The sequence below is a fragment of the Motacilla alba genome, chromosome 6 (genome assembly GCF_015832195.1).
Source record: "Motacilla alba alba isolate MOTALB_02 chromosome 6, Motacilla_alba_V1.0_pri, whole genome shotgun sequence".
Classification (NCBI taxonomy): Eukaryota; Metazoa; Chordata; class Aves; order Passeriformes; family Motacillidae; genus Motacilla; species Motacilla alba.
Window position 1 is genome coordinate 30,708,118 of NC_052021.1, and position 142,954 is coordinate 30,851,071.

The following is a 142,954-nucleotide window of genomic DNA, read 5'->3' on the forward strand; positions in this document are numbered from 1 at the left end:
AGGTGGCTCTGGATGCCCAAGTTGAATTTGCACAATATTCCTTTCGAGGCAGTGACCCCCACAAGAGCTGCACACAGGACATGACATGAAGCACATCGTTCACAAGGCTCAGAACCCAGCAGGAAGAGGCACAGAAAGCAAAGAGGGTTGAGTAGGATGGATGTTGCAATTTCTTGCAGCTGGCAAGTATTTGCAGTTCCGTGGGATTGCTACAGAAACTTCTGCTGCTGCTTGACAGATTGGCAGGAACTTCTACTGCGTCTTGACTGATCCATGCATGAGACAAGAAAGACAGGGAATGGGTGAAAAGAAGGTTAAAGAAACGTGGAAATGGGCAAAGAGACTGAGATTCATAAAAATTAAGGGTGCAGCAAATCCTTGTAGGTTGTGAATAGGAAGAGATCACATTACCTCCTTCCTGTCCTGCCTAACCTGTTCTTAAACAACACCAGCAGTGGATAGTGCCCAGATAATGTCACTGAGCTGTCTATTCCCAGGCCTGCTTAGCCAAATGCTTTGTTTCTAACTCATTCTTTGTTTGCCTACTCATGCTTCCTGTGGTTATGTTCAGTGCTTGTATTTTCTGGAATAAGACTTGGGATTGTTTAGCCTCAGAATGAAAAGACTCAGGGGGGAACCTTTTCAATGTGTGTAAATGCCTGAAGGGAGGAAGACAAGAAAATAGGGCTAGACTTTTCTCATGAACATCCTGTGAAGGTACAAGAGGAAATGGCTGCAAACTGAAATAAAGGAAATTTCACTTAGAATTAAGAATTTTTATTTTTCTGTGAGGGTGGTCAAACAGTAGCACAGATTGCCCAGAGTAGGGGTGCAGTCACTGTCTTTGGAGATACCCAAACCCCTCTGGACATGAACCTGGACAACCTTCCCTGGCTGATCCTGCTGGGAGCAGAGGGCTTGAACCACAGGTACCTTTCAACCTCCACCATTCTATGGTTCAGCAACACTGGGCAAAGAAACCAGTTGTTCTTGTCCTCTTTCCAGCAATTCTTGTGTGTTTTAAGACTGTTTTCCTGTTTCCAATGAGATACTAGTCCAAAAAAATCCCTTATTTTGAAATAATAAATCACAGCTTTGAAAGTTCAGATTACTCTTGAGTTCCTTTGGCCTGTTTTCTGTAGATAATTCTTAAAATGGTTGTATCAAACTGAATATAGAATTCCCACTGAGGTCTGACTCAGAGCAGAGTAAAAGGATTACTGCATAGGTCTTCTGCATAATGCTGCTGTGTATTCATTGTGGTATAAATGGATTTCTTTTTCACTTTTTTGTTACTGGTTCCTCCATCAATTCATGATCTAGGATTATCCCAGAACTCCTGATTAACCAACTGTTCCTGAGCTTGTATTTATAAAGATGATTATTATTCTTGAAAATTTTTCCTCTTGCCAGGCATTTCATTCATTTCAGCTAATTTATTCAGCTTTCCACAATGACCTCACGATGGAATCCTGATACACAGCAGGCTTTCTGACCCTTCTAGCCTGATGAGTTTCCTAAGTACACTTGTTACTCCATTATTTGGGCCATTGGCAAAGGTCCAGGATAGCACCAAACTAGTGTGAACCATTAGTCACCACTCTCCAGGACAAAATTCCCAAATGTTAAGACTGTGGAGGTGCCAGAAGTGGACCAATTTCCTTAGGTAGTTACAAGGAAATCACAAGGAACAGGATCAAAAGTTGTATAAAGTGCAGACACAACTATTGCCCACGTCTGCTAACCTGCCATAATAAAGGATGTTGATTCAATCTCATGTTTATTATCTTAAGTTCACACTTCACTGGCTTGCAAGTGCTTGAAAGTACATACTTGGGTTTTTTTCTGTTCTATCTTTTCATTTAAGAAAAGATCTAAAATTCTGTGACTCTTCCTACTTTCCCTTTGTTAGGATCAGGATGGTGGCACAGATTCCTCAATATATAGGAAGTTATAACCGCCAGTGGTTCGCCAGACATTGGGAAACAGTAGGAAATTAGAAACCTGAATACTTTTCCTACTTTCTGGGGCCTGATCCTCTGTCAGTTTTCAAAGGTCAGCACTTACTTCTCCCAGCTGATGGTGTCTCCAGCTGGCCCTGCCGGACTGATGACCTAGTGTAACTCCTGCAATAACAACACATGCCTGTCATTTTCCCTTCGGTAATCACTCAGGGATAGTTCTATTTCCTCCTACATCCTATATGGTGTAATGGTGTATATGGCCTTAATAAACAACAGGGAGCCTTGCAATTCTTCATGTGTCTCTTCCCCCAAAGAGGCAATTGGCCATTTATATGCAGTGTCTAGGATATTTTAAAATTTTGTTTAGGAATGCTTTTGACCTTATCTCAGAAACATCAGGTGAAGCTGAGTCATTTGTGTAGCTCCATACCTGGCAAAGTGTTCCAGCCCTCTGATTTATCACACATAGCCATGGAGCCAGGGTGAAAACCTATTACAGAAATGCAGTATATAAATTGCTCAGATAGGTAGATGTTGTAATATAATTAAAATATCAAAGTGAAAAGCACATTGCCAAGTGTTTCACATGGCTATTATTCCATCTTGCTCCACACCAATCTTGCTTCTCACTGGCAGTCCCCCTGCAAATGCAGAACCTGACTGACTCCAGCAGAAATACAAAACTTCCCTGATTTGTTTGAGGTACGACCATACATAAATTCTATTTTATTATTGTTACCTTAAAAGATAGACCTTGCTTTCATTTATCTGCATATAAATATGAATGTAAACTGTTGCCATGGCAATTTAAAACATTTTACACAAATCAATATAGTCAGGATATAACACTTTTGCATAGTAGGGAACAAAATGTTACCTTTATTCATAAATGTAAAAGTGTAATGCAAAGAACCTGCTGTGTGTTCAAGGACAAGGACTCACACTTTCTGATTTTCAATCCTCTCTTTCAGTCTCATGTCTATCTTCTTTGCCTAGGTTTGACAATGACCTACATAGCATCGCACAAGAACAGCAAAGCCAGCAATAAACACTTTTAGCCTGTACATAGCAATGATCATCTCTCCCAGTCACTCAAGTATAGAACATATAATCTCACAGGAAAATAAAGTTCTTTTAATCTTCTGGTTTCGTCCTTTGAGAGTCATAAGAATTCTAATTACCGGCACAGTACTTAACTGAGCATCAAGAGCTTGAGGATTGCCAGATCTACACAGGACTTTTTTATCCACATGCCACAGATGAAGGAAAAGCTGATAAGTGTATTTTGACCTAAATTGTTGCCTGGCAGCTAGAGATTCTGCTCTTGGGAGGAGAGGGTTGAGTGTCACTTTCTGAACTTCACACATCCCTACTCTTAAACACTGAGGTGTATCTGCAGTGTAAGTGCAGCATTATGTAGAGTCTGAGGTTCTGTAAATATGAGTTCTCTTGGAGACCTGTGGATATGTGTGTCAGTGAGGCTTTTCATGGCTCCAAATTTCTGCCAGAGTAATTTCACTTCAGTGTTCAAAACAATCACCTCCTCTCTGTGTTGGTGAATCTGTCTGAGATACAGCAAGGCTTCCAGGAAACCACTCTTACTCTTCCACCTCATGCTGTTTGGGAAAGGTGATGGTCCCTGAAAAAGCTCCTTTGGACGACAGTCTCTGCTCATCCCAGGCTCATCCCAGGGCTCTGCTGTTCCTCATGTGAGCGCATGAATTGGGTTCCTTAAGAGTTACAGCAGAAAACAGGAGATGTGCTTCAGAACTGCCTCTGACAGGCTCCAGCTGCTGAGGGTCTGTAGGACAAAACTAGATTTAATCTTAAATAAAACCCCTGGAGTGTGCATAGTTCAGAAGCTGGATCCTCAGCAGCAGCTGTCTAGTTCTCCAAACCCTTTCCAATTCTATGGCACTGCCTCCTAACACAGGCATGGTTGGCATTAACAAATCCATACCATGATCTGATTCAGCTCAGAGTGACACTTGGCACTGTCTGAGTGACACTAAGGTAAGTGACCCCACAAAATCAGGCTCCTTGTGCTCAGTAGGGCCAGGTAAGTTTGTTCTAACTTCAGTTACTGTGATATTCAGTTTCATAAATAGTATTTAATAGGTTATTGTGCATCTGCAAATCCAGTTGACAATATGCTGCACAAATGCTTGTGGCTATCCAGCGCAGGCATGGGACAGGAATAGAAACACACAGCTGGGAAGGAGGAAAGGATTATTTAAGCTGGCTTTAGCAGCATCCAGTATTGTTGCTGAATGTCACAGCGGGTCAGACCTTACTCTGCGAAGTTCCCTCTGGAACAACTTCTGGGGTGAGGAAAGGAGAGGTTGACCCCAAGTTAATTTGTGGCATAGGCTTTTGCTGCAGCTATTTTGAAGTGCTATTTTGAATGCATATTATTCTCAATATAGAGAATGGAGTGATATAAATATTTATGTTAAAACTTTATTAATTGAATGTAGTAATAAAGTAATTTTCCATCACAACTTGGTAATGCTTAAATCCTGGAATGCTGAGAGCACTGCCTTCCAAGCTGATGAAAAATGCCTCCTGATCTCATCCCTTAAACACCTCGTTCTGTTACTAACCTTGCCTTTTTAATGGCTCTGAATCCCTGGAATCTGAGCTGCCATTGCTGGCTCTGCACAGCACCTCGCACAGTGGGGATCCTTATCACATCTGGAGCTCCTGGGCATGACACGAATGTAAACAATGCATAATAATGCATAGATATTGTATAAATAATGAGTGCCAGGAGAACAGGGAGCAAGAGGAATGTGATTCAAACCCCCACCATCACTTTTCCTGCATTTATTTCCATCACATATGACTGACAGATTTTTGCACCAAAGAGCTAATACATTTCCTTTTCCTAGGGCAGCCAAACCCAGGGTAAAGTGACAAAAAGACATGTACAACACTTCAGCACTTGGCAACTACTGTGCTCTTCAGGTCTCATTTGATGCTTGGCCTCCACAGTATTCACAGTCATGCAAAAATAAAAGTAATACAAAAAAATGAAGTTAGTTATGCAAAATTTGAAAAAAATTTATATATAAATTCAATTGAATATATATATATTGAATATATATATATATATATATAGATCTATATTGATATATGTAGGTATATATAGATATATGTAATTACTTTTGATGTTTTACTGTCTAATCTGCTGATACATCTCAAGGAAGAAGCTAGGTTCAGCAGACACCAGTAACATTACAAAAAGATGATGATGTTTTTTGTTTCTATAATATTAAAATAGAAATAAAACCCTAGGGAAATTAAAGCAACTTCCAAGAAAGCTAATTGTAAAATGAATTCAAATTGGCTAAATGGTATCAGAAAAAAAATCTTTTAAAAATATTTTTTCTAAAAGACAAATTCCAGTAATCCTGAAATTTTACTTTTTGTCTTTTCTAAAGGCAGAATTTTTCTCTTTGTGATGTGAGTTATTTTGCTCTTTAGAAAAACCCCAGCCCCAGAAAGGGAGATAAGTTCTTCCAAAGGTTAATAAAACCATTAACTTCTTCAGACTGAGGAAAAGTGAGTAGAATCTGTTTTAAATGAGATGCAAATTTGATTACAATGGCCGTGAAGAACAGCCTGCTGTTTACTTTGGAGAAATTATGAATTAAATGTGGCCTTAGAGTATAAACCGTATTTTAACTGAGGAATGCAGCCCAACAACACAGGAAGGAATCTTTTTGTGTGCACCAGCTCAGTAGTTGGCAAAGTGCAATTTGCAATTCCAGAATAAAAGAATCGTAGGCAGTCAAAACATTCTCATTTATTTTTGAAAATGGTCCCATTGATTTGCTCTTAAGAGCCAGTGCAACAGAGGGAAATCAATACACTGTCCATGAGCCACGGAGTGTATTGCAGATATTAACCACATACACATTGCTTTGAAGGGAGAAGCTTGTTCTCTTCCTAGTGCTCACTGAAATAGAAATATTCCCATTGCAAGTAAGAGATTTTCATGGCAAAGGAGGAAATACCAGAGCTCCTCTTCCTTTAGAGATAACTACAGCTGCCATAAAAAGCTTCTTCAGTGAAAAGAAAGCTAAAAATAAATTCAGGCAAAAATTCTTATGCAGAATTGCTTTCCCTGGGCTTTGAGAGTTTTCATTTTCTTGCCAAAAAGCTAATGTTTGTGCCAGTAGTTTTGTATTTTTGTGTTATAAAGCACAACGCATAACTATTTTTCAGTAGTACATTTACAGGCACTTCAGAAAACGTTCTAGTCCCAAACAAATCTCTTTTATCTGCTATATTGCCTGCCAGGAGACCCTCTTGTGTTACTCTTGTCTGAGGAGGTTCCGTCTCAAAGCAGACTCTTCAGTCTCTGTTTAATGCATAGCAGACCCTCTGTAAAAAGCACACAAAAGCTTTCTCAAAAACATATTTCAGAAGAGGAAAGGAACCTCACTAAGAGAACCTCCCTAAGTTCCAAAGGAGCTCAGGAGCACATGGAAGTGGGTAGGGAATGCCAGGGAGGAATACAGAGGTGTTGCCTTGGACACACAGTGATGAAAATAGAAAGGACAAAGCACTGTTGGATTAAAAACTAGCAAGGAGTATGAAGGGTAACAAGAAAGGCTTCTGCAGTTACTTTGGCATCAAAAAAGATGACCCAGGATTTTCCTAATGTTTCTCTGGAAGCTGCCAAGAGCATTGAGGCCAAACAAACAAACATACAAAAAATTGGTGCATGACTTTTTAATGACTGACATTTAGAAATAAAGTTTCTCTCATTGTCTAGAGTACCATTTCCAAACCTGGTACCCTTCATCTCAGGAAGAGTGGTGTATTTGTTCAATCTTTCCAGCCAATTGTACTTCCAAGTGCGGAGTGTTACTAAATCACATCCCTTTCCGTAAACCAACGTTTAAACTTGAACTCAAGCTGCTGGCAATCAGGTAATACTGAGAGTGCATGACTAATTGTCAGCCTACGCATTTCCTTACCATCAGCTACTGACAGTGAATTGCAAAAATGCAAAATTAATCTTTCAGGTTTTTTCCCCTATGCCAACTAAAGCTGAAAGGCTCATAAAAACAGCACCCAGCTGTGAATCTATGGAAAACACACTGAATGCAAACAGAAAACTACCCACAGGGGGAAGAAAAAAAAAAAAAAAGCTCTGATCAAAGTGTGAAAAAGGGCAAAGCAAAAGTCTGTCCTTGAAGTCCCTGCAAGCATTTTAATGGTGACCCTACGCATTGTGCTACAACGCTGAACTACTTGGGAAACACAAGCAGAATAGAGATGATATTGCAAGAGAGAAATATTTAGTGAATGATAGTGCAGACTAAAGACATGGGAGCAAAAATGATGCTTGGACCCACTGAGAAGCTCAGTTCCTAGTCCCAAAGCAGAAAAGTTCTGAAGTGCATGCTTATCTTAAAAGATGTTAATGTTCAATTAAAGCTATTTAAATTATACATCTAAAGTCATGCCTGCACTTAAATGCATTTTTAGACTGGCTGCTCAGTACCTCCCAAAATCAAGCTCTTCCCTGGCTCTTGAATGTTCACATTTAATAGTGAGATTTTTAATTTCTTAATGTCCTTTAGTCACTTAGTGTTTTGTAGCATCACTAATATATATCAATGGAGAAAAATAGCATGAGAGAAACGGATCTTTTCAAAGAGTGGTTTCAAAGCAGTGCTTTTCTCCTACTGTAGGTGGTTTAACAATAATTGGTAAATGTTTTAATTTGTGTAATGAAGCAGCCAGCAGCTCTTCACTGGGATGCCAGGTGCCCACCAGAGCTGCTCCATCACTCTCCTGGCTGTAGGCAGGACAGGATGCTTTCTGCGTGTCCATCTCTTCCTGAATTTCACAGCGAGTGGGAATTCAGCTTCTGTGATCAAACAAAAGCTCTGGAGGCTTGTGGACAAGCCCTCAGTAAGGCTAGGAAAGGTCTGTGGCAGTGACAAGTTTGCAGGTACATTTTCCAGTGTTGCCTGCAGAAGACACAGGGAATGATTTGCCTTTTCATCAGATGCCGCCTTCTGGATAAATATTTAACATAACGATGAGCCCGGTGCTGTGGTCCTGAGATTTCCTTTCACCACGGGCTGTATACCGTGTATCACCTTCTGAGGGCTGAGGGGAGCGGGGGGAAGGGGAGGGGAGCTGAGGGGAACGGGGATGAGGGGAAGGGGCTGAGGAGAGAGGGAATGAAGGGAAAGGGGCTGAGGGGAGCGGGCTGAGGGGAGTCGGCTGAGAGGAGCTGATCTGAGGGGAGCCGGGCTGAGGGGAGCTGATCTGAGGGGAGCCGGGCTGAGGGGAGCTGATCTGAGGGCAGCTGGGCTGAGGGGAAAGGGCTGAGGGAAGCTGATCTAAGAGGAGCGGGCTAAGGGGAGCGGGCTGAGGGGAGCCGGACTGAGGGGAGCTGGGCTGAGGGGAAAGGGCTGAGAGAAGCTGATTTAAGGAGAGCCGAGCTGAGGAGGGGCTGAGAGGAAGCGGCCGAACGAGCCCCAGGGGTCGCCGGGCAGGGTCGGGGACGCAGCCCCGCCCCTCTCAGCCCCGCCCCTCTCAGCCCCGCCCCCAGCACGGGCCCCGCCCCCTGCTCTGCCCCTTTAAGCGCGCGCGGGGCGGGGCGGGGCGCTGTCACGTGCGGCGGCGGGAGCGGAACTCGAGCTCGCGCCCGCTCGCGCTCCGGCTCCGGGGGCAGCGCCCGCGTGCGCGCGCCCACACCCCCCCCCGCGCGCGCCCCCGCGCCGGCCATTCCCCCTTCCGCCCCGGGGCCGCGCGCGGCGGCGGCGGCGGGAGCGCCCCTTCCTCCCGTGCCGCCCTCACTCCCTCTCTGCCGGCGGCTCCCGGCGCGCCAGCATGGAGCTGTTCCAAGCCAAGGACCACTACATCCTGCAGAGCGGGGAGCGGGCGCTGTGGTGCAGCCGGAGGGACGGCAGCCTGCAGCTGCGAGCCGGTGAGACCCCCGCGGCCGCGCCCGCCGCCTGCGCGGGGAAGGGCGGGCTGGGAGCCACCCGAGCGCCGGGGCCGGGCGGGGCCGGCGCCGTGTCCCCGGCGGGTCGGTAGCGCCGGCCGTCGCCCCGCAGGTGGCAGGAGCAGCCCCGGTTCCCCCGGGCCGCGTGTCCCGGGGTCCCGGCTGGCGCTGCCGCCGCCGCGCCTCTCCGTGCGGTTGTGTCCCCGCTAATAAAGCAGCGCTGCCCACGCCCGGGGCTCCGCGGCCGGTGTGACCGGAGAGGTGTCGGTGGCAGCCGGTCATCCCCGGGGAGCATCGCTGGGGCGAGGGTCAGCCTTACGTAAGGGATGCTCCCCGGGCGCGGGCATTGCGTCTTCGGGCTGAGGGGTCCCGTGGTGGCCTCGTCCCGGAGAAATTGAACAGGCGGCTACCCTGGGGAGGGACTGGGTGATCTGTAAGGTCCATTCCAGCCCTCTGATGTTCCGTGGCTTCTGAAGTGCTTCAGATTTTTCAGTGATGACAGGCTGTGTACAGAGTGACAATTGCACAGGGCTCCGCTGTGTGTTGATATAAGACTGAGGGGAAGGCAGCGCGAACAAAAAATGAGCTGCAGTTGTGTAAAAGGGGATTTTGGAACAATGGTGATTGTCCTGTCCTACCTAGGAGTAAAGGTGTCTCTAAGGTGAAATGCCACCCTTGCTTTGTGGAATGTGTGCTCCCTGCCCATGGAAGGAGGTTGGAACGAGGTGGTCTTTAAGCTCCCTTCCAAGCTAAACCATTCTATGAGTTTTTGTTATTCTCTGTGATTCTAATATGTAGCTTTGGTGTAAAGGACCACTCTGACCCTGCTTGTATAAGAAACTCTAAAACCTGGGTGTTTCACCGAACATGTGGCTGGCTGCACAGATGTTACTTACAGCTTTCTAAAACTGGGATCTGTGTTATGCCAAAAAAGGTGGCTAAACATGTGTATGACCAGGCTGGCTATCTGAGTACAGTAGACTTTATGAGCTTTTGTGAAAGGCTGGACAAACTTTAAACATAAACATCAAATACCGTTGTTATCTGTGTTTTTCATGCTGCACTTTCTTGTGTTTTCATCCTTGAGTTGTGTCTTCTCAGCGCAGTTTGTTTGCGTCTCTTAGATAAAATTGCAATCTGTGTCAAGTTAGCAGGACTAATTCTTATCCATCAACTTCACTCATCCAGCAATACTTTGATTTGCAAGTGACCTTACAAAATAAATGGTGTTAAGCTGGCAGGCAGTACTGCTAGTCAGTGAAATGTGTGCTTTCACAGGGGGAAAGCCCCTCAGGTTTAGGTTTGTGATGGTTACAGCCATCTGCATGGGCTAAAAGCTCTTCCTTGACCCACAGTAATTAAAACAACTAATGATCTGTGGTTCTGGAGATTAGTGTTTGATGACTTTAGCTTTTAAAAGCATCAGTGCCTTGCTTTCACACAGCCATTGCTGTGGTTTATTTTTTTCTTGGTGTCCCTTAACCTCCTGGAGGCTTTGCCTGTGCCCAGCAGTTTGTCTGCCTGCTGTTCCAGCAGCATTTTGTCCTTTGCCTGCCTCTGCATTTTCAGGCAGTTTCCATGTGATCCCTGTTGTGTGTGACCTGCAGATTAACCAAAGGTAATGTGATATTGAATTCCCCTGGCCTGCTTGAAACTCTCAATTGTTAGCAGTGCTTTCCCATTTCCATGTGTTTGCAGCTTTGTTTTTCCAGCGCTCTCTGTGGATCACCTTCTTGACAGCGGATTCCAGGTCTGTGAAATGAAATACCTGAGCAGGTTGAAAGTAAGCCCAAGAAAGAAAGAGTTCTCTCACAGGAAGTGTTTCTTGGATCAATAGCTCTTTCTTGTATTAAGACAAAACTGCATACCCTCAAGTTTGCAATTTTATTACATTTGACCATTTATTATTGAGGCCAATTTCATGCCCGGAAATGAGTAAATGGATTTCTGTGTGATGAGTCACTGCCGTGTAAAAAAAAAACCAAACAACAAAGTCATAACTTGTGTTCATTGACATGTTTAATAATCTGTCAAAAGGCTGTGATCTAGCTCTGTGTCTCTGCTTGGTTTCTGAGGCCTTGGTTTTAAAAATTCTGTCTCACAGAGGCTGCTCTGAATTAATCTTTGCACATCCATGGGTTGAAATAGATAATACTGGTAAACCTTGCAAATCATTACTTGAGAGAGTAGGTCTGAATCTAAAGAGCTGATGCTAAGCTTGAAAGTACTCTCCTCCCTCAGCTATAAGGGCATGTTCAGAAATTTGCCAATATTGAGAGCTGTATTTCTGACCTCTTTGAATCATGGAGATAACAGCTTGAATAAAAAAAAAAAAAAAGGCAAATAGTCCTGGTAAATATTTGCCATAAGCAAAGTCTGAGGTTGGCCCTCATTTGAAGGATGTCAGCCTGTGTTTACAAGATGTTTCTGGGTTTTTTTTATTCTCTAAAGTGAAAGCACTAATGAGTCACCTGCAGGAAATCCATGAATCACTTTGGCATCATAGACTTTTTTTTTTTTAAATTATTTGGCTGTTGAGAGTGTACATTTTTTCAGTGTAGTGAAAAAACATGTGCTGTTCAACCATGCCTTAAATGCCTCACATCAGGTCATGGTCGGGATTTCACTCTTGGATTACTCTGTTTATGCTCTGTGTGGCTGCTCTTGGTTGGTAGCTCTACACAGATTAGAAATAGTTGTTTTTATTGATGGTGTTTGCATAAATTGTGTTTATATTTGCATATGTATACATATATATGTGTGTGTGTGTAAAGGATAAAAAGTGAATTCTTCTCACCATTTTTTAACAGCAGAAGGAGTGAGACTGTTGTGGTGTAAAGCTTCTATTATCATTGTGCTAGCCTTGATAATACTCCAGGCAGTAATGTCAAATAAGATTGGGAACAGTTGCTACTAAAACTACTTCTTCTAATTGTGCTGATTCCCATTGCTCTGGAGAAAAAAACCTACCAAATATTTTGAGGGATACACAGATGGGAATTAGTCCAACACAGCTTTTGGGGATGTCATGCTCAAAGACTTCATTGCCTCTTCCTGAAAGAGTAAGATGGGTTAAGTTGTGTTTTACCTCTGGAACTGTAAACTAGAGACAGGTGAGCATTTGTTTGTTTCAAACAAACACTTTTGGAATTTATTGTTACAGTATTCCTTTTCATCTGTTGAAAATGGTTGTGAGTCAGCAACTGAAGTAATGCACTTGAAATACTTTCAGTGAGGGATGTGTTACCAAACAGTATTTTCAGAGTAGCAGGGGACACATTTCAGGTTAGGTGTCATAGTCTGATAGTGTGAAGTCATCTCTGAATCACAGGTCATAAGGCCATCTAATATTCCAGCTGTGTGCTTGCCTTCCTCCTCCAAGGCATTGCAGGAGTCATGTAGAAATGACTTGTCAGAATTCCTGAGCTGCTCTTCATGGCTGCACACTGGAGGAGGAAGAGCAGTTCCTTTGTGGAAGCCTGGAAGTGCTCGAGTGAAGGCCTTGAGCTAATGAATGGTGTAAGGAGTGATGCCACTGCCACCAGAACGTGTATTGCTAAATTTTAGTCTGCAGAGCAGTCCTAGACATGGCTCTGAGGGTGACAGCCTGAGTGTGAAGTCATGCTGCTGAATTATTTCATACAAAAGTGCCTTCTTGGATTTCAGTAGTATGCCTTAGAAACTGCCTGTCTATTCTGGGAAATGAATTCCACAGGAGGCTGGAGCTTTAGTATTTCAAGTTACTTCAGAAGGAACCTCAAGCTGCTTTTTGACACCTTTTTAGCTGCAGTGGGTACTGCCCCGTTTCTCACCCTTGTTTGCTCATTCTGTTCCTGTGTTCCTCCTCTCTCTTGGTTGTCAGCAGCACGTCCTTGTGGCGTATGTGACAAACCAGATGTCAGACCTGATCTGCGTTAGCTGCAGCCCAGCGAGAATGTAGGCTGAAAAAATCTGCTGCACTTGGGTCCCTGGTGCTGCTTTTGCCTTGCTGTGGCAGGGAACAGAGGGGACCAGGGGAGTGGGCTGCTCTCTGTCCTTCCTCTGATTAAATACTGCATACATTTGTCACTGTTGTAGCTTCTGACTCTGAGGCGAGATCTTCCTATGTATTTATCAGAGAGAAATGATTTTCTACCTTTTATAAGTAAAACCTACTTTGTAATTCCATCCATGGTTCTTTTTATAGAACGTAGTAAACCTAAAACTGAGACTTAAGTGGGTTGGTAGTGTGTTAAAGCCTAGCCTGGTGAGAATTAAATACACCTAGAGGTGAGGTGTTTCTTTCCTTTCCTGTTGAGTCTTAGCAGGTGATGAGTTGAATATGACAAGGGTGTTCCCCTCTCATTTTTTTTCTCCTTTTTCTTCTATGAAGAGTTCTGAAAATGCCAAACTGGACCCAACTGAGATGTGTAGATTTCTTGGAATTCCTGTCCATGCCGAAATGACTGGAGGTTTTAAATACAGGAAAAACTCCTAATGCTTCTTATCTTGATATTCTGGTGTTGCTAGTGGTTTTTTTTTTTTTTTTTTTCTTTTTTTGCCTTCCCCCAGAATTAAAATGAATCTAATTCAAGTGGATTTCTTTGGCTTGTGTTTTGCTGGCAGAGGTGACTCATCTTTGATCTCATGAGTTAGTATTAACTAAATATTGAGTAGGAAATTGCAGACTAACTGCAGCTAAAATATTTAGAACAGAGGACACTGATTTCAATTAAGAAAGGTCTGCATCTGTACCAAAGGCTTGTGGTTTTTTCATGAGAACACTGCTCTTCTTGTTAGGTTTTTTCACAGTTTAATGGTGTGGGTGATATTTCATCTCTGTGTGTGAGGAAACATGAAAACTTTTGTGATTTTAAGTTTTAAACTCTGAACTGCAGGACAAGGCAGCCACTTGTTTGATGTGCTGCTTGTGTTCTTTCAAAACAACTGTTGCAGACTGGAATGGGATAGAAAATAAAGTAATGGGAGTGGAGTGTCAAGAAGAGGAGAAATTATTGGTTGTGTATCTAGAGGAAGAATTTGGAAATAGTGCAGAAACTGTTTTTTATTAAAGCTTGGCTTTAGTAAACAGGAATATTAATACTTAATCATCAGTTGTATTTTCTTGCTCCAAACATCTTCCCCAATAAAAACTGGGAGAGGACTTTTTTCCTGAAAAGCTGAACCCAAATGAATGAAATAGCACTTGAACACTGAGGTTTTCCTTTTAAGGCAGAAACCTTACTTGAATAGAGCCCTGGAGCAGTGTTTGCTGAGTCTCTGCAAACTGAAAACAAGGCCCTTGAACATCCTTTGAACTGGAAAACAGAATTCTGAGCCAAATTTAAAAGTAAATGACCTTGCCCAAGAGGTAGTTGCAAGATGTAAATGACAAATATGCTGGTCTGTCATTAATTGTTATATTTCATTTTTTTTTCCTTGTCTGTTTCTCAGTTGAGGAAAACCAGCACCTTTTGCACATAGGGATGATAATTAAGTTTTTCCCTATATTTGCATGCCTTCCAGTAACATTTAAATAATATATCGCTGCTTGTTTTCTGAGTAGTCAAATTGTCCCCAACAATTAAAAGAAAATGTAAATAAAGGGAGGAATATGGGGGGAGGTGAGTGGCTTGAAATCCTGTCTGTTCCTGAAGCACATGCCAAATTTTTGAGTATAACTCCCTTATTTACTGTTAGAAGTGGTTGTTTCTGATGAGTTGGACAATCAGAGAGGAAAGTTAATTATGGCATCAGAAGGACAGGTGACAGTGAGGGAAAACTTTACCTTGCTTCAACTTGGCTCCCGCTGTAATTCTCCCATGGCTCTTAAGGAGCATTAGCATAAGTCAGCTCAGTGATTAGTAAAACAAACTAATTTCCATAATTGTGAAATCCTGCTGCTCAATGACTGTTTGTATTTTAATTTTTTGAGCACAGGATGGCTTTCTTGTGCTCTTCTTTCAGTATAGCTGTAGCTGAGCAAACTTTTAATAGACAGTCTTCAGAATGAGTGAACACAGTGTTTAAGCTGTCAGTTTTGTAAGTAGGTTTGAATAAAATCTTTCTCCTGCCTGATTGATAGTTTCCTTCTTGCAGAGTAAATAGGATTTTAAAAAATGCAGACAACCTACTGCTTTCTTAGCTTTAAGGGTATATCCTCAAACAACTTGAGCTTTGTTGAAATACCAGCTAAAAACGGGGATAAATGTGTGTTGGTGTGGAATAATATTAATTAGTGCAGAGTTGTTGCTTTTGGAAGGATAAAAGATATTTTTTCCTTTTCTATTTTACTTCTGAGAAAATGTGTTTCCTAACAGAGTTCAGCGATGTGAAGAATAAAAGGAAGCTCTGAAGTTAAAAAGAAAAAAAAAAAAAGCCAAAAGAAGCAAGCAAAAAACCAACCCTCCGAGCTCCAGTGGCTTGGCACTTATTTGCATTTTAAGAGTCCCTGCTGAGCGGTTTTCTGAGTGGTATTTACAAGTTTGTGGAAGGGATGAGAGGAGCTGATTCTTATCTCAAAGGGTTGAGGTGCCCATAAAAGCTTGTTGAATGTATTTAGCCACCTGCATTGGTGGTCTCTCAAGTGGGGTGTACACGGCTTGTGGGTGCTCAAGGCAGTCCCCTGAGGGGTGGGAAGAAAATACTTTGTACCATTAATAAAAATAAACACTGTTTTAAAACAATGCTTGTTTCACCCATTAAAAACCTCTTATCTTTTGTATGTTCTGTAATACATGCAATAAAAATTATTTACGTGTTCTAATGGACAAATAAATATACATATTTGGGATATGTGCTAATTTTGTTTTTCTTGGTGTGGCGTTTGATAAAAGAGTTTGGAGGCCGCTGATGCACAGGGTCAGACTCTGTTTGGAGCAAACACTGGTGACAGCAGTTTGTTTCCACTTCTAGCACAGGGGTTCCTTGTGCAATTCCATGTAGCTCTGGACACTCTCCAGACAACTGAACATTTTCAGTATGTTTTCCAGTTTCCCAAGCAATGCCTGGTGACTCAAGGGATTTTCTGGCTGCCCCAGAATACAAAGAAGTATTTCTTTATCAAGATGAGTAGTAGGGATTCATTTTTGTTAGTTGCTTTTTCTTGCTTTGGCAGCAGCACTATAAATGTCTATTATTGTGTGCTGCCATCCCCACTGCTTTAAATCTGTCACTAAATTGTACTTGACCTGTTTGTGTTCATCTCTTTTAACGCTGAGATATTGAAGGGAAGTGTCCCAATAGAGCAGGTGATTAGCTGAAGGGATAACTTGTTTAAAGTTTGGAGGAGAACACGCAAATAAATGTGAAGTTAACACTTCACAACAATTGAGAGCTTGTAATACTCAATGTCTTAATGCCTCATCTTTCTGCAAGTAGCTTAAAGACAGTTTTAGAAATCTGTATTGAAAGGAAGACTCAATTAGCCTAAGTTTTATTTGCATAAGTAGTACTTTATTTCCTCCAAGAGAAAGAAGTTCAACTTTATACTCATAAGTCTTCCCAGTTAATTTGTAATCTCTTAATCCTGGCTAAAATTCCAGAACACTATTCGAAGATGAACTGGGACTTGGAAGCAGACTTTCTTTTGAAAAGCCATGGGAGGTCATAAAGGTCAAATAATGCTAATAATAAAGCCTTGCAGTTGTTTTTGATCTAAAGCTGACACGATTTAAAGAAAATAAAAACCCCTGAAATCTATTTTGAAATATTGAAGCTTCTTCCTGTATATTAACACTTCTGGTGTTAAAATTTGCTTCAGCAGAGCTGTGTGATTTATTTTGGCTGTACAGAGTGAGTCATTCTGCTTTTATTTTTTCTATATAAATATCTCTGGCTTGTGTTGAATGGTGAAAATGATGGAGAATTAGTGCTCTGTCAGACTCCAGGCAGACTTCTTGAGAATTGCCACGTGAATGTCCGTGCTTATTCACTTAGGTGTAACCTGAAGGAAGTGCAGTGATGATGTGTTTGTTTTTATTGAGTGCACTGTCAGGAAACAGTTCCTAGCTGAGGTTCACTCCCAGATGCCAGCAGGTGAGAGGTGTGTGAACTCTGAACCACAGCAGGGTTGGAAGAGAAATAATTGCAGCTACTCAGTGGATTGAACGAGGCAGTATGGGCTGGATTCAAATGATAACTGATTAAATCTTTTTGTCTTCCTGCCTTCTCCAGAGGAAGCTGCCAGCCTTGCCTCCAGCCATTCTGTGTTGTGGAAGTGGTTTATCCCAAAGCGGTGGCTTTTCTAATCGGAGTTTGTGCCTGACCTTGGATCAGCTCAGCTGGTGGTAGACTGCAGAAAGAGCCAGAAAGCAGTTTTGGGTTTTGAAGCTCTTCCAAGTTGCTTTTGTATCACCTTTATCAGGGTGATGTTTGTGTAAACACAAAGAATTAAAGAGACTTTATCTGGTGCTGCACGGCTCTGTGTGCTGCTGGTGAGCTCTGAGGGTGGTGGTGGTGGAAGTCAATCACATCAAAGCTGGTTTTGTTCTGAATTTGTGACAGAACTTCTGTTGTGCTGCAACTGAATGCTGATACAATCACTGTCAATGGTAAATGCATTGCAGTGGTCATTTATCTCTGACAGGAATCAGCAAAAACCCCCAACATTTGTTTCAGTAGCTTGAATTTATTTAGTAGGATGAAGGAAAGAATGAGCAATTTTGTACTTCAGGATGGAAGCTTGGTGAGCAAGTGTATACATCAGAGTGTTAAGGCCTGTCAAACACTGGCAGTTCTCACAAATTTAAGCACATTGAGGACAGCAGAGAATTCCTCAAGTCAGGGAAATTCTTCCCTGGGACTCATCTCACTGCTCACAGTGATTCTTTCTGGACCCAGCTTCTGACTTTCTGCTTTCATTGACAATGACTGTTTTGACACTGCTCTTTTATCATCAGCACAATACTGTAAGAAGTCTGTTTCAACATCCCTGTGTTGCAGTTTAAAGTTGATAAGTCTTTATTCCTGGCTCTGTGAGGTTTAAAGGAGGACTACTGTGACATTTATAGGAAGTTAAGTTTGTGTGGGGAAACAAGAGTAACTATTGATAAGTTGTATTTCACATTATATCTCAAAACATTGTCTGTAAGGAAAGTTCAGTTTCCTTTGATAGAGCCTTGTGGTGGTTAATTCTTACTGATAGGCATTTCTCTAAAAAAGAAAAAAAAATCAAGCTTGTCATGAGTTCATTCAGCAGTCAATTGTGGCCAGGTCTCATGTATGCTATCTGAAAACTTTGAACATTTTCAGTTTTGTTTTGTATGGTTATTTTTATGACTTTAAAAGGATGTGGATACCTTCTGTATCATGTATCACTGTCTACCATCTTAGGCTACCTCTTAGATGCTGTAAAATGTAATACAGTTAAATACTTGCATCCTGCAGGCTTGCAGTTAACATTCTTGGATCTCTGAATCTTTGCTTATGTAATGATTTTAAATATAGAGTGGTTATAATTTTCAAAGATACAAGATAGTGACTGGAGATGGCTGCTGCCAGTTTTGCCAAATGGCTGCAAGGAAACCGTCTTGATCAATTTTAGTGTTAGACAAAAGTTGGAGGCAACTTCTTCCTATCCAGAGTGAATAGGAGTGCACTCAGCATGAAAGCCCATCTTTGGGGATGGCTGGGGAAATTATATTTAAACCTTTATTTTGGTTCATCCATCTCTTATTTCCAGAGTGCACTCATCAGGAGCAAGAGGTTCATATTGGAATTTTCTGTAGTGATGTTTTTTTCGGCATGATTGGATGTTGGCTCTGAGATATGGCTGTCACACGGGAAACTGAATTCTAACCAATAACAAAGTTCTAATCAGGTTGGAACCAGATAAGCTTTATGTAGTTAAAAAAGCCAAAACAATTACCTTGTCTCTGTGTTGTCACACATACTTTCCTATAGAAAGTTCTATAGAAATAGAGTAAGAAAAACAAATTTTGTGGTGCTGTCACCAAAAGGAAGTCAGTGTGATTCCACAAATGGTGTTTTTTCACAGCCTACAAGCATTTTTCCCTTAAGGCTTCTTTGCATCTAGGTTTTCTTGGACACCGAAAAAAACATGGTAATCCCCTTATATATTGCTAAATATGTCTTTTTTTTTCTCCTATGCCCTGCCTTCCCCATGGAAAATTTTCTTCAAGCAGTCAGCCTTTACCATGGGCAGCTTGATAATCACACTGACCTGAGAGCCAGTGCTGCCCAGCTGGTGGATCTGTATTTGCTGTCTTTAAACTCTGAAAATTGAGTATCTGCATTCCAAATATTCCAAAGTGGAATGTTTGATTCCAAATGCATTCTCTTCTTTTCCAAACCTTGTCTGTACTTAAAGTTTAGGGCTATTTCTCATTGTGTCTCTGCTGCTGGGGTAGGAGGAGTCCTGTAGAAGGCTTGGGTTTTTTGGTGCTGCCTCTGTCAGAGGAACCCACAAGAGTAATAAAGCATCTGTGTAAGGTGTTCTATTTTCTTATGTCCTTTTACAGGCAGGTCTAAAATTTTGTCATCTTATTCCTCTCATTAAAACAAAATCTTGTTTCCTCATTTTTTTATCTCTTGTAAACTCCTGGAGGAAGGCTCTGGATAGCAAGTGAGCTTTTCTTGCTAATACTTTATCACAGCAGGAAATCAGAGTTTTAGAAAGACATAGAATGTCTTCTAGATTACCAGGCTTATGGTAGCCATGGTAAACCTTCACTGATTTGGTTCTTTAGAATCCTCGTGTCTGGCTTTGTTTGCTGCTTGAGATCCCTGGCTGGTGGAAATAGGAATTTAAGGCTAATTACAAAGATAGCAATAAGTAGATGAAGTGTGAGACAGTGCAGCTGTAGAAGAGTCCCAGGGTTTAGACAAAACTGGGAAGGAAGGTGGAAGGTTTGGAGTGAGGAAGGCTGCCTGCATTGCTCTTTGCTGCCAGTGCAGATTTCCCACTCATCCCGAGATTCTCCTGTGTGTTACTTGGAGTGAAACTGAGCTCAGGCTGTTCTTGGACTTGTTTTGTATGAGCACAAATCTGCCAGGAGGATGCAAGATGTGTTCAGGTGCTTCAGCAGAGGTTGAAGGCACATCAAACCTGTCACCCCGCTGTCACTGATTTCCTGATGCTCAGCTGTGTTAGTCTCCCTAGGAAGTTGATTTTATTCTCATGATTCACACGAGGTTCTGTGCAGCTCAAGTCACTGTTCAGAGGAAGGAAGAAACAGCAATTGGGTCCAGTGTGGTTACAGACATTAATTGCAGCCCTGCATGCTGCTGCAAACATTGCTTTAAATTCTGCTGCTGTGGGCTTTTAGTGCCTGTCTGTGTCCAGGCACATGTGATCCATCCCATTTAATGAGTTTATTCCAGATCTACCCTGACTGCAACCATTTCTACTGTAGCTCATGGAAATGCTTGTATTTAATGAGGAGATGAACTGAATCTTGTACTATTAAATGTTATGCTGGAAGCTGGGAAAACAATGTGTGTTCTTGGAATAACAAGGCCTGAATTACAAATGTTTCAAGGAGGATTCAGTGTTCTAAAACAAGGGTGTAGAAAAAAATCGTACTGTCAGTTGTCACCTGCAGATCTCAGATTTACAAGAAGAAACAAAGATATTGCAGATAAAGTGTTTATGTAGATGATTTGTACTCTTTTGTGAGTTTGTTCTTTCAAGTGCTCATCTACTTACACCAATAGCTAAGATATTAAATTTGTCTGGATGTTAAAACTGGAGAAGGCCTTTTACCTTGGAACAAGTGTGTTTTGGTAAATAATAACAAGTTTGTCCTTCACGGTATAGAAAATCTTCTCCTTTGAGATTTTTCTCTCCTACACAGATACTTGGTTTTAAGTATTTCTTTTCACTTTAAAGATTTGAATTAGGAATTTCCTTCTTTCCCCCACTCTCAAATCCTTGAACAGGTACTGCACCACACTTAAAAACTAATTTTCTTCCTGCTTTCTCTTCTACTTCCTATGTGCTTCTCTGGAATTTGTTAAGAGTAGGAGAACTAGAAACCTAAACCTTGACTTTGTGTGCTTTGATATTCCATGTGCTTGTGGAGAGCGCTTTAACAGAAGGGGAAGTGGCTGTGTGTGTGTGTTTATAGAAAGAGGATGTGAAAGTAATAGTAATTGGATACAAATGGGAGGGAGCTGGGGGTGAAAGTCAACATCTGCTGGGTTTTGAAGCTGTGCTGGTAACTCAGTGACCTCTATTCAGTTTCACTAAAGCCATGTAAAATTTTGCTTATGTTAAAAATTCTAGTAGATATGAGAAGAACTAAGCCTCCATTAAATTTAATAACTGCTGCCTAGAGCTACTTTTCCCCCTCAAAAATGTGGAAAATATCTTATCTGTGGTAGGGCTTTATGTTGGAAACTTAGTCATTTTTATTTTGCTGCTTGGTAGCAAGCAAACATGGACATGTGTGTCATCTTATTATTGCTGGAATTATTTCACATTTTCTATCCTCTAAGGTGGGGAAAGTGGAGAGGGTGACTGTTCAGTTTAATTGTCCTGGTTTGTTTACTGTTTAAAAACAGGAGCTTTGTTCTTTTTTTACAGCCACTGATCTTCTTTTGGCTTGGAATCCCATTTGTCTGGGCCTGGTAGAGGGAGTCATTGGGAAAGTCCAGCTTCATACAGGTATGTGCTTTGTTCTCTTCTGATGGAGTTTTTGTTTGTTTACTGCTGAAGCTCTGTGATGTTACAAATGACCCTGCATAGCTCCAATGGAGCAGTGTAGTGTTCTTGCTGTGGAGGAGCACTCTCCAAATGGACTTGTCAAGGTGATTCTATTATAGCTGCACATGTAAATTCACTCTGCTCTCCAGTGAATGTATGGTGATTTGGCACTGTCTTGTAAAAATAGAGACCTGCATTCACAAATAGTAGAAATTTGTATTTGAAGTTCTGTCTGATTCTCATGTGAGATTTATAAAATTCTTAAATCTTTTGGAATAATCCTTTCAAGGAGGTTCCTGTTGTTGTCCTATGGTACAGTGCAAAAACTAATAAGGGAAGCTTTCACAAAAGTATAAGGCCTGAATTCTCAATGCTATATAAAAACCTGAAGAATAATTGCTGCCTTGGTAGAGGAATACTTGAAAGCAAGAGGAATACTTAAACTTGTTTGCAGTTAAATGACAGAGCTATGAAACTGAAGCAGGTGTAGAATTCATTGTTATTTTAATGATAAGCTTGTCTCTAGCTGATAGTAGTAATGTTTTCCTGTAAAATAAACTCAGTACTCCTTTTGCTTTATCAGCTGCAAATTCCTGTAGCCATAATAAATATTTGTTTTGATATATACCAGCTTTGTCCAGCAAGATACCTCTGCCAGTAGAGCTCTGGCAGGTTGGAAAGGTGGCCATAAACCTTTGCTGTGTGCCATTGTTTTTGTGAGTGCCTACACCCTGCATTTAAAGTAGTGCCAGGCAATATGATCAATACAGGTAAAGTTTCAAGTGTGTTCCAGGAGGGCAGGATGGATTAAGTGCTGAAATGGATCAGATGTTTGTGGTGCCTTGAATAGAAACAGATTGCTCAGGGTGGCAATAATGGGATGGAGAGCAGGGACTGGGACACTCTGGCATGAGTGTAGGGTAGGTGAATACTAGCAATTATCATGGCTCCACAGGTACTGTGGCCCCTGGTTCTGTTTCTGGGAGTAATAGTTCAGAGCCCGCCTCTCCATGAAGTTCCTGGTCATGTCCTCCTTCTAGTCACATCACTTCATCTTCTTTGAGTTCACCTGATTTCTGTCTGTGCTCGTTCTCCAGATTTATTCAGCCACCCTTTTTCAGATCTGGTGCTGTGAAGTGGTTCAGGTTCTGCCATCTCACTTTCTCTTCCCTTCATCCAGGTTGTCTGTGCTGCTCAGCATGTGCTGTCCATGATGAATGATGGCTAAACTCCAGTAATGACCTTTTTCTGCTGTGGGAAAGTGCTCAGTGATTGGTTTTGACACATGTTTTTTGTGCTTGTGTGGGGTGTGGTGTTTTGAAACCAGGCCCTTGGGTACACAAAAGCCTTCCCCCCTTCTCTCTAGGGAATCTAGTTATAAAAGCCTTTGAAAAGGGATGCTTCAGATGCTTTCTGGAAGGTTTTTTAGTGTGTTGTGGCAACTGAAGATCTTTGCATGTGTGTTTATTGTGAGCTGCTTCCTCTGCTTATGAAATCCGAGTTGAAACTTTCCCCAGAGTGTGATACTTCAACAGGTGTCATCTTGCTGTTGTCAGGTAAATTAAGATTATCAGGTAATAAGCCTGATATCTCTTCTTTCCATGTGTCCTATAGAGCTACTGAATCAATTAAGCTCATCCAGGCATTCCACTCAGCTGCTGCTTAGGTCAGTGGAAGTGTTTCCTTTGGTCTCTGCCTGGTTCAGATGCCACCATCACAAACTGTTCATCCTTTTTGTTGTAGATATTCTGGTACTTAGTGATGCGACTGTCCTGTAAATGGTGTCTTGTTTTCTACTATTAAATATCTGAAGAAAGATAGCCTCCAGCTATTTATCCTTATTTTTCTTTTGAGAACTCCTTGAATTTGCTGCCATTTCCTGATGAGTGTCATCCATCAGGCTGCAGTGACAAGGAGAGGGCTGACTGAGCTGCCTCACACAGCTCTCCTCAAACCTGCTATTTTCAATGAACTTGATCATATTCCAGTGTAGCTTGATGTTATCCTCAGCCTGAATCATCTAGCAGTCTGTAACAGTAACCTGTCTTCATTACTTATTCTTGTATCAATCTTTGTCACCTGGAAACTTTATCAGCAGAAGTTGTATAAATATTTAACATTGCTGGATGGTTCTGTCCAGGCTCAGCAGGAGAACTGTGCTGCAGGAGCTGGGTGAAATGCCTGACCTGCAACAGGAGGACTTGCTGCTCTGATTTCTTCTCCCCTGCCCCCAGGTTATCTGGATCAGGAAAATTAGTTTGAAGCTCATTTGGTGAATTTGGGCTTGTCCTGCTCAGAGCCTTGTTACCAGCTATTGAAAAGAGGTTCTAAAAATCCTTGGCTCCCACAAACACTGGGAACTTCAAGTTTCTTTTTAAGTATTGGACTTGCTACCAGTGCACTCTAGGGCTGTGACAGAGCCTGTATGCACTTGAATGTCTTGGACATAGATCCTCATGTGTTCTTGAAAGATTTGTTTATTGCAGGAGTGCTGGAATTGTCTAAGATGACCTTGAAATGTCCCTGTAATCAGTCATGGGCTGTCAGTAATTTAGCATTGGAATACCCTTGCCAATGAGCTGTAACTAGGGATGGGTTTTAATTTACTCTTAATCTTGCTGGTTTTATTGCTTGCCTCATACAGGAGAATTTGTAAGAAAGCTGCTGTGACAGGGAAGCTGTCTCATAGAAACCAGCTAGTCAATATTACATCATTTATTTTTTAATTCTTCAAAGAATTTTTGACATGAGAGGGCCAGTTGTACCTCTGAACATAATTGTACACTTGTATTTGAGATTCAAATCTAATTAAAGCAATATTTTGTTCTTCCCCAAAGTGAATTTTCTTAAACATTCAGATACTTTATTTTCTTTTTTGTGTGTGGGGAATTCAACGTTGGTTGACTATCAGAATGTAAGAATATAATTGCTTACCATTTTCTGGCCTATCCCAAAAGAACTTGTAAGAAAATGTGGAGTAACAAAGGGAATAAAAGGAAAAGGGGTTTAGGATGTATTGTGGAGATGTTACTGCAAGAGATCATTGCACATTTTCTTGGTAAGATGCACAGTTAAAATTGTCTTTGCATAATCTTCCCATATAGAGGCAAACACATCTCTTGCATAAAGGATCTCCTTTATAGAATTTAATTTTCTTGTGCAGTATATCTGACTATAACCAAAGCTGGATTTCCTAACCAGTTCCAGCAATTGCCTCTTAACACAATCATTTCTGCCACAGGTTCTTGTGTTTCTTGGTCAAAGCACACCCCTGTGCAGTGCAGTGTCTGTACTTGCATTCATTTGGAGTGTTCCAGTGCTGGTTAATTAAGACCCAGGTTAAATGCTGCTGGCAAGAGTCCACAGACTCTGTAAACAGGAGGGAAATGAAGTTCTTCCTTCCTTATTCCCAGCTTCTTTTTTGTTTGCATGCCCCTGAATCTTGGTAGAAACTACAGGCTGTTCTGAAATCTCCTCATTGAGATATAACTGAATTTCATACAGTCAACAACCCGAAGCATTCTTTTTGCATGCAGCCAGTTTTTAAGTTGTTCAAGTAACAAAAAGTATGAAATTGGTGGCATAGAATTTCTTGGCTAAAATCAAAATCCTTGCAGAAAGCAGCATTCGTAATAAACTCATGTACAGTTTATGAAAAGTTACTGCAAAAGCATTTGGGAGAAAGTAAATGCTAGATTGTTGGGGAAGTGTTAGAGAAAAACAGCAGTGTTGTGCTGACAGTGTTGAAACAACAGAGCAGTAAATTTCCATTTTAGTGAGGAATGAGAGGTAATAGCTTCCTTTGGATGCAGTACTTCAAACTAGTTGTCACCATCTGCTCTGCCTTAGTTCATAAAACACTGAAAATGAACATTATATCCTGAGAGATGACTTGAAAAGTGCACTTTTTCTGGGGTGGCATGCAGCTGTCCTGTTCTGCAGTGCACACCATACCTCACACATTGAGCAGACAGTCACTGGTCTGTGGAACTGCTTTTTTTCCTCCTGCCTGCAGAAGCAGATTCTCTATATTTAGGGATTCAGTTATTTAGGTATTGCTGGCTATTATAATGTGCTGCTTTTACGGCTATTGTTGAAGCTTTTGCTTCAGGGCATACTTTATCTGCATAATTACTTCCTGACTGTTTACTTTTGATCTGCTAGGCAATTCCTGTTTTCTTTCAATGTTCTGTGGCTCTGGCTGTAATACAAAGAGATTTGCAGTGTACACCAAGATGACATTTCAGTGCCTTTTAAAAATGACAAAAGGGTACTCGACTCACTTGTCTGTATAAAGCTCTTAAGTTCTTGTTTACAGCTACCAGGGTTTGTTAATATAGGTAGGGTCAAGATTGGGCAGAGATTTTTCCTTTTCCAGTTTTTTACTGTGGCATATCTGCTCAGAAATGCCTTTACCTTAAACTGATCTTCAACAGAACCCTACTGATTAATTCACTGGAGCTCTAGATGGTTGCCTTTGTTAGAAGAGTGTCTGTTTTGTTTGTTGACGTGCACTGGTGAGCTCCTGGGAGTAAATTGTGTGGCCAGCCTTCTGCAGGTGGGAATAGTTGAGATTACAGGACTGCCCAGCAGGAATACCTGCCTGGACACCCTGTTGTAAAAGCTTGGATTGCCCTGGCTTTCAGACACTGCTGGGTTTGCCTACTGGAAATCAGCATAGAAAGGGTTGATCTTTTCAGATGAACTGATAGGCATCTTTATGTGCTGCTGGTGGGTTTGGCAGCATTTCAATTTCTCCTTTGCAAAAGGATTTTTTTAACCTGTTCGTTGGTCCTTTCACTGTTACATAAAATCTGTCATTTTCCTCAGCTTCCTTTTCCCCGTGGCTGCTGGGTGGGATGCTGGGGTAAAGGCAGGTGTTCCCCAAGGCTTGTTCCTACAAATGCACACAGTACCTGCTGGTCACTGGGGATCACTGAGTGGCATTTGCTGTCCCTCTCCTCTCCTGATCTGGTGTCCTTTGACCAGTTTTAGGAGACTCTGCTTGTGTGGCAGCTTGGATTGTTCCTGTGGCAGCCCTGCTCCAGCCTCAGGGCTGACTCTGCTCCATCAGGGTCACACCCTGAGCTCCCTCCTGACCCGAGGTGTCTGATCCTGCAGAGATTGGGATTCTGCTGCAGTGCTCAGGAGCAGCACGGCTCCCTTTACAGGACCATGCATATTAAAGAAGTGGTGCATGTCTTCATTCCCCTTCCCCTCCTGCCTTTTTGGAAGGCACCCTCTGGCTCTCACAACCTGTCTGTAGCTATGAAATTTTTAAAGGCTTCTTAATACCTAACACAGACATATCTCTTTTTTTTAAATGCAGTAATGCAGAATCCAAGGGGGGAGTGCAGTGTCACAGCAGTTGTCTGTTGGCAATGACTACTCCTGTTCTTTAGATAAAAGGAATTGCTGGGGTTTTCTGTGTTTTTCTTAAGTATTCAGAGGATAAAATACTGTTTAGAATTTACTGAGCAAGAACAGGGTTTGTATTTGCTATAGAGCTGCTAAATAGACTTTTCAAAGGCTGTGTATCGTATTCAGAGGCACAATACATGACACATTCTGCCATCACTAGTGTGGGAGCATATTTAAGTCTATCACAGCAGGCTTTTTATGTCTTTATGTCACCTTTTCAGCTGAACTCAGCTGGCTGCTTCTCAGCTGGGAGAAGTAGTGAGTGTCTGTGTTTGTCACTAGGACTTTCTCTGCCTTTTCCATCTCCCTTAACAGAACTTTTGCTTTTGACTCCTAAATGCCCAGCACACAACTCCTGCTCTAGCCAAGGGATTGAAATCTGGGAATGTCCAGGCACTCCTCAGCAGTCAGTGGGAACGTTTGCTGTGTTTCCCAGTCTCACTGAAGTGTGGGTGCTGTAGCTGCAGGTGCTGGAGGCTGGATGTGTGCATGGAATGCACCTGTCACCAATATCTTCACTGATTTCTATCTCCCTGATTTCTCCACCACTTTATGCTCTTCAGGAATGATGTCATGAGCCTTTAAACATGTGTAAACTGCATTATGTGGTGCAGTCCATGTTTACTCATCAGATTTCTTCACTCATGAATCTTGCAGTAAGGTGTTACCTGTGTCTGTCTTGTTTGCTACATGACAGGAGGTACAAAGGGAAGTTCTTAACTTGCTGCTTGAGCTCCAGCTGTTCTCAGATTGTGCTGCCATCAGGGGGAATGTGCATCATCCTAGAGATGGTTAATTGCTGTAGGTGAAGCAGGGGTAACTTTAACGTAAGTCTGTGAAACAGTTAATCTCCTTATCATATTAGAGACTGAATAAATATTTTAAAGTCTTTTTTAAATTTCATTGCAATGCATAATAACAAAACACAACAAAAACAAATCATCATTCACTGGGTTCTTCTAGTCAAATGGTTTCTGGTGCACTAATCAAAATAAATTCCTGACAAAACAAATAAAAGCATCTACTGATCTCTTTTTTTTCCCCAGATTTACCATGGTGGCTGCTTTTAATTCGTCAGAAAGCATTGATTGGCAAACTTCCAGGAGATCACGAGGTGTGCAAAATAACCAAGATTGCAGTGATTCCACTTTCTGAGACAGAGCCTCAGGATCTGGAACTGGAGGTATGGCCATCCTCAGGGAACTCTGACTGTCCCCCTCCTGCTTCAGTGAAATATAAGTCAAATGCCTCTTGTCTCTTTCTCCTGATATAAGCAAACACCTTGAATATTTTGTGCTTTTTTAAATACTATTTTTTTAAAATTTAAAATATTTTTAACAGAAATTACAAGTTCTGTTGGGGAGGGAAATTGCAACAAAATAATACCTAAATTTCATGAAGATCATTGGGAATACCACACAAGAATAAGATTTACTGAACCAGGAGCAAGTATATTTTTAATGGATTCTCTTGCTTTCATCTCATTTTGGAATCTTAATTCTATAGCTTGGCTTGAAGAGAAATCCTTGCTTAAAATGTTGCAATTTTTTTCCCTAAAGAGAATGGATAAAGGAACAAAAATAAAAATGAGTAGTGCTAATTTAGTTTGGGTGGGAAATTGGGGTGGGTCTGGGTACTCAAGTCAAATTGAGGCAGAGAGTCTCACAATCACAGGAGAAAATGCCTTTTCTAGAAGAGTGAGAATTAGGCTATAGATGGAAACCTGCATGTTCCCCCTCTATTTCAGTGTATCCCCTAGGTTTGTGGACCTCAACATCTTGCTTTTGTAGACTTTCAGTTTCTTTTGAACTTTTTAAAGAGTATTTAAATGTTGGCTTTAATTCAATGTCATTATTTTAGCTTTGTAAAAAGCACCATTTTGGGATAAACAAGCCAGAGAAGATAACACAGTCCCCAGATGACACAAAATTCCTGCTGAAGACTCTTACTCAAATTAAATCTAATGTGTCTGCTCCAAATAAAAAGAAGGTAAAGTTTTCTACTGTTTCCTTCTTTGTTCCAAAATGTTGAGTCTATAATTCAAAAGTTTTGATGGATAATCAAATGGAATACAAAGACCTTTAAAAAATTGCAGAATGTGGAGCTGCTGTCCTGATGCCCAGTTTAATTTTTTTGATTACTTAGCTGTGGCTCTTCTGTGATTTTTTTTTTTTCATTTTGTAATTACGTAATTTTGCAATTGCTAATAGAGTTCTTTTTTACTAGGATTAGCTTCTAGTGATGTTCTAAACTTGTAGAAATTGCTTTGCATAAGTGTCTCTTATAATATAGAATTGGACACAAAGCTTAGTTCTTCAGAGAGCGCCATACAATCTCATCTAACTGCTTTTAACCAAGAATGGCTTGGATTAGGAAGTCGAAACAATGGTTATTAAAATTAGAATTATGTTTCTCAGGCTGCTGTCCCTTGTGTTTATTTTTGCTGGGAGTTTTAAGGTTCTGCTCATCACTGGGAAGGTGTTTGTCCTCCAAGGTTAGAAATGGAAAATATGACTGGAGCCTTTTTCACTCACAGAGAAAAACACGAGAGCCATTATTTCCTTTCAGATTAGAGAAAGCAAAGAGAAAGAGAGATTGGAGAAGAGATTATTGGAGGAGTTGTTCAAAATGTTCATGGATTCAGACTCCTTTTACTACAGCCTGAGCTACGACCTGACAAATTCTGTGCAGAGGCAGAGCGCGTGTGAGAAAACCAACCTGCCCCTGTGGCGAAAAGTGAGTGCTTGTGTTTGTTTGTGTTTCTTTCTTCCACCTGAGGCATGAGCTTCCAATAATGGTCATGGTCCAGACCTGGCTGGTCACATTTTACAGCAGCTGAACACCTCGTCCTGTGACCAGCTCAGGTGCAAGGAAACAAAAGTCTGCCGCAGCATGACCTGAACTGCAGTGTTTTATTTAAAGCACTGACTTGTCTGTCCAGGTGTGGTGAATAAACTGGTGGACAATGGTGTCCTTGCCACAGATATTGCCAAACCTAACTTGTAATACTGCAAAAACTGCCCTTTTGTCTTCTGAACAGGTGGATGACAGATTCTTTTGGAACAAGCACATGATTGAAGATCTCATCAGCATTGATGTGAGTCGTATTTTTAAGGTGTATTATGAGAACCATTCTTTAGTTCTTTTCAGTTGAGATGTTTGTTTAAGGCCTTGTAGGGGTTTGGTCACAAACCTGCTTGGCAGACAGGTCAGGATCAGGGCTGTGCCTTCTGTAGCTGAGCAGCTGGCACTGCCTTCTTCCCCCAGCCAGCCTGTCATTGCTAAGGAGTGAGCTTCAGCTGAAATAAAACATGTGCACAATAAAGCAGTGTAGAATAACTTGGTGTGATGTGTTTGTACTGATTTCTGAAGGTAAAGTTGACTAGTATTTTTTTGTGAAATGGATTATCCCTGAACAGAGCTGAACTTGATAATGAGGAGGAGCCAGGAAAGAAATAACCTCTGAATTGCAGAGTTTCCCTGAGATAAGATTTTGGTCCTCCACAGTGGAGGATGGTGTTTTGTCTCCTTGAGCACAGTAGCTGATCAGTGTGAAACCAGTGTAGAACAAGTTGTTCTGAACATCTGTTCAGAGTAAATAAAATATTTTCCTGGCAAATGAGCACATAAAGAAGCAGCAAGCCACCACTCCTTCTTCAGTATATGACCTTCCATCATTTTAAATTAACCTCCTAGACCAAGGACTCAGTTGCTAACTTCTGTATGCCAGTTTAGGCCAAGTCTAATTTTCCTTAGGGGTGACAGCAGACATCTTGCCTTATCCCCTGCTCTTTCATGGATAATTATACATAAACAAATGCTTATGGAGTCTGAGGAGGGTAAACCTATGTCCTCTGTGAAAAGTTGTGTGTAATGGAGGAGTTGAATGAGTTGTATTATTCATGTTATAAGATACAAATGGATAACCCTGAGTTAGTGGGGAATTTGGATCTTGATTCTGTTTAAGAAATCAATGTTTTAGGGTGCAGAGCCATCAACGATGTGTGTTGAGGACTAAATTAGCCCATGTGAAAGGGCTGTTATACTGTTGTGTGTTGCTGAATACAGTCTAACATGTACCTTCCTGTATAAATGTGATACAGTATGTGTCCACACACAGGTTTTAAAACTGCCTTAAAGCAGAAACTAGGTCAAGAAGTTGCTTTCTTTCTTCCTCCTGATTGAAAAGCCCTGTGTCTGATGGAGGAAAAATGCTGCTATTTCTTACAGAAATAAGGATATAGCAAAAATTAAAGCATGAAAAGCATGTGAAGCAACTGCTTTATTAACACGGGAAATGACAGAAATAATTGTAGCTAATGTTGGACCAACAGGAAAGTAAATGTTTTTGTAACCTTCAGAATGCTGAAGTGGACTTCTGGATTATCCCCATCATTCAAGGATTTGTGCAAATTGAAGAACTCGTCGTAAACTACAGTGAATCTTCTGATGATGATAAGAGCAGCCCTGAAACTCCTCCTCAGGAATCCTCTTGTGTAGATGACATCCACCCCACGTTTCTGGTGGCACTCATCTCCCGCCGGAGTCGGCACAGAGCTGGTAGGCAAACACACTCCAGGCTGCTGGAGTTGTGCTGAGTTGTTGAATCTTTGCTTCTTTTTCCTGCAAAGGTCAGGATTAAATAATGAGATGGTATTTCTTGTTCAGACTCAGATGTTTTTAGTTCTGGTCTATGTTACAGTCTCACAAACCCTGAGTTCTACAGCACTTCACTCCAACAAACTAAAAATGGAGACATGTGTCTCTCTCTACAAGGCCTTCTAAGGATAAACTGTCCAATTAAGAAATGACACCTAAATTATTTTGGCTTTTAACCCAATAACCAACCAGCTGTGGCCCACAATGTGGACTTTTTTATCCAATTACACAAAACCACCCAAACCCATGGAGAAGAAGGTGAAGAAGAAGGACCAGCCTCCACCCTAAAACCTCCATCTTGCTTTATATATATTACTATATTCTAAAACCTTCAACTCTAAATTTTCCACCCTGTGATACTACACACTTCTATTCAAACTCCACACCCACAATCCCAGTTCTGCCATTCCATTTTGGAAGCCTTCTCCATGGCCTCAGGTGGAATGCAGAGTTCTCTTGGGGGTCAGTGCCTGTCAGCACAGGAAGTCTGAAATTCTCAGCGTCCAGGGTCCCAGCATGGAGTTGCTCAGGAGATGGCCAGCCCCTGTGCACTGCAGCCCTCCCTGCTGGGAGCAGGGAGAGGAGAGGCTGCAGTGCCTGCAGCACTGTACAGCTGTCACTTGGGCTGGCTGCTGAGCGAGCTTCACTGCTCTGCTCAGGAGCACTGAAGGCATCCTTGGAGGTCACATTCCTGAGGCAGAGTTCTATTTTTGCAGAGATCCTCCTGATTAGGACCTTGCTTATAACTCTGTGCTGATATATTTCAGTAGGCTTGATTGGGAGTTAAATTTTGAGAGGTCTTTGAGGGCTTTGGCAGCAGCTGGAGAGGCTTGAAAAGCCACGTGTGTTCATGCTTATGTCCCAGGAGATGTTTAATAGGGGCAAGGTGGGAAATGTGACCATGCTTTGGTCTTGTACCCTATTTGCCTTGGAGTAGCAAGGCAAGCAGAAATTATTCCCTGTCCTTAGGATTTCAGAAAGAAAGAGTGAATCACTTTATAGCTTCATAAATCCTGTTCAACTCCAGGCTTTTCAGTCCATCTGATTTTTATGAAGATTTTTATGTCTCCAACTCCTTTCTTACACAGTTGGGTTTTTAACATGTCAAAAAACACAGAAAAAAACCTGTTGAGCTTACCCTGCTATAGGACTGTAGCTTTGTACCACAGCTCACTTGTATGCATTTAATTCAGTTCCAAGGAAAATGGTTTGTCAGAACAACTTGGAGTAAATACTTGAGGGTTTCAGAGTAGTGCCTAGTTTGTAACCTGCCTTTTTCATACCAAATTGTTACACAGATACAGCAACTGAATTCTTTCCTATTGATTCCTTCTTACTATGAATATCACTTTGCTCATCTGATTTCTAGTCCAGAGCATAAACTCTGTAGAATTTTCTTCTGAAAAGAGAAAAGGCTGATTTAAGGCTGTAATGCTGCTATATAGATCCCTATTATAGGTATTTTACATTCCTTTCCCTTCCCTACTTTTAACCTCTTCCCTTCTGTGCTGTCAAAGTTCAGCTCAAAAGTTTGGTTCAGTGCTACCTTAGGACTTGGAACTGAATTTCCATGACCTTGAATATTTTTCCAACTCTTACTCCTTCCCTGTCCCTTGCTACCACCTGCATCCTTTCTGAAATAATGACGTGCTCTCCTTTGAGTCAAGGATATGCAAACACATTTCTGTTTAATGAGCACTTCAGAGCTGGGTAGGCATAGAACTGTAGTCAGAGGAGCTGTATCTCTTCTTAATGTGCAGAATTAGTTACACAAGTTAAAACAAGGAGGGGAAGGCTTCTGCTTTGTGGAACATGCAAATCCTCTTGGGCTGCTTGTGGAATCTCTGCGAGAAGTGGAGCCTCTGCCAATAAAAGTGGCCTTTAGGTTCATGGAAAACACTGAGCACTAAAGTAAAACTTTGTGCTAAATGTGAGAGAACAGGAAGAAATGTGTCTTTTGAGACGGACCAGATGTATTTGTGACTTCAAACAGCCCTGTCCTGTCAGCTTACATTCTGCTGCTCATAGTGTATCAGTAAATAAACTTTATCCATACAGTCAAAATAACTTTTGAGGAACAGCCTAGGATTGGAGTGACCTCTACCATTAATCATGGATTTAGGCTAGAACTGTTCTCTTGGGTTAGCATTGTCAAGACTAGCAACATAAATTATTAATGTTTAAGGCAAATACTTTAATGTGACTGGACCATTCTCATTCCCCCAGGAATGCGGTATAAACGGAGAGGTGTTGATAAAAATGGAAACGTGGCAAATTATGTTGAGACAGAGCAACTGATCCATGTCCACAATCACACCCTTTCCTACATCCAAACACGAGGCTCTGTGCCTGTTTTCTGGAGCCAGGTTGGATACAGATACAACCCACGCCCCCGGCTGGACAAGAGTAAGTGTTTGGGTGAAAAACCTAAAAATCAGGGTCCCCTGGAGCTCTTCTTTTGGAAGAGATGTTTATGTGGGTGTGGTGCAAATATAGAAGGAAGAAGCAGGCTTATTAAAAGTCAAATTTTTGTCCCATCTCCTCTGCACAAAAAGCAAAATGCAGCAAAAATCAAGAACTTGTTTGCTTATAACAGCAATGTTGAAGCTGAGCAAATTAATGAAAGACCTTTAAAAGTAATTTTGTACAGTGTGTTATTATCTTTAAGCTAAGATATCTTGGTTTTTTAGAGTACAAATTTGGGCATGATTTAATACATCAGACAGGATTTATTGCTGAACAGGCTGTTTCTGTCTAACACTGCTCTGCCTTGTAGGTGAAAATGAAACTGTGTCCTGTTTTCGTGCACACTTTGAAGAACAGCTGAAAAATTACAAAAAGCAGGTGAGTGCTAATGACAGAAGAGTAATCTCATGAAAATGCAGGGGCTGAAAGTTAATGTTTTTAGGTTGTTTTTCTTGGTGATGTGTTGTGGGTTTTTTTAGAAGCTTGTTGACAAATGGAAGGTTGGTACATAAATGGAATTTTACTTTAGGTTTTTCAAATATCCTTGTAAATAACCAGGAAAACCCAGGAATAATTTATGGCAGTGTTTAAACTCTATTTCTGTGTACCTGTCCAATGCATTCAGAGCTTCTCTGTATTTAAATTTGTGTAGGCAGGGAATGGTTGGAGCTTATTTATCTTAGGTACAATCTATCAAAGGTTGTAACTTCAACAAGATTGCCATGAATCTTCAACTCTGGAGCTATTTGTTGTTGCATGGTGTAAATCTAAGCAAGTTGTGTAGCAGATGATGAGTGTTAAATAATTAAACTTTTGAACAGGTTATTATTAACTTGGTGGACCAGACAGGCAGAGAGAAGATTATTGGAGATGCTTACCTTAAACAAGTTCTTCTCTACAACAATGCAAATCTGACTTATGTTTCATTTGACTTCCATGAGCACTGGTAAGAAACCTTTTAGAAATGTCATTTTGCATCATTTTATTGGCATGAAAGGCAAGTATAAATGAGGAGGAGACTCATTATTTCTACCTCTGCATGGAACACTGTTTTTTTTTTAGACAAGAAAACAGTTTTTAAACTAAAGCACTATAAAACTTAAAGCTTGGGTAACCAAACACTGCTGTTTGTGATGTTGTGTCCCTGACCTGTTAAATATGCAGTTATTTATTGGGCAAAGCTTAATTGTCACACACTTTAAGAGTTTTCTTAAACATGCCATGAGTGTAAAGCTGTGGCTGACCTGCTTTTTCAAGCTATGAAGCATTTTGCTTTTAATTCTATATTTCTGATTCTTGCTTGTTTCTATAAAAACCCCATGGGTTCTTTCAGGACCCTGATGCTGTTATTTCAATATGAAATACACGGATTTTATCTTAATCCAGTGTGAGCAGTTGCTGTTTTCATGACTGCCCTCTGATGCTGCTGTGCTCTAGAGCAGTGCTCACATGCCCAAGCGTGTCATCTGTCACAGGCATGTCTTCCTCCTGCTCCCCTCAAGCAGGCTGCATTTGTGTGAGGTCTAAACTGGTTTAATCTTTACTTCCAGACCTAATCTAGGGATTGCAGCTGGCCTGGGAGAGCATTACTGGCTGACTGAGGATGGCATTAGTAGATACTGTCAGAGGGGGTGGTGGGAAGGGAAACCCCTCTCAGAGCAGTATTGGCCTTTGAGAGTTCTGTAGGACTGTTGGCACCCTGGATTGATTTGATTGATTGATAATTAATCTTTTGTTTAGAGGCATTTTCATTTTCCTTCATTCATTTTTTTTCTTTCAAACAGCTGTAGTGAGCAGGACTGTTTCTGCACTGTGAACATGAGTGAATTGAGAACAATCCTGAAAAATAACCAGAGGGGGGTAGGGGGAGGAGGGGGTGATGTGTCTGTAGGTGGTATTCTCTGTACAATCACTGGCAAAGCAGGACTCACCAGCCCAGTTCCAAATCTACAGTAGTTAGTTTTCTTGAGACTAAAATGAGAACAGAATGTTGCACATGCCTGAATAGCTGCACACTTACTCTTCCTAATGGAAGCAGCATTAAAAAATGCAAAGTCCTGAGAATTTAATGATCTTTTAACCTCTTGCCTTGGATTTGGACATTGAACTGTACTGCAAAATAGCTCTGAATCTTGGCTCCTGTTTAAAGCTCATTGCAGGAGGGAATGCTTGTCTCTCTCATTCACCCAAAACACCATATTTGTTAACAGTACAAATAAGATAAAGTTGTTAAGTAAAGTCACTGCTCTAGTTCAAATTAACTTTTGTGAAATTCTGTGTTTCAGCCGAGGAATGAAGTTTGAAAATGTTCAAACACTGACTGATGCCATTCATGATATTATTCTTGACATGAAGTGGTGCTGGTAGGTACTTAACTGTTTTTAGACTTGCAGGGAACATTTGTGGAGGAAAACACCAACAAAGAGTAGATATTCAGAGGCCTTAATTTTCTCCAAACCAATATGTTTTATATTTCTCTTTTGGTGTCCAGCTTGTTTGTCAGAGTTTTTGTCTTCTGAAGTGTTGGTGTCGTACCTATGTGACAGCAGCAATTCTCAGGTGCTGTTTCCTGCCTGAGGTTTACTGCATTTCTGCATTTCACGCTTTTAGGGACACTCACATTTAATGTGAAACACTCTGTATTTGACCCACAAGCCCTAGAATGGCAACCTTACTGTTGACAGCAAGCAGGCATTAGTTTGAACTGATTAAAGTTCCTCCATTTGGGTAACAAGTGTGGCTGCAGCCTCAGTCAGTTGCTCTGTGTTGTTCTGTGTTGCTGTCATTACCATTGGCTTCTCTGTTCTGGAAATTAAATGCCTCTGTTCTTGAAAGCTTGTATTATGTGTGCATGAGTTGAATTCAGGATCTGATTGCATCTCAAGTTTGTGGCCTCAGTGGGATTTATGTCTGATATCCAGCCTAGATTAAAGAGGGGAGGAGAAGTTGGAACAAGAGGAGTTAATTCAGTGTGGGGTGTGGCTGGGGTGTGAGTGCAACCATAAACAGTGCTCCATGTGTGAAATGTTCTGCTGTTTATAGCAGCTGATGAGTTGCACTGGATTTTCAGTGTCTCAGTGTGCCTTTGTTCTCTTCCTGTTGACAGGGTTGACCAAGCTGGAGTGATCTGTAAGCAGGAGGGAATTTTCCGGGTTAACTGCATGGACTGCCTGGATCGCACCAACGTGGTGCAGGCTGCTATTGCCAGGGTGGTCATGGAGCAGCAGGCACGTAAAAACTGAGGGGCTCTGCCAAGTGCTGAGTGCCTCACACCCTCATTGTTGTTCACAGAGAAATCTGTGTGTTTGAAAAATGCCAAACTGACCTCTACGAAAAAAATCTTTGCAAAATTCTTGAAGTGCCATGAAGCCGAGAGGAATAATCAATACAAATGCAAAACTTGAAATAATTACAGAACAGTGATGCCTCCTTCTGTCCTCCTTCAGACAGGACTGACTGTCCACAACTTGGAGAGGATTGTCTTGTTTGCATTTAGTAATTTCAGTTTAAGTTATGTAGGAATACAGAGTTTAGAAACAAGACACCTTCTTCCCCAAGTCCCTCACTGAAATGATGTTAAAGGACTGAAAACTAACAAGTTGGGTGCTATTTTAGGAGCTTTGAAGTGAAATACTGTGATGCAGCAAGTAGGGAGATAAGTTGTCCCTTCAGTGTGTAGAGGAATAATTAATTCATGATGTAAAGAGCCCTGATGGCTGTGACTGTTGTGCTGTGGAATAGTTCTCCCTGTACAGAGGAGGGATTCCCAAGCAGACTGAGAGTACTTTCCTTTAGTTTTCTCTTTGCTCTGGCCCTCACTTGTTTTCTAGAAGCTCAGAGGTGACTCTGTTCCCTTGTGAAGACTTCCCTGACACAGTACTGCTACAGACCTAATGCAGACTTTGTGTCCTGTAACTGGAACATCAAGGCCCCAGTCACAGCCCAAAATGAGCAAACCTGATTATGGTTAAAGTGAAGGAGAAAGGATGAAGTGGGTCCTTCAGTAGGGTGAAAAGTGACTGGATCTGGCTTCTGTACCTGGCAGTTCCTCTTTGTGATCTGCTTTTGTGAGCTCCTGACATAGGGGTGCTGAGGGCAGGGGAGGGATCAGCAATCCCACAGTCACTATTTTAGAATAGGATTTCTATCCAGGGTAACTCTTGAGTACCAAGGCAACTCTTTCAAAAACAAGAGTGATACAGATTGTTCTGAGGAGGCTTCACTAATCATTGCTGAACTGTGAGCTTGTGATGTGCTGCATCATTCTCATGCTGCAGCTGAAGTACTTGGGAATCATTAATGACCGAGAAGTGCCCTGAGCACTGCAGGGTCAGAGGCACGGAGTGAAGGACTGAGGGTTACATGTACCTCACACTTCTTCCTTGGAACCACTGCTTTCTCTCATCTGGGAACTGGAGAGGGCTTTCAGAGTTAATGAGCAGCTCTGTGTTGATTTTCATCTAACTTGCAAAGAGTGCTTCAGCATTTGGTTTCAGTTGTAAATGGCAGTTTTCCTATGATTTATTCCAAGTTATTCCTGTCATTTAGCGACTGCATTGCAGTTGTGTGTGCTGCTCTACCCACTCAGTGTGTGTACAAAGCCTGATGTCGGTGTTGTACCCAAGGCTTATCTGGGGAAAACTGAAGGACTGGGTGTTCTAAGAGGGAGAGATCTTGCTCTAGTATCAGTGACAAACAGTAACTGTCCAAAATGTGCAAGCACTAATAATAAACCAACATAAGAAGTTATTTTTATTTGTTTTCAGACCCTTGAGGTCATGAATGCCTTTGCAATAGAAGACATATTAACATGTTTATTTTAAAATTGTGATGCTTGTTTTTTGATGATTCTCTATTGAAAATTCTCCTGTATCTTGAGAACCTACAGTAACTTGTTTTCCTTCAGCTAATTTTTTTGATGATTGACTTAACATCCATAATTAATGTTACTGCTGCCTCCAGCGATGTGATGTTTAGCAATAAACCACCAATTCATTAATCTAATCTGACAAATCAGCACAATGGCTTCCTCCCCCCATCATACAAAATCCAACAATTAAACGCTTGGCAAGCATTTCCATTTACTTCACCGAGCTCTGATACTGAGAATGACTTTTACTTTGGGCACTGAATTAATCATATGTCAAATTCCAGCTCAAAAAACTGGGTGTGATGCCACCAGAGCAGCCTCTGCCAGTGAAATGCAACAGGATCTACCAGATCATGTGGGCCAACAACGGCGATGCCATCAGCCGGCAGTACGCGGGCACGGCGGCCTTGAAGGTAAGGGGGGAGCCCCTGCTGCCCCCAGGGGTGTCTGGGATTACAGGGCTCGTGTGCACTGGAAAACCCTGGGATGTTGTCTTGGTTTGAGGAGGTTTGCTGCTAAGGAAGGCAGGAGCCTCCCTTGAAATGGAAAATGTAAAACCCCTCACTACGAATTATTATGATTTTGAAATTAAGGGGCTTTCAGGCAAAGATGTGGGAGTAGGAATAACAGTTCTTTACTAGGAAAATTAAAAATACGAATTCAATAGTACAAAAAAAAACCCCACTGCCAGAGTCAGAACAGGAGCTGACCCCCTGTGGGTCAGGGTGGTGGCAGCAGTCCCATTCCATAGTGGCTGCAGCCCTCCTGCAGTGCCAGCTGTGGTTCTGCTGCAGCAGGGATCCTGGACAAGGCTGGAGTTTTCCTCTGAAGCTCCAGGGCTGCTGGAGATGGGCCTGCTCTCCCTCTGGGAATGCAGGGCAGAAGAAAGCTGCTCCTCTGGGAATGCAGGGGGCAGAAGAAAGCTGCTCCTCTGGGAATGCAGTGGGCAAAGGTTGCTGTGCTGTTCCCAGGGTCAGGTTCTATCCAGGTAGGAATGCTTGGCTCCTCCCCTGGGCAGAGCATCTCCCCATGGGATGATGGAATTTTCTCAGCCATGCAGGGACACTCACTGGCCATGGACAGCAGAGATCTCCTGGAGGGAGGACTGGGTATGAAAGAGATAAAGAAAGCTGCCCCATGAACAGCAGAGAACTGCCCCAGCTCTGACAGATGGGGATAGAATACACACCCCCTGGCACATCTTGCATTTCCAACCTAAGACAGATATTTAAAAGTTCACCAAGTACTCTGTGTGGTTTTGTCCTGGAGAGATGAGGCTTTGTAATGGAAGAACGTTTTGTATTGTGCTTGGTGTGAGTCAGAGAAGAGCTGAGTGCTCCCTGCACTTCACCTGCATTCTGTTCTCTTCAACAAAAACCACAGCAGGGATAAGAGTTTGAGAGATACATTAATTATTACATCCATTTATATTTTGTCATGGTTATAGTACTACTAAGCAGTAACAATACTTAAAGAATACTCTGAAGTTCTGGAGATCAGGCTGTGTAGGTAGTAGGGTGATACTGATTGGCTGTATTTTTTAAAGACTCTTTTAAATTAGCTTTAATACACTCTTGCATGAAACTCCTTGCTCTGTACTTCTGCTGCTTTGAAAAGTCATGGAATTTGAGGTATTTGCTGTGTGTAACTGCTGGAAGAAATTTTAGTAGTATTTGAATTTGGCATAAGAAAAATAATTATGGTGGAAATGCTTAACACTTAAATCTCTCTTTAAATGTACCTACTGAGCTTTGATTACTTGATTGCACTAAGATTTAAAAAAGAATACAAAAACCAGTCTGACATGCTTGTTTTCATTGTATATATTAAACTTTAAATCTGAAGTGCAGACCTCAGTTTATAGATCTAAGTTTTCAGGCCTTCTGCTGGAAGATTTCTCCACTCACTGTTGAGGTTCATGGATTAAATAAATTAATTTTAATTGTGGTATTTCTTTTAATTTGAAAGTGAAACACATTTGAAATATTCTTCATAGGAGTTGATGTTGCTTTTAGAAATGCTCTGTGCCAATGTTCAGTGTGTCTCTGAAAATAGAATCCTCTAATGAACTGTAACTACAAAAACAACTTTTTATTCAAATTCTAAGCCTTCTGTGGCCTAGAAACTTTCTTTTGTTTCTGAGGTTGTGAGGATATGTGCTGCTTTCCCCCAGTGTGTTATGTTTGTCTTGTTTTGGTTGCAGAAGCAGTGAGATGAAAACCATTTTTCAGTAAGCTTCATTCTTCTCTACTGTTCCAGTAGTTCTCCTTTTACATTAAAGGCCAAAAAATAAAGGGATTTTTTTTTTCTTTTGGAGGTATTGAAGCATCACAGTGATTGATGTATTGAAAGTCCTGCTTCAGTGTTAGCTGGCTTATATGTCCAGATTTGTCTTCTATTGGAATTTCCTACAGAAACTGTCTGTCAAAAACACAGGATTCTCTGCAGAGTCAATGCCAGAAGATGCTCTTTGAAAAAAATCCGTATTTTCAAATTCTATATGAAATAGTTACTTGGAGATAATTCCCGAGTTTCTGTCTGTTCAGTTCTGAGTTTCAGAGTGCCAGATCCTTTCAGCTGAGCCTGCTGCTCCAGATTTTGGTGTAAAGATTTGCGTGTTGTGTGTGACAGGGTGACTTCACAAGGACTGGTGAAAGAAAGCTGGCAGGGGTGATGAAGGATGGAGTGAACTCTGCAAACAGATACTACCTGAACCGTTTCAGGGATGCTTACAGGCAAGCAGTCATAGGTAAGAGCACAATTTGAACCCAGCTGAGCTGTGCTGTTTAGAAAAGATTATTAAATCATACTGGTTTCATCTTTGTGACTGATTTTTTCTTACAGGCAAGCAGTCATAGGTAAGAGCACAATTTCAACCCAGCTGAGCTGTGCTGTTTAGAAAAGATTATTAAATCATACTGGTTTCATCTTTCTGACTGATTTATTTTTTCTCTGTTGCTTAAAAGCATTGTGAGAAGGTACATGTCTGTACTGGACTCTACAAGGAACAGTCTCACTCACTTTGGAATTCAAGCAGCACTCTATTCAGAGGGATTGCAAGCAGTGTGACTCATTGGAGACTTTGCCCCAGCTTCATTTTTAGCATGAAATGTCTTGTAGCATCTCTTCTTTTTTTTTTTTTTTTTAAAGACATAGTTAAATTTATGTAGCAAACATCTCTTAAAATCATGAGGAACTCTTGTTTTTCACTGAAAGTAGGGTTACACCTTCTGAGTTTTCAGTTAGAGACAACATTCTCTTCAGAAGGACTACCAAGAGCATCATTAAAATGCAGCATTTGGAAGGAATTTACAAACTCTTGCCAAGTATCACTTTTAACTGTGTCTTGCTTGATGTTTCCTGGGGTTTATTTAGATTTGATGCAGGGTATCCCTGTGACAGAGGACCTGTACTCCATATTTACAAAAGAGAAGGAGCACGAAGCCCTGCACAAGGAGAACCTGAGGAGCCACCAGGAACTGATCAGCCAGCTGCTGCAGAGCTACATGAAACTGCTCTTGCCAGATGATGAAAAATTCCATGGAGGTTGGGCACTCATTGACTGTGACCCAAGGTTTGTTGAACAAAGTTAAAATTGACACCTCTGTTAGTTACTTCTGATGTTAAAAGGTTTTGATAGCTGACGTGTGGACAGTTCTTTAGAAGGACAAGAGTGCTTGAAGGGTTTGAATACTTGTAGTTGTAAAGGGAAAAGTCATCTAAACATGGGCTTTTCCCAAAGTGCCACAAAAATGATGCTGGAATGACCTTTGAGAGATCTGGAAATGGATGCATTGGTTAATATTGCCAAAATGTGGCAGGTACCATGAAGAGAACTTGTAGAACTAAGGGTGGTTAAAAGGGAGTGCTTGAGGAGCTGTTGTTGCTTATTGCTTTATAGGGAAAGTGTAACTTTAATGATCAGATTGAATCCTTGGGGAGTGAGTCAGCAGTTGGACAGTCTGGATTTCTGTTCATGGAGAGTAATGGGCATGAACTCTGAGCCTCACTCTTTATCAAGTTCAGAGTTCAGGAGCTTGCAAGAGAAAAATAGTGGTTAGATCTCCTGCAGGTTAAACTTCAGCATCTAAAAATAGCAGAGCAGGTTGGTATGACAGCTATTAAATTCAGGGCACAGACTCATCACCCTCACTGAGTCTGAGGTATTTTTCCATTTCTCTGGTAGCATTTTTAATAGCTTGTGGGCTTTCTATTTATTTTTGGACCTTCTGCTGACGTATTTGAGCTGTTAGGTACCTTCAGGTTTGAGAGAGACTGTTGCTTACATGGATTTGATAACACACTGTGATTGAAACTTCTTGTAGTTTCAATAGTAGTTTTTAAGAGTCTTCAGCTCTTAAAGAGTGTCCCCAAAACACACTGGGCACAGGTTACAGCTCTGCAAATAAAACCTTCTACCTTGTATTTATTTTCCTTCCCTTCAGTCTCATCGATGCCACTCATAAGGATGTGGATGTGCTGCTTTTACTTTCAAATTCTGCCTATTATGTGGCCTAGTAAGTTACCACTTTCCCTTACAATGTGAAGTTTATTTTAGTAGCTTTGCTTTGGATTAGTAGGAAGCACTAAATTCTGTTTCTTTTTTCTAGTTACGATGATGAAATCGACAAAGTGAATCAGTACCAAAGGTTAAGCCTTGAAGCTCTGGAAAAAATAGAAATAGGTAAGAAAACAGTCACTCAGTGTCTTTTTTTGAATGCTCTTAACAATGGCTTCAGCTCTTACCAAAGCATCCTACAAATGTATTGAAGCAGCAGTCCTTGGGGTGTGGCACATACCCTGGGCAGCCCACCCAGAAATGGCCCCTCTGGCTGGTAACAGATGCCAGGCTCTTCCTACTGCTGGAAATGGAAGCTTTGATCACTGGAAGGCTTCTAAAATTTTCCCTCTTTCAAGCTCCTAAAAGAGCCATGGAGTCATCCAAACAGATTTCATTATTTATCAAATGGCAGTAACAGTTTTGCCAACTTCTGTAATGAGTCACGGGTTTGTGCATTCAGGGCTCTCTTCCTTTGATCCAAACACAGCCACTGGCTCAGAAGTGTACTTCAGATGTGTTTCACAGCTTTGTAAAACTTCTTTCTCAAGGGCTGATAACAAACATGCTGTTACAAAAGTACCTTGTTATGCTGATTTAATTTTTTTGCAGGATAAATCCAGCATTTTCTGCTGGAAGCGTTAAAGATGTGATGTCTGAATCATGAAAAAGGTGATCCAGCTGGGGAGAAGGGAGTGTGTGGCCTCCTGCTGGAGTTTAATCCTCCATTACACAACACACAGTGATTTCATCATCTCCTGACTAACTTTCACTGTGTCTGTGCAATTTCTGAGCATTCAGGGGAAAGGTCTCCCTCACTTGTGTATTGTGGAGATTTGTATCCTGAGGCACAGAACAGAGTCCAGCATCTAGATCCACACCTCATTTAATGCTGTAGATTATGCAGTGCGCTGAAGAGTTGAAGTACTGGTCTAAATCTTGAAATTTCAATTACATTCCCTTGATAAAAATATCAGCTTTCCCTTTAATCCTTGCAGGAGCATTCCCTAAAAAACCCACGGGATGTAAAAAGTGTAAAAATTTGTTTCCCTTCTATTTGAAAGTAAACAATCAGGCTGGATTGTAACAGACATACAGAGAGTCTAATTGCTTTTTGTAAGTTACTGATTGTTTAGTTAATGTGAAAATCTTTCATTTAATATGTCAGTCCTGCTCTTATGAAAACAGGAAGCATTTTAGGCTGAAAAAGACTGTCAGCACTTACATAGCCTTAGGTGCAGGCTCTGCAGTATCTCTTTCAGTGTTTGGTTAAAGATTTCTCCTGCTTTCTCTCTCAGGGCCTGAGCCTACTCTCTTTGGCAAACCCAAGTTCTCTTGCATGAGGCTGCATTACAAATACAAAGAAATGAGTGGATATTTTCACACTCTCAGGGCTGTGGCTCGCAGCCCAGAAGAAGATGGAAAAGGTTTGTATCCTATGTAGAAGGTTTAGACATAGAAGTATATTCAGTGTATCAGTGTTTCTCTAAAAAACACTTTTTCCATTGCTCTTAAAATTTATCCTTCTTCAGAAATCACTCCAATAAAATCCTGTTGTGTGAAGTGGGAAAGCAATTAAAAAAAACCACTCAGATGTTACAGTTTTAATAGAAATAAAAATAAGCTTCAGATACAGCTTTAAAGCAAAACATCACTCTAGAACTAGAGTAATTTCCCTGTCCAGGTCTTTACTGCTCCAAAACCTTAGAAAATGAAGTTAAAATTAGGTCCTAAAGAGGTAAAGAAATTGGTTTATTTAGTGAAATCAGTGTCTGGCAATGTTCTTGCTTGTTTTTTAACTAGATTAACCGAACACTAACAAGGGAAAAAATATCACTTCATACCTGGAGCACTTGAGTTTTGTCAGCAAGGATTAGAATAAATAAAGTTGCTTCTCTTCCTTCCCCAAACGAGGCAGTGTGGCAGTGATTTGCTTAATGCTGAGTATTTAGGGCTGAAGGAGAGTTTATTCTTTAAGTTTGTTTTGTCAGCTTTAAATCAGAATTGCAGCTTGAAGGGCACAACTGCTCTGCAGGGTGAAAGGAAAAAAAGGCAATAAAACCAAACAAAATTATGTTAAATTAGAGCTGTTCTTTGTAGATTGTGTAATATGGGCTTTTAAGGGTGTTTTTAAGGGTCTGACAGGCTGCTGCTTGGATTTCAGACACTCTTCAGTGCATTGCAGAAATGCTGAGAATCACAAAGCAAGCAATGGGAATGGATGTGCCCATTATTGAGAAGAAGCTGGAGAGGTCAGTACCTAAATGATGAGACCCTTCTCTATCCCACCTTTACTCTCAACTCAGCTGCTTCTCCCTGCTGAGTAGAAAGTGTAGCAAAAACCCCCTTGTTTTTACAGGTATTGCAGACTGAATATTTGCTAAATCTGGCTACTGAGTATACACAAAGTCAGGGTTAAAAAATGGAGAATTCAAATCCTTTTTCACCAAAACCTAAAGTGCCTGCAGAAACTGCCTGTTCCCCTTGTTTGGCCACTGTTCCGTATCATCCCTCCTTCGTTGATTTGAGCTTGATTAGCTTATATGGGTACAATATTATTATGTGAAAAAAGGATTAAATTTATTATTTATGTAAGGAAAGGGTAACTTAGGAACTGAAATGTCCATTTCTGTTACAGAAATAGGCTGGAAGAGTGTGTACTTGGTGCTTTGATTGTACATTAAAGATCTTCTTCCTCTTCTAGGAGAAGCAGCAAACCTCATGAAGACATCATTGGCATTCGGTCTCAGAACAGAGGGTCCCTGGCCCAAGGCAAGAATTATTTACTGAGCAAGTTCTCCTCCCTCAATCAAAAGGTGAAACAAACCAAATCCAACGTAAACATCAGCAACCTTCGGAAGCTGGGCAGCTTTGCCAAACCTGAAGTGAAAGTCAACTTTTTAAAGCCAAATTTGAAAGTGAATCTTTGGAAGTCAGACAGCAGCCTCGAAACTCTGGAGAACCCGGGGGTAGATCCGAAAGCCCCTAGCGAATCTGACACAGAAGCCTCGGACAACGACTCCTTCCACTCCGATGACTTCCTGAGCAACTCCAAGTCGGACGAGGAGGCGCAGCTGGCGGGTTCCCTGGAGAGCCTCGGCCCCACGGACTACGTGCTGCCCAGCTGCGGCATCATCGCCTCGGCGCCGCGCCTGGGCAGCCGCTCGCAGTCGCTCAGCAGCGCCGACGCGAGCGTCAGCATTGCCGTGCCGGAGGGCCAGGACGCCGCCGTGCCTCCCGCTGACAGCCCAGGGCTGGAGCTGGCCAAGCCCATGGATGCCTACTGCCAGAGGTTCGTGCAGGATGCCCAGAGCAAGGGCTGCCGCGTGCTGGAGCCTGAGGCTGGTCCTCAGGAGCCCCATCACGCACCCGCCCAAACCGGCAGGAGCGCGGCCAAGAAGGCAGAACCCAAGGCTGAAGCTGTTGCAGACGTTCCTTCCAGACCATCGAAGCTGGATGTTCAGTCTTCCGAGCCAAATCCTCAGCTCTTGGCTGTCGGTGGGCCTGACTTGAGTAAATCCCACAGGAGCCCAGGCTCTGTGTCTGGGAACCAGGAGCCAGGACTCCACACCACTCCTTCCCCCGCCGACGGCAGCAGCAGCAGGGCCGTGTCTCCCTTCGCTAAAATCCGCAGCTCCATGGTCCAGGTTGCCAACATCACCCAGGCAGGATTGACTCAAGGGATTAATTTTGCTGTGGCAAAGGTCCAAAAGAGCCCTGCTGAACCAGAAGCTTTAAATGAAATCAAACAAAAAGAACTGAGAGAAATGTTTACGCAATGCCAGACACGAATAATTCAGATCTAGTTGCTCATTCGGGAAGTGTTCTTCTAGCTGTGGCTTCAAATAAAATAACCCAATGACATCAGGACTATTGTGGCATGAACTGCTACTGGGTACTGGGATTGATAACAGGTAATTTGTTTACAAGCAGTGAGAGATGCAAATGAATCTGGTTCTGACCAAGCTTCAGAATTCCCTCAGGCAGGTGAGACAGAACCTGTATAAACCATATTTAAACAGGTAGCTTAGACACTGGGATTCAATAAGCATGCTGTCTATCTTAGATGTGTTGCACAGTTATTTTTTGAGACTAATTTTGTAGCTCTTCTGAATTATGTAGAAAGTATTTATACTCAAAGGATGATACTGCACTTCTCTGACCTTACTTACCTTGCACTACACCAGCAAAATAAAGTACCGGTAAATTACATTTTATTTATTTTTGGACTAGTATTTTTACTTGTTTTCAATGAAGTTCTAGATGCAGCTCTCTATGAATTGTGCCTCTACAATGGGAACCGATGTGTTTTTGTTGAATTTAAGTATGTTAACCAGAAAGATTTCTTTGCTATCCTTTTCTTTCCAGACATCCTGGGACACTTTCATTATAGATAAAGCTTAGAGACCCAAGGTGAAATACCCACAATCTTGCAGTGCAAATTTCTTCTGTAGATTGATTTTTTTTCCTCACTTGTTTTGAGGTGAGGGGAAATGAAGCAAATGTCTTTGAATTGTCTCGCCCATGTTAAAGCAGTTAATTTTCTTTTTAAATTCCAAACTCTGCCCATTTGCTCTAATTTTTTGTCTCTGTAAAGCAGGACGAGCCAGCTGCCTGCCCATCAGGCACTGTGTCCCTCTGTGCTAGGATTCTCTTCAAGTATGAAAAACGATGCAAAATCCCAACAAACACCTAAAGCAGAAGGCCAGTGCACTGCTTTGTAAGATCAGGGTTGCATTAGAGCATAGCTGTCAGCATCTATTCAAGACCAAATTCCTGACCAGCTCCAGCTTTGCACCTCGCAGGATGATGCATCTGCTCATGCTGGGAACTGGATCAAAAATCCCCTTCGCTCTGTGTGTCAAAGGATTACACCTATTAACTCCTCCTTCCCAGGAATGCCTTGCCATGCCATTCCAGTCTAGGACCTTGTCCAGAAGCTGCTGTGAAGCAGGACCTTCCTGTGCTGTGGTTTGACTGTAAGCACCCTGACAGCCCCAGTGCCTCTGTCCTCGTCCCTGTACTGTAGATAGGCTGCACGTGGTGTCCCCACAACGTCGTGTCCTGGGCTAGGGTAGCTCTGTGTCTTAGGACTTGTACTGTGTCTGAAATCATTTATCACCTGAAACTTTGATAAACAAATTGGGTTTATTTATTTTATTAAAGTGATGTGGGTTTGGGTTTTTGTTCTTTTTTTGAGTGTCTATACTTGTGGCTATATTTAAAATTAAACTACTGCTGTATTTTAATGTGAGCAACATACATGAGATATTTTAATAAAAAAAGTGGAATTAAAAGCTGGGTTTACTGTGTGATGTTGAGGGATGTGGGACTGCAAGGCTCTGGGAGTTTCTTTCAAAGTTACAGACACAATTCCATGGTAGTCAAGGGCCACAGCCGTGACTTCAGTTCTTTATCCTCTTAGAATGGTGCTGCTTTTCTGGGCAACTTGTGCCAGGGCCTCACCACCCTCATAGGGAAGAATTCCTTCACTTTTTATCTAAATCTCTCCTGTGTTAATTTGAAGTCATCACCCGTTGTCCTCTCCCTGTCCCTCTCCAGTTCAATGTCCTTCCAGCTTGGGAACTGTTCCATCCCTGGCTGTGAAATATTGGAGATGGCAATGAGCACAAAACCATCCCCTGAGGCAATCTTAGAACCCAACCCTGCCTTTTGAAAACTGTTCATTTCCTTCCTCATTTGTTCAGTTGCTTCACTTCACAGTAATGCAGCACAAGTCAGGCAAAACCATGAATATTCATGTTAAATGTTAAAAAAAAAAAAAAGCTCCAAGTGATTTGAAACAGCACCAAACTTGGCTCAAGTTTAGGATACATAAAAAATGTTTCTCATAACTACTCATTATTAGTTTGAAGAGACAAAATATCCAGATTGGCTGTACAGCAAAAGCCTCATGTTTAGAACAGGAAAAGGCCACAAAAAAGGGGGTTTCTGTCCCTGTGATTTCAATCAGCAGAAAGCACTAAGTAAACCATTTAAAGACCCTGCAGTACTGCCAAGGTAGAAAGTAAAGATGTGTTTTGTGTGAGCACAGGAGTCATTGTCCAGTCACTGTGGGTTATTTTAAGAAGCTGTACCAGGACAAAGCTCATTGGAGAAATTTCAGAAGCCATGGTCTGCTCTAAGCACAAGGCAAATATATTTCATACCTGAGCTGGTCAAATCACTGCTTGGTACCACACTGTGATACCACCACAGTGATGCTGCTGCTGCTCTGAGTGTGATGTGCCTCAGCTCACAGAACAGCACAGAGAGTGAAGTCAGCACCTCCTCCAGCTGCAGCTGCTGGCCAGCTGAGAGCTCTGATCCTCACAATTCAGCCAAGCAGAAATTAGAGCAGAAATGTCCTCCACAACAGAGCCTTCCACTGCTGTGTATGAAGGGCTCTGGCTTAAATTCTCTTATTATTAAAGGGAGTAAGTTTACACAAGCTCAGTATTAAAGTTTAATATCAAACAATTTGCTCAATGTTACCAATTTTCAATTACAAAACAGGGTCCAAAAAAATTCCATAAAATATGTTTAGGCGACTGAACAGAGTTAAGCGTGTTCAGACCGCAAGGGTAAATATCCATAACTTTTTTGGTATAAATTATCTACAAAAACTGGTATAAACAATATTCCAATCTTAGTCTGGGTTCCACCTAGGATTAGAGACGTTCTCAGGGTGACATCCAGCAGGTGTTAAAGTTCATTGCCATTGACACATTGCTGCTGCTGCAGCCTGGCCTTGCGCAGCGCCTCCAGTTGCTTCGCTCTCAGCCACCTCTCCCTGGACAGCGTCGTCTGCCCCGCGCTGAGCGACAGGAACCTGGGGAGCACAAAGAGCCCGTCGGGAACAGCTCCTGCAGCCCAGCACAGCTCACACCCCGCTGTGCTCCAGGAGTAAGAAAGCATGGGATGAAAGCAGGGAGGGAATACTTTGCCTAACTAAGAGGAAGAAGGCAGAGGAGATTCTGGCTGGCACAATTCAGCTGCGGCCCAAGGGCTCAGCTTGCTGGGAAGCCCTGAGTGGTGACAAGAGCGCCACACCCACCTGGCCACCAGCAGCATTTTGTGCAGGTCATCGGCCGTGACGCTCTCGGGGTTGTTCTTGCGCATTTCCACAAAGTCTTCTTCCACTGCCTGGAACAACATAGCATGGAATTATGGAGCAAACCAGATCTCCAGGAGGAGATAAGCTTTTGAGGAGCTGAACACTGTAACGACCTTTAGATTTCAGCGTTTCAACTCACTGCTGCCCAGAAGCGAGTCTGAGCAAAAGCAGGCTACTTCTCATCTTTGAAAAGAACCCATTTGCCAAATGAGCATTAGAAAGCAGGTTACATGCACTGTTCCTACCTGTAATAAATTCAGTATATACTTTACAAACCCTTGAAGGCACAGTCAGGATGTGAAAATGCTTCTATTTGGGTTTTGTAAAACTCAAAGGAGAATCACGGACAGGGCAAGTAGAGTAACTGTCTACTAAGGTGCTTTCTATCCAAATACACCGCTGAAAACATATTGGGGACGTGTCCCTACCTTGGTCACCTCATCAGATATACTGTAGTCCAGCAGCCTCAATAAACTCAGGTAAATTCGGAATTTGTTCAGCACGGAGGGCAGCACTGCAGTCAGAAGGCTGCTCATGTACTCTTCCATGTTCGGGGGAATTATCTGTGGCTGTAAGTGGACTTGGCAATCTGACTGAAAGAGAAAATCACATTTCATCTCTTTCCACATCCCACTATTTTCTACTCCAAGACTAATTTACTCTCAGAAGCAGCAGAAGTCACTATTTCCCAGAGCTAAGGTAAGAATTCTCGAAACATTGTCCAGCTCATGCTTTGAACAGCTCCTGATTCAAGCAGGAGAGCAAGGCTCAGCAGACAAAGCTGGCACGTCAGAGAGCAGATGTTTGCAAGCTCAGGCTACTGCAGGGGCAGTGCCACATCTGTGCCCATCACCTCAGAACCCACCATGCCCGAGGGAGGCTTGGAGAGCAGCACATCTCTGCAGCTTTACCCATCCCTGCGCCCTTCACCGCCTCACCATGTTCAGAAAGGAGGAGGGAAGCTCCATCTGTTTTCCAGCCACGGGGGAGAAGGCAGCAGCTACTGCCAGTGTCACACCCTCCCTGGTCACAAGACATGTTTCCTGTCCCCACTTGTCCCTGGCAGGGCCTGCTCTGGCAGCAGCTGCCAGCTGCAGTTCCCCAGCAGAAGCTGGAAGCCCTTCCCATACCGGCAGGAGCGAGCGGCCCTCGGAAGTGATCAGAACATTAATGTTGCATGGGAATTCCATCCGGTGGTAATTGAAGTCATAATCCACCTTCTGCCAAGTGATCAGGTTACCCAGGGCTGTCACATTACGGACACCTGCAAGAGCAAGAACAAATTCTCTGAGCACTGGACCAAAACAAAAGTCAGCCCTGATTTTTGTTTCCCATCTGTCTTTGAGGGGCAGCCAGCAGAAGGATTCCTGCAATCATCCTGCTCCTTCTTGTGTCTGAGCTGTCTTCCAGGCAGAGACAACCCCTTCTTAATGTGAATCAAAATTAAGAATTCTTGATTTCAGGCCTAAACTTTGCCTGGCTTAGTACATAAGTTTATAGCTCGTGTCTTCATTGGCCCTACAAAGCCAGGTATCTGTTTAGAGAAAAACCAAAAAAGAAATCTCTCCTCAACAGCAGAAAAACATCACCAATTTAATTTTGCTGAATTTTTTAATAGTACTCACTCGCCTTACCTGGAATTAAGTTATTTAAAATATAAAATGTTAAAATCGACAAATTAACTGGTTGACTCTTGGAATTCTTTCTTTGAAATACCATCATGTACCTGAACAACTGCATTTCTCTTCAGCACTTACTGCATCAATGACAAAAGTACTGTTATGGTTTTGCCTGTAAATACTTAGTGATAATTTAGTACATTGTAAATAAAGGCAAGGATAGCAAATAGAGGCAAATTTAATATTGGGGTTGACTTCTGGAACATTTTTCCATTTGACATTTCTAAGCTGCAGCTTCCAAGTGCTCCAAACCAACTACTACATCTGAAGACACTCTTCTCTAGGATTAAATTTTGTTCCCAACGCTGCTGTAAGAAATGAAAATTTTTTACTTCTTTACTCTAAATTCAGTAGAAAACAATATCACATCAGCAAAAAAGAAACAAAATTACCAAGCCTTTTTTATCTGCAACTTTTAATAACTAAAATATTATTTTTTCATTAAAAACTGAGTATTTTTAGACATTACAAACATTTTAGAAAGCCTGTAAACCAGCACAGCAAGAGCTCTCTCTAAATGGGAGTTTATGATATCTTAACTAATTTTTTTTTGGAAACAGACAATGCAGAGCTTGTTACTCATTTTACTATTTTCTTTAGCAAAATTTTGTAGTTTTACTAAAGCTGAGTAGCAAAAAATACTGAAAACTCAAAAGCAATTGAATAATTTCAAGCAGCAACTTCTAAGAGCAGTAATTAAAAAAAAACAAAAACCAAAGCAGCTTTCTCCAGAGACCATTTTTATTTTAAAATTAAGTTACTTGCAGTGATTTCCTGTTCTTGCTTCACAGGATCTCCTGAGTTGGAAGGGACTCATAAGGATCATTGGGCTTCAGCTGCTGGCCCTGCACAGGACAACCCCAGGACTCAAAGACACCTGTACTGTGCATTCTCCAGGTACTGAGTTTTTAATGCAACTCAGCTCTTTTATGTGAGTTATAATTAAATTAATTTCTAAAGCTCTGCTGAAAGCATGCTACACACAGTGCTACATCAGCGTGTGAGATAGAATCCCCACTATTTTTAACACAGTAATAGCAATTTTTTTTTTCTCCAGTTTTTAGCTGTGTTCTCATGGATGGTTTCCAGATATACAGTAAAAATATAGAGCATAAGGCACCAGCATATGCTTTGCCCACTTCATGCACTATCACAGGAAACTGAAAGGCCACTCCAATGAATCAGAGTTATTTTGGTAATAAAGAATTCTCCCAATTTGTCTTAAGTTGGCTGAGAAGGCTGCAGGAAGCTGCTTCAAAGCAATGCAATAGGATGTAGAAACCACAAACAGTTTTGCAACAGACCCCTTATCAGCGGGACACGATTATCACCCCTGTCTTAAAACACAGCAGCTTTTAACCTCCCAAACGAGCCTGCAGACAGCAAAAGCTGTGTACCTGCTGTGTCCAGCTGTCCCTGCTCCAGCTGGGTCTCATCAATGACCAGGGAGGTGTTGCTGGCCAGCTGCAGCAGCCCGCTGACCAGGCGGTTGGCCGCGTAGTCCTTGTGCGGGATGAAGCGCGAGTGGTTCATGCTCTCGATGCTCATGCGGAGGTGGTAGGACTGCAACGAGAAACAAACCATCAGCACCTGGAGTCCTCCAGCCTCCCCAGGGAATGCTGCTTCCTGCAGCTACAGCTGGGCTGGGAATCTGCACAGCAAAGCAAAACTTGTCACCGCAACGCGTTATCCCAAATATCCAAATGCTGTGTATTTCAAAATTTCCCAAGGGAAAATACTGCTGTCGGGAATTCCTATCACTGTTCTGCACATCTAGGATGAGCTCAACCATAAATGATTTATTGCAGCAATACTGCTAGTGTGACCCCAAACTGAATTACTGTGGCTTTTCTGCAGAGCAGTATCCACAAACTTGAGTAAACGACACCATAATTAAATAACCCAAATGTCTAAACATGTCAACCCAGAAGGACCAAATAAAGCATGCAGCATCTCCCTGTCAGTTCAATACCTCAGAGGAGGGGATTTCATTGCATATTCATCCTAGATGATGAGGCACACAGACTCCAACACACATCTCTAGCGTCACCTGTTCTCTACATGGGGAGCAGGAAGCATTTCAGCTTTGCCCAGGCTGGCTCAGTGAGAACAGGTGCCCCAGCCCTGCCCAGGCGATGCTTACTGCTGGCACCAGCTGCTGGATGAGGCGGTACAGGTGCTCCGTGAAGGCGCTGTTCCGGGGACAGCCGCTCAGGTTGACGGTGAATTTTCCCAGAGGAAGCACATCCCGTCTGCCATAGCTGCACCAAAAGCAGCACAGGTTAGGCAAACACCTGGCTAACACTGGGTACAGGTGGCATTCAGCACGGTGTGGTGTCTCTGACAGCCAGCAGGATTTCAACACACACACACACCCCCCAAAATCAGCCAGCTCTTCTGCCTTCCTTCTGCAGTGCCCAAGGAGCTGAGCCAGGCCGAAGCTGCTCCTCACAGCACCACACAAAAGCAGTAATTTACAGTGCTTGGCACCCTGCAATGGTGTTCCAGACGTTCTGTTCTCCCTGTGCTCTGCTGTTACTCAGTGAACACACTTCATTCTTTTCCTTTCTGCTGCCCAATCTCAACTTCCCTCCTTATCACACTTGTTCATCTCCTTTACCTGCCCTCAGCTTTCCTCTCCCTCTTCTCACTGTGTATCTTCTCCCCATTCTTGACAACTGTCAACCTTTTTGTGATACCAGCTAAGAGAGAAAATACATTCTAGGCTAAGTGTTGGAACATTCACAGTCCCACTAAAAAGAATGAAAACAACTCATTTTGATTTTGAAGACTAAAATCACTAACATTAAACTTGGGCCTGACAACGATAATTTCTGAAGTTTCACACTTCAGATATTAATGACTCAAAGGATGCTGCTCTTTCACCCAGACATAGTTCAAATCAACATAAGAATAAATTTCTATCACATGCTAAATAGGTCCCTTGAACTTACCATTAAACAGGTTTACATTCAATTAAATAAGTACCCAGAATGTACCTAAGCAATAATTCCTGCAGTCAGGAAATGCTGCTTTTGGGAAGTCAGTGGCATGTCCTATTCATGAGAAGAAGCCAGAGCAGGAAAGATGTTTTCATACCTCTGTTTAAAAGCATCTTGGAGATTTTGTCAGCCCTCAAAGCAGCAGTGAAAGTATACACTGCCATAAAGCTGGTATTTTATCAATATTTATTGTTATCTCAGACACTGAAATCTGCCTTTGTGTGTATTGTGACAGGACAACTCTACCTGGACAAAGTACTACTGAATAAGTATTATTTAAGCTATTTCTGCCATTTATTTACAGACTGGTGAAGAACCCCATAGAAAGGGATTTCTTTTAAATGATAAATACATAAATTCTCAGCACACACGTAAATACTTACACTGTAGAGATGAGATGCAGTATCAGGTATTCAGCAGCCAAACTGTCTCCCAAGAGGGCATGGGTGAGGAACCCCAGCAACTCTGCTCTCACTGGTGACAGCTCAGACATGAAATTAGAAACAACTGGCAAAAGAGCAGAGGACAAATGTCAGAAAGTGTTCTTGTTTCTCACCCTCTTCATAAATTTGAGTTTGTCACAGTTTGATAAAGAAAAATGTTTATTCCAAAGCAGTCTAGGAAAAAAAAAACAAATGCTCATTGGTTTTTTCAACTGGCTTTGAACAACCTGAATCACTCAACACTTCCTTGGAAATTATTTTTAAGAAAGATTGGATATTGTGTAATGCAGCAGGGTATAAAGTGTAGAGCCAAATTTATAAAATCCATAGCTGCTCCTCTTTATATTAAAGGCAGAAAAAGCTTCTTACATATTGCTCAGAACAAGCAATACAAGGCACTCAAGGAAGAAAGTTATAAATATCAGAGGTCTGCAGGCAATAATTCAGTGAAAAAAAATAACAGTCAAACAAGGAGTAGCAGAGTTGCTTAAAAGCAGAATTGCCTTATTTTGTGCACAGTATTATGAGTCTCTATATTATCAGTATGTTTCTTATTTCCAGTATCACACTAAATTGGAAATCTAATTTTCCAGCAATTCACAACTCTGTTTGAAAACAAATCAAATCTTATGGCTCAACAACTTGGTGAAATCCTTGGGCACGTAGAATGCAAAACCAAACTCCACATAAATCACATTTATTTCAGCCAAATAAAAATGTAAACATCACATAAACGCAAACATCTGCATCCTGTGCAGCACTGCATGGTTCTTCCATTTAACAAGATTGAAATTCAAACCCTGCTGTTGAGGCATTTGCCTCTGAGCAAAGCAGTATTTGTTTAGACGTCCTGGGAAGTGCCCAGACACTCACAGGTTTTGCTCTCCTCTTCGTTAAGGCAGGCAGGCAGCAAGGGGTTAATGTGTTGCAACTTCTGTGCCAAAATCACGTGGATCCTGGGCACTAAGGAGGCCGGGGGGCTGTGCACTCTCTGCTCCTCGGCCGTGTCCATGCACTCCATGGGATCCAGGGTGGAGCTGTCCCTGCGGAGAGGGCACAGCACAGCTGCACTCAAACATCCCAGGGGAATGTCCCTCCCTCAGAGCCAGAGCAGCTGGAACCAGGCCAAGAACAGGGAACAAACAACATCCCAGCTCCTGCTGGCTCCTCCCACACTCAAACCACCTTCTTTAGGATCTTGATAAACACCACAAGTACTGAACACAATTACATAATGACATATTAACACCAAAGCAGGCTTGACCCAAAATGTCTGGATTCTATTATTTTCAGAAAATAATCAAGCCATATTTTTCTGAAGAAAAAAAGCAAACAATGCAACAAAAAACCTTCAAACCAAACCCCACAAACAAAAATCACATTTATTATTTGCTGCACATAAGCTGTAGTTTCAAGTAAAATATTACACACTGTTCTGTCCAGCCTGTACTGAAGTCTAAAGAGCAGCTTTTAAAAAAAGTAAGGTCATTTGTTACATTTGTCTCTGTAAGCACATGTGGGATTTTCATATCCCACCAGGTTCTGGAGCCTGACAAAATCTTCTAGACAGTCACATCACATCTCTATCACTGGCTGAGTAAAAGAACTGTGAATAAATAAATCCTAATGTACCTCTGCTGGAACCTGGAGGTATTACCTCTTAATTTAAGAGTTCAGATACACAAGTTTCGCTCTCCCTGAAGAGGTCTTACAAAATTTCTTCCCGGTGGTTTTCATTTTTCATTTTCATTTTTAGAAAGTAAAATCCCTAAAGTGACTCTATCAGTTGACAGTAAAGTTTAGCACAAATTTAATCTTCTTGTACTGGTTTTGAAAACTGTCAGGATTTATTACTTCAAAGCCACTTCAGTTCACCCACACACTATCCACTCTTTCCATTAAAAGAGATTTCTTTTGTTTGTATTCAAAATGTTGCTAAATGCCACCATTTTGTCTTCTTGCTATAGAAATGACACAGGAAAAAAACCCACAAGCACTGTGACAGCAACTGAGCTGTCAGTCTGGGATTAGCTGTCACACAGATGATAACAAAAAGCAGCTGACCAGGCTGAGGTAATTTTTAAGAAGTTGGCACTATAAGGACTCACATTGCACTCTGGGTATCCTACTTGCCAGAGAGATGAACAAACTCACCAGCAGAAATGATTCAGAGTGCAACGGGTCAAGACATTAGCAGTATTTATGTTAGATGTTGGTCAAGAGTTTTATTTTCAAAATTGACTTCTTGCATCCTAAATGATTTTGTATTTTGTCAGGCAAGGAATTGCAGAACAGCAGGTAAAATGGGAAATTTCTATCAATGGATTAAGAAGATGAGATCCCTTAAATAATGAAAAATCAACCCATTTTTTACCCATTTTGGTCACTATCACTCTACACGCACACATGCAAACTTTTTTTTTATATTCTTCAGAAATGCTTACATTTCTGGTAACAACTTCTATGGACTTAGAAATTACTTCAAAAGGACATTTTATAATTTTAAAGCTTCCCTGAAGGCTTTGTTCACTCTTCACTCATTCACTAAAAGTTTAATACACATGAAAGAGTATAAAACATTTAGCTATAGGAGCATTTTCTGCTTTACAGACTGTACAACAACCTAAAAAAAGATGCACTGGGTATCCAAGGATATGGATGTACCAGAGCACATTGGACTTCAGTTTCCAGGATGCTGGATGTAACACTTTCCTCATCAAGCTATTTTAAAGCATCAAAATTCCCTTCTCAAGCATAATTACCATGTATTTATACATTTCCTTGTCAGCTCACTGCAATAAAACCCTGCATTTCAGGGCAGCCTTACCTCTCTTCACTGTTCACTATGCTCAGCACTGGGTCCACAGACAGAACACCAAACACCTCCAGCACATCATTGACTTTGAAGCTCTCCCAGCTCTCATAGACCTGCCCCAAACAGAAAATAAAACATAAAATGCTGAGGCAGACGGGCCAGATGCAGGACAGCAGAAAAACTGTCAGACAAAGGAAACTCAGGAGACTCAACTGTGGCCTGAGAACAGTCTGAGTGAAGAGGTGTCCCCCTGCCCTCAGTGTCAGTAAGCTTACACTGGAAAAGGGAGTTGTCAGGGAGTTCACAGGAGTTTTATGATTCTATGCTTTTTCTGTTGGCATTCTTGGCCACACTAGTCTAAACAGTTGTATTCTACTGTGATTCATCAAGATTTGCTGAATAAGAGAGAAGTCAATACAGCAACAGCAGAGAAATGTTGTGTAAAGTTTCATAGTAATATAACATAGCAGTGAATCAAGGTCTATTTCAAATTCAATACACAAATGTGTAGTTTATTGGATTTTCAGCTTGCTTTTTCAGAGCTGTTTTTCAATTAGAGATATCCTGAAAGAAAAATACCAGGGCTCAATACCAGCTGCACCCTCAAGCATATAATAATGGAATCTTTTTTAAAGTAAGTGGGGTGAGAAGGTGCAAGCTCTAATAAATGCTGCTGAAGGATTCCAGCAATTCAAATGCAGCACTCAAAAAGAGAAACACTGTGTTAGTGAAGAGAAAGAATGTAATTATCTCTGGAAACAAAATTCTGGAGTTGAGACACATTTCTGTGCCTACAAAGCACTGCAAGGCCGATTCTGTCTGCCTCACTGAGAGCACAGCCCTGCTCATCACCTCTCCACCTCTCACCTTTACAAGACACGCTGGTCCCTTCTCTCCTGGCAAGGGAAAATTTAGGTCAAGTGGAGGGGAGCAGTTGGGAGAAATGACATGATGACCTGCAGAAGCTTCTGTTTCTAATCTCTTTGGCTCCACACATCCATGGATGTCACCTCCACCGCCTGAAAAACACAGGATTTGCAGGCTTTTTAAACAGAAATGCAGAGCTGAACAACTTCCTTCACTGAGCAACACAGAATAAAACTAATTTAACAAGATATCTGAGACGAGCATATTTAATAATGCAATATACTTGACAGGATATACTTTTAATATGAGAAGTCTCACGAGTGCATATTTTATGTAATCAAGTTAAGTGTGAGAGAGGTGGCAAAGATCTATGTGTCTTGGAAATCCAAACATGGCCAGAAATCTGATTTTTAAAATGCAATGTTTAAACCAGGGGAATGACTTTTTCTTCTACAGTCCATCAGACTGCAAAAGTAACATTTTTCTGAACTTCATTTAAAAAAAAAAACAGGTCAGAATACACATAAACACCAGTTTATATTAAAAATTTCTGTAGATTGTCAGCAAGTCATACAACACACATATAAGACTATAAGCTCTCCCACACCCCTTCAAATCAAACCACTGACTTCAACAAAGCCCCCACATCCTAAAGGCTGCAACAACAATAACAATGAAAACAGCTGCCAATATTTCAGTTTTTAGCAATGAATTTTTGCCAAATCCTGGAAAGATACCAGAACAACCATTCACCAACTCTTACCCATGTGCTGCTCCTTCTGTTTGGAGGGGTGCAGATCCATGTCCTCGTCCTCCTCATAGCTCCTCTTGTGGCGACTGGGGGTGTAGGAGGTGGAGGGGCTCACTCGGGCCTGGCTGGCACTGATGTAGGCGTGGCATCAAGGGTTAAGGAAGCCTCAGACAGAGCAGGGAAAACTCAACCACACTAAGGTTTAGTTGTTGGTATTTTTAAACAAAATCTTAATCTTAACATGCTCAGCTACAGGTGTTTTATAGGAGACTCTCACTGTGTAACTGTCCTGCTGTAGAAAATGCCAGTGGCTCAACTGAAGTTTCTCTTTTCCTAAGCATTTGCAACTAGAAATTAACAGAAGTTTTCAAGACTCTCCCAAGCAAAAATGTCTACTAAATCAAAACAAATGCTCCTAAATTCATTTGCATTCTATTTGTGCATATTACACGCCATCAACTTTCTTTTTTTCTCTTTTTACACCTACCACCTTTCCAGATTCACTTTAAAAAAAAATTAAATAAACGTATTCCTTAAATCTAATTAATTAGTTTGCGACCACTGATTGTATAACAAAACACTGCCTCAGTCAAAAAAGATATTTCCTTCACCCATGCTGATTCACCAGGCACTGGAACACAGTAGAAAGTCTGTCTCTCTGAGGTGACTGTTTGTAAGGAGTTCAAATCAATTTCCTGCTGAGGCTAGAATCCCAAGAGAAATTTTGTCAAAAATCTGATTACAGTTTGTTTTCTTTTTTTAAACTAACCCCACAGATTCAGTTACTCACCCACAAGTTACAATTAGCATGCAAGATGACATAACTCAGGAAAAAGTGAATATATAATGTTTTGATTCAAATTGCACTGCACTACCAAAAGTAACTGTTTTCCATAGCAGACAGTTTCAAGGTCATGGGCACTCCACTCAACCAAAACAAATTTTAAATACAACAGAAACCGCTGGAAGCCTGCTGAAATTAGAATGCCAGTGAGCAGTTATGAATACTCTGCTTTCCAAACCAAAGATTAACTTTGCATTTAGAGCAGTATCTTCAGGAATCTCTTGCCAAGTACCAAAGAAGCTCTGTCAAACTTATAAAACTACAGCTTTCCATCCAATATTTCTTCTCTAAGTTCATATAATTTATAGAACTTACCCCACATTCTGCCACATCTCTGTATTTACCAAAATGCAAAACCTGTCAAGAGGGAAAAGGCAATGCAATCACTCTGTTTCTGACAGCATCCTGAACATGAATCACACCAAAATCACTGCAGCCCAAAGTCCCTCACAGACATCCTGCCAAACCTTTCATCGTTTTAACATTTTCTATTCCTCAACAGAAACGTAACAGGTTCTACCAATGCCACTTTGAGCTGGACACAGTTACTATCAGAGTCCACACTCCATAGGTTTAACTCACAAACCAGAGAAATACAAGGACCAGAACGAGTAAAATGACAAACATTTGCTAAAACAGTAACTCAGTTCTTCACTCACACGTGCATTTGTGCTTGGGTCAACTGTTTCATACACTCCCATGTAAAACTCAGGATCAAACATATCTTGAACCATGCAGCGAAATTTCACTAAGCTGTTGGGTTTTAGGTAATGTACAGGAACATCATTCAGTGATGGGACCTGTGAAAAGAGAGACTGTTGTATACAGGTGGTACATATTGAGCAGTGCCCTGAAGTGAGCCAAAACCAGCACAAAAACTTAATTCTCTGACCATCCAGTACATCCTCCTCCTCAAACCCCTATATTTTTAGCACACTTAATATTTTCTGAGTGCATCTCCCATCCTAATTTAAGCTGTAACAAAGTGTATCTATCCCAACTCCTTCCTGCAATGGCTGTTACAGATAATTGCTACAATTCTCAGGCACTTAACAGCTCCCAAATTATTCCAGTCCCAAATACTGGACTATGAAAGAAGTGGTTATAGGTCACTGGAGCTGTAGGAAAACTGTACAACATTTGAAACCAACTTTTAAACTTAGATTTATTGTAGCTGCAGGATTAAAGAGCATTTATTATCTTATTTCTACTTAACAGCACTTCCACCATGTGCTATGTACCAGCAGTACTAGAGCAATTTGCATGCACAATTTCTTACAACAAAAGGTCCTGGAAAACCTGTATGATAATTTCCAAGTCAGCATTGGGGAAGTCTTTTTCACACGGTTTTACATGACAATGGGAAAATAGAAAGAAAAAAAAAAAATCAATGCCTAAGCACATGGTATAACTTCAAAGAACTTGCAATATGAATAGGGTTTTCTAAATCTGAAGAGAAGATATTTGTTGAAAAAGCCCACGTCCAACATTAAAATGCCCCAAAAACCATAAGAGGCCCCATAAGAAGTGGCATTTTAATAAAAGTGTATTCCCTCCTGGTTCTTTCGAGTAAGAAAATATGATTTCAATTCCTTCTGATGTTGTAAATTTTACTCAATTTTGCCATTAATGCTTTGATTTAGGCAACCACTTAATACTAAATACAGAATACTTCCACTGACAGAGAAAAATAATTTTCACCTGACAGGCAGAACAGATTTGATCTGAAAGTTTCCAATCCCCTTATCAGTCCCATTATGTCATTTCTGCTACAGCCTTTTAGAAAAGTACCAGCTTTTGAACTCTGCTTTTGAACTATGCACACTTTATTTTTAAAACCTGAAGCACAGCTTCCCTGCTAAACTGCATAACCAGCCCTGACCCAGCCCAATAAAGCACAGTTTTAGTAGGGAAAAGCAAGCATTTTTTCCTTAAAACCTGAAGGTCCAGTCAACTATTTATTCAACCCACACAAGTTTGCAGCATTGTGATAAAAGCCCCTGAGAGAAGAGGCTTATAACCAGCAGCCTGCGGTGCACAGCGAGGACTCACACTTCCCCAAAAATGCCAATATTTGTCATCTCCTGCCATCTACTGACTGTGCTACAGAGCGGCAGCACCCGGCAGCGATGGCCTGGGGGAAAGGGGTGCTGAAGGCAAGGGGATGGATGGGCTGGGATCTCACATCCCGGCTTTGCACTCAGGTTAAGGCAGCCGAGGTGCAAATTCCACATCCCAAAGCCTGGCCTGAAATTCAGCTGCACGCTTATCATGAAAAGGCAGGACTTATCAAAAGCAAGCCACTGCAATAAAGTGTAAAAAATAACAGAGCTTAAGAGATAGTGTAACTCAAAAAGAAAAAAAAAAAACCACTCTTACCCAGTTAGTAGCATTATTTTCTTTTAATTTCTCCTTGAAGTATTCAGTTACCTTCTTCTCCCAGTCAGAGTTTGGAGCATTTTGGGCTACAAAAAACAACATATCAATGTGCCCATTACCACCACATAAGAGACTTTTACCCAGCATTCTCCCAGCATATCACACAAACCCAACTTTCACTTCTATCTTAGGGAAGTCAGTGTATCTCAGACTAATTTATTCCCCTTGCAATTCCCTGACTTCCCATTTCAAACCCTTTCAGAGCAATCAAGAGGCGCAGAGTGAAAGCGAGGAAATTCCTGGAAGGGAGGGAAAGCTCCGCAACACCCCGGTGGGGAAGGGCGGCAGCCGAGGCACAGGACATTTTAATGTCGGTATTCTTTTAGCGAGGATCGAGCCCAGCAGGGGAACAGCCGCGGTAGCACCAGCCCCGCTCGGCAGCGCGGGCACACAGCCCGCCTTGCCGCCAGAACCCGGAGATACACGGGAAACCCAAAACACACGCCGTACACGAGATATATAAGATATCAAACAGATACATAAGACGCAGAGCCCGCCTCGCCGCTCCCGCGCCACCACCCCACGAGGGAAAGCGCCGTCCGGTTCCGGGCGCCCGCGGGGCGCTCCCGCAGCCGCCCGGGGACGCGGGCCCCGCCTCACCGAAGATGCCCTGCACGATGCTCAGCGGGCTGTTCAGCCAGTCGCCCACGCACGGCATGGCGGGGCCGCGCCTCGCCGCGAGGCTGCCGGCACTCTGCGGCCGCCGAGTCCCGCTCGCTAGCCCAGCGCGGGGATCGCCGCCGCTTCCTCCTCCTCCTCTTTGCCCTCCTCCTCCTCTTCCTGCGGGAATGGCGGCCGGGCCCGCCTCCCGCCCCTCACGGCTGCGCGCGGCCGCCGCCGCCATCTTGGGTGAGGGCGGAAGGGGCCGGGGCAGGGACGTGGCCGGGGCGCGGCTATGGCGGCGGCGAAGCCCGGGGGAGGCACCGGCGCCGGCACCAACCTGCTCTTCTCCTCCTCCGCCACCGAGTTCAGCTTCAACGTGCCCTTCATCCCCGTCAGCCAAGCGCCGGCCGCGCCGCCCGGCCCCGCGCTGCTGCCCGCCGGTACGGAGAGGGGGAGACCGGGAGGGAGGGCAGCCGGGAGCGCAGGGGATGTGCGGGGTCCCGCCGGGTCCCGCCATCGCCGGGAAGGGGCGGTGGGGCCGGGGGAGTCCCCAGAGCCGAACCGGAGCTCCAAGGGGGGCTGCGGGCCGGGGGGGCCCGGCCCGTGTGGGCTGGACCCGGAGCTGGGGCTCCCCGAGCCGGGTGTCCCTGGCGGTGCCTCAGGAGAGACGCTCCTCGGGATTGCATTTTCCGCTTTCCGGCACTTAATTTCTTCTACTTCCCCCTGCTTAGTGCTTGTGTGTGTGATTTTTAGTGCTGTGTCTGAGGACGGGCGCTGATCATCGCGCTCGCAGCTCACCGACGCGTCAGTGCTTCCATTCAGTGCGTACTGAATGTTTTCGCGTTTTTTAAGCCCCTCTCTCGTGTTATCTTGTGTTTCCCCGGTTTGAAAATAGCACGTTAAGCAGCCACCTTAAATATCCTTGCTAATTTAATCCTGGTTCTAATATCCTTTTCTCCTAAAGCTTTGATGGTGTTCCCAGCACATGCGCGTGTAACTTAAAATCTGGTGTTCAGGCAGTTTCAGATAAAGGAATGGATTTTTTTGGGAATGTGTTCAGTCAGAGATTAAAGCTTGAAGCATTAGAAATGCATCTAGAGACCAGATATTTCAAATTTTACTGTGTTGCACATGTTGGGATTGGACTAATGACCTTTGAAGGTCCCTTTTAACCCAAACTGTTTTATGCTGAGTCTTCAAGACTTCATTTCAGCACTGCTGTATCTTAGCTAGAATAAGTATTAATATAGCTGGAAATCAGTGCAGTACTTCTCTGTAGATTTAATAAAATGTTTGCCAAGTATGGCTTTGGAATAGTTTTTTAGATGAACCACATTTTTTGGATAGGAGGGATAAAAGCATTAAAATATTACTTCTACTTACTTGAGGTATCTAGGGAGTTGATACATTTACTAATCCTTTGTGCAATCCTCATAGTTTTTCCTTCATGCAAATATACATTATTTTTTCATTAAGAAAATAAAACCATTTTTAAGTGTTGATCTGGCTAGTAGCTTGACACAAACGACCTGGCAATTTCCTGAACATTTTGAAGCTGGAGATAAAATCTGATGGGATTTGATTAATGTGGTAAATCTTATTCTCTCCATGTGACTTAAAATTTGATCAGGTGAGGATTCATGGTCTCGCAGCTGGAGTAAATTTCAGTGTCAGAGGTTGTGCCCCATTCTGTGTCAGTCCAAGTAAGGCCCATGTCCTGCTAAATGCTCTGTTTCCACAGTCAAGTGAACTCACCATCTGTCCAGGCAGGTGTTGTTGGGATCTTCTTGCTGAGTGGAATATTTTGTATTTGTAATCGTAATTTTAAATTGTGTAAAATGTAGTAAGAATCAATCCAGGGATTTGTTTGACACCTGGCAGCCAACATTAGGGAGCTGTGTGCAGTCATTCATTTATTTATCTGTCTCCAAGAGTGATTAGTTAGTGGTTTGAGCTATGCAGTTTGACAATAAGATGCATTCTCTGGCTCAGGTGTGGGTGATGTAACCAATGTATTTACTGTAGGATGGGAGGAGTGTTCCCACTGAGAACATGGACTGATGTCACTTGTGGCAGTCTGTGAATGACAAAGCTCTGCCTTGTGTGGGGAGGGATGTACAGGAGCTTGACACAGTCACAGGTGAAGAAAGACTGTTCTGTGCATGGACAGGACACACATCAAAGCTGTACACTCATTTTTTAACATTTGTATGATGTGCTTGTTTGTACAACATAGTTTTTGCAAAATGAGGAAAAGTCAAGATAAACAGTAATGTTTTGGGTTGGAAAACTGCACAAGTGTACATTTATACCCATAGGTGTTTTTTAGGCAGAACTTTTGTGACCCTCATTTAGCAAGGAAAGCTGCATTTAGGCTAAATCTCCAAAACCTTTTTGAAACTGGAGAATAGTAGGTGCTTTGTGAAGATTCATTTGCTAAAGGCCCTGAGAGCTCTTGGGCACACTGCTGCATGTTTATGGTGGCCTGACATGGTGAGTGAAGGACCTGCTCTGCTGCCAGTTGTTTGGGAAGGCTGAGAGTTGACAGTGTGGTTTGCAGTGTGCTTCTCTCTGTCCCACGCTGTTTATGAAATGTGAAAGGAAGGTGGATTTTATTGTTTAGAAGCTGACGCCTTTTATTTACTATGAATGGCTACTGCTTGCAGCTGGGAGATGATCCCCAGGCCTGACTTTGGAGTGCTCATTGGGTCTAAGTGGCTTCAGCGTTCTCCACACAGAGATTTTTGGCTTTGTTCCTCAAAGTGGGATCAAGTGCTGTAAGGGAAAGCAAGAGGAATTGATAAATGCAGGTGATGCCTCAAATTGACACCGTCTGCACAGACTAAATAAAAGATGGTTAAAATAGTTCTTTTTAATCTTGGCAGCTGCCTCTTTTATGATTAATTAATTAGAACAGCAGCTTCCTAGGGAGACTTCTCTGTGGATTCCCCTGTACTCCCTTGGTGCTCCCTATTGCAGGTGTGTTGGCTGTGGATAAAGGCATTTCTTGTTGGCTGCTCACAGCTGCAGAGGCTCTTGGTCTCTGTGCCTGGGGACTGAGCAGCAGAGGTGCTCTGTGCTGTCTTCCCCACAGCCTGGGCTCATCTGATTGCCAGGCAGGTGAAACACTGCTGGTTTCTGCAGGTGGCACTGACTCCACTTCCCTCGGGAGGCAGTGCTGCTCAGGCCATCACAGCCTGAGGTGAGCTTACTGCGAGACCTCCAGTCGTGACAAACCTCCTCTGTTCCCTCTTGTCCCTAGATCACTGCTAAGTAGAAAACTGTGATTGATCAGGACCTCTTTTATTTATTTTCTCCATGGGAAGGGGCATTCATGGCCTTGCATCTTTTTAAATCCTCTCTTGCAATTATGCAGAATGATTTTTCTGCATCAGAGGTGTGGCTTTTATGCAAGTCTAGAGTAGGATTTTTAGAGAACTGGACTAGGTCCTGCTCATGAAGTGGCTTGGGATCATGAGTATGGCCACCTTGCAAGTCAGATGAGAAACCTTGAGAGGGCTCTGCTGAAGGAGCAGGCAAGAATGGATGGTTTAACCTCTAAGTTTTCCTTGTTTAGGAATGTTTTTAAGCTCTATCCTAAAAATAGGAGCATAAAGTCCTGTGCTTGTAGTCCTGGCTGTTTTCATGGTGAAAGGATATGAGCCAAGGTTGTTCTTGCTTTTGAGGGATAAGTGAAGTTGGAAGGGGTTTTAGTGCCTGCCAAATTGCCCAGGGAAGGTCCTGACTCCAGTTATATTTTGGTTTCTTATTTAATATTTGTTGCTTTTTCTGTGTACATGGAGTGACTTTCATGGTCCATTTTAAGTGTTCTTGAAGACTTTATATCTTTTGTTTCATTTTATGATGTGCTGAATCAAGGATGTGCAAACTTTATGGGGGCCAAGAGTTTTGGCCATAGCTGATGGTATTACAGAACATTTTGACCCCATGCAGTGATTTGAAGCTCTCACAATATCTCTGGTGATGGTTTTGTTTTTGCAGATGATTCTGCAGACGTTGGGGAAGAGGACAGCTTCTTGGGTCAGACATCAGCCAGCCCCAACCCACCACAGACTTTCAGCTACTTCTCTCAAGTTCCCAGCAGCAGTGATCCCTTCGGGAGTATTGGGCAGCCACCCTTAACAACTGTTTCAACCCCTGTTGAAGCACCAGCCTTCTCCAGACCTCCCACATCACTTCCACTCGGGTCTGGCTCCCAGGATGGGCAAAATGCTTTTTCACCACATATTCCCAAATCCCAGTCTTACAGTGTTCCACCCACTTCCCAGGTGGGAATGGCGCCATACCAGCCCCCTCAGCAGAGCTGTCCCCCACCTGCCAGCACTGCCCTGCCCGTGGGGACCCCACAGCAGCAGGGCTACAACCCCTACAGGCACACCACCCTGAGCAGCAGGGCCAACCCCTACCTCACCCCACCGCAGCTGCAGCAGAGCCACCCCCCTGCCACAGCGTCCCCCGTGCCACCTGTGCAGATGTACCAGACACCCCCGGGGCCACTGACACAGGTATGTGACTCCTCCTGCTGCCACAGCAAAACAAGTCACTTTCCTCTTTCAACTGGGTGTTTTGTCTTTTGAAGATTTTTCTTCTCTGCAAAAAAAAAAAAAACCCCAGGAGAAATCTTGAACCATTTATAGCAGCAAAAGCTTTTTACTAGAAGTAGCTTGGAACTGTTGTTCCAGGAAAACTTCCTGATCTTTGAAGTGAGTGTACCCTGAGGCTGTGGCTCTGTGAGCCTCTGGGCATCAGAAACAAAGCCAGGTTGTGAAGTTCTGTTGCTCTTTTCTGTGGATTTCTGAGTTTGCTGAGTTTTAGCTGTGCTGCTGTATTTTTTGTGCCTCAGTTTTAAATCAGGTCATTTAGCCACTTCAAAGACATGGGCTAAAATCTCTTTTTAAGCTGTTTTTGTTGGTGCCCTTTTTTTTTTTTTTCCCTTGAAATGTATCGTCAGCCAAGGCAGTTGCTACTGCTGACATCAGCTTTTGGTTGTAATTATTGAGATTTTTGTACCATTTGTGTGAATTCACCTTTATGTAGGCTGTAGACCCTTTGAAAATCAGTTCCTTTTCTTGTGCCACTGATGCTACATTTGAGTTTGAAATCTGCCTGTTCTGGTCACTTTGCAGGAAGAGAGCTATAGCTGAAGTGGCCACTTGTTAAAATGGGGAGTCTTTGTGCAAAAGCATAATTATATGTAAATGAACAATGAGAAAAATATGATTTTATTTTCATGTCAAATTTTGTGGTTGTAAGAAATAAGTTCCGTTCAAGTTTTGAAAATTTAAGAGAATATTTGAAATCTCACTGGTTTTAGATAATCATTTGTGGTAATGAAATTCACATTCTTTCTCAGTTTGAGAAGGTGTAAGTTCTCAAACACATGATGAAATGGACAATATTTTTAGAATGGAAGGTAATGTTCTTGGGGAGGAAAACATGTTTGAAATAAAGGTTCAGAGTATTCCCTATAGCATAATCTGAAGAGTTCTGTAAAAACCCTGTGAGACTGAGGTGCTGAGCCCATCTCTTTTCAGTTCCCACCGTCCCAGTCCCAGCTCCAGCCTGCCAGGCCTGCAGGGCCCCTGGTCCCAGCCCCTCCTGTGCTGCTACAGAACCAATATGAGCCAGTTCAGCCCCACTGGTTCTACTGTAAGGAGGTGGAGGACAAGCAAATATGGATGCCATTCAGCATTCTGGATTCAGCAAAACTAGAGGAGGTCTATAATTCTGGTAAGTCCTGTCTTATCCAGAGGTGTGCAGAAGGACTAAAGGAAAATATTGGGGTAATGCCACTCATGTATGTGGCAGTAATGAGTAATGTTTTAAAGATGTGTTTTGTGCCACTTAATTTATTTCACTGACATCATCACTGCTTGATGCTGTCAGTGTTGAGATGATTTGGATATATATATATTATATATATGTGTGTATATATAATATATATATATGTGTGTGTGTATGTGTTTGTGTATATATATATATATATATATATATATATACACATATATGTAATATAACCAAATAGATATCAGATTTTCATATAGAACTCCTTGTTACTTGTGTTTTGGGTTGCCCTTTTGTTAAACTGAGTTCTGGAATAAGTATTCATATTTGGAAGTTTTTCCAAGTGTTTTGTTGTGTACAGAGCATATAGAAGCATTCTAGAAGCATCTCAGTGTTACAAAGCTTCTCTGCCATGGTGTGACTGTCAGTCCTAATGGCCTAATATTGATCACAGGAGTGGCTGGGGCTGGAGGGAGCAGAGCAGTGTCAGTGTGGTGAGCAGTGTGGCTGTGTGTCCCAGTGCAGCCTGACCCCAAGAGCATGGTGCTGAGCAGAGCAGTGTCAGTGTGGTGAGCAGTGTGGCTGTGTGTCCCAGTGCAGCCTGACCCCAAGAGCATGGTGCTGAGCAGAGCAGTGTCAGTGTGGTGAGCAGTGTGGCTGTGTGTCCCAGTGCAGCCTGACCCCAAGAGCATGGTGCTGAGCAGAGCAGTGTCAGTGTGGTGAGCAGTGTGGCTGTGTGTCCCAGTGCAGCCTGACCCCGAGAGCGTGGTGCTGAGCACAGAGCAGAGCAGTGTCAGTGTGGTAACACATGTGGCTGTGTCCCCCAGTCCAGCCTGACCCCGAGAGCGTGGTGCTGAGCACGGATGGTGGCCGTTACGACGTGTTCCTGTACGAGCGCGTGAGGAAAGCCGTGTACTGGGACGAGGAGCCCTCGGAGGTGCGGCGCTGCCTGTGGTTCTACAAGGGAGACAAGGACAGCCGCTTCATCCCTTACACTGAGGACTTCAGTGACAAGTTGGAGGTCAGTAAGTCACACAGATCTTGTTAGTTCATTGTGTTAATCACCTTAGAAAACAGTTTTTTCTATTTCATGAAGATGATTTTCAGAGTGTGCTTTCTGGAACATAAGCAAATCCTGGAAAGAGGAGTGTCTAGAAGGCCACATTGCTCCTGCATCAGTCCTGCACTGCTGTGATCTAAATCTGCTTGTGTAGTTCTACATGTGACATTTTTATATAAAGTTATGTCAATTTTAACTGTAGCATTACATGAAGCCACAAAATACTGAGAACGTTGCCATGCTGACTTTGTGTGACTTGTTTTCTGTTTCAGGCAGAATATAAAAGGGCTGTAACTACAAATCAATGGCATCGGCGACTTGAATTTCCAAATGGGGAGACAATTGTTATGCATAATCCCAAGGTAACAGATTTTGGCAGTTGTGTCTTGCAGGAATCATTAAGGGGGAGCGAGCAAATGGATGGAAGCATAAATTGAATTGCTCTTAATCTTGCATGAAACATACCAGTTGGTTGTTCTAGGTGTGTGTGCATTAAAGATGATCAAGTTTACAGAACACTGAACTTGTGGTTGCGTCAGTGTGCTGTCATGTGGTTAAAAGACAGTGCTTTCTGAAACCTAAAGAGAACAAGGGTTTGCATAGTAAATATTTTGGCTACGCATAACTGGCAGCAAATGGTAAGCAATTTGAATTAGTTTAACCTCAGTCTGTACCAAATAAAATTAAAACTAAGAGCTTTCATGTAGAGAAGAGCATTAATCTAGCTATGAGGTAAATAGTTTCTTTAAGGCTTGAAAAGGGTTCTGCTTATTTTCAGGCCATGAGAAAGTATGGCAAGACAAGCTTTACATGTTATTCTAAATACTCTGTGAACAGTCTCATGTGATTAAAACATGGACTTCAGTCTTATTGATCAATACTGTTCACTTATCACAGATGCAGTAACTAATACACAGAACTATCCAAGGGACAGAAAGAATTATGGTTGCTCCTACTTGAAGTGTTTAATAATGCTGGTTAGGGAATTCTGTCCAGTAAAAATCCAGAGAAGGAACATTTAAATCACTTGGTGTCATGAATACGAGTTCAGACTGTAAATCCTATAAACAACTGTACTACTGAATTACTCACTTTTTAGGGTTTCTGGATTACTTCAGGTGCTGTTGTCCTTCCCTGGGAAGCGCTGCACTTATTTTTTTTCCATTTTCTCCTTGTGATAGAGTTACTGTAAATTAGGTAGCATTCATTTTCCTCACATTAGAAGTAATCTGCTAAGTAAGAGTGGATACTGGAGACTAGGAAGGAGGAGCTTGAATAATGCTTGGCTAGGGAGTTCAAATGGTTCAGAATCACTGAGTAGGCCCAGCTTATTCACCTAGTGGTTACTTTGAGTCATCAGTTTGCTTTTCACACTAATGAGGATTTTGTGGAAGAAAACATTTGATTTTCAGATGAAAGGCAAAGCAATCAAAAAGTATGTTGAACTATGCAGTGCTTTCAGACTAACAGTGTGAGTCACGAGGGTTTTCTGTGCTGGAATTGGACACTGTATTTGTTGCAGGTCATAGTCCAGTTCCAGCCTTCTGCCGCACCAGATGAATGGGGCACCACTCAAGATGGGCAGGCAAGGCCAAGGGTAGTGAAACGTGGAATTGATGATGACCACGATGAGATTCCTGATGGTAGGTGATGGGATTCCTGGTGCTCTTGGGTCTGCAGAGCAGTTTGGATCTGTGCAAAAGCTGGACAATAGTGGTTGGAGTGGCTGTGTGCTGTTTGTGCCTGGAGTCTAAAGATTAAATTTATTCCTTCATCTCAGCTGTTTGCTGAGGTTGTCTGGTTTTGGGATGTTTTAATCCTGTGGGCTCTGTTATGTCCTGAACCATGTTATGTAATAGGCTTTATTAAACAAGTGTGTATTACACTTGCTAGACTCTGAACTTCACTCCTGCTGTATATATTGGTACTCTGAATGTTTTCCTTTTTTTTCTACAGGAGAAATGTCCCAAATTGACCATCTGGTATTTATGGTTCATGGCATAGGTCCTGTATGTGACTTGAGATTTAGAAGCATTGTTGAATGTGGTAAGTTTGGGCTTGTATGATGAGCAGTTGTATTCTTGCTGTTTAAATGTAGCTCTCTCTAGCTCATATTCAGATAAGCATGTCTTTATAAGTTTTTTTTAAAGAAAAGTCTCTAATGTTAAGAAGTTCAATTTTTGTCATGATTATTTTCCAAAGGCAGAATCTGTGTTCTGTCAAACTTGAAGCTTTAGCTGTTATTACTAGTTCTCAATATCACACTTGCAGGCTGATTTGGGTTTGGGGATGTGTGGTGAGGGGGGTTTTTTGGTTGATTGGTTTTTTTTGCTTTTTCTTTCTGTAGTGTGAGTGGATGTGTTTGCTTTTTGTGGCTTGTATATGTGGTTTTGTGTTTGCCTTTTTTTTTTTAAATACACTGTGTTACAACTTAGTAAATTAAGAAAGCCCTGTCTGCTTATGGAGTGAACAAGTAGTCATTGTAAGATGAATAGAAGCTTACTAAAAAATCCACACTAAAAAAAATGAGGACTTTCTTATTGTTAGAATAGCAATACTTGAAAAGATTTTTCCAGTTTTCAATTTCCATCATTTGTATTCTGACTATCTGTGAAATTAAGGGGAAGGAGGAGCTATTTGTGTGTTACGTGAGTACTGCAGCTATCAGATTTTCATTATTCTTTTTTCTTCACAGTTGATGATTTTAGGACTGTTTCTCTGAAGTTGTTGCAGACTCACTTTAGGAAGTATTTGGAGGAACGCAAAGTGAGCAGGGTGGAATTCCTTCCAGTTCACTGGCACAGTTCTCTGCATGGAGATGCAACAGGTGTAGACAGGTGAGGTGAGAGTGTTGTTTAATGTTGAAAACATCTTAAAAGCTGCTGTTTAATGGGTTATGGAAAGTGGGGAAAAAGAGCAGTTCATATGCTCTGCAGGCTGCATGAGTAACAGTATGACTGGATCAGAGAATTGCAGGTTTTTTTAAATTAACGTTTTGATGAGGAGTATTTGGAAAGCTGGAAGGGCATGAGGAATATCTCTCTTGTCAATTTTCATGCACACAACTTTTCAGTACTGGATTTGCATGAGACTGGCCAATGCATGATACTTGATGAGTGAGTGAGCGTGTAGAGATGGTGATCACAAGGATGAGGTGGTGAGCCTGGAGATGTTTTGTCCATGAGGTGTGCACAATTTAGAGTGGAGAGTTTTCTATTCTTTATTTTCCTGCAGTCTGATTGAGTTTCACCCTAGCAGTTATTTCTGAGGAAGGCATTGAGCCCTCTGTCCAGTCCTAGAGGAGTGCCTGAATTATGATTAGGCACTTGAGCTAAGGGGTTCTTTTTTGAACCAAAGTATCTATATTTGGGTAAGAATGTTACAGCATTTAAAAGTCTGTTTTAAAATCCCTTCTCTGTGCCTACCTCTTTGCTGTGACCTCACATTTCAAGCTGTTTCCCTTGCTCAAAGCTGGGAAAGTAAAAATTGTGAGGGTGGCAACCTGTGGCACTTAAAGCGATGCTGATGTTCTCCAGATTGTTGTAGCTCAGTCAAATCCCACTGCTTTCCTCCAGCCTTGGTGTTTTATTTGCATTTGAGCACTGCATGAGGAGGGATCCTTGTTCTGTTAATCAAACCAGGCAGTCTCAAGTCTATAGCAATTCCAGTGCAGCTGTCTTGACTCTAGGCAGGCAGATGGTGATGCCAAGCTTCTTCTTCAAAAAGAGAGTATTACCATTCTCTGAGTCTAATTTTATATGCGAGTTCCTTTTTCTCTTGCACTTCAATCTGCTCACCAAACTTCCCTGGTACTTTATGAGAGCAGAGTTGGAATAGAGAAGAGGTTATTTCAGGCATCCCTTCAGCCTGGAGAGAAAAAAAGGAGCTGTACCTTTCTCAAATATTACAATCAGCAGGTAGCATTAATGTGTGAATATGCAACGAGGCCAGAAGGCTGTATGGCTTTTAAAAACCTCTTTAGAGACCCTTTCTGTAGCATTTACATTGCATTAATTTCAAAAGCTAACAAAGTTCTCACGAGCGTTTCTTAAAAGCCTTTCATGCTTTTAACGATTCTGTGTTGCCAGGAACATAAAGAAAATCACTTTGCCGAGCATTGGTCGCCTGAGGCACTTCACCAACGAAACGCTGCTCGACATCCTGTTCTACAACAGCCCCACCTACTGCCAGACCATCGTGGATAAAGTGGGCATGGAAATGAACCGCCTGTACGCGCTCTTCATGAGCCGCAACCCCGACTTCAAAGGGGGAGTCTCTGTGGCTGGGCACAGCTTAGGTGATTGTCTGAGGAATGCTGCTTTTATCCCAAATCAGTTCCTCTTAAAAGGAAAATGGCCCCTTTGTTACGCATAAAACTCAAATTAGCTGTTAGGGCACGGCTGTCTTTCAGAAAACAGCTGACAAACTCCTCTCAACAGCTGAGTTTGTCAGGCTTTGAGAGAAAGTTAGTACTTGCCTTCATGAAAACGTAGTGTCTAATCTGTGTTAAAAAGTTAACAGGTTATCTGGTGTCTTGTTAGGTGGGTGATGTCTGTGTCTCAGAACCCCCGCTTAGTAAAATTACAGTCATTTTTTGGAAGATAGAAAAAGTGTTAGAGCAGAATATTGACACACTGGTTTGGACTGGAACTTTTCCTCCAGTTCATCAAACAGTCTCAGGAGTTTAAGGAAAAATAGTTTAGTCATGGCAACTACATAAAGTGTGAGCAGGGGAAGAAAAGGGGTTGCTTTTAGCTTTTTATGTTCAAGTTAACATAGGAGTATTTTCATTCAGCCATCTCTTGATCAAACTATACCCTGATGATATCATTGCATATAAATCTTGCTCAAGATTTAGGGACAGGAAAACCTGATATTTTTCCCAAATCAACTCTAATTCCTGTTTGCAGGTTCCTTAATTCTATTTGACATATTGTCTAACCAGAAGGACTTGGCTTCATCAGTAAATTCTGGACCATTTTCTGGTGTTAATGGGAGTGTGAAGGACGTGGCTGTTCATGATAAACAGGTAATTTGCATGCCTCTCTTTCCAGGCCTATAGATCTGATATTTTCAGTAATTTTTTCTTAACTTTTCAGAATTTATTAGCTGAACCAAGTTTGTGGGTTTTGATAGTACATTTGAATATGTTAATGGAAATATGCTATTTTGTAAATATTGTAATTTCTCAGGACAAATTAATTACCTCTCTCTGAAGTTTCAAGTAGGTCAGTAATGAGATTTGGTGATGAACATCAGCTTTGGCCCTCGTGAACATGTAACTTGGTCTAACAGTATCTAAGTGATCTGGGAGATGCATAAAAGGGAAAGAATCTGTGTTTAGACTAGAAATGGTGACCAGTTGTTTGAGGAATAAAAGGGAGCCTTTTTGAGTGTTTTGTCTTTCATAGTAATTTTTAAATATTTGTTTTGCCGGTCTATTTTAGTGGAAAATCTGTGTCCTGCTTCACTAAAAATGGATATATATTTACAGAGCTGGCTTGATAATGTTTTTAAGAGAAAATAGTTAAACTTGGTTTTGCTTGCTGCTTACTGGATTTCCACTGTTAGAGGGTGTGATTCTGTTTGTGTGCTGTTTTGTTGAGATGACTGAAGATACCAGTTCCTTGGGCTCCTCCATTGCCACTTCTGCTGATGACCTTTGTGAGGCTGAAGCAGAGGAAGATGTTCCCACTCTGCAGAAGACTCTGGAAATGCTCAGTTTGTCAGAGTACGTGAGCACCTTTGAAAAGGAGCGGATCGACATGGAGTCTCTGGTACTGAAATCTTCACTTGACCTGTAGGGGCTGCCCAGGGAATGGAGCTTTATGTTTGGGTTTTCTTCTTCTTGTTTTGTTTTTCTTCTCAGTGGCCATGAGAGCAGTTGCAAAGATAAGATAATCAATGTGTGACTTGAAGACTTGCACTTCTTGTTTTTTCTTGATGTGGTGCCTCTGCCCAGTTATGTTAGGCACTTTGTGTCATGTCTTTTTGATTTTTTGTATTTTCTGTATCTTTATAAATTGACTTAACAAATTCATAAGTCATTACCAGTATGAAATTATTCAATTTAGTAAAAAAGTTATAAGTAGTTTTTCTACTAGAAAAACATGTTTTGATGTTTGTGTTTGGTGTTTGTTTCTTTAGCTCATGTGTACAGTTGATGACCTGAAGGAGATGGGAATACCTCTTGGACCAAGAAAGAAAATAGCTAATTTTGTAAAAGACAGAGCAGCCAAGCAGGTAAATACGTATTTCAGGATGGAAATTAAAAGTTGTTAAGCAAATGTAACTGACTTCCTTGCTGTGGACTAGCTTCTATTCTTGAATACTCTTTTTAATATCCTGAATATATTAAAGGAATTTTGACAGCTGTGAAATTAACCTTTTTTCTCCCTAACTTTAAAACTTTACTCAAAAGGAACAGAAGAAAGCAGTAGCAGAAAAGAAAGCAGTGCTGGCAGCCACACTCCAGACTCAAGAAGACACCCAGAAATCAAAAGAGGCAGTTTCTCCTGTCTCACCTTCAGAGTCTGGTCAGATGCACTCAAAGAGGAAGCTCCCAGTTGGTGCATCCGTGTCTTCTGTGAACATTGACTATGAGTATTTTGAAATTGGAACTGGGCAGGTGAGACTTTGTAGATCTAAATGATTTGAACAATTTAAAGGATTTGATCAATCCTCTCTTTTCACTGTAATTTTTTTAATGTTGATGACCTTTTGCTAGTTCCTTTGAAGCTGACAGTTCTGAGAGATGATGTGTCTGATTTCTGCCTGGTAGGTTTCTGTGGTTTACAGTGCACTGGACTTTGAACCAGATATTTTCTTTGCTCTTGGTTCCCCTATTGGCGTGTTCCTTACTGTGAGGGGTGTGGAGAAGATTGACGAAAACTACAGGCTCCCTACCTGCAAGGGGTTCTTCAATATCTATCACCCAGTGAGTAGCAGTGCTCTTGACATTTTAGTTGATGTAGATGACAAAAAAGGCAGAATACGAAGTTTTACCTTCTGAGCATTACACCTTTTGTTCCCCTATGTACATTTCCTAAAACACTTCCAGGCATGGGCTGTCTTCATAATATTTGCCTTGTTTCTTTTCAGTATTAAGGAATTTTTTTGGAAGGGAGTTGTTAGAGTTTTTTCATTAATTTGAGGCCACTCTTGTAGATTTTTATGGAATAGTTGTATTTTTGCATGCAGTGTTTGTCCTCCTCTGTCTCGTTTAACAGTTCAACAGTGACACATTGATAGAGATTGAGTGCAAGGAAATCTTGCTGTTGTGTTTCCTCATTAGAGTCTCCTTCTGTAGAAGAACAAGAGCAAAGCAGTTAATGAACCTGCTTAATGTAATGAACTTTTGTAAATTCAAATAGTGCAGAATTCAAAAATGGTTGTCTATAATCCATAAATAGGGATTTTTTTCACTGAAATGTGATAATTAGAATAATTTTTAAAGATAACTAAATGTCAATGTGTTTTCTCTTAACAGCTTGATCCAGTAGCTTACAGGTTAGAACCAATGATCGTTGAAGACCTGGATTTAAAACCAGTTCTCATTCCACATCATAAAGGCAGAAAAAGACTTCACCTGGGTAAAAAGAAAACTTACTTCATATGGATCCTATTCATTATTTCTCATTTGATGCGTCAGAATATTGTAAGATTTTAAGAGACTAATTAATATCCCTGGATATCTGACTCCATATTTTTCCAAGCATCAGAGGTGATTCCACTGAACCCCATAAGTTGTCCATTCACAATTTCATTCAAAAGTAATAATCACATTTCCTCCAGATTTAACCTTCTTGTTACCAAAGTTCCATTAAAGCACTACTGTACATTGTTTGATCACCTTCATTTCTAAGAAGCTGTGAAACAGAAACTAAATTTTTTGGTGTCCCTAATGACCACCATGATGTGTTTAGCCAGAGCCTGTTCAGTGTTGGAAACCCTGAGGGAAAAGGAGGTTCTGTGGCCTTTGGAGGGCAGGGACTGACTTTGTTGCTCCTGGCTGCACATCAGACCAAGGTGCTCGACTTAAATTTTACACATCTAATAAGGAAAGTCAGTTTTGCTGTTGTGCAAGTTCACAGAGCCCTCCTCAAAGCCTCCGTTCAGGCACTTGGAGAGATTCTGCAACATCTGTCCTTTGGACTTGTCCATTAGAGTGAGTCTGCTTTGCTAGACTACAAAAGATACTTATTTCAGGTTACAACTCTCCAAAAGTGTGTATAGTAAAGAAGAAAAATATGGTCTATTGCTCCTTATTGTTTTGACTTTGATCTCAGTGGATTCATTAGCCCATTCAGTAAGAAGTCAATTGTGTATTAATTGCATTTCACCTAATCTTTTAAAATGGAATAGAGAAGCAAGAAACATGCATATATGACATAGCAGGCTTGTTTCCCCTGGTAATTGGGATGTTTATTGAACAGAACTTCACCATTCTGCTTTTAGTTGGTAATTTTAAATCCTTCTGAATTCAATTTTTGGTGTGTTTTTTTTCTTTCTCAGAGCTGAAAGACTCTCTGTCTCGTATGGGATCTGATCTGAAGCAGGGCTTTATTAGCTCTTTGAAGAGTGCGTGGCAGACCCTTAATGAGTTTGCACGTGCTCATACATCTTCAACCCAGCTGCAAGCAGAGCTGGAGAAAGTAGCTAACCAAATCAAAGAGGAGGAAGAAAAGCAAGTGGTGGAAGGTACATGGACACATTATTGGTTTTTCTGTAACTTACTTGTCTCAAATAAGTTGACACTTGAGTATCCAGTGGCTGTTTGCTGTTGATTTTCCTGACCCTGTTAAGGAGATCTCTGCTAAATGCCAGATTCCCACTAAAGCTGCTCTGTCACTCTCCTCCTCAGCTGGGTGTGGGAGAAAAATTACAATGAAAGCTTTGTGGGTTGGAGTTGAGTTCAGGGAGAGATCAGTCAGCAGTTACTTCTGTAGAAAACTGTTTAAACTGTTAGGAAAGAAGTAAGCCTATAGTTCAGTAATCTTTCTGAACCATGCTGGGCAGTTCAGGTTATTATTGTCTTATCACAAACACTTGGAAATTACAGCAGAAAAAATGGGTAATATTTCTTAATTGTAGTCAAGCAAGTTGTGCTTGAAAATAGTTTAAATGTGAAACTCTTTGATTTTAGCTGAGAAGATCACTGAAAGTCCAGACCCTCCAAAAGATGAAGATGTTTCAGTGAAGGTTGGGATGCTGAATGGAGGGCGTCGTATTGATTATGTTCTGCAAGAGAAACCAATAGAAAGCTTCAACGAGTACCTGTTTGCTTTGCAGAGTCACCTGTGCTACTGGTAAGGGGAGATATCTGTGATTCCAGAAATTCTGCTTAAGGGACACAGGATGTGTGATTGTCCAGGAGTGCCAGGCTCAGGGTGTTGTGCTTGGATGTCACTATTTGATAATTCTATTTCAAAGTAAAATTCTGTGTTAGCACGCAGTGAACAAATCTGTTTGCAATAAAGACATTGCACACTTCTCTCAACCTTTGACACTCTAAACACATTTTTAGCTACTGTCATTTTCAAAACAAGGAGAACTCTGGAAGCGTTTTCACAACTGGAGCTTTTCAAATAAAACTGTTCATGAAGGATTTTTATTAGACTACAGTAAGTAGAAAAACTTTATTGCTTCGTCTGTCAGAGCAAAGGATGTGTGAACTATATTTAATAACACACCTTGGTATGTAATAGCCAACCCTGGGTGTCAGCTGTGAGCTGTGCAGAGTGATGTTGGTGAGGGAGGAGTGACTGCTCTCTCATTTTGAGTTCAGCAGGTGCTGGACAAAGAGTGCTCTACGTTCTTTCTGAAGGTTTTGATTTCCAGTAGGTGATTTTAGCAGCAGGCATTTTTTCCAGAGGTTAAAACACAGCTCTGAAGGCATTACCTGGAGGCCCTCATTAGAGCCATCATCACTTGAATGATGAAGCTCGGCACCTGCCAGAGGAGGGGTTCCCGGGGCTGCTGTGAGCACTGGGCTCTGTCAGGGTGACCCGGTGGTGGCAGTGCCGTTCCACAGGCAGGGCTGAAGGGACCGGAATTCCTTCCACAGGGTGGCAGCCGATCACTGCCAGGACTTCAAAAATTTGTGGCTGTTTTCGTCATTCGAGTAAAGAAGATAAAGCGCAGTGATTAATGACCCAAATAGGAGAGCATTTTTTTCCTAAGGAATGGTGGGAAAAGCTTTAAATGAAATGCTCCGAGTGTTGGAGAGATTGGAGCTTCTGTGTTGAACCTTCTGCTTGCTTGTTTGCTGCTCATTTAATGCAGAGACCATCAAGAAATGTCTGTGCTAAACTGTGGAATATACATGTATTCCCTTAGCTTGCATGTTTAATTCTGTACTGGTGTTCTGCTGATTGTGTTTCTCACGTTTGGAGGATCACAGTTCTGACCATGTAAATCTCCTTCACTGGCTCCCTGTATCATTTATTTTAAAAAACACAGGAAGCTGCCCTCATCTAACCTCTCCTGCAGCTCTGGAACTTTGTTAAAATTTGCCTGTTTAACATTGTTATTTTTTATGTTGGTATTGTTTGTATGTGTTTGAATAGCATTTTATAGATGAAGAAGAAAATTAAGTCTATTCATGTTGACTTTAGATTCAGACAGCGTGAAGCTTTGATTTTTGAAAAGAGGAGGGAAAACAGCCACTTGGAAACATGGCACTTGAATGATACTAATCTTTAAATTATTGGAGGGCTATCTAACATTTTAGTGGTAAGCAAGAGAGGAAGACTATGGCTGTTTAACATGGTCTGTTTACAATTAAGGGCCTGCCAGTTAGAGAAGAATTAGAGTATTGCTGCTAGAACTGGGCTAATTAATGGAGTGAGAGAAAATGAGTAGAAGGAAGTGTGGAATATATTCAGGACTAAAAGTGATACATTATTTGAGGAGATTAAGATGAGGAAGTCACATCAAAGAAGTGGATAGAGGAGGGGATTAGAGTTGCAGCATAGGAAGTTGGGGAGAGCACGAGGAGGAAATGCACTAGAAAAAAGGTAAATGCATAGGCTGGGGTTGATAGCAGAACTAATTCAAAACTTGTGTAAAATTACATCTTGAAAGAAGCTGGTAGAGGTAAGGCCATGTTAATGAAAAAGAAATACTGGGCCAAGAGGTTGTGCAAACTCTTTGGAGAGCTGAAATAGGATGGAATGTGACTTAGGAGAATTAGAAGATGGACCATACTGAACTAACTTTTTCCTCTTTTTTTTTTCCTTCCCTTGTTTCCTTTTGTTTTATTTATTTCATTCTTCATAGGGGATCTGAAGACACTGCCTTGCTGTTTCTCAAAGAGATATACAGGACCATGAATATCAATCCTGAGCAGCCACAGCATTGATGTATAAAAACATGAATTTGTAAGTTTGCTCTAATGTAACTTCTGTGCTCAAATCAAATTCAACTACAGCTTAGATGTCTTTACTTTCCCTTTCTCCTCTGAAGTTTAAATTATGAAGCAGACAGCCATTAAATGTCATTTTGATTGCAAAAACAATTTCTAAGCTTGAATGCAGAGAAAGCCTTTTTCTTCTTCCTTTCATTTCCAGAAGATATCTGATGCTAGTGCTTTTGGTACTGGATAATAACTGCCACTACAAATACAACCAAAGTATTATCTTTTTCTTATGCTTCTCCCTCAGTTCTGTTGTTCCGTGAACGTTCAAGAATAGGAAAATTTGGTGAAATTGGATATGATGAAACTTTATTTACAGTGCAGTAGATTAAAGAACCCCAAACGTGTTTCACTGGTGTAATGTAAATACTGGATTGGTTGACCAATGGTGCACATTTGCCAGCAAAAAGCTGTCTGTGTCCTAAGAAGGTGTTAAACATTGCTATTGATAAATTAATGAGACCCTTATATAGGTCAGTATTTTATTATCTTTGTAAAGCTTAAGAATTTCAGTAGAACAAGTGAAATGACACAGCATGGAAATTTGCTTTGAAAAGAAATTAAATACATGTTACAATTGAGTATCTTAGATCTGAAATATTCTTGCAGGTATTTTTATTTCAAGATGTAGGTTTCCAAACTGAGAATCCGTATCGTACCAGTTTGCATCACTGGTTGTTACAGAAAAGAAAATACTTTCTTTTGAGAGGCAGGGAAGAAATAATATGCACCTTGCCTTTTTGGAATCATTCAAGATAGTTTCTGATGTATTTCTCCATTTTCAGAAGAGCTGATAATGTCAAGGTACATAAATACCCAGCATGAAGAGAAATGCTTGACATTTCAGAGGAATATTTTGGGTATCTTTCATTGCTACCATACAGTTTTAGTACTCTTTTGTAACAGAATACTTCTGATGGTCAGTTGATAGCAGCTTTTTTTAAAAAAATAAAATGTCAGGGCTGATCAAATGCATTTCTTTAAAGCATGGAGAAGTAAAAGGACAAAGGCACCAGCTGGCTGCACAGTTCTGACAGTGGTGTATCAGTCATCACAATGGCTTACGCAGTCTCAAGTCACAGTTGCAGAATTTTTTCTCTGCTTCTGTTTCTTTATGATGGCTCTGGTTGAAATCATAGGAATCTCATGGCAAAGGGAATGCCTTTCAGCCTCATTGCAGGGGGGAATGGGGTGTGATGATTTATCAGTGCAGAGCTCAGAGGAGTTTGTTGCTCAGCTGCAGCAGACACTGGGATATTTGTGGTTTTTTCATTGAGAGCTCCACTTTTGGGGGACAGTTTAGCAGGATGTCACACAGCAAAGCACAGTCAGGGAAGTCTGTAAATCCATCAGGAATTGCTCAGAATGTCCCCCAGCACTGGCTTGACTGGACAGTGTTTGAGACTGGGGTTCAGGTACCAGAGGCTCAAATGGGAGGGCAGATTGCACTGAAGTGGTGTCTTGGGGAGGCTGCACACCACAAGACCAGGATCTTTTCCACATGACAAGAAATGTCTTTACATGTGCTGCATTAAATATTATCACATCACAAGGAATCTGGAATTACTGAAGTGGAAAATTCTCCCTCAGTGTTAGCAGTCATGTGGGTTTTTTCTCTTTTTTCTGTTCTTTTAAGACCTTCAAATGTGAAGGGTGGCAGTGTGAAGGTAATTATTACCAGTGCTGCCTCTGACAGCAACATCCATTTTATTTTGTATGAGTGACTTGATTTAGCTCTTCTAGAAGCTGCTCTTTGTGAAACAGTAGTGTAAGTTTCATATAAACAATAGAAAGAAGTGCACCAGCAGATGAAATCTTGGGCATATAAACTGTCACCATCCTCACTAGGATAATTTATTACCAAAAGCTAAAGAATCTAACAGCTGGTTAAAACGTGTAATGAATGACACCCAATTAGCAGTTGTTGTGAGCTTTTTCTGTTTGCAGTTCTAATTGCCAATTTGTGTCCACAGAAAGTACATTTCAGAGGCTTACTGTATGAAAAGTTTGATTAAAAACATGTAGGGATTTTCAGATCTTTTTGAGCCCTCATGAAATGGAATGGTGGCATATTTAATTTGATCAGTACTACTGCAGAAATACAAACCCTGATAGATTTCCTCTTTCCAATATGTCCATGTTCTGTTCTCTCTGCACAGCCGTACCCATTGCTCCAGCAGACCTGGTGAGAAACCCTCCGAAGAACATCTGGTATTTTCAGAGCTGCATGTGAGAGGATAAACATCAGAGGTTTTTTTCCTGCCAGTCCAGAACTTGCTTGGATTCTACCTTCTTGTGTCACTTCAAGCAAACTTAAGTTATGAGGTGATCAGGACTGTCGTTCAGGAGATGGATGGAATGACACAGTTTTGATCTTAAATCAGTTCAGTTGTACCATTGCCAAATATAAGGTGATTGAAGAAGGTTTTTTTGGCATGCAAATCATAACTTCTCTCCTTCAGCTCTCCTGTCTCAGCTGGCTGCCAGACATGCTTTGCCTACCAAGGCAGCATGTCCTTAGTACAAAGGACTTGATGAGAAACAGCAATAATTTACTTTTCTTGACACATTTGTTCATGCCCCTTTAGGAAATGAAGTGTGAACTGAAGTTATCACCATCTTTAATGCAGATTACACAAACTAGTTCGTATTTACTAAAAACTAGCAACCAGAATAATTTTCTTACTATTGTAAGTGTGATGGAGATTATTTTATAAAGACCTTTTTAAGCCTCTGTTAAGAGTTTTATTGTGGCTTTTTTTTAAGTAAAAATGAACTTTTGACTTTGAAATTATTAGACGTTTGTTACAGCTAGTTCAGTGTTCACATATCCTGAAATGAGGAACAATTTAAAATGACATTTTGATCTGGTAATTATAGAATCACAGACTATTCTAAGTTAATTAAGGCAATTTTAGTGAAACTGGGCTGCAGTTATGAGAACTAAAACACTTACCTTGACCTTGCAGTTTTAACATCTCAGAACTGTTACTGTAAATAGGAACCTGAAGCTTATGGGTGCTAGATAATAATCCAGACCCAGCCCTGCAATGCAGACTCCATTTTCATGTAATGAGGTTGAGGTGAGTTAAGTATTGTGAAACTCTTGGAATTAATTATCTCTGAGTACTGAGCTTCTGTACCTTTCCTCTGGCTTCAATTTCTTCAATTTACACACACGTTGTGGCTTTCCTTAATATTAGTGGCTTAACCTTATTCCTGACTATTTGCCTCTGTTATTGCAGTAAACAAATTTTGAAAAGCAGTATGTTTTTTTTTTTTTCCTTGATATATGTAAAATACACATTATTGTGTATACAAATTGATGGCTGTAATTAAAATTACCTTACTTCCAGTGGGTCTTTTCAACAAGGTTTTGTATTTAATCACAAAAAATAGCTTGGAGGGTTGCTTAGTCCAATTAAGGCCCTGCTTAGGGCCTTGTTCAAGGCTGGAGATCCTTTGCCTCTCTGGTCCTGTTGCAATGTTTGACTGCTAGGATTGCAGGTTTTTTTCTGATACACAGTTGAAATTTTCTGGGTGGAGCTCATATCTGTGGCCTTTTGTCCTTTCTCTGCATCTTCAAGAATAACATTTCTGTCTTCTCTTGTACTCTCACATTTGATAGCTAAGGACAGCAAGGAGATTTTCCCGTTTGGCTTTTCAAGACCCAACACTTCCCTCGGCATCTCTTACCTGCCTCTAGTGACTCTTGGGCTTCCCACTGAGCTGGCTTTCCAAAATCCTTCCTGCTCTGGGGAGCAAGTTTGCCAAAGGATACTTTGTATGCAATACAAACAAATGTCTTTGTATCTTTATAAATTACCCCGTCAGACAGAATTTTTTAAGCTTTACAATGTCCTTTGTTAGTTAGAATACAAATATATATATATATATATATATATATATATACAACACAAACCCCATGACCACTGGCCTCATTTCCATGTTAAATATCAGAGTGGAGGGTCATATACATTTGTATTTATCAGCTCTGGGCCACACTGAGCAATCTGGTGAGTTTGCTTAAATAGCATTTTTAAGAAAGTGCTGGGTTGTGACACATCCCCTTGGGAGGGGACAGCAGCAGCAAGGAGCAGTCAGATTTTATGGGTGTGTGGGAGAGGAGTTGCTGCAGGGGAACCCTGGCAGGCAAAGAGCTGCCTTTGCAGTGGAAGAGGGAACAGGAGGATGCTGCAGGAATGAGGAACATCTGGAATGCAGAAATTGGTTGGGGAATATAGCATAAAAATTATTTCTAGTTATAGAAAAAAAAATGGGCTGCAACTACAGTAATGAGCCCATTCTTACATCTTAAAAGCAAATGGCAGTTTAGACATAAGGAAGGAAAAATGATTGTAACCTATGGTTATATAAAACAAACAAAAATAAAGTAAATTGAGTTTACAGAGTGATTTAAAATCTGCTACAAATGAATACTTTGCTTCCTCAGCAGAAATCTTTCTTGTGTGCTGCAGCACACACCATACACAGCACAGCTTCCAGAATATGCAATAAATTTTGATGTATTTTTCAATGTATTTTAATGCATAATTAAACAGGTAAGGCTAATTACACTTTAATTAGTCAATCCACATACAAAAATTTAAAGTTTTCCCTGCTATATTTTCATCTGTGCTGAAGTGATTGTCAGCGTTAAAAAAAATAAAAAGGTTGTCCAGAAGTTTTTTCTTAAAAAAATCAAAATATCTATGGAACAGGGCATAGTAAGACAGGAAAGGAGGTAGAAATTTTTATTAATTAATTCCAAGTAAAAAAATCAGAGCCTCTGTAAGAAATCCATTACCTTCCCCAAAAATTCTCATTTGGACAGAAGTGAATTTTTTATTGAAAGCTTTTTCTTTTGGAAAACTTCTTATTCACTGCTTCTCCCTCTGCTCCAGAACTCCCTGCTTCTGCCAGTAGAATGTTCCTGTCCCTTGGGAACACCTCCTCTCACAGCTGTTCCTAAAGTAGCACAGTCAAATAATTCCTCCTTGTGCTGGGAGATGCCTTGCATGACACAAAAAAATTCCAGTATCTGTGCTGGAGTTGTCCTAGTCCTTTCCCAAGGAACGTTAAATTAATATTTATAACTTTGTGTCTGCAATATGACAAATGTTTTACAAACTCTGTCTGAAATGCTATTTCCATAACAATATTCTCCCTGATTCCTCCCTGCATGTGATTTTTTTTTAAACTTGTGATGAATAATAAAATCTATCATTTCATATTTCCTACAAAATGATCAGTGCCAGGGTGCTGCTGGTGGAGACTGGGTGTCCAAATAGGAGCAGGGATTGGGGCAGAGCTGTATTAATGGACTATTATTTTTAATCATCCCTTTGAATTAGGGTGTGTTCCCCAGAGCTGAAATAAAAAAATCCCATTAATTTCTGTTTAATAATGGGAAGTATTATTTCACATACCCGTTCCCATTTCAGTGCTCTTGGCAAACCTGTGCTTAATCCAAATGGTGGAATCACTGGCAACTTCTTGGATTTAATAGGAGCAGTCTGGGTTTTATTTTCACACTCTTCTAACAGCAACTCTTGAACTCTGAGCTTGGCTCTAGACTTGATTTTCATAACTGTAAATGAGGATTAAGTTCCCAAAGGCTGATGGAAGCACTCCAGTGTAAATATGGTTCCAGGCAGCCTGCAGGGCATTTGCACAGAGCCACTGAGGAGGGGTTTGTTTGCTTCAGGTGCAGATTTACCAGGGCTGTCCTCTAAAGAGTTCCCATTTTCCCTTGGGGGCAGGAACGGGGTGAAGGGAAGCAGAAAATGGGCTCTGGGTACCACACAGCTCCTGGGGCTCTGCCAGGAGGGAGGCTGAGGGAAAAATGAGCATTGCAGCAGTGAGCACAGGGTCCTTGGGCCATCCTTGGCCCTGCATGTGGCGTGTGACCAGAAAACTTGGGAATATGGGAACCTTGTGTTCTGCTGTGTGATGCAAACAGAGGGAAGAAAAGCAGGAATGTAGAGGTTACCCACAGTCACCAGGACCCAGGGCTGTCCCTGCAGAGCTGCTTTCCTGCTGGACAGCCCCCATTTCTCCAGCCTGCTGAGGTCCCCCTGACCTGTGTGGCAGCACAACCATCACCCAGCACTTCTTGTAGGGTTTATTCCTAACTGCAAAGCCACCTATGGGCAGAAAACCAGAAACTGCTCTGTCCTCTGTTGCAGATCCCAAAGACCAAAGTATTTGTCTTTTTTCCACAGTGGAAATTTTCAGTGACCTGAGCAGAGGTGGCCGTGAATACAGGGCTTGCTCCTGGCACTCAGCTGAGCTGTTTGGAGAGCAGAGAACCTCACCCACCTAATGCATCCCCTTGAAGGTAAAATGCGGTTCCCCAAAGTGCAGGAGGAGTGCTGCTCTCAGCTCGATGGCCCTTAAATGCAGGATTCCCAGGCTTCCTTTACATATGGAGGCTGTAAAAGAAACATCTTCTGGATGTCTGTAAACCAGCTTCAGATCCATATAAAGCCAGACAATCAAAAGTGAAGTGTGTCTGTGTAAGAGATGGTTATAGAGAACAAAGGCCTGAGAGGAGAACAAATCAAGCAGTTGACCTTGCAGCTCACTTTCTGCCAAAAAAACAGTTCAAATAACTTTTAATGTAATCTTGTTAAAATGGCCTCATGAACACAACCAAAGCAATGTTTATGCTCAAGACTGCTCTGAGTGCATGAGTAGGTCAGGGTTTATTCAGAAACCAGGAGCTCACTTGAGTGTAGTGAGAAGCCAAGTTTTCCTAAGCTGGGGTTTGTTATGGGTGTTGGGAACATTTGGTTATTCATCTGTCGGTAGCTTAGGGGATTCATGGTGCTCTCTGCACTGCAGGAAGTTCAGGCATGATTGTTCTGTCCCCACTTTTCTGTCTGCACAAAGGACTAAGAAAATACAGCTCTGAATATTTAAATAATCAGCTCTAGCTCTAGCAGCCACCAGGGAGGGTCCAAAGTGGTGTGGAAGGGAGCTGGAGAAGGGATCTGAGGGAGAATCAGGTCCCAGATTTCTGCCCATATAAAGTAGCCAGGAAAAGGGGAGCTCAGCTTTGTCATGACAAATACTTCCTCTGGTTTTTCCCCTTCACTTCTCAGTGGAAGCTCCATGTGGAGGAAATACTGACAGTGAAAACCAGGAGTTGTAGCTGGAGAGCAGAAATAAATCACCTCTGAAAGTCCTTCATGAAGGCGGCAGCATTTCTGCAAAATATCTTGGCTAAATGATTTGTTAAGGGACTGTTCTTTCTCAGAGCTGAGCTCTGTCAATAAACAAGATTAGTTTTGCTTTTCAGGCCACCCTTTGTACAAATATATGTGGTTTCAGCCACAGGAAGCCTCTTTGTTAATAGGGTCATGATACAAGTTTATTGATTGAGATGTGGTGACATCTCATATTGAGTGATTTGTGAAATCCTCTCAGGAGATAACACTTAGAACACAGTGGTGCCTGACAGCAGCTTCAAAAGAGCTATTACCAGAAACTGCAAACTGAGATAGAATTAACAATTAGGTATAAATGCATATGTATATATTATGTGTTTATATAATGAGGCACCTGTTTGAAAAGTCCTGAGGGCAGAAGAGGGATTTCTCCTGTATCATCAATGCTTGATTTGCTAAGGGCTGAGAACCTGTGCCCTGTAACCTGTGCAGCAGGAGCTCACTGCAGCCTCAGTGCTGGGCACAGAGAACTGCCTGAGCAGGAGCTGCAATAAACTGGGTTTGGCTCCCAAGTCCTCCTGAGCTCAGCCATCTGTGCAAAACTGCTCTGTGCACCCAGATGTTTTATTACCCATAAACTGGAAGAGGAAATAAAGAAGTGCCAAGTACATGTGCAGAATGTGGGCAGCTTCTTTAGCCTTTTGTCCTTTCTTTTGATAAGAGAAGCCAAATTTTACCCTTCCTCCAGGAGAAATTATACAAGTTATAAACCCTCGAAGATGTATTGAACTGAAATACACTTGAGTGATTTTATCATGTCCCTAATTTATTTTTAATATAACCTTGACATTGGTGCCTTTCTTTTAAATGGCATTAAGTTCAAAATGCCAGCTGCAGCAGACCACTGACACGGCAGATTCAAGGCAGGGGTGGAAATGCTGTGTTCAAAGGGCTCATGTCAGGCTCCTTTTACTGTAATGTGAACTCAGTAATTAATTCTGCAATCACTCAGGTGGTGTTTTGACATATTTGGAGTAGTAACATCACCCTACAAGGCTCTTTCCCTATTGCGATCACTCAGCTGCCCGCTTGGATGTGTCTGTGCAGATGTGAGGCTGCCTGGGGACCTGGACTCAGGTTAAAAGTTGTTCAGAAGGGAAAAAAAAAGCTTTTTCCTCTGGATCAGCTCCTGGTTCAGGTGAACCAAAGAACTTCTCAGCCACAGCAGAGGTGACAGCTTGGGGCTGTGGAGCAACACTGCTGGGAGCAAATGCTTGTCAAGCTGTTCCTTGGGAGGTTTATGTGGCAACAAAGATTTTTCTAAATTATTTGAGGTGAAAACATTGGTATCTGTGCAGAATGGAGTACTTTACAAACATCTTCTGCATTTTTTAAGCTGAGTAATTGTTGTAATATTTAAAGGATTTTTGCTCACTAATGTCCATGGGAGGTTTTTAGCTGGACAGTCTCCTGTTGACTACAAGCAAATATCCTTAGCAAAAAATCTAATGTACCATTAGCACCGGAGTAAAAACCCTTTGGACAGTCTGTGTGTGCTGAACTCACAGTGTGCCTAATTTGCTGATAAATGTACCTTGTTAGGTATGATTTTCTCCAGATATCCATTGACCTTTCCTTGGATTTCAGCAGGAGGTTCATAGTTAAAGTACAAGATAATTAATGGCCTAGCTAATCATATCAGATGTTGTACTGGAAGCACTGAGGGTAAAGCAATTAAGGATTAGTTCAGCAGAAGTTAATATAATCTGTAGCTAAAAACATTGTGGGTTTGGGCTTGGCCAGCAGTGAAACTTTGGAGGTTTATAGGAAATACAAACTCTTTCGAAACAGGCATAAATTCTATGAGCTTACACTGGTCCTTTATCAGCCACAGCCCTAAGGAAAGCTTGGGACATCCTGTGCTTTCACTAGCAGGGGTCCTGATTTTGAAGTTCACCAAATTTATTTAAAATTGAAGCTGATGGTAGGACGGGGAAGGAAAGGGAAAGCTTGTACAACCTGAATTGCTGGAAATTGTTAAGAAAACTGTGTGAAGAATGGATTTGGGAGCAAAGTAGAAAAACCTGCAGAGAACTTTTCTGTGGTGGCAGCTGGACCCTCCTGTGACTGAGTAGTTCCTGATCTTTACCTGGCACAGTACCTGGGATGCCCCTGACTGGGCTTCTGCTGGGCTTCTTATCCCCTTATCCTGCCCAAGGAAAATGCCTCATTCCAAAACCCCTTCCTTGCCTGGTGCATCGAGTCCAAGCTCATTTCTTCTGCTCACAGAGTCACCTGTGAGGGCTCAGAGCCTGCAGGAGGGCTCAGCTCTGCCCACACATGTATCTGCAGAGAGATGAAATAATATTTTCCTTTTACTGCTCTTCATTCCAGGTGTCTGTGTATGTAACTCTCCAATGCACCCTTGCTAATCAAAGCAATATTCTGCAGCATGGTTTTTTTACACTGCCCACATTTATTATAATAGGATATCCACTGGGAGAGAGCAGCCAGTGCAGCAGAATGGTACCTGTGAATAATCCTGGCTCTGGGTGAAACAAGCAGGAGTCCAGAATGTGGACTTGGTGATGTGATAATACACCATATTAAATGCACATAGCAGAGCAGGGATCTGCAAGATGTCAGTGCTAGAAGAAGAAATTCCTACCAGCAAAGGGCAATGCAAAAAATATTCACTGCGTGGCTTAAACTGGATTTGATCATTACAAACCTACAAATTACAGCCCAAATTAGGCTTTTGAGTTGAAAACATTATTTCTGCCTTAACTTATGGATGTGGAAGAAGAGAAAACACCAGAAGTAGGGACAGATGGCTTGTCATCTTTGTAAGCAGTTCCCTTAGGAATGTACCAACCTTCAAATACAGAGAATATGTGCCACTTGCCAAGGTTTGTTACAGAGCTCCACGATCCCTTGACTCCTGAGCTGCACAGAAAAGGTCTGTGTGAAGAGCACAGCTCTCTGGATGAATTGTCTTTTTAGGTGCCCAAGAGAGTCAGAAAACCCCATTGGAATATAGAGGGAAAGGAGTCTGTTCTAGATGCCTGACAAACCACAGAAGTCATGCACAGCATGTCTGAGGACGCACAAGAATAGTGCAGTTCCTTTTGTGTCCCCTGCAGTTTTTTGGTGGTGTGTCTGCCCATGTCTGGCACCCAAATATGCTGCCAATATTTTAACAAGGGCTTGGATAAAAAATGTTCCTGTCCAACCTTGCCTATTATCCAGTGGCAAACTTCATGTGCCAGTGGCAACCTGCAATACAAAGGTAATAAATGTCTCATTTCTTGCTCTCTTGAGGGCACTTTAAAATAACAATGAACTCCACAATCTTTACCTTTCCTTGCTGAGTTTCAAGAAAGAATTCCTTCAGGAAGGAAAGGAATTTCTGAAGTTCTCTTTAGTAAGGGAATTTCAGCACAGATTGTTAAGGGTTTCACCTTCAGCACAGTGAGTTAAGGTCTTGGGGCTGAGCTTTGTGCTGATATATTTTGCAGAACTCCCGCTCTAACAAAGGAGCTCCTGCAATGCCTGCCAGCAGTAAAAGCAAACCTTGAGTTTATCTTGGCAACACCCTCACTTGCATTCTATCCAAAACTATAAAATACTACTATCAGCCCTGAATCCACTGCTTCTGAGCAACGAGCTTCAGGATTCAATTAGTGTATCATTATTAGTATACCCCAGAGAATGACTCTAAGTACCTTTTCAGAGATAATGACAGTGCCTTTACTCAGGCAGGGATGGTGCCTATGAGATAACCTGTACTGCAAACCAGAGACCTTGATACTCTATGTCCACGGTGTGCTCATGTCCTGCAAAAATAGCAGCTGGTTTAAATGTGTATTCTGCTCAAAACCAGACCAGGTTCTGCCCTGCACTGTGGCAGAGAAGCCCTGATATTTCCATCTGCAGGGGAATTATGGCTTTAGGAGCTCTGCTAGTATTGACCATTATATATATATATATACACTGCAGAACTTGTTTTAATTTTATCTTTTTGAGGGTGCTTGAGCAGAACCTAACTAGCTATTTTCATGCCTGATACCAAATGTGGGAAGTACTACATAAAATGAGGATTAATCATATCAGAAATGGAATGCCAGTTGGAAGAGAATGGGAGTTTGTTAGTGCTTCAGTGGGATTTAGATCTGGCTTGGATGTTTTTGGAAGGCAAGGTCTGCTGAGAACCTCCTGCCCTTCCCTCCATGGCCAGTTCAGTCCACACCTCTGCAAAGGCAGTTCACAAAAACGTGCAGCAAAATCAAAAGTCCTGTTTGAGTGTGAAAATACCCATGATGGGTCCTTCCTTTTAAGATCCAAGATGTGAAGGGGAATGTAAGTGTTTATTTGCATTAAATATTCAGATACAGGAGTAAAGGAGGTCAAATAAAATGTTAATACCTTTGTCTTGCTCTGAGACAATAATTTGGTTTGCAGCATAAATTGATTATGCTCACACAGACTTTTCCTGTGCACGTTTCAGAGGGGGTCTTCATTCATATTTTTATTCAGGAACAGGGAAACAAAACCATGGAAACAAATTAAAATTTCTTCTTTGACATGGGAAGGAAAGACCAGTAGTAAGAATTTTTCCAGAGGAAAATGAAAGGGTGTGAGAGACTCCTGTTTGTGCCAGTCTCCCACAGCCAGCAGCACCCTGCTGTCCAGAAAGATTCCTTCACAGGGAAATTTCACCTGGCCCAAGTTGTTTTTGGGAAGCAAAACCTCCCAATGGATCTATCCTGCTTTTCCTGCACTGGCAACAGATTGTTTTTTCCCAAGAAGCAGAGAAATAAGAGAAGGAAAGGAAGGAGCCATGTGGAAATTCAATCCATTCATCCTTCTTGTCATCCCTGTGCAATCAAGCTCTCTCATATTTCTTGAGGAGACTCAAGGGCCATTTAATCTCTTGGAAGGAAGGGTTGATGAGCCAGAAAATGAATGAATTATCAGCAAGTGCAGACAGTCCATGGGAGAACAATACACGCAATGTTGACCTTGTGTAAGAGAATTTGTGTGCAAGACGTGAAACCAAACGCTGATTTTTTTCTTCCTTTAGTTTTAACTCTAAGCAGTAAGGAAAGAATTACAGGCTGAAATTCTACCAACCTGAATGCCCTGTGTTAAATATTCTGTCATGTTGGTCTTGAATACGAAATTTCAGAAGTTTTCTCTCTCAGGCACTTCAGTTGTATCTGTTAATGTTGTCAGATAACCTGTGTTTTGTGAGAAGGCAAAATTCATTCTCTAGGATCAAACATTGATTAAATTATTTTCTTGTATTTTCATTTTGTTGAAATGAAAGGAATATTTTTACCTACAAACTTCACTGAGCACTTCACATGTTACAAACCCCTGTTAAAATGTGACAATCCAGAAAGAAAATGATGACAGATGTTTTTATTGCCCAAGACATCTAATGTGTGAGTGGTAAATTACTGGAGAGAAAATCAGATTTTAAAAAGTTCTTTCAGATTTAATAATATGGAATACTATCAGCAGCACAGATTGGGCTTGGTTTTAATACAATTTTTCAGCTGTCAATTTAAAAAATCCCCCAAATCAATACTTTATAGGCAGGACAGCTGCCACAAAATATGATGCCAAGAAAAACAAAGCCCTGTTTAACATGAGAATGGTTTTCCATTTTCTTCATTTCTGTGCTTAGCAGCATTTAATTCCTGGAACTATTCTGGTCCTGATTACAATTTACAACTAATCACAAAATCACTCCCTTTGGAAACTCTGTCTTTTGGCATGTTGTGTAACTAACATTATTCATGGGCATCCTAGCTCAGTTGTATGCCCATCAATCACAGCTTCATTTGGATTTTTTTAAAGTGGTTTTCTACCTTCTTTTTTTCTCTCGGTTCATTGGTTTCTTGCCAGAAATGGAATATATGACAGCTCCATTTATATCTAATACAGAACATGAAATTATGACATTTCTATTATCTCATAAGAAGTAATGGTTGCAATGTGTTCCTGCAGAAAGTATAAAACTACAATCAAAACATTTATATAAAATAGATGGAAGGGATCTAATTAACAGAGCAAACCCAACATATATTAAAATTGAACTTCATTTAAAATGCTTCATTAAAATATAACAAAATAATTAGAATAAAATCCTTAAACTGTTTAGGAAAAAAAAAATTACATTTACACTGGTGAGACAAGTACAGCTTCTGCTATTACCAGTCAGCATAAGATAATTTCTTTCCAGTCCAGCTGAATCATAAAACTATAAACTCATCTATACATGTGTCAGAGCTGACAGTTTAAACTGTTAAAGGCAATACTTTGTACATAAGAAAGAAGAAAGCTGTTTTGCAGCACCTTCAGGATCCTTTATAAGTGAAGCCCTGAAAAGAAGTTCAGCCAAAACTTCTTTTTGAGCTTCACTGGTTCTACAGGAGCAGCTCTGCTTTCAAACAGCAACGTGGCCCTTGCAGCCAAGGGCAGGATGAGCCCGGGGACTCCTGGTGACCTGATCTGCTGGGGGTGTTTTCTGTCCAAGGACCTGTGTCTGTACAAAGGGTGCCAACAACCACCATCCTCTTTCTCAACATTACTCTGTTAAAATTTGAGCTATTTTAGTGTAGAATAGGATTGATTGTCCTGCAAGCTCAGTAGCCAAACAGGACAGTAAATAAAATTGCTGTGGGTGGTTTTTGCAAAATCATCAACTATGGCTTTGTTACCAGCAGCCATTGTTTTTTATTTTATTTTATTTTATGTTATTTTATTTTATGTTATTTTATTTTATTTTATTTTATTTTATTTTATTGTATTTGCTATTAACACCACGAAGAGGCAATGGGCAGAAAATGATGCCCAGGAAATTCCACCTGAAGATGAGGAAGAACTTCCCTGTGCAGTGACTGAGCACTGGAATAGAGACCAGAGATGTGTGGAGTCTCCCTCCCTGGTGACGTTCCAGACCCCTCTGGACACAATCCTGTGTCCTGTGCTCTGGGATGGCCCTGCTTGAGCAGGGAGGTGGGACCAGGTGAGCCACTGTGCTCCCTAAAATCCCCTGATTCTCTGAAAATCATGCAGCACTGTACTGTATTTCGTCATGCTATGACATTTTTAGAGCTAACAAAGATTTTTTTTTTCTTAACCAATCTTAAGAGGTAAGAAAGGGATTTCCATTTTCCTTTTCCTGGCACTGTTTATCAGCATTTTCCCACATCATGAACCATTGGCAGAGCTACCATGGAGCTTCAGGGGGAACTGCATCTTATCTGGGACCTTTATAAGCTGCAGCTGTGACTCACTGATGTGAAAGCAGAAAGATCAAAAACCACAACCCAGCTCAGCTTCACTTCTCTCTTTTGATCTTTCCCTTTCTGTAACTCGTGAGTGCATTCCTGATGCTCTCTGACACCTGCAGACCCTGCTGGGGACATGCAGAGCCTGCCTCAGCCCCTTCTCCCTTCCCTCTGCCTTTCACCTCCTGCAAAGAGCAGATTGAGGCAATGGAGGGTAATTAAAAATGCTGGAGCCTGCATCACTCCTAAACAATGCTGGAGCTGCTTTGCACCACCCAAGGGCCTGGCACAGCTCTGTCACCATTCTGAGGGCACTAAAAAGGCTTAAACAGCCTCACTGAGACCTCTGCCCCCAGCCCTGGGCTCAGGGATTCTATTTAAGCTCAGCTTAGGTGTAAAGAATGAGGTTACTGTGAAGGAAACAGGAGAATTTCTCATTCAGGAACAATTTGGGGCAGCTCTCTTACCCCGCTGAGCTGTGACTTGCAGTTAAATTTTAAGTGCTGAAGAGAACACTCTATTGCCCCAAAACATCAGAAGGTGGGACCCTGCCCCAAAGCCCAGACAACATCACAGAAAACATTCAAATGAAGCAGTGGCAGCACAGAATCCTGGATGATGAAGCTGGCATACCCCCTGTCTTTAGAGCCTGGGGGAGGCTTTTAGGGAGCTGGTGGATTGCTGTGATGAATGCTTGTGATGCTCAGAGCAACGCACTTGCCGCTTGTGAGAGCTCACTTGAGTTCAGTCCCTGAAACCCTCTCTGAACTCATCACACCCTGCACGTCCTGCTGCTGCCACCCCAAGCAGAGCAGCACAGCAGGGAGGCCGGGCTGGGGAGGGGTTTGCAGCAGTGCAGTCACAGATGCAGTGGGTTTAGGGCATGGCACCAGTGTCCTGCTGCTTCCCCAGCCTGAACTCATGGGTGACTCTGGCACTTGGCAGAGCAGCAGCCAAGGCTTGGGCTTCAGCTGGAGAATTATGGAGTGGTGGCTCCTTTCCAAATCCATTTTGTGTTGCTGTTTTTCTGCTGCCTGCTTTGCTGGAATTGCAGGGGCTATTGGAGGAACAGCACTTGATTAAAGCAGGCAGGGCCAGTGTCCCACCAGGAATCTGCCTTCAGCTTTTCCTGCTGAAGTCAGAGCAGCAAACTGACCACACACCAGCTCCTCTTTCTTAAAAAAAGAAAAATTAACTCAAAAATTTGTCTAATTAGTCTTAGCATGATTCAGATAAAAACATATTCTAGAAGACTGTCTTAATAATATTTTTTTGTTTTAATCTATGCTCATCCTGTTGTGTAACATTTCCCAGGTTCAGCGTCTTTTGTTAACATCAGTAGAACTCCACTGTGCTAAATACTGATGTGTTTGTTGTGTGCCTTTGGTCTCAGTCTGATGTAGCTCAGTGGGAATGATTGCTTTCCTCTTGATGTACTTTGGAATGAAGCAAAAGGATCTCTCTCCTCTTTTTTGCTCTAATAGATACCATGTCAGTACAATTTTTGCAAATTCTGTCTTCTGAATGTACACGGAGAAAAAAAACTCCTCCAGGAAAAGAACTTGATGGATAGTTCCTGTGAGGCTTTGTTGAAATTAAAAATAATGCCAAATACAGGGATTAGAGCCCCATCACTCACTTTATTTATTTATTTTTAAAATGTTTTTCTTGAACACTGTTTTCCTTGTACCAGCTAATGATAACAAATGAGCTGCCAGTAGCAATCCCACCACCTGTTGAGTTTCATTTCTCAAACCCTCCCACCAGCAGATCCACACAGCTCCAGCAGGCAGCTGAGGGCAGGAGGAAAGGGAAGCAAGGCTGCCTGTGAAAGCAGAGCCCAGGAGCACCAGGCTGCTCTGCACCTCATCTAACCACAGACCCCGACTGTTCTGGCAAGAAGTGACCTTGAAATGCAACTTAGGTGAACATTTCCCAGCAGAGCAGGTCCATGGGACAACACTCAGCCGCTCGATGGCAGCTTCTCATTCCAAATGTCAGCATCTCCCTGCAGAAAAGCAGAGAGTCCTCTACACAAAGCATCAGTGATCACCAGGCCACTGGAGCTGGCCTTACATGTTATCCATAAAAACTGTTTCTCTTCTCAGAATGGAAAATGCCCACCTGGAGTATTTAGCTGTTAAAAGGAGGAATTGTTATTACCTGAAGCCAGCTACTGAAATTTGCTTTATTTTTAAATGAAAGGTTCATTTTGTTCACAGGAATTCCTGCTCATTGCTTTTCTAGGACATGTGACTAAGGACCAAAAAATAAAAATATGTATAAGGTCACTTTCTTATATCCCTATATAAAAAAATTCAGTCTCTAAGATGGTGCAGTATATGTAGCTTATGGAAAAAAGAGATAAAAGTAAGTGGACCAAACCGAAGCCTTGATATACATCACTGTGGCATCACTATAGCAAGAAAGGTTAGATGTTCAAGTCCAAAATACTGCCTTTAATGAGTTCACCTTGAAAGGTACAGTATTTTCTGTCTCCCTCTAAAGGATAAAAAGCCTTATTTTGTACAGTTATATAAATGCATAGTTCCAAAGCTGTATACTTTTATATTTCCAAGCAATCAAGATTTTTTTTTTTTTCTTGTAGGGAAATCAGTCAAAAATCCAATTTCTTTTGTTATTTTCAAATTGCTCATGAAGAACTGCAGCTTTATTATTGCTGCCTGTCACTGCTGTGATTTGAGACTCTTTTAAGGCCAGAATATGAACATTTTGAAATATGGGAGTTACTGTAGGCATTGGGAGGCTCCACATGGTGGTGAGCGTCTGGATCACAGTGCAATCATCTTTTTGTAAGTCAATGTCTTCATCCAAAACCTGCTCCCATTTCTCTATCCAGACAATGAACCAAAATGAACAAATAATCTGCTTTTAGAGCAGGTTTAGATGGGATATTGGGAAGGAATTGCTCCCTGTGAGGGTGGCAGGCCCTGGCACAGGGTGCCCAGAGCAGCTGGGGCTGCCCCTGGATCCCTGGCAGTGCCCAAGGCCAGGCTGGACAGGGCTTGGAGCAGCCTGGGACAGTGGAAGGTGTCCCTGCCATGGCACTGGATGGGATTTAGGGTCCCTTCTTTTTGGTTCTTTGCTTTGAACCTTTTCAGTTTCTGGCCACATCCAGAAACTGAAAAGTTGTTTGGTGTCGAGACCTTCAGTAAGGTCTGCAGGATCTGAAGGGAAGAGAGAAGTTGCCATCATGTAGCAATTAATTCAGGGCCCAATAAAGAATTCAAGAGTAAAAAAGTTCACCTGAGGGAACACAGACAGTGATTAAACTTAAGCAGAACTTTCCTGCTAAGTGAATGGATAATACAGGGATTGAACCCAGAGGATCATTACTACAGCTCAGAAATGTAACTTGTACTTATTAAGGAAAAGCAAAATCAAACTGAAACTCCATTTTCTGAACCTGGTTGTTTCTTCTGGGATTTCTTCCATCACATGGATGAGATTTAGAGCCCAATAAAAGATCCTGGAATTAAGGATTTGTACTTTAGGTAGAGTTGGCTTCAAATTCCTACATCTGACACTGACTTTCAAAACAAGAGTGAATTCTGTCCTGATGGATACTGGCCTCTAGAAATGTTTGACCACTGGGACAGGGGGACATGTACGGCCTGTGTATGGAAAAAGATGAAAGTTCCAGTTACAGAGAAGCACTGCTTTGGCTCTTCTCTTGATACTTGCCTTTGCCCGGGTTAGAAACAAGCATGTCCATTTGGGAAAGATGGGTTGGCCTTAAACTGTGTCCTCTTGGGGCTGCTGGTCAGAATTGGATGACTGATATTGAATGGTTCCAAGCTGCCTATTAACTGTGAAAACCATCTGTTCTTTGATAGACTTTAAACAGAGACCTAATTAAAGTTCTGAAAGAGAGTGATGCTCACAGAGGCTTTGTTTCCTCTAAAAAAGCCTTTTCATAGCCTGGGCTTTTGTAATTCCTGGTTTTTTTGAACCCTTCTTGTTTGCTTACATCCTTTAAGACGCTGATTAAAGTGGCCTGGGAGTTATTTTGAAAACTGTAAGGTAATCTTTCATACTTCTGAGTGAAGAAAACTTAGCACTGCTAAATGAGGGGGAAGGAGAGAATCAAGTTCCTTCCAATCTGCACATTGACTGATTTATGTTGTACCTCTTTGCATTGGCAGCTTGCAATACAAATACTTTCTAGTGCACTAGCTGGGCAAAAGTTAGAACTAATTTATACCAAATATAGCACTAATCATAGCAACAGTGCAGCCCTGAATAAATAACAGAGTGTAATTCTACCAATTCTTTCTGGAATGGAAACCACTCTTTTTATTTGCATGTAACTGGTTTTTATTGCATTAGTCTATCATGGGTTATACCACTACCTTCTAACTTTTACCCTGTTGCTGGACTAAGAGGAGCAAGAAAGGAAAAACTCACAGACTGGTGAAAGAAAAATACTTATGAGAAGCCCTGAAGGCAGGTGAAGCATCAGCTCACTGTGGCAGAGCCCAGGAATGGGCAGCTGGAGCAGGAAAGAAGAAAAACTTTAAAAAAAAGGAAAAAACTCTGCTCATTGCAGCCTTCTGCAGCCACTGGCCTTTCATGGTTGAGGATGACCCAGAATTAGGGGCAGCCTGTGTAAAAGTGGTTTGTACTCTGGATTCCAGCTTTTTTTCTGTTGCCATGGTAATATTTCACTTTTTTCCACCCTTACTGGGAGGCTGTGAATATTAGTTTAGGATTTTAAGGAGTGATGGTCCCTTCACAGCGACAGCAGCTCTGAAATACCTGGTTGGGTAAGATAGAGAAATGGGATCATCAATTTTCAGTTCTCTGTGACAGCAATTTCTTTGAAGTCAAGCAGCTCCTAAAAGCTGATGTTATCTTTTTGAGCATCCTCAGAGCTTTAGAGGCCACTACTCGGATCAAAAACGTTTTCTTCAACTCATTTTATCTTCTGCTGAGCTAGTGTTGGCCTCCTCTTCTGGGTTAGAAATTCCAGAGTGAAGTTGCTTGGTATTTATGGCACGGATGAGCTTAAATTATTAAAGCTTATTTCACTATCTAACTTGGAAAAAGCACTTCCATATTCTTGTGTCACTTCTCTTCCAAAATAATCAGAAATGAGTGTTTTGAGCTCCACAGAAATCATTTGGCACACCCTGTCAAACCCTGCTAACTCTGCGTCAGGTTTTTAGAAGACATCCAGGGCTATCACACCAGCTTCAAATTCACTTTGGTGACCTTCTGCACAATAAAGAAAACCAGAATTTTCATTCCACTACTCAAGACTTCAAGGTTTTAATTGCTTCTGCAGTGCCTGTCACTAAACTCAGCAAGCAGTGCCCCATTAGGATTGTTCTCAAGCCTTTTGGGTCTGTAAAAACGTGCAAGAAATCTTTTTGATAGTCTTGCTTAAAATTTTTAAAACGAGGGATCATTTTTAGCCCATTAAAAGGGATTTTTAGCCCATTTCAAGGGATCATTTTTAGCCCATTAAAATGAATGGCAGTCCACCCAAAGGGTTTGGTGAACATCAGGACAGACTGGGGTCTCCCAGGCACTTTCTGACACAGTAAACAAAAACTAATGAGCTGTAATGAAAATCACTTTGTTTACTATGGATTACTTGGCAGAGGCAATTTTTGCTTGCAAGTTAGAGCATGGTTCTGTTCTGGAAAGTCGCTCTGAGAGTGGCAGGGGGAAATGGCACATCTATTTGTCACTTTAGTCTTCCCAGGTGGGCTTGCTCAGTTCATAAGCAAAAAAACCCCATTTCTTCTGCCTTGTTTCTTGTAAATGACATTTTGAAGGGGAATTTCAGCCATGTCCTTCACTGCTTATGATTCATCATCACTGAGCATGATAAAGCCCAGAGAGATCAGAGCTGAGATAAAAAATGCAAATGAAAGATACCTGTTGTAACCCTGAATTAAAGATATATCAGTGATTTGGAACACAGATTTCTACATTGACTCCAATTACTTTTCCATCTGGTGTTTGGAAAAGAATTCTGGAAGTGTTTATACATCTACTTAATCCTGATGCTGAAAAGAAATCACTGTCAGCAAGTGGAAGTCCCATCTAGTCTGATCATGCCAACTTTTTCATTTTCCACTGGCTGTAAACTTTAGCTGTAGAACTGATGTTGTGGGGGGAAAAATAAGAAAAAATAAAATTAAAAAAAATCTTTTTATTCTGACATTTTCTGTGTCTCAAGCTCAGGTCCTCAAGCTGCTTTGTGCACCAGCACCCTCACGAACTGCCTGAGCTCCGGCCTCAGAGATTCTGCTAAAATCTGACAAAAAGGTCTCAAAGCATGACCAGGAGCAAGGGCAGGTCACCAAAAAGCATTTTCATTGTGTCCTGCAGGTCTTTAATCAATAGAAATGAAAACAAAGCCAGCAGTGCCTGGCCCAGGGGCTGTGCAGGGTGAGGGCTCACACAGAACCTCTGCTGTGGTGTTGGGTCTGGGACAGCGACCAAAGGGGTGGCAGTGGTGGAACTAAAATTGTTAATGGAAAATTGGACCCAGAATCAGGGAGTTTGTGGGTGCTCAGGAGGTGCTGAGTGCCTGGGCTGTACCAGGCAGCCCTGCTGCTCTCCCTGGCTCCTCCGTCACCTGCTTTTCCTGTGACCTGCAGGTACAGAACAGAACTGGGGGGGCACTGAGGAGTGAAAAATGGATTAATTACTGTGAAATAAGTTGTGCTTAAAGCAGATCCATTCCCAGGCAGCCTCAGGGCTTTCCTCCACTGTTGGAAGTGTCACATCCATTCCCAGCCAGCCTCAGAGCATCCCTGCCCTGCTGGGAGTGCTGCTGTGCCTCAGTGTCCTGCCAGGCCAGGGGGAAGAAGGAAGGAGATGGAAATGAAGAAACCAGCACCTGGTTTGTGAGAAATTCTTGAGCTACAACAACCTGTGTGTCTCTTTTGTGAGTGATTCCTCTGCAGCAGAACTCTTCCTGTTGGATGTGGACATGTTATACTGGTGGCTCTGGGGAAAGCACCTTTCTTTGGGCATAAATCGGATTTTCCTTGAGTTCTGTCCCAACCAGATTTTATTTGTGCTGTGAATCCTGCACTCCCTTTTGCAGGGAGCAGGTGTGCCTCTTTAAAACTTCCATTTTTCTTCCCTGAGATAGGAAAGCAAAGCAACCCCTTGGAATGGCAGCAGAGTGCTTGGGGAAGAGCTGGAGGTATCTGGGAGGCATCATCTGTTCCCTGGCAATGGAAATAGGAAAAACTGCATGAGGAAAAGCAGCTCTTCAGTTGTATTTCCTAATCTGGAGGGACAAGTGGGTGTGGGAAGTAATGACAGCCTGTAATGGCCTTGGCTGGCCATCTGCTAGGGGCTTCATTTGCTCAGTAAAATAGAATGAATTTAATACTCAGTTTAGGAAAAAATTTGTGCTGTCTGAAAATTCAGGCAGCAAAACAGGAGGAGAGAGAATTTCTGTTGTGCCAAAAATACTTGTCGGTGTGGAGGTTCTGTAAATACATACATATATGAATATATAGATTTTTTACATGGACACACAAAGATATCTATGCAAATTTTTCAGAAAATTATCAGAGATCTCTAGAGTATGTTGGGCTCTAGTGGGTTAAAGAACTAATCACAGAAAAATAGGAAAAGTTTGAATTTTACACGCTGAATAAATTGAAAGACATCAGCAGGAGCTTAAACAGTCTTCAGTCAACAGCTTTAGAATAACACTTGAAGAGCTGTGAAATCAAACATTCAGCGTTTCAGAGATGGTGAAGTAACAAAACTGGCATTTCTAACACAGTCCAGGTTGGTTCATCTGCAACTCTGGATGTGTTTTCTTGGAGGCTGAGCTGCAGGAGGTGCATTCCTTCAGCAACACTTACTGGCTGAGGTCTCCACCGACCTGCAGCTGTGTCATTGCAGCTCAAAGCTAGAATTAACTTCTTTGGGGAATCTTCATGGAGCTGCTTGCACTGGGAAGGGGAATATCCAGCGAGTTGTGATCCTGCGGTTTGTTGTGCAAAGCAACAACCCAAGGGCTGCCAGCTCTCTCATTGTATTTCATGATGCAGTCTTTCAGCCAGGACTGAAAAACAGATTCTGGTGTGTCACAGGGAGTGAGACATAATTCACAGAGTGAGACAGTTAATTCATAATTGTAGAATGGTTTGGCTTGGAAAGGACCTTGAAGATCATCTCATTCCAAGCCCCTGCTGAGGACACAGGTCAGTCTTATCCTTAAAGCTTGAGCAAAACCTCTGGTAGCAGTCACGTCTCCAAAGGTGAAACATTAAATAAATAAATAAACAACCCTCCATCCCAAAGATTAAGGCAGTGCTCAGGTTTCATAGCAATTCAGTATTTACTGTCCTGGTTGCAAAGCTAACCTCTGACTGTAGGGAATTTATTTTTTGGAAGAAAAAAATCCTCATATGAAGAGCAGGCAGCAAAATTTCCACATGCACTGCAAATCATCTTGGCATGGAGACTGAACTAAAATATTAACTTGAGCTCAATGAGAATCCTGGGTGTTGACATTAGCTGGAGATACTGACTGCCTCTAGAAATATGAAATACTCAAGGATACAGAGACAGGATTCATTTATCCTGCAGGAAGCACCCACATTCCTTAATTCAGCATTCTCATTTCTCAGTGTAAATACTTTGCCAAAATATTTTCTCATTGTATTTGGGATCTTAAACCCATTTTTGTCAGTAATTGCTAGAAACTCAAGCAACTTTTTATTTGTTATTGTACTGCCTAAACAGTTTTCTTTATGCAAATGGAGGAGGACCAGAAAAAACATTTCTGTTTGATCTCCTTTGAATAAAAGCCAGCAGGTGACCAATCCAAATGCAGAAAAAAAAAATACTTACAAATTTGATTTTTATATCAAAGCAGTTCTCAGTGTGTTCAGACCACAAGGAGCATCCAAGTTGCTTAATAGGAGATAGAATTTTCAAGACATTTTTTACTCATTTAAAACATCAATGCTAATGTTGGTCCTTTTTATTTTTCTTCTGGTAACATGGGTATTATCCATCTTTCTGCTCATTAACACTCCAAGAGAGTAAATAAAAACAGACATCAAGCAACAAATGTGCTTTGTAAGTTTTGATGTTTATGGCACAGAACCTCATAAACTCAGCCTTAAAGTGTTTTGTCAGTGTTAGGCACTATAAAGATTTGACTTTTCTACTTTATTTCACAGCCCATCATTTGCCCATTACAGGCTTGTTTTTACTGAATTCCCACTGCATTTCATCTCTTTTTAAAAACATTTGCTTATAGACTCATCTGAAATGTCTTTCTGTCTGCATGCTGGGATCATCCCTATCCCAGCTCTCTTTGATGATGCTCTCTCTGTTTAATTCAGCTGCTTTTCATATTTGGTGCACTAATTGGCTCTTCCCAGTCTGGCTTTTCAACTCTGCATGGTAGATCTTTGTGCATTAAACCCATTTTTACCTTTGTTTCCTCTCCCATTCTCCAGCTTTCCCCCCTCCCCTTTTATTAATTCTGCACTGTTGTCTTTCCTGTCAGCAATGTGAAATCAGCAATGTGCAATGCTTCAAATTAACTTTTTGCCCAACTCTTTTCTCACTCTTTGAAAGCTTATTTAAGGCAGACTGACTGAAGCTATGGGATGAAATCTGGAGTCTGGACAGGACGTCTGGAGTAAAACAATAAATATACATATTTAAAAAATATTTGTACCAAATAAAACTGGCCTTCCTGCATGATTTTTGCTTGCAAAGTGAGAATTCCCTTGCCTCTGTTTTGCTCTTCCCATCAAAAGTCTTACTTGAAATAAAAGCTTTAAAAAAACCCCTAAAACCACTAAAACACACCCTAAAATTCTTAGTCCCTCATCCAAAAAGGGATAAATTCCCAAAACTAGATCACATTTACATTTACCTTTTATCAGCATTAGGGTTGATATCTGCTAAGGAAAAATCTCATATATAAGTTCAGGGAATTGAAATGAAATCCTTCCAGCCATCCCCAAAGGAGTGTCAGTGGAGTGTCACCTGTTCCCTGAGGGGTGTCAACACCAAACTACTTCAATATTTTTCCTCACTTTTGAAACTTGTTCCAGCTTGTGATGGTGGCTGACAGCAAAGCAGGGACTTGTTAGGGATGGTGGATGGGACAAGAAAAAGGAAATCCCCTTGTCCATAGCTCACTGTTCCTTACTTGGGAATTCAGATAGTTCTGAGATAATGCAGCAAAGAAATCAATTCAGTCACATGCCATGGCAAAAATACCTATATGCTCATACACTGAGACCCTGGTGGAAATGAAATGTTCAAAATCCCATGGCTGAACTGGAATATATTTAATCTCTCAATATGAATGATTATTTCTGTCCAATGTCTTACTCTGGTTTTTTGAGCGTGCTAAAATTATTTCCAATACAAGCAGCAGAGCCTGGAATTTAAAAGGGGAAGAAGACTTGGCAGCCTGTATCAGTTTCCTTATAAAACACTTTGTGAAGGGCATACAGTGAATTAATTAGGAAATAGAATAGAGAAATACAAAGCTTTGCTCTTTATTAGGCTTACTAGACAGAGTAATTAATATTGCTAGATACCACACCAGCTCTGGCAACTGAGTGGCCAATTCCAGCTGGTTGGGGAAAAAAGTAAAGCAGCTGAAGCCTAAATCACCCTGATGGGATGAGCCAGCTGCATTGAAATGGAAAAACTGGAGAGTGTTGGGTCGTGGCATTGAATTTACTGTGTGAGTATCCACATCACAGCTCTGGAAAGGTTCCTCACGCTCTGGGCAGAGGAGGAACCAAATGCAGGCTCTGGACATGGCACCAGCCCTTCCTCCACACTCCTGCTCCCTTTCCAGCACCAGCTTGGAAGCTTCATTTGGAGCTTGGAAGACAAAAATAGGCAACGCAGAGAGAAATTATTTGCAAAGCAGGGAGGATTGGTTTTATACCTCATTTGAAAATCTCAGAAGCCTGTGGAGGAAGAACAAAGAGCTTATTGCTGGCTTGGAAAGCATCTGGAAAAATGGTGAGAAATGATGCTCAGAGGGTTGAGGAGCCTCTCCTGTGAGCAGAGGCTGGGGTGTCCAGCCTGGAGAAGGCTCCAGGCAGACCTTAGAGACCCTCCAACAGCATAAAGGGGCTCCAGGAGAGCTGGAGAGGGACCTGGGACAAGGGATGGAGTGATGGGACAAAGGGGCATGAGTTCAAACTGAAGGAGGCAGACTTAGATTGGGGGTTAGGAAGAAATTCCTCCCTGTAAGGGTGGGCAGGCCCTGGCAAAGGGTGCCCAGAGTAGCTGGGGCTGCCCCTGGATCCCTGGCAGTGCCCAAGGCCAAGCTGGACAGGGCTTGGAGCAGCCTGGGACAGTGGAAGGTGTCCCTGCCATTGCAGGGGCGGAAGGAGATGACCTTAAGGTCCCTTCCAACCCATTCCATGTTCCCATTCCATGTTCCCATGATCTTTCTCAGGTACCCTCACAGCTTCTCCAAATCAAGCACTGTCCTCAGCTCCCTGCCCCCAAACCTGCATCCTCCTGGTCCAAAATCCTTCCTGACCCCTGCCCAGGGCACCATCCAGAGCACTCCTGTTGCTTTCAGGCTTTCAGGTGCTGGTGACCACCACATCCTGGGAAAAGACTTTTATTTCAGTTGCTGCTCCTGAGAGCAGGGTTTGCAGCTGGGGGAGAGGCCCTGGGAAGCAGTGACAGTGTTTGTGTGTCAGGAATGAAACCCCAGCACATCCCAGGCTGAGCGCCAGCCCAGCTGAGCTGCACCAGTGGAGCTGGGTGGTATTTTCTGAGATTCCTGTCAAAGGGAGGAAATGATGAATCCATGTTCTCAGAAGGCAAATTTATTATTTTATGATCTATATTATATTAAAGAATGCTATACTAAACTATACTAAAGAATAGAGAAAGGATTCAGACAGAAGGCTAAAAGATAATGAAAACTCGTGACTCCTTCCAAAGTCCCAACACAGCCTGAGTGTGATTGGTCATTAAGTTAAAACAATTCACATGAGACCAATGAAACACTCACCTGTTGGATAAACAATCTCCAAACCACATTCTCAAGCAACAAAACACAGGAGAAGCAAATAAGATAATATTGTTTTCCTTTTTCTCTCAGGCTTCTCAGCTTCCCAGGAGAAGAAATCCTGGTGAAGGATATTCCAGACATTTCCAGAAAATAGGATGGTGACAGAGCTGCTCCCTTGGCTCTGCCTGGTTTCAGGCTGCTCCTTCAGCAGGGCTAATGGGATTAATTCAGCTTTCCCCACTGAGGGAACCAGAAATGACAGGCTCAATAACACACAGCTTTTCAAGTTGCATAGATGGCTCAGCAGACAGAAGTTCTGCCCTGTTTGTGTCTCAAGTCAGAATATTTTCCACTTAAATGAAAATAACTGCTGATTTATGCAATCAAGGCAAAAGTTGGAATAAGCTGCATGGTCTTTTAAGGTAATCATGTAAAAATATCTAACATAAATGGAACTGCTCGCTTAAAATAGACAAAAATATCTTATTCAGGAAAATAACTCCTTCAGATATAACCATCAGTATTCAAGTACAAAGCAAGCTGTGCTTCCCATCATCATCCATTTGTTCAAATGCAATATGAGATATGAAACACTTTTAGGAATGTTTTTTCCACAAGGTTTATTTGGTTCTCTTTTATTTGTTTATGACAGCACAGGATAAAATTGTTGTTGGAGACTCTTGGAAACCTTTGCACCTTGCATTCTTTGATATTTCATTCCAATGCTGGAGGCAAAGGGATCTGAATGACAAATATAAGCATTCAAAATGAGTTGGGAAACTTGTCTTTAATACTTAATTGGATTTTGCCAGGCACTGTGCCCAGCCAAGAAAACACTCAAAGTATCCCTGTCTGAAAGTGTCATAATTTTACACAGGGAAACGTCTGTGTGCCAAATGTATCACCAAATAATTCAAACACAAAACTGCCAGAATTTTCTTTTCAGTAATGACAAGAAATTAAGTAGTTGTTAAATATGAATTCTAGAAAAAGCCCCCAGGTCCTTTACTCACATAATGTGAATAGGGTCACAGTGTTACAGGGTTACAGTGATGATCTTGTAAGCGTGGATTTCAAACCCAAATAAGTTAAAAAAAAAATCATATAAACTTTCTGGATGTCAAAGCTGATGGTTTTGTGGTTTTAAGTTTTTAATGTGTTATTCTCAGGAATTTTGTACAGAAAAATTATTTTCACATAATTTTAATTCTTTTTCTTCTGCTGTTCAACAAAATTGCTAAAAAGTTATTTCCAAACAAGACAAAAATTATAATGCTGTTTAATGCCAAAAAAGTTCAGCTCAAAAAAGAAATTTTCTGTTCCAAGAAGCAGGAAATGGGATCCACTTCGATCAGCTGAATAAAAAGGCAGAGCCATGGAAGACTTCAGCTTTTTTATTGTTTTTTCTATTATTGCAGAAGTGCTACAAAAGCCATAATGAACCTTTCAAGTGGGAATAATTTCCCCCCAGTGCTGTTTGCTCCAGGACAGGCTCTGCCCTCTCCTGTACCTTGGTGTGTGTGCTCTGGGCTTGCAGTGAAATTGTTCCCAGTGATTCCAATTCCCAGTGATTGACCCCTGGAAAGGCTCCCAGCTGATAGTGTGACAAAAGAAATTGAAACCTAAACACCACTTTTGTTAGAAGTTTTGATTCAAGAGAGTACCAGAGTACCATCCATTTCATGCCTGCTTCATTTTTTAACACTCGTTTGTGCGGTTGTCAAAATCAAATTAAAGGTACAGTGTGTCTGCCCTGCCAGATACAGTAACTCTTTCAAAACTTGCTTTTCCAGCAGTTATGCTATTCTTTCTCTTATTTTTTTCAGGAAATGGCTGTTTTAGAAGGCAATGATGTGTGTTAGCAACAACTCTGTGAACAGTTATTATTTTAAGCAATAATTCTCTTATTTATGGGTCAAAATAGATAAAAAGCATTAGAAATTCATGAAGTAAAAAAATGGTGGTGCTGCTGCCTCAGTGCTGTCACCCTTCAGTTTGTGGCATCAGAGTTTAGGAGTTTAATTTCCACTGTAAAGGACGTGTTTCTGAGAGGAAATGGCATGGAAAATGTAATAAACTTGACTCAAACACACAGAACCTGTAATTATAAGGGACGAGGTATCTGACAGAAGAGGACCTTCCGACCCCAAAACCAAAAGCCAAATCACAGGAATACAAAACCCAATCAAAATCTGAGACAGAGCACAGTCCCCATCACAGCTGGTGCTCATCTGGTGAGCCTGATTGGCCAGCCAGGTGAAACTTGTTAATCAATAATAATCCCCGCCCCCACAGCTGCTATAAAAGCCCTTCAGACAAACAGGGGGCTGGCTACCTGTTGGAAGGAGGAATGGCTCTGCTCAGAGGAGGTTAGTGCTCATCTTATCTGTTAATTTTCTCAATTTTATGGGAAAAAATTGATTTTGAAGTGTTTTAGGGAAGTTGGTGGGGTGTTTCTGCTTTGTTGGTGTTGTCAGAGCAGTTGTTGTGCTGCTGCTGGCCAGCCCCTGGGACAGCCTGGTGGCCTGGCTGGGTGCCTCTACTTGGGCTTGGGACTCTGCACAACAAATTATGTATGAATATTTTGTACTTAACTTTTCTGCTGTCTTAGGAAAGTGGGAATAACCTCAGTTACAAGCCCTGGCCTCTTTCTTGATGGCAAGGCCAGGCAGGGGTGGGTTTGGAGCTGAAGTTCAGGTGTAGTTTAGATCTCTATGGATTTTGCTGTGCTATTTTTTTCTACTGTTTCTTTGCTTTTCTCTCACCCTGTGGACTGAGCTGCTTTAGAAAACATGGGCTCATGGCTTGCTTCTCTTTGTGAAGGTTCTGAGAAGCAATAAAATAAATTAAAAACTGCTGTAAAAAGCTCATTCTCTATTTATGGCCAGGGCAATAAACCAGGTGGGGTGACCAGTTCCCAGGGACTGGGGTGGCCCTGTGTGCCTCAGCTGCCTGGTGTCACAGGTGAGGGACAGGGAGGGAGGCAGCTGCACTGCAGGAGGTGCCCGATGGCTTTGCAGGAGCCTGTAATCACCTCTGAGCCCCTGGTTTTTCTGCCCTTTGCTCTGCTCTGTACACTCTGCTGTCCCCCAGGGGCACCTGGGCTCCCACAGTGGAAGGTGTTGGTGCAGCAGGGCACAGGTTGGGCTTCTGGCATGGGCTGATGGACTCCAGCTGCTCCAGCTTCTGTTCCCAGCACAGGCATCTCCCAGCCTGCAGCTGCTGAGCCTTTGTGCCTGGGTTACACCCTGGCAGTTCAATGTTGGATGTTTGGCAAGTTGCACAGTGTATGAGAAATATTACCTGCTTCCCCAGGCTGACAGGGCTTGAAAGGGAACATTTGTCAAAACAATTCCTTGGTTTCTCTACTTTCCTTGGTCTTCCTTATGCATTGTACTAAGGTAAAAAGCTGGCATGAGATGGGAGGGTGATGAATTTCTTTAATTGTGGGACTCTAATAACTTCCTTCAGGGGCTGTCACACACACCAGGGCTCAGTTTGAGCAGATCTCCCCCAGGGTTCTGTCACCAGCTCTTTTCCTGGTGATGAAACCTTTCATCTGAAGCTCTGCTGGTGCTTTGCTAATGTTCTTTACTTGTGTTGATGCTCAGGAGAACACAGTGATGGTGTATTATCTGGTTATAGCTTGTAGAAATGAAAACAAGGCACAGAGGTGTAAAGGCAAGGTGGTGCTGGCACAGGTGTGGGTGGTACTGGGGCTGTGCAGCCACTGCTGTCACCAAACCAGCTTGGAAACCATTTCTCCCCTATTACAGAATCACAGAATAGTTTGTGTTGGAAGGGACCTTTGAGCTCCCATATTTCTGGCACAGTGCAATGTGGTTGATAAGAAAAATCTCATTCTAGGCCCTTTTTTTGGGCATAGCAAACACTGGTATTTTAATGAGCTGTTCATCCATAGACTGCACTTTTTAATTTGGTGTGCTCATGGTTTGAAGCACACTGCTCATGCCAGAGCAGCTTTCCATAGTACCCAGCACCAGCAAGCCAAGAGGAAACTCAGATGTTATTTTTACATTGTGTGCACAGAAATAAGATAATTGCATAACACATCATGGAAGTGGGTGAGAAGAGGAACCTAATGCACCTGGCTTGCCCTTTTGTTTGAGCTTTTGAGAAGCTGTTTGGTGTTTCTTGCTGTGTTTTCTGTGTGGCACAGTGAGAGGTGCTGCTGCAGACCAGGAGCAGTCAGATCACTCTCAGTCTTGGGTGGGTACAGGGGCTCACAAGTGCAGCTGGTTCAGCCCTGGCTGTGCTCACAGCAGAGAGATCCAAGTGAGCTGAGAGCTGCTGTAGCTCCTGGGATGCTGCACAGGGTGGCTGAGACAAGCTTGGAAATGGGTGAATGAGGTCTGGAATTCACCACAATGAGTAAATATGGTTAAGGATAAAAAAAGATTGAAGAGGAAAAGGATTGCTGGTGAAATCAGTCTAATATTGCAAAGAGTGTTGGGATGTGCTTTGGCTGTGGCTCAATATTTTATTCCATGTTTGTGGTGGGAATGGGATGGTTCTGAGGGAACTGGGAAGGATTCTGTGCTCTGCAGTGGCAGCTTTAACACAAACTGGCAGCTCCTCTGCACCATGGAGCACTGCGACACAAATCTGCCTGGTCTGGTAGACCTGGAGTAACATTTATGGCACTTTTAAACTAATATTTTTTCTATTTCTGAAGAATTTCTTGCATTCTGCCTACCTTTATTTAGTTTTGCCTAAAAAATACCCCAAACAAAACTACAATTGTGGTTTCTGAAACCTAAATTACTTATAAATGGATGGTGAAGATGACTGCTCTGTAAGTGGTGTGTTTAAGTGTTTGTGACTATAATGTGTGATTATATCTGTAGGAAGTCAAAGATAAAAGTAACTTACTAGAATTACCACAGGTTGAATCCTGTTCTTCTGGGATTCTCAGAAGTATTGCCTCTGATTCAGTCTTCCACAACATTGTGGCTTTCAGGGGTGTTCTTTAGGGTGTTCTGGTTTTGCACAGGAGTCTGAGTAGTGAGCCATGTATTTTTTTTTTCCAGTCACCTGTGTGTATTTAGGCATATTTCATAGTGTTAATTTAAAATAAAACTAGCCTTGGTAGTGTTTAGGTCTCGGTGTATTTCCTCAAAGAGGCCCATAAAACCCATGAGGAAGTCCAAACTATAAATTAGATTTGAGGGCAGAAATATGAAATATGTTAGATTAGAAGTTTTTTTTTTTCAGGCAGCCCCATAAAGGGTTGGGAGAGTTTTCTTCATTTAATTCAATCTGGCAAAACAAACAATAGCCTGCAAGCATCCTTTTCCCTACCCAAATGGCTCTTCTGCCTTTGCAAGGTCATGTTCTGGTGGTTTTAGGGGGAATTAAGCCTGGAGTTGTGCTAGGAGAGTATCCAACATTTCTCTGTGCTCCCTTCTATTGAAAAACAGATCTAATTATTTTTACTTACAGATGTTCTTCCCTATGGGAGGCTCTGCAAGATAAATTGTGCAATTAGTAGATTGTTTTAATTCTCACACCTATCCACTATTAAATGACCTTTTATTAAATCTTTTGAAATCCTTTTAGTAATGTTATCTCAATTCTTGTAGCTTACCAGTGAAGAATGAGGCAGTTCCCAATAAAGTTCTGGTTTTTTTTTTCTCAAGCAATATCCATACAGAAATAATTTAATAAGGGAATAATCTGGGATATTTGCTGTAATGAGCAAGTTTAGTTTCACTAAGAGGAAATGAAAATTTAGGGCAGAATGCATGACCTAAATTCTTTAGAGAGTTTGTAGTGATGCGCTTTTTGTGCAGGCAACTTGACTGGATCTAGTCCAGGTCATCCTGAGTTTTATGGCAACTTATTGATAATTAATTGTACTTTAAGATTGGATAGTTATTGGTAGATATGATTCTGGAGGTTTGGAACAAAAGTCCTCAGAGGAATATCATCCTCCATGAGAGTTCCAAGTAAGAAACAGACAGACCAGTTTGGACACTGGTTCAGGCAGGGCTTAGTGCTAGAAGATGGGGTGCACTTGGAAGTGATCAGATGTTCCCAGGCAGATTCAGCAATTCCCTTGCAGAGTCTAATGAATTTGCTGAACTTTATTTAGTCCCTGGAAAACAGTGATGTGAGGAGCTGCTTATGTAAGTAAGATTAGCATCTGTGCTTACATTAGTTAGAAAAAATTAGGAAGGTTGTTAATGCTTCAAATCACTGACTGAAATTAAAAGGAAAAAAAAAATAGCCCATAATGGCACATCCATGCTGCGGTGTAATTATGTGCATCACCCATTCTCTGATTAAATGCAATTCAAGCTTCTCTTAAAAAGAAATTAAAAAACCACAGACAATTACAAGCCTCCCTGAAACCCCCACACCTGTTTCTGGTTTATCTCCTGCTGCACCCACAGTCCTACAGACCTTTGGGGCAAACAGCAGCCCTAAATATGCAATATCTCCATGCTTTATTTGGGGTACTGGGAACTGCAGCATTAAACCCACAGGTATAAATGGGTCTCAAGGCTTCTTTGTGATCTCCAAGACAGCTTTGTGATCTCATTGTGTTTCTGGAAATGGGAGCAGCTGGTTCGTGCCCCCTTCAGGGTTCTGTGTCCTCTGTATCTGCAGACCATGTGTGATAAGGGATGTTGGGGTGGCAGTTTTGCTCTTCTCTGGACTTTGCTTTGTGCCCAGCTCTGTATTAGAACTCCTTCCTAATGTGGACAAAACTGGATCATTTCCTTCCTCCTCAGCAAAGCCAGTGATCAGGAATTGAAGCTCTTGCTCAGTGGGTGGTGTGTGTTTGGTGTTTAAGTTAACAGCCTTGCATTTTTATATCAATATACTCCATATAATTATTACTTTGTAGTCCTTCAAGTTGCTACTAAATTGAAGAATGCCAGTTTTCTGAACGTGGGAGAAATCTAATTTATCTCTTAAATTAATTAGCAGGAGACTGCATGAACACTAGAAATAATTTAATAAAGGAGGGGCTCCAGATGGCTGAAGGTAGGCTCAGGCATTCAGAGCATTCCACATCCTGATTGCAATACCATGCACAGCCATACGTCCTGATGCTTTGGGGAATTTACACATGAGCTGCACTGCAATCTGCTGGGAGGCACAATAGTCACAGGGCTTCATTGTCACAGAAAAAACATAATGTCTATTGAAAAAAACTAATTGCTGACAGTTTTTGAGCTGGCTTCGGTGCACGATGCATTTGTTCTGCCCTGTAAATTCTTGTTTCAAAAACTAAAGTACACACATGCAAATAGAAACATATTGCTCCAATCTCCATGGCATTTATGTACAGCTTCCCTCCAATGACTCCAAGCTCCCTTTGTCTGTACAGGTGTTTAGCTGGCAGTGGGGTTTTTCCAAAGGTTCCCTTTCAATGCAGCTCTGCTGAGAGACCCTGCATTGCCCAGCTCTGGTTCTGAATAACAAACTAGTGTGAGAGGCTTGAAATTATGTGCTCCAGCACATCCTTCTCTCCTTTCAGGAGGCAGAAAGAGAACACACTGGTCCAGTTTCTCCTTGGGGATGCTCTGGGATGCTGCTCTCATCTGAGAGCAAAGAAAGAGCTGTAATTCAGGACTCTGACCCAGAAACACCTGCAAAAGAGAAGGGAATCCCCCAAACATCTCTTTCTGCTCTCCAGTGGCCGCTGTAGCATTTGTTCACAGTATTTTTCTCCTTTCGTCCTTCTCTTGTTGAGGATAATCCCGCAGGCAGTGTCAATATGACCTTCAACACTTCAAACACACGCTGCTAACTGACTTAAAACCAAATTACAGCCTGGCTGCAGGGGCCTCACCTGTATATTTAAAATGAGGAGTGTGATAATTCACTTGGGGAATTTTGGAAGGAATTTTGAGTTAGAGATGGGACTGAGTTGTTTTTGATGATGTGGTTTATTTTCTTCTACATAGACAGGAAGATGAGTTTGGCTCACATCTTTACTATATGGATTAGAAGGTCACAAGACCCTTAGTTACAAGAACTTTTAAGGATTTATTGACAAATAAAACACTGCTAACAAGGATATTTATGTTTTTGACCCAATCCTTAAATATTTCTTCTTATGGACCCATGCTACAGTGTAAGCTTTTTTTGGTTAATTATGTTATGACACACAAACCCACAGTTCTGCATTCTAAACTTCTTGTTTACCTCTGTAACTACTTTTATTTTTTCTATATCTTAAACTCCAAACTTTCCTCCTCTTAAGGTGTCTCTGCTTTAAACTACAAATCCACATTCTCACTTCTAGCACCTAAGACTGGGAGCCTTTTCCAAGGTCTCAGATCAAATCCTGTGTTTAATTCTAAGCTTTGGCTTACAGGCCCAAAGTTCTGAGAGTTCCCTGCATTTTGAATTCCAACAAAGGAGGGTTTATGCCATAGAATAGTTTCCAGAATTAATTAAGGCACCCCCATTCAGAGATATGCAGATTAATTACTCACTGATGACTCAATATTAGCAATGTATCCTTGGCAGGTCACTTACAGGTGTAGAAAAGTTTGTAGTGCAGTTCAGTGGCTTCTCCAGGAAACAAGGGGATCTGTAGCTTCTGTGAGGTCCTTTTGGGGCTTTCATTTTTCCCCTGTGAACCCTCATTATTCATCCCCTGCCCAGTGAAAAGCCATTTATCAGTATTTCAATGCCAGTCTTGGAGCAGCGGAGAGCTCCTGCTGAAGGAAGGGCACCTCGTGTGTCACAAGAACTGGAAGGTCATCAGTCTTGGAAGGGTTGTGCATGGGCATTGAGGTTGTACGAGAGAATTCAGCAGCCAGACCAAGGGAAAATGGGTTTGCAGTGATGAATTAGCTTTGCCTGCTGTTGGGTTTTGCTGATGAAATGTGCTCCTCTGATTTGACTGCCTTGGCTTGGGCACCCGAGGAGGTTGTGGTTGCCACTGGGATCCCCTTGTCAGCGTGGAAAAAGACTGAACACACACTTGGTATCTGAAATAGAAGCAGTTGTGCATGGATTGATTGAATTGGAGCCTCCTGGGATCTGCAGCCATGCCTGGGCTCAGAGGAGAATAAACTTTGGCCCAACAGGGTTGTGAAAAGCTGGGAGCATTCAGAGCTGGGAGACCACGCGTGTGAGATGACCAGAGGTGTCAGGATTGTCTCCAGCTCAGTGAGTTAGAATCACAAAGTAGTTTGGCTAAAGGGAGCTTTAAAGTCACCTCATCCAGCCCCCTGCAATGGGCAGGGACAACTAGACCTGGTTCCTCAGGGTCCTGTCTGACCTGACCTAGGACACTCCCAGGGCATCCCCACCTCTCTGGGCAACCTGTGCCAGAGGTTCATGAAGTAAGCCTGACAGAGTAGCAGTTTATACCTTCTCCTCTAAGTAAAATAAAGCAAAAATTGCTATAACAAGAAGTTTAGACTTTGTAGGAATGATTTCTTTGCAGTATTAATGTAGAGGCTGGATAATGTACCAGGGGAGTGCTGCCAACACGAATTTGACAAAAGAATGAGTGTGGATTATAGGAATAAAACTATTCAACCTCCTCTTGGCATCTGCTATAATCCATCAGACCTCTGGGAAATTCAAATGTATAAGCAACTCCTGGAACAAAACAATCACTGTTGCTTTCCTATTTTAAAATTTCATGTGCCTAGTCATGAGGGGAAGAAACAAAAGATGTGAAAATGGTTACAGATCTATCCACTGCCTTATTTAGGCAGCTCACGCCTGAGATGGGAACATTTTAGTGCTGAAAATTGATTTCTGGACAAAATGGGGATCAAAGAGGTAAAAATTGGAACTCAAACCATGTTTTCATCAGCAGCCAGACTTCAGACAGCTGCATGGTGGGAAGGCTTAGCAGCAGCTGAGCTGTGCCTTGATGATGTGATAAACCTGGCTTTCCAATCAGTGATAGAGGATCAGAAATGCTGTGCCTGCCTGACACAAAGCTCAGATCAGAGGGAACTTGCTTGGAGGCTTGAAGCTTTGTTTAAAGGAGTGTTTATGGATTAGCTTTGGAATGGGAAGGTTTTGTGCCATGCCTGGAGCTTTGTCAGTGGGCATAAATTTGACAGAAAGGAGCATGAAATTCAGGCTGTGCTCTCTGACTAACCAGAAATGTACATTTGGTGATTCAGGGGTGGTTTTATTTATTTATTTATTTTAAAATAGAGATATTTGCTATTTTTAAAAAGGGAGATGCTTATTTTCAGGGGGATGTTTTCTCAAAGACTTTGGAGAAAGCTGGAGCTGTCCAGAGAAGGGTGATGAAGCTGGGAGAGGGTCTAGAAAACCCATTTTATGAAGAACAGCTGAGGGTGTTTAGTCTCTATTAAATGACACAGGATTGCCAGAGAGATTGCACATTAACCTTGTGAAAATTTCACAATGTATTGCATAGAATCTATGACAGAAGATTTTCAAAGAAGTTCATTTTATAACAGAAATCAGTGCAAACTATATATATTTATATACATTGACTGTGCTCCTACAAGTTTTCATGATCTAGGGACATGGTCCAGTCATAGGCAGGAAAATTCTTTTGCAATGATAATAATAAAAGTTACTTTCCCAAAGCAACTTCTTTTGCTGTAGAAAAACATACTGGTTGCAGAAGGAAACAAAATGCTGATGGTCTGAAGGTTCCTAATCTCAGTTATTAAATAAATACTTTATTCAACTGATCAAAACATTTACTGTACAAATACTGAGATAGATATTTTTTTTTTTAATTCAAGGGTCTGTAATTATTTTTTACGTAAGTGAATGAAATCTGTGGGTGGTGAAAAATAACCCCATACAGAAGGACTAGCAGGTGTGATGTTACTCCTTTCTCTCTCTCCTGGAAATCAAGAAGTCAATCTCAAATGAATCAGATTCTGATAAAAACACTCCCAAAATTTCAGAACCTTTCCTCTCTAGTTCTTCCAGCTGAGGGAATGTTTCTCCCACCCTCTGTGTGAAAAAAGCCCTGACTTATCTTCAACATCACAAATTCCTTTGCTCACTTTTATTTTGTCCGTATCCAGTTCCTGTTCTCTCTGTATTTAAACAAACTGTTAATTGCACAAAGGCTGACCTCTGAGCTTGCCTGCCTTTCATTTCCTCTACCCCGTTTATGAGCTCTTCCTTACAAAACGTCTGGAAAAATAAAAACTCTGGAGTCCGAGCTGGAAGGATGCCTCCTCAGAGGGAGTGGTGTCCCCAGAGCCCCTGGGTTACCCAGTGCTGTGCTCTGCCTGATGGCACAGCTCGAGGGGCTGCCCCTCTAGAAGTAAGGAAGTATTTAGAGTAAGGAAGAATTTAGAGCTTAGCTCAAGGCCAAATGCAGATTTTGGGAGTTTCCCCACAGCCTCAAGTGTCTGAGGATCTGCCTCTTATGCCAAGCTCTGAAAATCACTGTCACACTACAGCAGAGCATCAGAGTGCAGCTGCCTGTCCTCTGACCTTGGGTGTGCCAGCACCAGCAGTGCCACCTCCGAGTGACCCTGGTGCCAGCACCAGCAGTGCCACCTCCAAGTGACCCTGGTGCCAGCACCAGCAGTGCCCCCTCCAAGTTACCCTGGTGCCAGCACCAGCAGTGCCACCTCCGAGTCACCCTGGTGCCAGCAGTTTCCTGGTTTTCCTCTCACCCCTTCTGCTTTTACCCCTCTCAGACCTGACTTCTGCCTCTGGGCTTTGCCCTCCTCACCTGGTGAGAGAAAACCGACTCCTTTGAAGGGCTGAATGAGCAAACCCTGAGCTGAGCAGAGTTTAGGGCTGCTAAGAGGGAACCCCTGAGGCCACAAAGTGACTATTGCTCAGTGCTCTTGCCTCCACTTTTTATACACTTTAAAGAATGTCATCTTTGGGAAGTGGGGGGGAAAGATGAGCTGCTCAGGGTTACTCAGTGAAGCTGTGGAAGAACAAGCACAGCCCCAGCAGCCACAGTTGGGTTTGCTGAGCTCTTCTGGTGCTTTTTTGAGCATCTTGCAATTTACTCTTTGCCCTATGACCTTGAAAGTATTTTACCATAATGTGTGTATTGAAATAAACCATGAGACTCCACTTTCTTCATGCAGGAAAAAGCCCATTCTTTATTCACATAACTCATTGTTATACAGTTTTACAGACCCAGTGTGTGACTCTAATTAGTTAGCAGCTTTTTTTGCTAATTACTTTATTGGTTATTAAAAGGTATTTTACTTGCCCATCATATCTCTCTATTCTTAAATTGTTTACGTATTTTCTTCACTGGTTTTATGGGATAGATTTAATGTTTATGCAGGTGCAAGTTGTTTTTCACCCAGGAATAGACTGTTGTGCTAACAAACTGTTCACACCAGGATTGCTTTCACATGGCAACTTGCAAAGTGCTGGCTTGACACGGTAAGCACTGATCTCACAGAGCAGGACTGGTTTTATGAGGCTTTCTTTTATAATTTTTCCCACCTTACTGCAATGTGCGTGTGAAGTTTATCTGTTGGTGAATTTCTTGTTCAGAACACACGGGATTGTTGTATGAAGCACCAATTGCTGTTTGTCGAGTGAAGTTGCCAGGTTATAGTGTGTCTGGTTGCAGGTTAAAAAATGGGAGTGTGTTGTAAGAAACTGGAGATCAATTCCACCAGGGTAAAAGAGAGACAGATATTTCTGCCTTTATGGAGAAGTTAAGTTCCCTGCTATCTCCTTGATTAAATTATTGCTGGCAGGGATGTGATGAGGCTCCTGGGGGCAGAAAAACAATTTCTGTAAGAAATACTGTCCATTCTTTTAAAGAGAAGATACTGAAAGGATTTTGAACCTACTAGGGTAAAAGTGGTACAAACTAAAGACTCGTTTTTCTGCTGAAACAACACGAACCACAACTCAGTTTTGTGCTGTGGTTTTGTACAAATAGATGTAAATAACCAAATAACTGTGTGGGAAGCATAATTGCCACACTTTGGAACAGGGTGCTGAGTTATCAGGGAGACATTTCAGCTCCCCCTGTGGGACTGGGGGAGCCCGATGGGATGAGCAGACTGAGTTAGTTACATGTTTTATTGGGGGATTTCCAGTAAAACAGTTGGTTACTCTATCCCTGACTAGTTTATCAATGTCTTTTTACATCGTTCATCCAGCCAGATTGTTCCAGACTCAGCACTTGTTTCTTGTGTGCTGCACCTGGCATCTCATGGAGAAAGAGTAGAAACAGTTTTCTTATCTAGGGAATCCCTACAAATAAAGCAAATTCAGGAAATAATTTGTGCCTTCAGACAGTCTGCTGTGTTCAACCACCACTCGTGCCTTGTTCTGATAAATGAGATCAACTTATCTGCTGTGCCTGCTCTGTGCTGGAAAGGCACTGCCTTTTACATCCACTGTGGAACACATTTATTACCTATAAATATCCAGCAAATTCCAGAGGGCTGTAATTTAAATCACACACTGTTTAATAGTACCACTCTAGGCCAAGAAGGTACAAATGCAATTAAAAAAAATTGTTTATCATGAAACACTAATACACTAATTGCAATGCTATTTTTTCACTTGTCAGCCTAGTCTTATTGTCGTTCATGGATTTATAGCAATGGCAATTTTGCCCTGTATTTTGATTTGCAAAGGTGAACAGAAATATGGCTCCTTGTTGTTGCAAGCTTCATAGTAGAGAAACTTAGAGGTAACTCACCTGATTTCACCTAAAGATACCTCCAAGCAGTTAAGGGAAAATGATGTATTTCTGCCAAGCCATTAAGAGAATACTCTGTTAAAAAGTCACTCTTGCCCAAGCCTTGTTTTTATGGAGCAATTATAATTAGTTAGGACTGCTCCAAGTGTCAGCCAGGAGTCAGGGTGCTTCAGGGAAATAAGTCCAACAAGTTTATTGCTTCCCACTTTGGAGTGATGGCCTGCCTCAGCAACCTGCAGCATGCCAAATAGCTTCTGATGGGATGAAAACTCCAATTTTATCACTTCTGAAGGTCACAGCATATTAAATATGTCACAAGTACACATAAACAGCTGTAAAATGCAAATTCACTTCCTCTGTGAAGCAAAATGTCCTGTAATATATTTCTAGTTGGTTTCTTTTACTTGGCTCCTGCTGAAATCATGTCTGTAAGATTTATTTATGGAGTGGCTGAGTTGGTGTCCATTGGCTTTTTTATTGTTTTATTTTAAAGAGCTCAGTTTAGACCACTGAACCTCCCAGTTCCATATTATATCAGATAAAACATAGTTGGTTTTTTTTTTTCCCTTTAATGCGAAATAATCTTTTTAATACAACCTTTGTTCTTTTTAATTGAAATCTACCTTGCCTTGAGGGGTGGCTGAATATTGAATTGTTGCAGCAGCATGACATGAGGGGCTATTTTCATTCCTAGATCAGAGTTCAGCTCTGCCTGTGGCAGAGAGAAGATGCTGGAATGTGTTGGTGCTGCCCACATCAGCAAGTTGTGACTGGTCTTTAATGGACTGGAAGGACCCAGTGCAGGAGAACTTTTTTCCACAAGAATATTTTGTCTTTCACATTTGCTGACTTAAAGCTTCAGGAGTGCTCTCCTAGAAGATGACCTATAACTTTAGTAGGTTTTTTTACTGACAATAAAAGCAATTTTTTTTCTCTTCCAAAAACCTGGTCCTTTCCCAACATATTTTTCTCTCTATCACTGAAAGAAGTCTGAAAATAAGAGTTGCAGAGATCCTTGGAGAGGAAAAAAAAAGTGTAATCATAACTTATGACTGACTTTTTTTTTGTCTGAAGATGTGTGATATGTTTTATGAGTATTTTATCTTTCAGTAAAAGGATTTTCAGCTGTCTGAATTCACAAGAAATGGCAGCAAAATATTTTTAGGTTTGATACTTAGATTTTTGAATACTTCTGGTTGACAGGATTATTCATGAAGGCTTTTCTGAGGCTGCCTTTTGGTGGGCTTTGCCATTATTCACTAGGGTAAATTAGAATTAAAGCCATTAGAGTTTGAGTTTGCCTTCAAATAATTTAATATTTTTTTTATTTTATGCTAGAGTTTGCTTTGGCTTATTACAAAAATATCAATTAGTCCTTATCCTTTGTTTTTGAAAGAACCCCCACAACCTGCAAACAGAACTGGAAACTCCAACTAGAATCTTCTTGTCTGTCTAAAATGTGATTTATGATTGTTTCTTTGCTTTTTTTAAGTCCCAAACTTGGGGCTGAAATTAATAATAATTTCTTTCTCTTCCATTAATGAAAGAAGGCTGTGAAGCTTTCAGGCAGGTTTTGGTTTGTGTTTGAAGACAGCTAGAGAAATTTGGGCTTTTAGAGCAATTTGCTACATTGCACATCTACCAGTCTCTAAAAAAAAAAAAGTGCAGGCAGTCTTATGCAAGAGTTAATGAATGTAAGTTTATAAAAAGCCAGGGTTTCTGTTCTGACCCAAGACTTCTGCTGGAGAAAGAGCTGCTTTGGATGCTCCTCGTGGAACAGGGGAGAGGAGGGAACCTCAACTCCTCTGCTCCAGAAATGCTGAGGAGATGAATGCTTGTGTTTATTTAACTTTATTTACTGTGAATTCCATCCAAATGTTTTATCCCTTTAAGGTTTCAATGAAGTTCATGTTTGGAGGAAGCTTCTCTGCCTGAAACACCAGCTCTAAAATCTGGTTTCTGATGCGAGGCATCTCTGTAGTCAGTGGAGAAAACCTGACCCTTGAGAAGTCAGCTCATGGGGAATCAGGTGGGGAGAACCTTTGTCCGGTTGTGCCTCTCCCCCTGCATTATTTTTGGGGGCTGTGGGAGGAAGGGGGTGACAGAAAAGCACTGGGTTACTGTCTGCAGGCAGTGGAACCAAGAGCAAGACCAGTTCAGCCCTGAATAAGCAGTTGCAGCTTGACTTCAGTGCAATTCCTGCTGTAGCCATCACTCAGGAGCCTGGTGTGCAGGTCAGATCTGATGCTAAATATGCAGTTACTGGCATCATAATGTTTTTTCCTGGTTTTCTACTGCAGCTGTTATCAAATTACTGAATTTTCTACCTCTGTCTGACTGCTGTCAAGGGGAACAGTCTGCCTGCAGTGATTGATGGCAGCTTTTCCCATCACTGCTGCCTTCTGATTTCATTTTCCAGGCATATCTACATCAAAATTTATTATAAAAGATCCCTGCTTTGTAATTTCATTATACAGGGAGAAGGAAGAATTAAAAACATAAACACTTTTGTAATAAAGCAATATGTAGATTTCCAGATTCATGTTCTAAAATGCTCACTGACTTAAAAGAAAAACACAGTGCTTGAGGCAGGAAAAGGCAGCCCTGGAATTATGAGTTTGGGCTCTGGAGAATCCAGCTGAGGCCTCTGCCAGTACAAACAGGCAATTAGAAAAATATCTGCCCCAAAGGGCTTCAGGTTTATAGACAACCCAGGCAAGCTGTGCATTAGGAAAAAGTCTGAGGGGAAGTGACAGAGGCAGAAAATGGTGGCACTTGAACCTTTGTGTGACTTGTGGTGGCCCCAGGATGAGGCAGGCAGCACGTGGGGTGTCCCAAAGCCTCTGCCTGTCCCAGCTCAAGAGCTTTTGTTGTGGGAAATGGAGAGCCTGAGCAGCAGGACAGCTCTGGGACATCCATCCCTGTGTGCTGTGAATTCAGCCTGGCACGCAGCTGAGCTGCTATCAGACATGATCAATGGATGGGAAATGGATTTATAGGAAGTTCTCAAAGCCTGGTAGAAGATTCACCCAGCGTGCATCTGCGTGCAAACCTTGAGACAAGAAATGCTGGCTTAGAAATGCCATGGAATAGGACAGACATTGCTGAGAGAAATGGAGCTGGAAACAAGCTTCAAAGGATGGCCTTGCAAATAAGACTAGATTCTTAGGAGAAATAGAACTGTGAAAGATGCATTGGAGCAGGACCCACAAGGGGTAATTTTAGGTGATTGGCTTTAAGGCTTTTACATCATGGTGTGACAAAAGCTGAGAGGCCAAAAAAACAGTGTTTTGTAATTAGGAAATAGCTGGCCTCTGATTGTGATGGCATGAATTATAACGTCTGTGTTGTCTCATCCTTCTCATGAGACTGAAAATGGAATAAAAGCTTTAAAAACACCTCTCAGTTACCCCATCTCTGGGTCAGAAAAGGGCTTAGTCTGACAGACCATGATCACGTATTTGTTTGTCCAATCTGCCCCCCTTGGTGCAGGAGCCCCCAGACCCTGCCCAGCAGCTGGGGCTCAGCAGCTTTGCCCACTCACCCTCCAGAGCTGCTCTCACTCCGTGGAGCTGTTCCTCAAGCCCCCTGCAGCTGCATCAGAAATTCCAGGAAAGGATGGACTCAAGCAATAGAAAACAGAGCAGAGTTCTGGACATAAAGTCAAATAACATATAGCCTGGGATTTCTAAGGAGATTTGAAGTATAAACTTGGCCAGCTTTCCATGAAATGTGAGATTTAGAGCATCAGCTCCTTGAAGCTCTTTTTTTTTTTTTTTTTTTTTTTTTTCTTCCTTTTTTGGAAGTTTTAAGCTAAGATAAAAGAACAAAAAAACTTTAGAAAGCAAGTGCTAAGAGTTGTGTGGCTCAATGCAGAAAGGGAAAATCTGACCCTGTAGAGGATCTCTGGCCTCTTCTGGGGGGTGTGGGAGGGCTGGGGCTCATGATATTCACACTGGCCTGTGGTAAACAGAGGCAAAGCAGAGCCAGGAGTGCTGGCAATGCCAGGCTGTGCCCAGCACTTTGGGTTCTGACTTCTGTCATGTACCCAGTTCTGAACTGAGAATTGTAACTGTCCAATAATTTTTTTTGGTTGTCAATTTTTGTTTGTGGGGTTTTTTGTTTTTTTGGTTTTTTTTCTGGGGGGTGGGATTTTTTGGGGGGGTGGTTTCTGGTGTTTTGTTTTGTTTTTTTTTTTTGTTCTTTCTATGCCATAGGAAACAGTATTGATGACTTGGACATATTCACTACAAACATGTTAGTCCCAGCTCATTTGCTGTCAGTAAATTGCCTCCTTGTTGAGGAAGAATGATGATGACTCAAATTATAGTTGATGTTGCATAGCAAATAACAAATAAATATCATAGAGGAGCTCTGGCTATGATGTTGAATGTTCTTTCTCTGATGTTTTAAGTGTAATCACTTAATGATGGTGATACGTGAATAAGTCAAGGGGAAATTTTATCATGTTTTATAATGGTACAAAGAAATAATCAACAAGCACAGATCAGTTTTAATGCTGCAGGAATGAGTTATTTTACCCATGAAACTGCCACAGACCTGCCAAGTACCTCAGCCTCGTGCCTTTTGCATGGTGTGTGATAAAAATATTGCTAACCTGTGCCAAATTACTTATTTATGCAGTTCAATATATATTTCTTATATTTGTTTATTTTTTTTGTTAAAAACCTCAAATTTTTCCTACCTAACCAGATCTACTTTAATTTCTCTTTACACTTTCATGAGCATAACAGCTTGACTTTATCCAGTTCTTTATGTTGGTTGACCTCAGGAGCAGCTGGGATAGGATTACTGCACTTATGTTTTAAGAATCATCTTGTACAAAGCTGCATGGAACAGTCTTGTGCCAATAGAGTAAAAAACCCCAAACTTTAAAGCCAAATAAGTGAGTATTATGTCTGTAAATCCCATGCTTCTGGGTGATGCTGAGAGGTGCCAGAGGACTCACAGGAGGGGTAGTGGAGTGTTAACCTGTGATCCTGGAAGATGATTTAATCTTGTAAAGGAGCAAAACCTCTCCAACAAGCTGTTCTTGAGAGTCCCAAGACTGAAACTTTAATTCCTGAAAAAGATTCTTACAGAGCAGTCTGGTTTGAGCAGCTGAGGATTTTGGTAAATAAAATTTGTTCCTTAGTCTAGTGATGCAGCTATCATGGCACCTGGAAATGGGCCTTTAATGACACATTGTGTCTCAACACTCCTAAATATTGGGTGAGGAGGGCATCAATGCACTGATCTGACTGTCAGATGCCTCTGACTAAACGCATCCTCAAATTAGGTGACCTCATACATTAGCAAGGTTTTATTTCTGCAGCTGAATTCACAGCTCATTTGTTTACCACACAAAAAAAAGGGAGGAAAAAAATAAAATCTAGTTTTTTTTCTTGTAAAGGAATCCTGGCTTGTTGACCAAGCTGTGTGTGTATTCTTCCCAAATAACAGTATTTAGTCACTGAGGTGGGACTGACAGAATAACAGTATTCATCTGAATAAACCACTTGAATTTATTCTATTTTATGGTGATAAAATACGCATATTCATTTGCTTGTTTTCAATTTCTATGAGATAACGTCTCTCTTCCAATGCCAATCAGCAAAGCATGCAAATAATATCAGAGCATGGAATTAGCCCTGACCAAGAGGAAACAGTGTGTAGTCTGTTGTACAAACAGTCACACTGATTCCTTCCTTCCTATTTTTTTTCCCCAGCTCCCTTTAAGATGAAATTCTGTGGAGTATTAAACACACAGGGCTTATTCACTTGTTTGTGTTGGCTGAGTGAATTCAGGGCTTGTGGGAGATGCCAGATGGGCTCTGGGAGAGACAGAAGGTCTCTGTGTCTCCACCAAGCAGCAGCAGTGTGTGTTTCCCAAACTGTGCTGCCAAGTGCCTCAAACCTGACCCACAGGTAAGAGGCTGATTTTGATACCCCTTCCATCCATATTTAATGGATGAATGTTAATGTCCTGATACTCCATTCCTTCCTGGTGTGCTGCTGCTCAGCATGGAGGTGTAGACGCCGCTCATCTTCAGCCATCCTTTGAGACAAACATCCCTTGCTCTCCAGAAAAGACACAGCAATGATTGCACTGCTTGGGCTGCTAAAAAATAATAAATCCCCAAACAAAAGCATATCCAGAGGGAAAAAGCCCCATAATTAATTTCCCTTTCAGTCCTGAGTGGTTGAAAACAACATGCATAAAACTTGGCGTTTCTGATAGCTTTTCGTGTTTCATATTGCTGTTGTTGGGAAGTAAAGAGATTAATTTCATAAATTTATTCTGTTGTAGCCTGGTGCAGTGGGAAAACAAAAGTCTGTATCAATTTAAGACTGGAATTTTTTCTTGGGTTAGTAAAAGCTTTCCAAACCACAATATTCTTAATTAGAGAGTTCATTGTGGGCTATACAGGGTCAGGGTACTGCCTGACTTTAGTTTAAGCCATAGTTTAGTTTAATTTGTTCTCCAGTTGCCATCAGCTGAAAAATTTCAATGAATGTGGGTGAAATTGAGAGCTACACTGCATTTTCCTGAAGAATACATGTATAAATATTTGCAGTGACTCTCGTTGTTGCTGCATATTTTGTGCAGCCCATTTCACAAAGCTTAGCAGGGTGGATTTGGTTTTCACTTTGTGACTTGCTAAATTTATCTTGAGAATGAAATGCCAGCAGGAAAATTTCTCAGGTTCTGCTTTTTGGTGATTTTCATAGTGTTTTTTAAGTTGGAAGGAAGATGATCAATTTGGATATTTAGGCAGCAAACAAGCTTCAAGGGAAACAAATTGGATTACATGGGAGGGATTGGAGGAGAGCTTTATTTCAGACAGAACAAAAATTGTAATTATGTATTGTTTTATCTATTTCCTGGCATAGGACTTTCTGAATAATCACAGCAGGACATCAGTCATGGCAGGTATTACAACCCAAACCAGACTTAGCAGTTTTCTTTCTGGAATACAACTTCTTAGCCAGATAATCCTCATAAAAACTGACTATAGCATGCCTACCAGAATTCCAAAAGGATTGTGACTGTGTGTAGGAAGTCAGCTGAGTTTGCAGCAAATTCTTTAATTAATACATAGATTTTTTTTTTTTACTATAGTTAGTGAGTGAATGCCTGAGATCAATCATAGAGCCAGAGAATGGTTTGGGTTTGAAGGAACCTTAAAAATCCTTAAAGTTCTTACCCTCCTCCCCTGAATTTGGAAGGGTTTAATCCTTTGCAGCCCACTGTGAATATTTTAGGCTTAATTTTTTTTCCCTGTCTTTAGTGCACAAGCTCATATGAAACTATAGAAGCAGAGCAATATATTGACTTCCCTCTGAGTGCAGAGCTTTGATATGAGCTTTTTGCACCCAGGTGGCTCAGCCAGCAGAATGCAGACAATAGAGACATCTTGGGCTGCTAGATCATTGTCTCATACTAATGAAGCTTCTGTTTGAAATACTATGAGGATGAATCCTAAAAATCAATCTTCTGTTTGTCTTTAGGCTAGAAAAAGGTAGTGTTAAGCATTCATCCTTCCTGCCTCTTACTTTGGTGTTTAGTTCTCTCTGTTAATTATAGTTTCAGTCTTGTTGATGATTGTTTCAGTCTTACAAGGTCCTGAAGCTGCTGTTGGTTTGGTTGCACAGTGTAAAAGAAGAGAGGGAAGGAATCAGCCCTGAGATGTTCTTTCACTGCTGTCCCCAGAGCAGAAAAAAATGAACAATTAAAGGCTGTGGAAGAATGAAAGTGAATCAGGAGGAAAGGAGAAAGGCGGGAGCACTGACTCTGTCCTGAGGGAACCTGCTCAGAATTCTTCTGACAAAGCCAAATTTCAGCCCCAAATGCCTGTTTGAATTTGAAGGGGTTTTGTTTTGAGGCATTGTGATCTCAAATAAAGCTTCAAATCCAGGGCAGGACTCTGCTTCCCAGACAAAAGTCTTGGCAAACTTTGGGAGAGGCTTGGTGCTAATCTCATCACCTCATCCTGGGGATGTGGATGGGGTTTTGGCTGAACAGAACATATTGGATCTGCCTGAGAGGAGTTAATTTTCCCCTCTGCAGCCCTCACAGTGCTGTGCTGAGAACATGCCAGTGTCTGGGAGCACAATGTCAAAGTTCTCTCCAACATTCTTCACTTGGGGATGGTCAAAATCCTGGGAGGGGACACAGGCAGGACAGCTGACCCAAAGTGACCAAAGGATCTGCCTTATCATGAGATATCTGCTCAGCAGTGGCAGCTGGGAGAAGGGGAGTGTGTGTGTGTTCATTATTACAACATTTTTCTTCTGGAGTGATTGCTATGGGTACTGCAGCCCTCCTTCCTGGGACTTGGCTAGACATTGCCTGCTGCTGGGGAGTGGAGAATAAATCTTCTGTTTTCCTTTGCTCCTCTGCACTGGTTTTGCTTTATTAAGCTGTCTTTGTCTTGACTCATGAGGGTTTTTTCTTTTTTTTTCTATCTTATTTTCTCTGTCTTGCTGAGGAGGGAAATGATGGAGCAGCTTGATGGGCACCAGCAGCCAGGCAAGGTCAACCCACCATGCAGAAGAGCTGAAAAGAAGGGGGAAAATAACCATTTTAACTTGTGTTCTAATTGAGACTTTAACCCCCTTGAAACCTGAAGTTAGAGGCGAGCCTGCTCCTGCTGCCTGACCTTGGCACCTTAAAGCCTACATCATTAGTGCCCTCTTCTCCAAGTACTGATGCCATGCCCTGGAAAGGAAGGTTCAAGGAATGTGCTTCTGGCAGAGCTGGTGTGGCCTGTTGTGCTTGCAGGGCTGTGTGTGCCTGTTCCTGCCCTGTCCCCATGAGAGCACAGAGCAGGGGAAGCTGTGCTGCCCCAGCTGCCAGGGCATGGGCACTCGGCTTTGGAGCCACACACTTCACTGAGCAACTCCCAAACCTTCGGATCACAGCTTGCCCAAGGACACACACTAATGATCCTGCCACAAATAGGAGCAGAGATCAAGGACTTGATGCTTTAAAAGGAGCAGAGGCAAAACCCTACAGCCTACCATGGGTATGGAACTGTGGAGGTTGATGTGGTATGAACTCTGATCCCAAACTAGGGACTGCATTTCTGCTGGCACTGAAGAAAAAGCCATAAAGACACCCCAGACCCACTTTCTTATGCCTTCCAGGCAGCCCATGTGCATACAGACCATATGTAATCCACCTGCAGGTCTATGCCCATGGATTCTGATGGTCCTGGAGCAGCCCAGCTGCACCTTGGGGCAGGCTCTGTGTGCCTGAGGCTCACAGCTCAGCTTGGTGCAGTTGGTTCAGGGACAAATATTCCATCTCCTCCCTCACTGCCAGTCCGAGCCAGGAGCAGTGACAATAAAACACTGCCTCGGGGCTCTCTTAGAGGGGGAGGTGTAACTCTTCCCTTGTCTTGCTTACACAGCGTGGTTGCTCCTGTTGGTGCAGATTTATGGGGTGTGTCAGGCAGTTTTCCTGGCAATAGTACATAAGAACCTGTAGAATTATCTGGGGGAGGAATCTTCCCTCTGGCGCAGCCTGTGGTGTGTGCTGGGAAAGGACTGTGCCACGGAGAAGGGGATTATGACTGTGGGATGGCAGTGTGGCACGACCCCTCTGGTGTGAATGGAGCCAGCATTGGGTCAGCCAGCAGGTGAGCCTGTGGAAAAAAAAAAAAACACCTTTATTTCTTTGAGATGGAGTGCTGGCCATAAGGAAGTTTGCTCACAGGAGCTCTGCAAGCTTTGATGCTTTAATGTGCATCAAGGGCTTTGGAGATGGAAACATCTGCATAAATCCTGAGGTTGTTGATGGTGACAATGCTGGCTTAGAACCTGGGTGGAATTAGGGACTTTTTTCTTGGGATAATGGACTCATTTTGCTTTATTGCTCTGTCAGGCTTTACCCTTTGGCGTCATTGGGCTGTAGCTCATAACTAGAATTACAACATCCACAGCAGTAACTATTATTTCCTCAGTTCCCACTGCATAAAGTCTGTGTAATGGCCTCTGAGGATAATGTTTCTCCCAAAACCTGTTTGTTACCAGTTTACACAAAATTGGGTCTAAACACTGTGGACTTTTCAGATTGTTGAAACACAAATCTTTTTGAAAGCAACGAGATGGGAATTTAATGGCAGGAACCTTCATCTTTTCAGCTTTTTATACAGTATTAATTGTCTTAGCTGGGGCAATGCCAAATCTATCTATGTGTGTTTAAAACAGCCTATTACCATTTAATTGCTTTTGCTGGACCTTAGACATGTCCTAGTTTGAAATCCTGCCATCTCTCCAAAATCTGTAAATCGGGTTCAAGTAAGATAAAGCAGGATGCCAAAAATCACCCTTCAGTGCAAAAATGGATTGAAAGGAAAAGAGCAGGGTGAGAAGAAAATATTAATTGCTGTTAGTTAGAGATGACAAGGCAAGCCCACGAGCTGGGTGTGTGGGAGCTGTGTTGGTGTCCCTGGGTGCTGCTGGCAGGGGAGCAGAGCTTGAGGGCAGCACCTGGAGCACACAAATGTGTGAGCAAATTGTGCATCTCTGACTGCCTTCCTAGGGGAGGAAAGGATGGGGTTATCACAAAGGGTACTTTGCTTCATATTACAGTTTACTTCACCTCAAAGGCAACACAGAGTTTTGAACTGTTCTTTTAAATAAGCTGTACAACCCCACAGGGGCCCTTTTGATTTCCACAAATGCTGTGGACAGCATGAAACCAGTCGGTATTTGGGTTTTTTCCCTATGTTGGTGTTTGTTGTTTGTTTGTTAAACATCTCTGTGACTTTAGACAATGTACCTGAACTACCTGCATCTCCCCTCTTTGATCTGCTTTATTAGGACACACAACTTTAGTGAGTACTTGATGCTGTGCTAATGAAATCATAATATTTCCTCATGTTCATTTAACTGGGCTCTTTTTGGTTTTGCTCTGAAAGTTGATGCAAAACCAATTAAAGCATGTTATTGCTATTTAGCAATCCTACTAAGTGTCCCATCCTTGTGTAAAGCAGATGCAAATATTCCTTTCTATTCCCCCAGTATTGATTGTGTTTTAATTTACTGGGATGTTACAGCAAATATTATATTTTATATACAGTGAGTATGTAGTTCTTAGATTCTAAGGAATCAGAAATTCTCAGACCTCCACACTTCAACACACATCACTCAATTCAACTTACAGTGACAGCTGTGCATTTCTGTATTGGGAAATATATTTTAAGCATTTGTGGAATAACTTACAGAGGTTTTTTTTTTCAGCCATGCCTGTTATTTATTTATTTATTTCAGGTCTCCACAAAATTCCAGGTTTTCTAGTAGGGCTTGTTGGTTTGACAGTGACTAACAGTGTACCTAAATTTATTTCTGTCTCTGTTTTACACAGAAATAAAGCATTTCCCAGGGTGATCTGTCATCTGCCTTCTTTCTGTTCCCAGGATTCAGTCTTGCCTTCTCTTTTCCCTCTCTTGGCTCTCCAGTTGTCCCTGCTGATCCCAGAGGGGTTGTGTCTGGGTCTGAGCACTCTGCAGGCTTAGGGAGATAAGAAATTTGTCCTTGTTTCACAGACCCTGGTGAAAACCAAGCTCTTTCCAGAGGCAATGTTCTGGTGGAAGCTCAGCAATAATGTTGATTGTGTAGCCATGGCTAGGAGCTGCTTTGCACTGTTTGCTCTCCTTCTGACTTGGATGTGCTCAGGCAGAGCATCCCTGACCCACTGCTATTAACAGATTTCCCTTTTTTTTGTGCCTCTTGTGGCTTTTTCACTTGACATTCTCAAACTGTGCAACAGAGAAGGTGAGAGCTGCAGCACTCAGGGTACTTGTTCCAGGCAATTGCCATGCAGCAGTGTTTATGGAGCTTGAATGCAAAGCATTTTAATGATCTCAGCTTGGCTGACCAAGATTTAATGATTAATAAGAAGAATTATGTTCCACAACTGTAAGCCCACCATGTGCATGAAAAAATATTGCTGTTTTTATATATTATCGGTTCTGCCCAGCATTCCAAGGCTTAAAGGCCAATGTAGAGTCTGATCCTGTTAGATCTATAATAAAATTTTAAGGAAATAAATATTCCCTGTCATGTAGTCCAAGGGAAGGTGCCTGTGCCATGTTCTCAGTTATTACACATAACCAAAATATTGCTGTCTGCTATTGCAATGCCAAGCCTGCATTTGTTAATATCTCAGATCTATCTGGTTTATAAGCATGTTAATTGGGTTGGATGAGGTTTTTTACAGCTCTGGGGTTGTTCATGTAAGCCAGCAGAGCACTTGGGTGAGGGCACCTCTGCCCAGGACATGCAGCGATGGTGATCAGGAGCCACCACCCAGCCTAAATTGATTTATTTATGGCTTCTCTTGTAACTGTGGCAGGGAACATGCTAGAACAGCAAAATTCAGCAAAGCAAGGACAGCCTCAAAGGGGAGCTTAGCTGAGATCAGTGGCAGGAGAAGTATTCCATGGATTAAATCGAGCAACAATGATTGCCACAAGGCTTGCTAGGGACTGTGCAGAAGTTCCTCAGTTGTCCCCAGCCCAGCTCCATGTGAACAGCTTTCCACACAAATCCAGGCTAGTGCAGCTCCTAGGAAGAAACCTCTTCCGACTTCTTTTTGAACTTAATGTGAAAATGCAAGAAGAAGATGGTTGATGTAGGAAGAACAGAGTGTGCCACAATGTTATAAATGGTCATTTCTACAGAGTACTTCATCGTGGCACATTTATTGGTGCTGTTTTCCAGAGGCTGCCCATAGTTAAAATAATATATCTTGGGGACAAAGCTTTGCACATTGCCAGCCACATATGGCTCATTGTGGAAACAAACAGCAATTGAGATCAAAAAGGCATTTTTTTCCTTGCAGCCACTGATGCCTCAAACCATGGAAATATGATATATTTTCAGTAATTACTCTCTGCAGTTCATAATAACCCAACATATGCAGAGTGGTGGGAGTTTCTTTGCAGAGCACTGGAGAGCTTCCAGCAGAAGCAACTCAGCTGTTAAGCACCAACGGGAGAGATGAAAACCAGACATGATCCCTTCCTTTGGTATTGGCCTGCTCTGTGCTGGACTCTCACTTGAACCCAAAATTTTGGGACTCCAGGACTTATATATCCACAGGATATTATATATCCACATAACACATCAGAGGGAAAATAAGTTTTAAGGTTATTAATACTCTGTGCCCCCCCCCCCCCACTGGAACAGAGAATTCAACTTTCAAATTATTTTGTGTAATAAAACACAGAGTACCTGTTCAGGAGCCATTGATCATCTCATCTGCTCATCTCCAGCTACCCTTGGGCTTAAGAGAGAGATTTTTTTTTTTTTTTTTGGTTTTTTTCCCCCTGCCCTGGTTTATGACACAGATTTTTACCAAATCTCCAATGCTCAGATCAAAAGAAAACCCAATATTTGAGTAGAGGGAGGAGTGGAAGAGGGATGACACTGCTTAAAACTGCCTTAACAATATATGTGCCACTCTTGTGTTCTTCAGCCACCTTGAGATATTTTCATCTGCTTCTTCACATCAGTCTTTCTTGGGAATCTAAATATTTTGCATGGAAAAAATTGAAGTGAGATATTCTTGTGTCAGATCAAAGGAAGTTTATTGCCCCTGTGGGATTCTCAGCACGTGTTCAGAGCTGGGCACCACCAGTGAGCCTCTTCTCTGCCTGGGGGCATTTCCCCCTTTGCTGCTCCCCCTCCCCATGAAGAAGTGGCTCCTGTTTGCTCCATTTTCACCTCCTGGATATTACAACACCCTTGGCTTGGCTCTTCTGTGATGCCACGGATTTAGGGAATAATTTAGTTTGGAAAAGCCCTGCAGGATGTGTCTCCTCCTCTTGCTGACGTTGTTTTTCCACGGGGACAGTGCTGGTGTGAGAAGTCCCCTAAGTTAGAGGCAGCTCAAAAAACAGAAGGTAGAGTTTTGTACCATGGCATTGAACTGTTTTGAAGTCACTGCAGGAAATCCAGGTAATCCCTAAAGAGAAAAGGTGGTGAGACAACAAAATAAATTTTCATTACATTACTACACCCAAGGTAGTGCTGAACAGGATGGGAATTCCCCTATGGAAAGAAGAGCAGGAAATATAACAAAATCACTTTTTTAATCAGTTAAAGTGGCTAAAGACACCCACCATGCGTCTGGGTAAAACCTTTTTAAACTGATTTTCCTTCAGTATGGCATTAGGTTCTCTGCCCAGGCTGTAGTTTCAGTCTCAATCATCTACATTTTACAGGCAGATAAATATCTTTATGCATTTTCCCATGGTCTCATTATTTTTCAGTGACCTTGTAAATGTCTTCACTTACTTTATTGTGCTTTTTAAAACCTCTCTCTAAATCTCTTCTTTGTTGTATTTTCTCTTTTTTTAAAATAAACTCATAGAATTTAGCTCTGAGGCTGATAGGCAGTGAAATAGAAATGGGACCAAATGACACAGCTGTTGACTGCTTTCCTAGGACTTGTCCTACTTTTGCTTGTAAAAATTCTAAAGTTTCTCTCCCAGTGACAACTTTGATTAGACAAGTGACTAAATTCAGAATGTATCTGTTAAAAACATAATTATAATTGATTTTTTATGCTAAAAACATAAACCAATTGATTTGATTTTTATTTTTGCATCTCTTTAGATTTTTTTTTTCTTCTCAAATTGATCTTCAGGTTAACTCTGTTTTATTTTAATCTAAATAATCTAAATGTTGATGGTTCTTAGTAGAGCTACTTTTTTAGTGAGGCAGGTCCTCAAATTCTGTAACCCAGGGTAGATGTGATAGTGAGGGGCTTAAATGTGAGATGTCATTCACTTTACCTCTAAAGACAGATGTTAAACAGCAAATATAACCCAGAATTATTCCTGTTATAGTTTATTACTTATTTTTCAGTTTACATAAAGAATTTTTCAATGCAGTCATTAATTTTGTCATTGTGGAACAATGTACAATAACTCTCATGCAGCAGACGGGGAGATGAATAAACAAAAGAACAAAATCATCCTGTAGAAAGATGTAAAATCTCCTAAATATTACTTTTCTCCTATTCTTTATCTTTTTTAGTATTTTGTTAGCTGCAAAGGAAGTTCAGGCTTGACTACACCAAACTGCCTTTTTAGTCAATCCTTTAAACCTTCTGTAATATCATAGTATAGATATTAATATTGAATATTTTAAGCTCGATGTAGTTAATCAGCACTAAGCATTTTCAGGGACCTTTAGGAGAAGAATATTTTCTGCCCAAACTGGGGAAAGAGCTCTGATCTCAGAGCTCCTGTGCTCCTGCAGCAGGGAAGGAGATGACAGCATAGGTGGCTGTATATTATTTTGTTGCTTTAGACTTGGGGTTATTTTATTTTTGTTGGAGCTGTGGCTCTTTGTATCACTTTTCATGGCTGTGCAGATCTAGCCTGCCTTAGGGCAGTGATTTTCTGAGCTTCAGAGAACTTTTGTGCAAGTGGAAAGGGAGGATAAATAAACACACTGGTTAGCCAGACAAGATAAAGTGTAGGTCTGCTCTTGCATAACATCCAGCTCTCTATATTTATAAAAATAATTTCAAGCTGCTTTAGGCTCCCCAGAGGAAGAAGAGCAATTTCTTTGGGGAGAGGTAAATACTTCAAGAGAAAAATATCCTTTTCTTACCATTATCTAGATCACAGTTTCCAGTGGGAACTCCAAGTAAAAAATTGCAAGTTTAAAGAGTTCTGTACATCAGCTGCTTTGATAAAGACATGGCAGCAGTCATTGGGATTGCTGCTCTTGTCAGAACTTGGGATGAAGTTTTCAAAAGTAGTCAGCCTCCTTGTTCTACTCTATTTCAGTGCAAATTAGGAGAAAAGCTGAATATCCAGATACATCTGAATGCTGAAAAGGGAGTTGGCAGCCCTCAAACCCTCCCAGCAGACATTTGTCCGTGCGTTTAGCAGCCCTCAGCCAGTTCTGCCCATCTATGTCTTGATGTGCAATTTTTAATATGAACTAAGGGTTTAATGGCAAACTGCCTCATGTTGTGAACCTTAATTTGGTGTCCCCATTCTCATCCTGAAGAGACTGTGCACAAACAGCCCCATTCTCTGTGGAATTCCTGCTTCTGCCTCGTTTTCTTGCATCCTTTTGCTCTATCTCCCCTGAGCATCTCTACCCCAGGGTGACAATTCCAAGCCATTCTAGACCTCAGCTGATCTTCCTTTTTTCTCTCCTTTTTGACCTCTTATTGGTAGGGAGGTGCAGAAAGATGCAGACTTTTCTCTGAGATTAACAAATAGGCATCTTTTTCTAGGAGGGTCTTTCTCCTTCTGCTCATTCTTGGATGCTGTTGCTACATTTTATGCTGTCAGATACTTGTCAGGCTTATGTTTGCACCTCCCTGCTAATTACTGAATAATAATTTATCTACATATTAACTACCACAGTCGTCTTGTCTGATTTCAATGGCTTTATTGCCACTTCTGTTTTATGGATGACTCTTCATTAGGGTCTGGATGGAGATATCACTGTAGGGCACTTTGGAGTGCTGTACTTCCAAAAATAAAACTGAACCATTTCAAATATGGCTAGGAATTGAGGGTGTGTGTGAAAACCTTTGGAAAAGCAGAATGCCATTTGAAATATGCAAAGTGTTTTTAGTACTTTAGCAAAGTGTTTATCACATTTCAGGTGTGGGTAGGAGGTGCATGTATAGAGTGTAGTCTTCTCAGGCCCTGAAAACTACAGGTTATAGATCAGTGTAACCCTTTAAATTGTGTTTTCATTAACAAAAGAGAAAAATTGAAAGCATTTTTCATGGAATTTGTGAAAGAGCTGTTTACTTGTAAATTTTTGGAACAGATATATTGATTTTGCTTTGACGTTTTATTTTTTTTGGTCACATTCTTTTCTTTGTTACAGAGAAAAAAAAAGCTCCCTGAAATGAGAAAGGGAGGGAGTAGGGGAAATGTGACATCACATAAATTTTTTTAACCTCTTTTTTTTTTTAATGAAGAATTTATTATGATTTTGTTAAAAGCAGCCTGCTTTTCAGTGAGGTGCTCCAATGAGCTTTTGTTTGTCTTTAATACAGAACTTAAAATTATTACAATCACCCTTAGAATGTCCAGGCTGCCCAGGCACTGTGATTTTGGGAAGCTCAGGGGGACTGAAGGACGTGCCTGAGAGGGAACACTTGAGCTGTGTCTAATTCCAGCCCCTCTGGAGGGCTCTCCAAGGAGCTGCAGTGGGATTTCTGGCACTCTTTTCATGTGGTTCTCAGCAATTGTTCCTGCTTTTTTCCTGATAGTGCTCACAGGGAGCCCAAGAAATGATGGAGCAGTGGCGTGTCCTGGGGACCTGCTGTGGGGCAGATGCTGGATTTTAGCCACTGGCTCTGCCAACCATCAGCCCCTTTCTCTGTCCCTTACTTTGAAATGTCAGGCAGGGCACTGCAGGTTGAATTGTACAATTTGTGCTTCTGAAATGCATAAATGTGCTTCTTTGTCTCCTTTTCACCTTTATGTCCTTTAGGACATGCTTTTAAAAGAGTGTTCAGGTTAAGGCAAGATTCTGGTGCTGAAACCACTCCTTTTGGGGTGTTCAGTTCCAAATTACCTAATTAGGACCACTAATTCTTCGCTGTGAAAAGTTTCTGTGGAAATGTGTTACATTTGGATAAAGGTTTCCTTGGTCTAGAACGATTAGATTTTTGGGATGTCCACAGCAATAAATGTATTTTCATTTACCAGAAAAGCAAGGGGAGGATCTCCTCAGTTTCTTGTATCTTCTGCTGAACTTGAATAGGTTAATTTTGAAGGGAATTGGAGCTATGAGAAGCAGAAATTTTATAATACCATAGAACCATGGAATGGTTTGGGTTGGCAGGAACCTTAGAGATCATCTCCTTCCAACCCCCTCCCATGGCCAGAAACACTTTCCACTATCCCAGGTTCCTCTGAGGCCATCCCACCTGGCCTTGAATGCTTCCAGGGATGGGACAGAACATATTTAAACACGTTTCCATGTATTTTAAATGTATTTCCATAAAATATTTCATCAGAAGTTAGAGGAAGAAACAGAATTTCATGCAGCAGGCTTGCTGCCAGGCTGTTTCCAGCTCAGGATACATTTAACCCTTTTTTTTGCTGAACAATTTAGTGGACTGTGCAGTGAGTAGGCAGGTGCTGGGCTTTTGGAGCACTTCCTTCACACAAAACTCTTCTTTTTCTGTTGTGATCTGGGTAAGAGCCCAGTTCCTACGCTTAATAAATGGGTGACCAGGTACCAGGCACAAGAAAAGGACTGATCCCCCTCTCTTGAGACACACTGCCTGATGTCATGTGGGCTGACTGCTGCTCACACTCCCTGTCCTGGAAGATTTAAACCCTGTTTGCAGGACTGCAAACCCCAGAAGAAAGCAAACATGAGGGATGAAGTGAGAGAGCTAAAATCACCTTGAATAATGGTGCTCCACTGCAATCACAGCTGGCTTTGCTCTTGTGGAAAGAGAGCTGCTTGCAGGGGTCGGGCTGTAATGAAGTTTTGTGCTGTAGACAAGGGAATCTGATGTAATCAGATTGATGGAACAAAATCAGATATTCAAGGGAGAGGCAATTAATCCTTCGTTTAAAGACATTCAGATCAGCAAGACTTCTCCTGTTAAGGACATAAATAAGTCTCTAATGTGGACTTCATGATAGGTAACTCCTGCAGAGGCATCTATCAGCTGTGTATAATGGTAATTTGCAGCTCCCTGAGGAGTTTGAGACAACAGCTGACAATTTCTCAGGTTTTTTTTTGCTGCTAGCATTCACAGCAGGGTTAGCCTCTTGCTCGAGAAGTGGGCCTGGCCTTTTAGAAGATTGGTATCATTCTAATTTTCTACTGTTCTGAGGAAGATAAAAAGTTGGCCTGAGGAAAGTAAAAGGCTGGCTCTAAGAAATGAAACACTGGAAAACTCCTGGCTTATGAAAAATTCTACATCAAGCTCATGGTCCAACTGTGCAGATAGAAGAAGGGCTGGCCTGTCATTAGAGTTGATAAATCAGAAGAAGAGCACTGCTCATTAGGACCTCATTCAGAATACTCATGCTCTGAGACAGATCTTAAAAAAATAGTTGCTTGACAAACATGGTTTCTTGTAATATGTTTCCCTCTTGAAAGCTGTGTGAGCAGTTTTATTCTCTTGTGGAAGTTTTCTACTACTTTTTCTTAGTTTTACTGAGCTTGGAAATACCAATTTAACCAATCACTGTAAAGCTTTTTTAGCTAAAGAAATAAAAATCTGTATTTTGAAGACCAAACTGCCATCAGATGGCTCAGTCTGGTGGGTGCTCAGCCCATCTTGATGCCTCCAAGGCTCTCTCTGTCCAGGGAAAAGTGAGTTTGGCACAAGCCACCCACTCATAGAGTTCTCATTGTCTCTTAGGCACTCTGTGTCAATGTAAGATTTCCTAATCTCATTTTTCTTAAGATTTCTTCATTTTCTTCCTTGCCCTTTCTGTGCTAGCAACACAGATAGGTTAGCTATTAGTCATGAAGTAGTAGATTCCCTTATAAGTCTCAATGATAAAAAACAAAAAGAAAAAAGGCAAAAGTGAGTTTTAATTGACATGTTGCAAGTGTGTATGATCAGGCCTTCTGAAGAATCTGTGCCAGGGATTTCCAAGGAGCTCTGGAAGTGTTTTAGGGCTCAGTGTTACCCTCAGAGGTGAGAAATTGAGCTGGGGCAGCTGCACAGAGCATCCACACAGCAGAGCAGCCTCATGGAATGGTTTTATAAACAGTCACTGGAGCAGCTCCATCACTGAACACAGAATATTGATCTGCTCCACAGAGGTGAAAGAATAAAGCCTGTAAATAGAAATGCCTACCCAACCTTTCTTCATATAAATTAAGAAAAGTGAGGTTAGAAAGAGAACTTTGCCTACAGTGTGTTACCACGTCAAGCCTTTGTGACAAGTTAAACATTTAACATAATTGTTTTATTTATCATTGCATAGACCATCATAACTACTGATGTTGGATAGTTTTTATACCTGTGCACTCTCTCCCTGGCTGCGTGATCCAGTCAGACCAAGGTCATGCATCCAACTTCCTTACAAAAAGCAGTTCATGTGTTCTACAGAAAAATAAAACTTCTGAGCAGGAGTGAAAGTGATAGCTCATGTAAAAGGACAAAGAAAGGAGAACATCTTACTGTGGGACAATATTTTTCTCTCTTTCTAGTTTTCCTATACTGTGAGACCCTCCTGCTTCTGTTGGTAGCTCTCCATATTCATAAAAGAGACAGTCAGTGTTTTGAAGAAAGGTATTTACCTTTTTGATGGACCAGGCATGTTCTCTACTAATGTCATTCTTTTAAAAAAACAATTAGAAAAGGTTTTCTTTGCTTTCACAGAAATGCTTGTGCATTATAAATAAGGGAAGTAAATTGCCCTGATTTTCT

The 142,954-nt window shown here is 41.7% G+C and overlaps 3 protein-coding genes across 4 annotated transcripts; 2 read left to right on the forward strand and 1 right to left on the reverse strand.

The window, feature by feature from the left end:
- Positions 1 to 8,631: 8,631 nt before the first annotated feature.
- On the forward strand, positions 8,632 to 48,857 carry INPP5F (inositol polyphosphate-5-phosphatase F). Its single transcript, XM_038140325.1, has 20 exons — positions 8,632 to 8,922; positions 21,467 to 21,547; positions 28,054 to 28,190; positions 28,868 to 28,996; positions 29,576 to 29,743; positions 30,048 to 30,104; positions 31,369 to 31,567; positions 33,893 to 34,072; positions 34,443 to 34,510; positions 34,954 to 35,078; positions 36,418 to 36,495; positions 37,239 to 37,359; positions 39,287 to 39,415; positions 41,634 to 41,751; positions 42,378 to 42,576; positions 43,448 to 43,519; positions 43,613 to 43,686; positions 44,859 to 44,987; positions 45,725 to 45,812; positions 46,265 to 48,857. Exons 1-20 carry the CDS (start codon positions 8,826 to 8,828, stop codon positions 47,364 to 47,366), a joined length of 3,351 nt encoding a protein of 1,116 aa, XP_037996253.1. The 5' UTR covers positions 8,632 to 8,825; the 3' UTR covers positions 47,367 to 48,857.
- A 1,156-nt stretch (positions 48,858 to 50,013) lies between these two features.
- Positions 50,014 to 67,034, reverse strand: LOC119702376 (minichromosome maintenance complex binding protein). 2 transcript variants are annotated; one of them, XM_038140327.1, is made up of 16 exons: positions 64,458 to 67,034; positions 63,458 to 63,543; positions 61,738 to 61,878; positions 61,394 to 61,435; positions 60,837 to 60,938; positions 60,247 to 60,376; positions 59,484 to 59,635; positions 58,629 to 58,729; positions 56,675 to 56,844; positions 55,742 to 55,865; positions 54,500 to 54,617; positions 53,754 to 53,919; positions 51,808 to 51,941; positions 51,106 to 51,270; positions 50,618 to 50,706; positions 50,014 to 50,392 (listed from the first exon to the last, which is right to left on the reverse strand). In XM_038140327.1, the coding sequence occupies exons 3-16, from the start codon at positions 61,810 to 61,812 to the stop codon at positions 50,266 to 50,268; spliced, it is 1,695 nt and encodes a 564-aa protein (XP_037996255.1). In that variant the 5' UTR covers positions 61,813 to 61,878; positions 63,458 to 63,543; positions 64,458 to 67,034; the 3' UTR covers positions 50,014 to 50,265. The 2 variants fall into 2 exon arrangements, with proteins under 2 accessions (XP_037996255.1, XP_037996256.1); XM_038140328.1 differs by lacking the exon at positions 64,458 to 67,034 and adding an exon at positions 64,118 to 64,379.
- On the forward strand, positions 64,377 to 85,756 carry LOC119702375 (SEC23 interacting protein). The gene is made up of 19 exons (XM_038140326.1): positions 64,377 to 64,560; positions 68,123 to 68,646; positions 69,676 to 69,871; positions 70,753 to 70,946; positions 71,258 to 71,347; positions 72,508 to 72,628; positions 72,942 to 73,031; positions 73,681 to 73,822; positions 75,074 to 75,282; positions 75,896 to 76,014; positions 76,592 to 76,762; positions 77,133 to 77,228; positions 77,407 to 77,613; positions 77,767 to 77,922; positions 78,475 to 78,577; positions 79,500 to 79,685; positions 80,131 to 80,293; positions 82,266 to 82,366; positions 84,561 to 85,756. The coding sequence occupies exons 1-18, from the start codon at positions 64,413 to 64,415 to the stop codon at positions 82,345 to 82,347; spliced, it is 2,997 nt and encodes a 998-aa protein (XP_037996254.1). The 5' UTR covers positions 64,377 to 64,412; the 3' UTR covers positions 82,348 to 82,366; positions 84,561 to 85,756.
- Positions 85,757 to 142,954: the final 57,198 nt, after the last annotated feature.

What these genes read in the sequence shown, in the direction of transcription:
- LOC119702375 (XM_038140326.1), top strand. Translation starts at nt 64,413, where the DNA reads ATGGCGGCGGCGAAGCCCGGGGGAGGCACCGGCGCCGGCACCAACCTG. An exon ending in AAGACAGAGCAGCCAAGCAG is followed by an intron (nt 77,229 to 77,406) that starts GTAAATACGTAT and finishes TTTACTCAAAAG; the next exon opens with GAACAGAAGAAAGCAGTAGC. An exon ending in TCTTCAATATCTATCACCCA is followed by an intron (nt 77,923 to 78,474) that starts GTGAGTAGCAGT and finishes TTCTCTTAACAG; the next exon opens with CTTGATCCAGTAGCTTACAG.
- LOC119702376 (XM_038140328.1), bottom strand. Translation starts at nt 64,361, where the DNA reads ATGGCGGCGGCGGCCGCGCGCAGCCGTGAGGGGCGGGAGGCGGGCCCG. An exon ending in ACCCAAGCACAAATGCACGT is followed by an intron (nt 61,436 to 61,737) that starts GTGAGTGAAGAA and finishes CCCTCTTGACAG; the next exon opens with GTTTTGCATTTTGGTAAATA. An exon ending in CTGCATCTCATCTCTACAGT is followed by an intron (nt 54,618 to 55,741) that starts GTAAGTATTTAC and finishes CTTTTGGTGCAG; the next exon opens with CTATGGCAGACGGGATGTGC.
- INPP5F (XM_038140325.1), top strand. Translation starts at nt 8,826, where the DNA reads ATGGAGCTGTTCCAAGCCAAGGACCACTACATCCTGCAGAGCGGGGAG. An exon ending in GAAAGTCCAGCTTCATACAG is followed by an intron (nt 21,548 to 28,053) that starts GTATGTGCTTTG and finishes TTTTTTCCCCAG; the next exon opens with ATTTACCATGGTGGCTGCTT. An exon ending in ATTGAGAAGAAGCTGGAGAG is followed by an intron (nt 45,813 to 46,264) that starts GTCAGTACCTAA and finishes TTCCTCTTCTAG; the next exon opens with GAGAAGCAGCAAACCTCATG.